At 41.7% G+C, this 106,208-nt stretch overlaps 1 protein-coding gene across 14 annotated transcripts; it reads right to left on the bottom strand.

Annotated features, from left to right (window-relative positions):
- Window positions 1–42,371: 42,371 nt before the first annotated feature.
- On the bottom strand, window positions 42,372–90,457 carry ZNF438 (zinc finger protein 438). Of its 14 annotated transcripts, none has more exons than XM_040546497.1 (8): window positions 90,357–90,457; window positions 89,136–89,217; window positions 88,589–88,642; window positions 74,614–74,673; window positions 61,516–61,572; window positions 52,770–52,874; window positions 46,239–48,105; window positions 42,372–44,722 (listed from the first exon to the last, which is right to left on the bottom strand). In XM_040546497.1, exons 5-8 carry the CDS (start codon window positions 61,541–61,543, stop codon window positions 44,116–44,118), a joined length of 2,607 nt encoding a protein of 868 aa, XP_040402431.1. In that variant the 5' UTR covers window positions 61,544–61,572; window positions 74,614–74,673; window positions 88,589–88,642; window positions 89,136–89,217; window positions 90,357–90,457; the 3' UTR covers window positions 42,372–44,115. The 14 variants fall into 14 exon arrangements, 11 of the variants coding, with proteins under 11 accessions (XP_040402431.1, XP_040402430.1, XP_040402437.1 ...); XM_040546496.1 differs by lacking the exon at window positions 74,614–74,673 and adding an exon at window positions 68,729–68,854; XM_040546503.1 differs by lacking the exon at window positions 52,770–52,874.
- Between the last annotated feature and the right edge of the window lie 15,751 nt (window positions 90,458–106,208).

The following is a 106,208-nucleotide window of genomic DNA, read 5'->3' as shown; positions in this document are numbered from 1 at the left end:
CTCTAAGCGCAAGGGGTAGCATCGACATTAGGGCTGGGGGTCTGGAAATCATGATGTGAATCCCTGGCCCCCTGCGGCTGGAGCTTTGCTGTTCAGGAAGAGCAGGAGAGCAGAGCCTCCATGGGGCTGCTCCAGAGAAGGGAACTGATGCTCCCTCGGGCATTGAGCCCTGCTGGGCTCCCTGCCCTGTTACTGTGGGGAGGGAGCTGCCCTTTCAGCCAGGAGAGCAGTCTGTAGCACTTTTGGGGGAGATGAAGGTGCTGGGCACGCCGCAGGATCAGGCCAGGTGCAGAGGTGAGCCCCTGCAAGGCAGCCTTGTCCACACCCGGCGTGTTTGGGTCACGGAGAACTGATCATTTGGGCCCAATGCACTCTAAAAAATATATTAGATGGCAAGCTTGGCTGCTGGGAGCTGATAAGAATGAGAAAGCTCCTGGGGAAATCTGTGAGGCAGCAAGAAACCGGGAGATTGGAGGCAAGACTGCAGTTTTTAAATCCTTTTCTTCTCCAGAGTTTCACAGTCTGCTAGGTTTGGCCTAAGCCGACATGAAGGATCTGGTGTGTTTCCTGTTACACGTGACAAATGGCACACACACCACTAACATCAATATTATTATATTATTTTAAAATTGGACTTCACACCTAATTTTTACGTAAATTATGCACTTCAAGATGTCTCGTTCGTCTCAGCCTGGCTTTCCTCCTTGACGGTGCCTGCAGTTTCAGGAGGAGTGACGGGATACTGAGTCTCCCAGGCGATGCCCACTGCTGCCCAGAGCTGAGTCAGTAGCGCCAGCGTGCCACCTGCATCTTTAATAATGCCAAACAGACCCGAAACACTGACATCTGCTCACAAAGTCTGCGCTTTAAGTGATTTCTCAGATACGCAAGTCGACGCTCTCTACCTGGAATCTCGCTCGGAAAATGTTTGACATTTCTATAGCAGGCATTTGCTCACTTAGGAAAAAATTATCCAGAGAAAATAAGGGCTCTGCTGCCCGGCCAGCTCTTACTCGGCCTGCGAGCGAGCTCCCCGCTCGTCTCTGCTCTCTGGGCTGTCATGTTTCGACGGGAGAGGCTCACCACCGCCATCAACCTGCTTGCGGGCTTTCCGCCTCCCGCAGGAACTCTGCTTCGGCGCTCATAAACCAGCACATTTTGGTTTATTTTCTCCTGACAACTCGCTAGCAGAACGACCAGCAAAACTGTTTTTTTCATTATTTAGCTACGGATGCTTATGATTGCTCAATAATGTAAATGTCTTGTAAAGGGACTTCAGTTTTTGCCGGAATACCGAAATCCCTGCCAGAAGTTCAGGATTTCTCACGATTTAAGCAGGCCTTTTAAAAGCCCAACTGTATTTTAAAATGTCTCTTTTTATTTTCTTATATAGCTTTGTGTACATACTGTGGGGATCAGGCCATATAATTATATAAAGACTTGGATAAAATCAAATCTAGATTAGCTGTGATTGCAGGAACAAATCCGTGTTTTTTTTGTTTTGTTTTGTTTTGTTTTCCTCTCAAAACAAGAAACAAGACTGGAGCTGAACCAGCTGCCAGCAAGTCAGGGGTGAATGTAGGCACACCGAGCCTGCAGTTGGTTTCATCTTTTACCATCAGGCCCGTAGGCCAAAAAGAGCTCGCCTGTGCCCTTCTTGTGGGGGTCCAGGCCCCGCAAGCCACACACCTGTGCATACTGAAGGCAAGAAAGCCAAACACGCACCCGTAACAACACCTGCAGACCGCTCTCCTGGTCTATCTGAAGTAATATCTTCCTTGTGAGGAAAGGCTGAGAGACTTGGGTCTGTTCAGCCTTGAGAAGAGAAGGCTGAGAGGGGCTCTTATCAGTGTTTACAAATATCTTAAGTGTGGGAGACAGAGGGATTTGGCCAACCTCTTTTCAGTGGTTTGTGGGGACAGGACAAGGGGCAATGGCCACAAGATGGAGCGCAGGAAGTTCCGCACCAACACGCGAAAGAACTTCTTCACAGTGAGGGTGACAGAGCACTGGGACAGGCTGCCCAGGGAGGTTGTGGAGTCTCCTTCTCTGGAGATATTCAAGGCCCATCTGGACGCCTACCTGGGCAACCTGCTCTAGGGAACCTGCTTTGGCAGGGGGTTGGACCTGATGATCTCTTGAGGTCCCTTCCAACTCCTACAATGCTGTGATTCTGTGAATACGTGGGTGCCAAGAAGTCCAATGTGCATCCTAAGGCCAATCTGTCTGAGTGGGCTGTGCTGAATATTCAGGTGATAGGGCACATCTGCGTGAAGATGTGATCACGTATGACCATCGCTTCTGTTACCAGTATTTGTACTGCCGCAGCTGGCTGGAAGCGCTTGTGGGTTAGGATCCCGCTGTGCTAGGCGGGGTGCCTGAGATACATGCACACACCGAGAGGGGAGTCAAACAGCACAGCGGCTGTACGTAGCCATACACCACATAAAGGATTGTTTGGCCAAGAGGTTGTTACAGAGCTGGGCTGGCTGGAGCTCCGGCATCACCAGCACCTTTCTGAATCAGGCCCTCACTGCTTGGCTGAAGGACAGCGGCACCGCTGGCAGCCCCGGCTGCGAGGACGTCCCTGCTCTCCCCACCGCGGGCTTCCAGCCTCCGGCCCCATACATCAGCACCGGGGAGCAGAGACTGACGACACAGTGTGGCCCCAACGCATATTTCTTCCTTATAAAACCACAGAACTGGTCATTTGGCTTCCCTTACCGGAGGCCTGGGGTATAATTAATCCACCCTATCTTACATTTTTAATTACATCTCTGCTCAGGTAGCCAAGTCTTTCACAACCCCAATACTTTTAAGGTGTAGGAAAAGTACTGCAGCCCTGGTTTTGCAGGGAGAGAAGCTGCGGCACAGAGACTCTGAGTAAGTAGGACAAACTTGAGAGAAAACCTGTAGCATGACTGAGAACAGAACCCAGATGTACCAAGGGCTCGTGCTTTGCTTTAAATACAACACTAGGATCCCTCTCATTCATGATGCCAGTGTAATGGTATTTCCTCTCCTGGAATGGTGCATTCATCTCTGGCCAGAACCTCTCTCTCTCCGGAAAGTCAGAGGGAGAGAGTGAGAGGGAGAAAAAGGCCAGAGAAGCGCAACCAACACAGATCTCCCTGCAGAGGAGCTCCCCACAAGGCGAGGAGGAGGTGCATGGGGCAGCAGCAGTACCAGGATGGGCGTTGGGGATCAGCCCCAGGTCTGTTTCTGTGTCCTGGAATGAGACATTTGACATTTATGGGTTTCTCTACCGGGGGAAACTGTTGCAGGGTGCACGTTTAACATGTGCCACACATGGGTGTACAGCATCCGTGCTGTTCTGCGCTCGTGCCCTGGGGAGGGACTGAGGTCGCTGCCTCTGCTTGGAGAGAGAAGCATGCACGAGGGCAGACGTGGCATGGCATGGCTCTGTGCAGTCCCACCTCGGGGCTGCGTACAGCGCTGCTGGCAGAGGTGAGTCCAGAGAAGCAAAGCTCAGCTTCATAAAACGTGAAGGCCTGACTCACAGTGGCGATGGAAATGCAGTGTTCTTTTCTCAAGCCTTTATTGTTCCAGCGTGATCTGTCTCAAGTACCCCACGCACTTCACTGTGCAATGGTGAAACAACGTTTGCCCAAATGAAAAAGAAAGAATTTCAAAGACTTGAAAAATAGACAAGAAAATAGGTTAATGGGGCCAAAATAGCCTTTTTAGTTTCTTAGGGAAACACCTCCCAGATGGGTTTTAAAAAAAAAAAATTATCAGAGCTTTTGACACCATGCAATTACTTCATGGAGCTCTTCCAGTTTATGCTTGCAATGTACAGAAAAGGGCATCTTATTTAACAAAAAAGTATTGGTTTACTGAAAGCCACATGGCTCCATATCAGAGCTGGGAACACTCACAGTCACGCTGAGGATGCTGTTTTTGACTCCAGGCCCGTGTAAGAGCCGCTCACCTGCAGGTACATTGAGTGCTGTGATGAAGATTAACTGGGCAAGGCTCACAGCCTGGGCTTGCAGGACGAGAAGTGCCTCGATAGCACAGGGAAGGCCCCGATGGGCCTCTTGCCCCAGTGGGCTGCAGGGCTGCATGATGCAGCCAGGGGGAGAGCCTGCGGAGGAGCAGGCAGCCCGTGCCACAGCTGATGGATCAACGCTTCCTCCTGCCTGCCCTGCAAAGCTTTGTGACCCCCGGCTTTGGCAGCACATGGGGAATTTAATGAAGAAGCTGTGGCTGACACCTGAGGGCTCTGTCTTGCTCCTTGCAGAGCTGTCTGACAGCCCAAGGTGCCACAGCTACCGGGTCAGTGGTGTTGGCTGGAGAAGCCCAGAGGGGTCGGTGAGTGATAGCATTTCTGACAAGAACTCTACAGTTCAGCTCACAGGTCATCGCCAGCTCCAGCCCGCTGCTTGAACCTCCAGCTGCCCTTCCTGGAGCCTGCCCTCACCCCCTGGTCTCCCCACAGGGCAGGACCCCACGGCATCTTCCCATCTGCAGCCTCCCTCCATTGCTGGCCTTGCTGCTCACTCACATCTTTTGCAGTTGGAGAGAAAAATAAAGCGAGATTCAGCTCATGGGTTAAGATCATTTTACGTTTGAGTTAGGTTTCTGAGGTCTTGCTATAGTCAGTGGAGATGCAGTTGATGCAGACAGTCAAGGATAGGAGCTGAGACTCAATTTGATGTCTTCATCTGAAAGTTCGAGGCCTCATGGAGCAAAATATTCTCTTGTACTGAATTTGATTATTGTTCATACTCAGCTGAGTGAAGGCATTGTGGCAAAAGAGCCTTGCTCTAGCAGGCACAGATACGGGCGTCGATGAAGACGTGCATTGATAAGGTCAGGCTCCCCAGCATCATACAGCCAGCATCCCCAGGGGCTGCAGACACTTCTGCCAAACCAGAGGCTGCCGTGCCTTCAGCATTTGTGCTCACTCAAGCACACCTGCCTGTCCCAGTCCTGCCTGACTGCCAAGCTGCTGTACCATGGCAGGGGACAGAAAGTTGTCCATGAAGTTTGGCTTCCAAAGGAGAGGCTCTTCAGGGCATTCCTCCCAAACAGAGACTGGGGAACGCAATCCCCAAGTTTCCAGGCACTTTTTCAAAGCAGTCCTTCATTGTTCCTGTGCTATTCCATGAGGGTCTGATGAAGCTGGCAGTGGGGAGAGTTGTTAGGCAGGATGGGTGCCTTCGGCACAAGGCCATCGGACAGAGATGGGAAGCCCTCCGCGAGCAGAGCAGCTCAGGGCTGTCAGCGCCTGCCTCTACGCTTGGAGACGGGGGGAGCCAGGAGAGCCCAGAGCAGCTTGTCCCAAACACCACAAATCCCAAAGGCATCCTCTCCTCAGCCACATGCAGATCCTTTGCCATCTCTGGAGGATGAGGTGACCTTGTCTGCCTCTGACTTGTACCATTGTCCCTGAGAAGTCCTGTTTTCCATCCAGGCACACACACAAGTCTCAGCAATTTGTTCTCCTTAAAGCCAGGGTCTCTCTGTAAAACAGCATCTTTTCCCACATCTGCAGGTCTTGCAATCACTTTGAAATCTGAGCTACACTTACAGTTCTGCTCCTTTCCTTTGTGCACATATTAGTGTGAATGTGGGATTTCCATGCAAGTTGAGACAGTGCTCCTTTGGTAACCACATTTATGTTCTGCCTGAACCCTGTAGGTTAGGATCCTGGGGCAGCCTCTGTCACCCACTTGTAGTTTGCACAGCTCTGCCCTCTACCATTTACCCTTCCATGCTCGAGGGGAGCCTCCTGTAAACATTCGCCAGGTATCTCTAAAAATCTCTCCTGCCATGCCGTCTATGAAAAGCTTTCTAAAAACCAGTGTTTGCTATTCATGATGCTGATAATGTCTCTGTGTTCCACGGGCCCTGGGCTTGCCTGCACTGTAAAATGCCTGTGCAGGACCAACGCTGTGCCCTTCCTTTGCACAGTGCCTGGAGGTGACAGCCCAGGATGAGTGACACTGTGTGAGCTGACAATTAAAGTGGTAAATGAGTGCTCAGTCTAATGCAGGGGCAGGTACTTACTGGGACACTCATAGGTGAAATCAAGAAATTTCTCTAAAAATCAAGTTATTCCAAATATCTTCCTTCATCCAAATCGAGCCATGAGGTCCCACGCTGATGTGACTGACTAGATTTACCGTCATGAGAGCCTGCTTACCTACTAACTCTTCAGCCTCTGATACACTTCACTTTGAGAGCCTGCAAACATAAATCAATTGGAAATAAAATTTAATTTACAACATCAAAAACAGTCACATTTGGAAACAGTCTAATTTCCTGACACTCAAAAGCACATCACATTATAATTTATCAACCATCACATTTTTAATGATGTCAGACATTTGTCATAAAATCACCATTAAATTAGTATCTAATGGCTTCTAATAAATGTCAAAATGAACTTGCAGATGCCTATTTGAAATATATTAGGAGCCATTAAACAGCAATTAAAAGGAAGTTTCACAAATAATATTTTATATTAGATAGGTCGCAGAGCCATGCCAAGGAAGGGACGGTGACATTTTGAGGAGCCTCTGAAAACACTGCCTCTTTTCACATATTTCTGTAATGATGGAGCGAGTGCCTCCCCGGAGAGCAGCCCACACTCTCTGGGCAACCGGAGCCCTTCCTGCAGGACGAGCCAGGGCTCCAAGTGGGAGGTGATTGAGAAAGACGGGCACAAAGCTGGGCAGAGGGACAGCTGGAGGCCACCTGGCACTGTAGTGCATGCCCTCTACGCCCTGAATGTGCAGTTTACTGCTGATGTACAGAAAAGAGCTCACACCACTGGCACTACCCTCCCTGACATCCTTTCAGGTATCTCCAGTCCACATATTAACAAACCTCACCTTGTGTCATTGGTGCAATGTGGTATTGCCACATCCCAGGCTCTCCTGAAAGGGCACTGAAGACCACCTTTAACTTCTGGCTCAAACCTTTGCAGAAGCAGCTGTGTACTGAGAGCCACCAATGGTTCATGAGTCCATGCTCTTTCTGCTCTGGAAATGTGTTTAAAAAGGTGCGCCTTCTCTACACCCTAAGTACATGTGCACATGTATATATGTTTTATATAAAATATAATCTGATTAAAATATGCCCAGGTATTGATGCCCTCTGTTTCTCTTGCAACACAAAGCTTACTTTCATCTGCTATACCTTGAAAACGATCAACAAGCATTTAACCTTCAAGCATCAGCAAGAATCTCACAGTATTTATGTTCCTGTATCAGCACAGAAACCAGAAATGGTTAAAAAGAGGGACTTAATCCCAGCTTGCACCATTCCCAAGATAGATTCCTGTAAAAGAGCAGCTTGCTTGCTCCCTGTCTTTTCACTTCAGCCTGCACAGAGAGGAGAAGGGAGGTGTGGGACTGGATCTGGCCACTAATCCTGCCAGGGCTCAGGCCAGCGCGGTGAGCATTGCCTAAGATGGAGGATGCAGAGCCCGACGGCTGGGGACGGCACGTTCTGGTGTGGCTGGGGGAGCGAGCAGCAGGCCAGTGCGTTACACAAGTAGGTATTAGCAGCCAATAATAGACCCGTTGTGTCAGTACACAAATATGTTGTTACGCTCCACCTTCCATCCTATTTGTTTCTTACAGTACTATGGCTACTTTCCTTTCCCATTTACGCAGCTCAGAACTCGTCCTGAGTCAGAAGAGCAAGAAAAAAATCCCCTTACCTCCACCCATCCCGTCACCTGCTCCTTAAAGGACCTGTTTATACAACTGTAGAGAAGGGTGTGTATTTGCATATTAAATGGGATCGAGAAAATATGTAACATATGTTGCAAACAGAACTAATGTCTAAACACACATGTAAACCTGGGCTAACGGGTCCTGCCAAAATATTTTAACCATCTGTTTTTACTTAGCTGTTTTTGAACAAATTATGTTTATTATGTTAATTTATTTTACTGTCAACAACACCAAATGACAGAGTTGCCGCTAAACAACATCATTATATATCACATTCTGGCATAATACTGGCAGGTTTTTTTAATGCGACAGGAATAAATGCATATTAAAATGTCAATTTGTTTAAAATCTCATTCTGGATGGTAAATACATCTGCACAAATCCATCGTGTTCCAACATACACTGTTTGCACAGAGACTACTTAAAGATAAGGCACTCGGATGGGACTTGGAGGAAGGCGCAGGAGCGCAGAGATCCTGCCTGGATGCCTGGTTCAACCTTGAGGCTGAAGCCAAGGAGGGAAGGAGCAAATGAAAGGGAGGTATGCCACGTTTTAAGAAGTTGTGATAAGCTTCCTGCAAGTCTGTCCTCATTTGCAGCATCCAGGAGAGCTCCCTCAGACAAAACAAAACTGAAGTTGAGGTCAAGCATCCCAGGACCACATCCTGTTCCCCAGCATACCCTGTTTGTGTCCAGGTAGGAGTTTCTGCATCTGGAAGACAGCCAGGGCTGCTCTGGAGGCCCCAACACCCTTGCAAAGATCCCCCAGTGATTAAGTTGCATGGTGTTGTGGTGGCTTCACCCTGACGGGCAGCTGAACTCCAGCACACTGCTCTCTCACTCCCCTTCTTCAAAGGAAGAGGGGGAGAAAATACGATGGAAAGGGCTCAAGGGTTGAGGTAAGGACAGGGAGATCACTCACCAATTACTGTCATGGGCAAAACAGATGCAGCATAGGGGGATTAATATAATTTATTTTCTATCACTAGGAGATTAGACCAGTGAGAACTAAAAGCAAACTAGAAACACCTTCCCCCCCCATACACCCTCTTTCACCTCCTTCCCGAACTGAGCCTGCAGGGGCTGCCCACAGGCAGCAGCTCTTCAAGAACTGCTCCCACACGGCTCCGTACCACGAGGTCCATCCCCCAGGAGCAAACTGCTCCAGCACAGGTCCCCCACAGGCGGCAGCTCCCCCAGGCCCCCTGCTCCTGCGTGGGCTCCTCTCCACGGGCTGCAGCTCCGGCCCGGGGCCTGCTCCTGCGGGGGCTCTCCATGGGCCGCAGCCTCCTCCAGGCCACATCCACCTGCTCCACCGGGGGCTCCTCCACGGGGGGGCTGCAGCATGGAGATCTGCTCCGTGTGGGACCCATGGGCTGCCGGGGGACAGCCTGCTCCACCAGGGGCCTCTCCACAGGCCACAGGGGAACTTCTGCTGCGTGCCTGGAGCACCTCCTGCCCTCCTGATGCACTGACCTTGGGGGCTGAAGGGCTGGTTCTCACTCCTCTCTCTCCCAGCTGCCATTGTGCAGCAGGTTTTTTTTCCCTTTCTTAAATATGCTCTCACAGAGACACAAGCAACAGCACTTATTCACTCAGCTCTTGCCAGCGATGGGTCCCTTTTGGAGCTGTCTGGAGCTGGCTCTGCTCTGACATGGGGCAGCTGCTGGACTCTGCTCACAGAGGCCACCCCTGCAGCCCTCCACCGCCAAAACCTTGCCACATAAACCCAATACAAGTATCTTCTGGATCATCTCCTTTCTTTTGCTCAAATAATTCTCTGCTCATTGCCCACAAGCAGATTGTACTTCAGCAGGATGTTTTGCTGACCCCTCAAAGAAGAAAGGTCTCCTCTCTGGAGCACAAGGATCAGGCAGCGGCTTCTCACCCTCCTGACTGACCCTCTTCGCTGTCCACAAGTGCTGCCTCGACAAAATTGTTCCTCTCCCCAATTCCAAAGCCAGTACCTGTTCTCCTAAATCAAAGTCTGCTCCCTCAATCCCTTTCCCTTTTAGACAGTTCCTCACACCTTCCCTAACTAAAGTAACCTTTTCTCCACATAACTGATGCTAAAAACCTGCCTTTTTCTTCCACATAGGCAGTAATTTTATCTTTATATATATATGTATAAAATTTTACCCTCCAGCCACGTTTTCCTTTTGGTAACGTTCATGGGGTGGCACAGGGTGCTTTTGATTGCCCTGTTCCCCTCTCAGGTCCCCATTCACAGAGGGCTGACCATCCCTCTTATAGGGAAGGGACCCTGCTTCTTCCAGCCCCATGCCTGCACATGCATTTACACCACACCACATTGGGTCAGGGAGGTGGCCAGAAGAACCCAGCCTACCTCAATTCATCCTTTGCAGCAGCAGGAAAGTAGGCCATGCCCTGTGCAACTGGAAGCAGAGAGTCTTATGTGCGCCGGAAGACAGCTAGAAAAAAGTAAGAAGTGGGGAGTCCTCTGGTTTTCGAGTCGAAAAACAGACAGAAGACAGACTGTCCCACCTAAATATTCCTCCTCCAGAGGAATATCTTCAGATACACTGTAGGACTGGAATGGAACAGGATGACAGATAAGCAAGTGGAAAAGTTTGAGACAAGATCACAAGGGCAAGGAGTGCTCTGTGGCCTTCACAAAGCACCGTGTTTCTATCAGTCTGCTCAGGTAGCTGAAGGTACTCATGACATATAAGCCAGTGACAAGGTGATATATTACAGGATATGGTACAACATAAAATGCAATCAGGCCGCGGTCCTGCAAAAACTCATGGGCTTGCGTAACGTTGCACATGAACGGTCCTGCCGAGACCTGAGGATTGCTCCAGTGCAGATGGTGGAACGCTTGCATAAAGCAAGCAGAGGTATGGTCAGCAAGGAACTCTCAAGCCCTGAGAAATCCTAAAGTAGCTTAACACTGCCTCTAATATTGAATCAATTAGCTGAGAAATAACCAGTAAGGAAATGTGATATTGCTTTCTGGGGATTAGGCAGCAGGCATTTTGGGACAAGATTTTGTTTAAGACAAGGAACAGGCTCCTTTTGATTAACCTCAGTCTTTTGAAAAGTATAGTGAAGAAATACTGTGCACATAAATATTTTGATATCTCACTAACAAATACTATAAGCCATGCCACTTTTGTTTAAACCTCCTTCCCCAACAAGACCAGGGCTGTTCACGCAGAATTGTAAAGAAATCAGTGTTTATAGTGTCCATTATAGCACCAAACTTTGTCAAGTGTAGTGATACGTGAGAGGCAGTGCCACACAGTGTACAGTTTGGGGGAATTCTCCCTCCCCTCTCTAAATTCTGGTTTTACGAAGAGAAAGGTTACAAGGTTTATATTTCAGGAGTTGAAGTCCTGAGAAAATAAACCTCAGTCCAAGTACTTGTCCAGCCTACAACAGATATTCCATAAAATGTATGGGCTGATTTCACGCATATGGCCGCTCATTTTACAAGGGGATGATTAAGATGGTCATGGTTATGTTGGCTTTTAGTCCAAAAATGCCTCAGCTGCTCTGGATTCATTTAAAATAATAATGTACCTCTGTGTGCAAAAAGCAAGCAGCCAGCACTCCTCTGCTCTTGCAGACCTGCAGACTCTTTGCTTTTGACAGTGTTTCCAGCATGGTTCATTAGACACTATTTGCTCCAGCCGTCCATCTCGTTCTCCTCTCAGCCTGCCATCTCTCTCTTCTCTGGCACCAAAGAGACTCGCAGAGCAGGCAGAGATGCCTTCGGGAAGAGATGAGCTCTTACTGCAGTTTGCTGGCTTTCACCCCCCACAGGGGTCCCAGTTCCTCCGCCCAGCCAGAGCGCACCCAGCTCAGATGAGCAATTTGTTGAAAAGCAATGGGGGTGCAGTTCAAAATTGCACCTCCAAAAAGCAAACAAAAAATTATTATTATTAATTAATAATAATTAATAATAATAATAAAAATAAAACACTTCATCTCTTTGCACCCTGACCCAAAAGAGAATGTGCTGGCACCGTAAGAATAAGCAGCTTTTCACCCCATGCTCGTCCCCCCAGGGAGGAGAAGCCTTTTGCAGCATGCTCTGGGTTGTGCAGCATTGCAGGGTTTGATTCCTAACATGGCCTGTCCCCAGGAGTCACGCAGAGAGTGATTAAAACGGCAGGCTATGAGTCAAAAAGAGTAACCACCTTTTCCTATTTTAATCTGATTTGGTCGTCTCGGGCTCCCCATGCACACTCTATTCGATACTTCCTGCTCCACAAGTTTTTCTGACTGCAGCTGCCCCAGCATCCTTTCCCCTCGCCCTCCTCCACAGCTTGTCCTGCTCTTGGTTTATCTCTTCGCTGTAAAAAGGAAAGGCATTTATTGCTTCATTCACTTTAAGCGATTATCGTGTAACAGAAATAAACTGCTTGTTCCTATATAGTCATAGATCACTTTGCAGAATGCAGGCTTCAAACAACAGAGGTAAAACTCTGCAGTGTTTTCCTGTGAAGCAATCTTTGTTTCTTAAAAAAAAAAAAACAAAACAACACAACAAAACCTAAAAGCCCTAAGTCAGTATCTTCCCGCAATTGCAGCTGATTTCCTGTGTAAACTAAAACCATGTGATATTCCATAAGTGCTTCCAGCTCTAAATTACAGGAAATGAAAACCATCATGGAAAAGGAAAGCTTTGGAATAAATTCCCAGATCAGATATCATTATAACTACATTTCGGTCTGATTACAATGTGGGTGCTTTCTGACATACCTGGGAGAGATTAAAGGGGCTGGCAGCAGCTGATGGCATGTGGTGTCACCCCGGCCCCGCTGCAGGACAGAGACATCTCCCACACCCAGGGCAGTGCCTCAGGGGTGCCAGAGCTGAAATCAGGGACTGAGGTTGATAAAGGGAGACACTTTTATGTACCCTTTGTGAAGGTCAGGCTGCGAGTCTTCAGCTGTATTAAATTGCATGTGCCCTACACCGTCATGGTTTGCAATTAGCTGTCCACACGCACCCACAGCTGCACATGCATGTGCTCTTTCACCATCAAGGGCTTAGTGACTCTGCAGCTCTTCATTGCTCATTTTCTGCAAAAAAGAAAGAAGCTGGGGTTGCGCAATGTCACACAAGCCCATGCTGGTAGGGAGCACGTACATGAAAAGAAGATAGGAAAGGAGGGCAAACAAGCTCACCCCATCCCACCTGAATTTGGAATACATGCAAGTGTTGCTGCCTACTGCTACCAAGTGAAGGCTGTGGGAGAGATTTCAGCCATGCCTTGTGATGCCTCATGTGTTTCTGTAGGTCCCCCCGCGGCTGTGATGAACTTACCACTAGTTACAACCCTCCTTTCAGCTGGATTCTCCATGGCTCCGACCATCTTCCTGGTTAGTCAAGCGGCCAAGCTGAGATTTGTAGATGCTTCTCCTGGTGTTCTCATCCTGTAAGTGGCTGCAGAAAGGGGACTTCCATTCATTTGACCAGTGCATTTTATTTGTTTCTGTGTGCCCCAGGCCACTAAACAAGCCTGGCACTGTTAAGAAATAGGGGCTTCCACTAAACCAAGTAATTGCAATGCTCTTATACATTTTGTTAATTGATATGCTAGTGTTGTTTTTTTTTCAGTTTGTTCAGCCAAAATCATGATAATTTTCCTTTTGTACCAATGCAGTGAATAATTATCAGACTGAAACAAAGTTGCAGTGGATTACTCATTTCAAGGACAGTTCTTGGGTACACCATCATTCGTTCCTCATTTCAAATGTCAAAGGAGCAAAGCATCACTCACACCACCTAAGTGGCTCTTGCTGGGTGTCAGACCCACGCCTGCACACCGCAGTGCCCCTTGCAGATACTTTAAGCGTTGCCACCTCCTCTTCACACACAGAACATTCGGGGCAGTCCCACAGCTTCTGGATGGTAAATCCTAGGCTGTCCTTCTGCTGGTATGATGAAAGCATTTCTACCAACAAGCGTACCTCAGCCATCAATACATCATTCACATGTAGGCTGGCATTGATTTCTGCCTTGTTACCAGAACACGGCAGATCCTCCAGGGGGGCAGAGGGTCACATGTCTGGTGCCAAAGGAACCAAGACAATTTGCACAGATCAAGGACTTCAGCCAATGCTTTTTATAAGCTGTTCTTGCCGAACGTCCCAAATGAGAGGCTTCGGTGCCAGCAAAATCATTAAAGTGAACAGCTTTGCCTCGTTCCCTACCCAGCAGACATTTCTGTTGGGGTAGGTCATTAGTTATTCCTGAGGTGGTTAGGTTATCACATTGAATCTTAATCCATCTAATTCATCCCAGCACACTCCCATTTGTTTCTAGTGCTTGCTTTTTAAAATACCATTAAATCATGTCAAAGGCCTTCTCTGCACCTGCCAAGAAAGCTGCATGCCTGCTCTGATTGTCTTTGCCAGGTGAATTCTATTTAGTATATTTAGTATATTCCTGGAGAAGACAGCTCGTTGCAGATCCTATTTCTCCTTCTCCTATTTCTCCTTCCCAAGCAGACTTCCTCACATGTACCAGGGGATTTTAACTTTAACACACCCAGGCTAGAGTCAGTCAGCGTTGTCCTGAGCAGATGCTGGCAGGTTTCTATTGCCTCCAGCTAGCCTGGGTGTCCCACTTTCTCTTGCTGAGATAAGAAGTTATCAGAGGCAAGAAAGAGCAGATATCGCCTTTGATAGTATAACACAAAAACAAAGAAATCCTAACAAAACCTGCCCTTATTGTGCATAAAACACTTTGGTTAAAAATTCCTAGCAGGATCCTAAAAATAGAGAAATTCCACTGAGATTAGTGCACAGCTTTAAACCAAACATATAAATAAGTAAAGAAATGGCATTCTCAGTCCCAGATAGCCTGTAAGTGAATTAGACCAAGGCTTTTACAGAACAAAGGAACCTAAAAAAACCCTTAATCTCACTTTGAAGGAAAAAAGTCTCTGATCATTCCACCTGCCACTTCTCTCTGTGCCAAGAAAAACTCGAGTATACACCAAAATGCTGAAGGAGAGTTGAGTGTTGCATTAAATTTATGTACCACTAGAGACTAGGGTTGAATGTGCTGACTGAACTTATTCTAATAATGTAGATGGGAAAAATCCATACTGCAAATCACCTTACTTAGGTTGGTTTCACAAGAACTATTTACCCAAGAAAGAAAAAACCCTGAGTGCTGATTGCTTGCTTTCTCACCCGAGAAGCAAGAACTACACACAGCCAGTGCCTCAGATTTTTTTTTCTAGCTGCAAAACACAACGTGAGATGAAAGGAAGTAGTTTGTTCGGCTGGGTAAAGCAATTTCCACAGAAAACAAGCAAGGATTTGCAGAGAGCATGTGTTTGTGCATGTGTCACTGAGTAAACGCTTGCAATTGGTACAAGACTTGAAGGCACGCAGGGTACCAGGGCATCCTGGGGTTGTGCTGGTGCTGCTGTAGCTGTCACAGAAAGCTTCAGGGAGCACATTGGACTTCGTGTACCTGAGCCCATGTGGCTGGGCCGAGCCAGACACCCCTGCCCTGGGGCCGTGCCATGCCAGTGCCTTCTGGTGAAGGCTCCACTCAGACTGTGGCTCTTGGTTTGGGGGAATGGGCAAGTGGCACGGGCTGGAGGTGGAGGAGGTGCTCAAATGCAGCTGCATTCATTGCTACAGGGGGAAAGCCACCTCCACCCTAATTCACATTAAATAAGAGAGGGCAAACCCCAATCACACATGGCCAGGCTGTGTCCAATGAGACCCACACTAGAAGGTCTGGTCATGTCCCATGTGTGGGGACAAGGAGTTAGGGAGCACCCCTGGGTCCCCCTTAGGGGGTACAGGGCAGGGAGAAGGTGAAGGAGCTAACCCTAGAGCAGGGCCCCAGGGAAGGGTCAGGACAAAGCTGGGTAAATCTACTTTTCTTAAAATATCAGGTCTTCAAAACCTTGCAAAAAAAGCCAGAGCATCTAAGGCCAGCCTTCACCACAGCCATATCTGTAGCAGCTTGTTCAGTGCTTGTGCCCACGCAGGGGTCTGCACTGAAATTGCCAGCAAAGTTTCCAATTAGCACCAATTGAGGCAAGTTATTTTGGGGTTTTAATCAGGCAGACATGCCTCCCCTGGGAGGCAGCATGAGACCACCCACTCACATTGCGTAACCCACCAAAAAACATTAAACTTATAGTAACCACTTTCAATCACTACCAACCCACACTAGATTTGAACCATCCACTGAAAGGGGAAAGGTTAATGCGAGCTAATTTTTTTAATCATTGCTGTAACATTAGGAAGAAGCTCTGTTAACCTTTTGGGGACTGCTGACTTACTGCCCGGTGTTCATTTGGCTGATCCTACAGGCTACAATCATGATAGGGTAGTTTCCCAGGGGAGCAAATAAAATCCAAGAGGTCCATTTTTCTTCTCAGTGCTTGCCTGCTATAACACTGAGCCCGTCATTAAAAATGTGATAAGCCATGCAATACATTTTCCTGTATATTATAGCCTTTAATCTTTAATGTTAATGACAGAAATGTTACCATTAGCAGGACCATATTTTGCTCCACACTTTAGACATTCTTTTGTAACCACATTTTCCTGTCCTCTTTCAGGCAGATGGTAACTATTTCAGCTTGAATTCCTTCTTATATTAACATAAAGAGAATTTGAAAAAACAAACTAAGGTATAATATAACTAAAATAGAAGAACTTATGGTGGTGAAATGTCAACACTTTTTCTTGCCATGACCACACTTTGACATTGCTGTTACTAGGTGTGTGCCTCGAAACTGAAGTCAGTTTTGTAAATACTGCTGACAAAGAGGATTCAAGCCACCTCAATCACCAAGTCATGCTGACTTGAATTGTGCCTTGCACAAATTTTAGAGGACAAATTATTGGCTGATCAATTGGAAAATTCATGTGTTTACAGAGCATGTGAAAGGCACGTTGGAGAGTAGGGCTTGGTCCAACAATTAATAATAATGCTACTAAAGAAGGAATTTCTGAAGTCTAATCCCAGCTACGTGTTTCTCTGTGTCCTTTACACAATTATTTGCAGCTTACCCTTCTCTGACCTTTGTAGCTGTTAAATGCAGATAATAGTACTAATGCCTGTATGTCACGCACTGTTGTTGAGAGTCATTAACGGTGTTGCACGTGCTTATAAGGTTAGCATCACATTTCCAATACAGTTACAGCCAACACTCAGAAGACGTGGGGACTGAGGGTGGAGGCACAAGGAACATCTCTCTTATGGGAGATGGGGTGCCAAGGTGGGCACGTGGTGCACAGCCCATGTGCTGGCTGCACCAGAAGATACCTGGGGACTTGAAAAGCCAGCATGGGAGACTGTCAGGGAAGAGTGCTCAGTGTGACAGGCAGTGGTCGCACCTCATGAGCTTCCTGGAGGTACGAGAGTAAGGACAGATTTTAAGGAAGAAGACAGACACTCGGGTATTGTGGTCTCCAGTGACTTCCGTTCTTTCAGCACGGCTAAGGAAAGGAATGGGGCACCCATGCAATGACAGACCTCAGCGACACAGTCAGAAGCAAAGGGTGAATGGTACAACACCGACAGCAAAGCAAATGGGGAAAGGCCTGCTCCTGCAGCGGCCCTGCTCTCCTCATTTTCTCTGGACACTAGGCCTGTGGCCTGAGCCACCTCCTCGTCATGCTGACGTGCAGGAAGAGGCCAAGCACAGTTACTCCTGCCTTGAATCATAGTTTAATCCTGTCAGCATGGGCATCTTATCCTTGAAAATCATTGCTTCTTGGTAATAAAACCTTTCTCGAGGCAGCTCCCTGCCGCAGCACTCCTCCATGCCTGCGGTGAAAAAAGAGCTCAAGCCGTGGTGCACTGGGGAGCGGCCGGGCTGTCTGAGGTACCAAATGGTGAAACTCTTGAAGGCCAGGATGGTGTGGGGACACCTCAATCCCCTCTGCTTGGGGAAAGTCCAGCTGCCTTCCAGCCCCTTGGCTTTTTGCTTGGAGCTGAGGGAGTGCACTGAGGTGAGCCCCAACAGCCCTGCTCAGCCTGGGAGGAAAGGCACCCAAATAGAGGTGCTGCCAACAGGCACACCAGTGCCCATGGTCAGAAAGTGCTGACCTGTTGTCCTAAGCTGTATAAACCTGAGCCCAGAGCATTAACCCATGTGAAAACACACATTTCCCTGGTCTTTAGGTATGAGCTCTGCTTTTGTTTTCTCTACTGATAGACATATGCATGTATGCTGAGCCATAGAGGCGTATACATTATATACCTAAACGATCTTGGAGAGAAAACAAAATTATGTAGACAAGTTATTAGGAGTCTTATTTTGAGAAATTGTTTGCACATGTGCTCACATGGTGTACTCAAGATATTGAATGATTCCTGGGGAAATAGGTAGACAAGTGTATTTGTTTATCACCACCCACAGTTAGACAATCAAAACCAGGATGCATCTTCCCTGTTTACCAGACTTTGACAGTAGGAGTATGGTATTTCAAACATAAATCAGCTTCTTAGAGTATCGAGTTATGCTGAGAAATTAGTTTGGGAGTTTGGAGATGTTTTCTTAAAAAGCTGTTAAGAAATCACAGCCACTTGATCTGTTTTGGTCCTTCTAGTGAGGGCTGGTAAGCTATGAGGATAGCAGAGAGGAGGTGTCCATCTCTATTGGGGAATTTTCTGTTTTTAATTTTTTAAGGCGGTGAGCATGACTGCTCTACTGAATTTAACGTTAGCAGTGAGTGCAAATCAGCTCTGAATATCAAATGAAAATTTCCCTGAATAAGGCTCAGACAAGATGGTACAGGTCTCTGGCTGTGCAATAGAGGACTTCAGAGACCTGTGTGATCACTGCTGAAAATATAAGCACCTACAACCTCCCAGGCTTCTGCACCGTTTTTGCTCCTTGTGTGTATTTTTTGCTATTAATTTTAAGCACATAAAGCTAGTATTTGAAGAGCAGCAGCCTCATAACCACAGTGTTTAGGGATTTGTTTCCCCCCAAAATAAACTTTTCAAGATTCCATGTAGCATTATAGTGGTGGCAAGGTGTGACTGCTTGAGCTACTGAGAGCCCTGCAATACTGAGCCGTCTCCCAGTAGCCATTCAACAGAAAGATGCTCTCATTAAAGCCTTCATGTTTCTGACCCTATAAATCAGTATTGTTTCAATCTTCTGTTTTCATTAACAGCTCTGTATTATAGTGTTGACATCGTAAATCTTACCTGATGCTGAGGTTCTGTTGTGATTGATAGTGTCAATGTTCCTCTGTCACTTGAATTTGCAGCTATCGGTGTAATCAGTGCTACCGTTTTTGGAAGATGTTGTGCATTATACCAAATGCTGGCATCCTTTTCAAGATTTGAACTGAATATTACTTGCAAATACAATGCAGTAGCATTAAAATGTGCTCAGTGCTCCATATCTAGCAGAGCAAATACTGAATCACCACTGGTCTTAATTAGCATGAGCTGAGAAACTTTTGTTCTCCAAGGAGCTGTAGGGCCCTTCCTCGAGAAGAAGGCATAGTGACTCTCCTTGTAGTCATTTGTTCTGTTACAATTCATTTTGTTATACAAAGTTCCTGTCTGGGGGATTTAATCCGTATATTTCCCTGTAAATCAGTACACACTTTAGCATGCTCAGTAAATAACAACAAAAAAATATTAATTATAGGCAGTTATGGTTTTATCACGCTGTACCTGTCAGACGCCAGAAGTTTACCTCATCCTTTACTATAATATTAGTTATCTTCCTGCCACTTCTTCAGCTGATTTTTAACCTCTCAGTGGGAGTCTAAGCCATGGAAAAGAAAACGGTAGCAGTGAGAATAGCATCGCTCATCTTGGTAATGATGGAAATCTCTTTCTATTTAAAATAATTACTTCGTTTTCCAATCTTTTACCGGTCTGCTGAACATAAATAATCTCCTGTTTTTGTTCCTTGGCCTCTCAACAACTTGATCTCTGCTACTAATGTCTTCTTATGTCTCCAGGGGGAATAAAGCAGCAGAAAGTAGATAATGATTTAATCAAAGGCAACTCCAATGGTAGTTTGGTGTGCAGACATAAACAGAATTATTGGTTTTCTCTGGATTTCTTTTTGAGAACCGTAAAGAAAATGCAGCACTTAAGAAACAAGAGTTAATGCACACTTTAAAGAAATGTTTTTCTCTTTGAGGAAAGGATTGGTCTAATATTGGTTGAAACTTAAAACATTTATGATGCTGTGAAGACAAGGTGTTTATTATACATTTTATCTTCATTTCTTTTATTCCTTACAGTAAAATCAAATAATCAGTAATAGCTTGATGTTTTGCCGCTGTGAAATGGAACCTAAACCACACATGAATGTGGAAAATTTTTCAAGTGTGAACCTTTAGTGCTTGAACCTTAACTAAGTAATGGACTATAGGCAGTACCAATCAGGTGTTTTACGTTTCTTCAAGGTCTCTTTCTCCAATTTTAAAGAGCTACTGGCATAAATAAGCAGCCGATGTATGGAGGAGTTTCTATGCCATTTGAGCTGGATGGCAGCATTTTAAAAATCTGTTTCTCACATCTTCATTTCAATTTGGGAGAAAATGGTACAATCAAAGCTATCATATTAAGGATATCAGGTGCTACAGATAAGGTATCTGTTTTATAGTCCATCAGCAAAAATATGCACATTACAATGCTTCATTTCCATACTACTTTCTCACTTTTTAATGGTGTTAACTAGAAACTACAAGGCAACTTCCAAGTGTAAAGTTGGTTTGAATTGTTGGAGAGTAACCAGATGAAAGGTGAATTTAGAATAAAAATAGTATAAGCAGCTTAAAGGCTTATAACTATAGATGAGAGATTATATTCTGCAAGCGAGTTTTGCAGGGAATCCAGGCAAAAGTGTTCAATGTCATTAACAAGTTTGTCTCTTTCAATCACAGAAATGTATATTTTAGTGTGAGAAACCTCAGCACATATGGAATTGTTACAAGCTGCTGGAGTACCTCATTTTCTTTTAACCCTCTGACATTTTGCAAGTGCTTTACTTTATTCCCTTTCTAAGAAATAAATAAACGCAGACTGTGCTACTTAATAGCATTAAGAGAATCAGCCTGCTCTGCTGGCTGGATCTGGATCAAACAGTGCGGATCAAAAAGAATATAAATGTTCCTGATATTCTGGCATATCCAGAAATAAACAGCATATAACAGAAGGGCTAAAGAGAGGAAGAATACATATCGAGTATTTTTATTCCCGGTGTTCTTTCACAGTTACTGGATTAACTCACCCTTCATCCCTGCTTTACTCATTCACATCTTGACTCTTTTATCCTCTGCTGGCAAATTGAAGGTCTGCCTTGTGGTCAGAGGTCACTGAATTAATCACTTTAAACAAGAGCTTTGCTGAGGTTTCAGAATTTCTAGCATGACCTTTTTCTCCTTTCTCTTTTCCACAGCTTTCCCAGCTTTTTTCCTTCTTGCTCGTAAAGGAAAATCAACGGAATAAGATCAAGAGACAGAAAGTGCCAGGAAACGAGCGGTGTTGTGGCCTGGCTTACAGGAATCCCCCCGCCGGGAGGGGAGGTTTGCTTGCGGCGTCTCTCCGGTGCACGATCTGGCTGCAGCAGGAGCGGCACACGCCAGCGGGACTTGCAGGCGCAGCGACGCCGAGCCCCGGATGACATCTCCTGCTAACGCTGACATCCACCTCCAGCCCCAGCAGCTGCAGGCAGAACCAGTTACCCGCTTCATCCAGCTGGAATTGCACGATGCTTAATCTTACGCCCAAGGAAGTTTCCAAATTGCCATTGTGTGAGTGTTGCTGTTGCTTGGGGTTTGATGTTTTTCTTCGTTAGCTACTGATAATAGGCTCTGCAGGGAGCAAGCCACCAAAATAAAAGAAATCATTGGTCCGATGCATTTTAGAAACCTGAAGGGTTTAGAAACCTGAAGGGTAGAAACCTGAAGGGTTTCTAAAAAGCAGGCAAGGTGAACCAGGAGGAGCTGGGCCCCGCTCTGCGGCAGGGGCCAAACCGTGGTGCTGCCGCTCCGAGGGCAGCATGGGGCATGCAGCACGGGTCCTGCAGTGATGGCGTCGTGCTCGGAGAGCGCGAGCTGCCCTCTCGCCAGGCACTTCAGGACCCAAAAGTCTCCTGGGGCCTCACTTCTTCGCTGGTCCTTTGGCCCCAGCTGTAGAGGCAGGTGAGCGTGGCTTTCTCAGAGGTTCCCCTTCTGCAGTCTTCTCCTCTTTTGTAACACAGGGGGTCAATTTTCGTATGCATTAATATTCCAGGGCCATCACAGGGCAGCAAATCCTTTGAAGAGCAGAGGAGCTCTTTCCCTTCAGAGCCTATTCCAACACAAAGCCGTGGCTGAACGACTGTTCGGTGACTAATGCAATAATTCTACCCTGACCAGTTGCAATACTGCGCTCCCTACTTCTGTATATACTCAATTTACACCGAACCAAATAGGAATTAAAGAAAGTGATATAAGAGTCAGTGAAATTAGGGCTGTGGCTGGGAGCCAGGGCCCAAGCATATTTTTCCTTGTTTTAAGATCTCCTCAGATATAGAGAATGGGCTGAAAAAATAGCATTTCCCACTTAGACACGGGGGAGTTGACGTAGATAGGAAGAGAAAGATGCTCCCAGCTGAGCTCTGATCCCATCGCACCTTCTCAGCCGCTGGCATTGCTCTCAGGCATTCTGCAGGCATTAATTGCCTTTAGCTGGTTTCCTCTATTTTCTGTTCTTTCAATCTCCAGTACAACTTGAAAGATTGCATTTGAAATGTAAAATAAAAAAAAAGAACTAATTCCATTAACTCAAAATAGGCCTCTAATTGACCTATTAATATAGTGTATTTAACATGACACCGTACCATTTTCACAGGCAAAGGGGCTGGCTCTCAATAATTCAGCGTGTCTATTCTCATTCTATAGGATACATCTTCCAAGGGAGTGGGGAGAGCATTGTGAATTCCTCTCATCTATCACCCAGCCACGGAGATGAAGCCGCCGCTGCCACTGACACAACACAGGGTATTTTGCGCCTGCCTTCCCATGCTTTGCTCTTGCAGTGTGGGACTCCCAAAACTTTGTAGTTTTCCTATTAATTAACGTGTATGCAAACAAAGTTTTTAATAGCCTTGTCAGCACCAGGATGGGGGCAGGCAGCACGCCACACCATGGGGCTCAGCTCGGGCTCTCTACCACCCCAAGGAGTGAGGTGCAGACTGGGCAGACAAGGATGCTCTGCTCTAGCTCCAGCTCCCAGGTGACAGACACCCCTCGTCCCATCCCATCCCACCCGGGTTAGGCGAGCCTGCCATTTGCTGTCGTGGCAAGACCAGTTTGGATGACTGGGATGATGTAAAGGGGAGTTTGTTTCAACGAGGCTCTGCTCCTTAATTTTAAGCCTGCAGACCCGCTTGAAATACCCGCTTGTTGGGGCTGTCAGTAAGGCCTTCAATTTGCATTCAGTCTTGCATTCGGCTGGGAACCGTGTGTGTGGTACTGACTGATGTGTTTGCATCGTTTGGGAGATACAAATATTTAAATTAAGAACAACTGCAGGAAGGGCTCCGTGCAGCCGTGGCACTGTGCTTCTCCCGCTGCGGGGAGCGGAGGCGGCAGGTTGGTTTTCTACCACTTAGCGTGCCACGGCTGACACATTTTAAGAACATTATCAAAGTGTAGCTGCAGAAACCACCTTAAACACACAAACAAAGAAAGAAATCAATAGTCTTTTGACAGCTCCCTCAGCCAAGCTGTTCCAACATGCTATTTCTATGTTCGTTGCTCCCTCTTGTCTTTGGCTCACAGGGGGCAGGGAGCGCACAGCGAGCCAAAGAAAACAGGGTCATGGAAACGAAGTGAGGCGTTTTCACCCAAACAGGGCACAACAGGCCACAAAAATGGGGTTTGTCCTCCCGGCCCAGATGTCTGCTGTGGTTGGGAAGACTGCTCCCTTGTGCAGCACAGCAAGGAGCGTCGTGGTGCACCGACAGCTCAGCGCCAGCGAGGGCGAGGAGCAAGCATGGGACATCACCGCGATGCCGTGTGACAGCCTCCTGGCACCGCCAGCCCCGCGGGCGACAGCAGCTTCACCACAGAGCACAAATGTTAAAGCATCCCGGCCAGATGTGCAGCACTGCCTCTTCTCATGGGCTTTACGTAGGTGCCCGTGTGCATGTTACTGACCCGCCTTCCCCTGCGCACCCAGGGGACACGCTGCCCTCGGTGCAGCCAGACCGCGGCATTTCTCACCCGCCGGCCCCCGACATCTGCCGCACACTTGCTGCACGGCTGGAACACGAACAGAGCTTTTAATTCTGCACTTTGAATTTCGCATTCCTGTTTTTAAATGCTGTTTGTGTAATTTATGCCTTGCAAGCCCGCAGAGGTTTGGTGGAGAGGAACCTCTTCTTTATTTGAACTCCCTGACGTGCCATATTTCTTTTGACTTAATTTTTTCCTCCTTCTAAGCTTATGCATTATCATCTGACAAATTGGATATATTCTCTTCCAGGAAGTTATTTGAACATGTACTTCTAGCTGCTTTTAAGAAAAGTACAGCTTTCAGATAATTTCATTGTTATTTTATGGGCCAGATGTGGCTTGTTGTCTGCAGCTGGAGTTTTAGAGAAATGTTGCATAACATCCACCCATTCTTCTACAAACAGAAATTAAATTCTACAGATAAAAGATAAGTGGGTCCCTGAGTTGCCTGCAGAACCCAATACTGCCTTATTTCACTTGTCTGTTTATGCTGAAGTGAGTTCAGCCTTGTGGTCACCTCCCAAATCTGCCAAAATGTAAGCTCGTTGCTCATCTCCGCCATCCCTGGGCATCCGCAGCCACACTGGTTCTCTACACTTAACTGACTGCGTTTGACTTAACACATCTACGGACCAGAATTTGAAACACCACAAAACCATCTTTATTCAAACCAAATCAAGTTGAGTAAGCCTCTTCATTACGCCCATGGATCAGCATCACCCAAACTAGCATATTTAATTTTAAAGTTTTGAATTTGTTTAGAATCATGTGCCCTGAGGTTTGCCCACACCTTGTGTAACCTCTTTTTATTTCCTTCTTTCAGGAGTAATCGAGGAATTGCCGTCTAAGTCCTTATAAACAGTTCTGCAGTTTTTAAACCAACTTCTTCCTGAACACACACCAGAGCTGGGACAGCTGGGATATCACGTCTTATACAGAAAGAAGGAAGAGCTGAAAACTTAAGGCTAACAGACATCAACCTCTGTCCAGAGAGAGGACAAACGGATGCTTCCTTCGCTCAAAGCCCGTGTTGATGGATACGACCCTACACCAGGCTGCTTCCATGACTAGGGCCAGACCTCACTGTGCTGTAGCCACGGGCATGCTGGCACTAAAAGGGCTGCATCACCGCTAACTGCAGTGCAATCAACATGCAGAAAAACACAGTTTCTGTATGCTGCAAAGCTGCCAGGGGTGCAGCCAGCTCTGCTCCATCCTGTCCGTGCCCCATAGTGCCCATAGCAGCACTACAACCATATAAAAGCCGCCACCCCAAAGCCTGACCCGAGGGTCACCCTCCGTGCTGATCTCCTGGGAATGCACCCAAAGACTGAAAGATTCCTTAAAGAAAGCACCTCATGACAGAGACCCCCTTGCAAAGCAATGGCAAGCAGCTCCGTGGACCTTGGGAGGAAGCATAACCCAGCCCCAGCACACAAGTCTGGAAAAAACATCCCTCCACCTCTGGAGTCTGTGCCCTGGTGGGATAAAGCCGTGGAAGGACCCCCCTGAGGGAGCACATCTGGGACGCACAGGGAGAGGATACGTCGCGGCCTCTCGTTACCATCAAAGGAGGCTAAATGCAAACAAACACATTCAGCTCAGCGGGAACCGAACGGGGCAGCCAACGCGTGCATCCAGCTGAGAGCTCCGCAAGGCCTGGGTGACACCGCCTTCCTTCAAAGAAAAGGACGGGGAAAAAAACGGGTTTTATGAAACCCACAAAAGCTGCCTTTGGAAGTCACCACTAGAGAAATGGAGGTGTCAGCTGGGCAGAAAGCCAGGTTCAGTCCTGATCTCTGAGACAGCAGTGCCTTGTTTTTCTTTGGGAATTGCTTGTGCACGTGTAATCTCTGTGTGTACTGCTTCTAACATTTGTGACACCCTGTTTGTCACTGCTTGCCCTTTGGAAAGGGACCAGTGTCACTGGGAGAGGGCATGCAGTGCAAGGGCTTCCGTGGTGCTTGCTGAGGACAGGAGGAAACAGACCGATGCAACATGTAAAGCCAGGCAGTGCATAAATCACTGACACGCCCGACCTGCAGAAGCAGTGCCATGGAAACATTGTACGTATTTTAACATTTTAATTAAATGCATGTTTTATTGCATAAATGCTCTATGGCCACTGACTCTGCAGTCTTCTGAACTTCTGCGGTAAAGGGATACCCTGCACGTGGGAGGAGACAGACACCAGGACTCAATATGTTTCTGCTTTATTCTTAGTTTTATAGAAAAAGCACATCAGGAATTCACAGACCAAGTATTAGGGCTTCAAAAGGTTTAAATGCAAGCCATTTTGGCATGAGAGAAATAACGTGGGCACATACACAGAGTTTTCTTGTTTCAAGGTGCCACCCAGACATCAATTAACAGACAGATCTTGCTTGCCTTAGCTAGAAAAGTCCCTCTGGTGGTCCTGGACTTCCCCCCAAAGCTGCCAGCAGAGGCTTTATCGTAACTGCTGGAGGAGCACTGGGCACAGATCATATCTTGACTAACGGGATGTGATGCAACAAAAGGCTTTAGAGGTAGATAATGAAACCACCTCTTAAAATTAGAGTACCAGAGAAGGCTGGACCCCGTTACAGGAAGCACTGCAGCACCGTGCCTCTGCTCCCTGCAGGCGGGCCCTGTGGGCAGCTCTCCTGTAACCCCACCACAAACCCAGCGGCCACCAGCAGCTTCCCTGCTGCTCGCTGTGACCCTGTGGGCCAGAAGAGGTGTCACCACCCGGGCACCCGCCTCTTGGAGGGAAGGCTGGCAGGGTGCGATCCGAAAGCCTGGCACGCCGCTTGCTTTGTTATGCCCAAGTCAGTGTGCCATATACGTAAATCTTCAGCTCGCTGGGGCTAAGAGCTTATTTACCTAATTATCTCTGTTGGCTTGGCACCGCTGTAATTAAAAGGTTCTGCTCTTTTCACAGCATGAACTCAACACCAAGTACAAATTGCTAGAGAGGAGCCCATGCGTGAGTGCGCAGGGAGGAGACAGCGCGGCCGCTGGCACAGAACCAGCACGCGGCTGAGCAGTGGGTGTGCAAGTCAGCCTGCTGGCTACACCAGGTCTTGAGATAGACAAAAAAAGCAAACAAAAAAAAAAATCACACAAAACCAAAACAACAACAACAACAAAAAGCATGTCAATGTCACTTGCACAAGAACACTTTTTCCCCAGGCCTCAAAGCCCACTCCAAAAGTGGTGGCATTGAGTCACACCTGGAAATGGGCGCTGAGAAACTCAGCAATACCCGCACATCCAGATTTGGGTCCCTTCAGACCTTTCAGGGATGCTAGGTGAGAAGGGAGGGATCAGAACTCTGCTGCTCACAGCATCTGCTAACAAATGCTCTTCTTGGCTTTACAGCCACTCGCTTGAGAAACCTCACTAAGACCTGAATGCTGCCTCACGCCATTGTGCAAAGCACTTCTAAGGGCTAATTTGGTGCATTATTCAGATTCATTTCACTAAGCTGTAATCATGCTGGTCAATAAGTTCTCTGATTTGATGTTAACTTTCCAGTATCCCACTAATTGACTCTCAAGAGAATTGCAGTTCATGCTCGCCGTGGCAGAGTATTGAAGAACTGCAACTACTGCAATCTCTACAAATCAAAATCACTTTAAAAAATAAAATGTTTTTAAGGAGCAGAGGTGAAGCATGGGATTAAAAGAATAGAGTGCTATTATTATTATGTTATTATTTCAGATAGCATCCCTGTTTTCATTCTGACTGGTATTTTGCAATCAAACCCAACAGCTTGCATGTCCTATGTGACGAACATTTATTTTCAAGAAAAGTCCCACCAGACGGGTAACTACTGCACTGAATTAAAATGTACCTCTCTGTTTCCTATAAAATATAAAATGAATAACCTAGGGAAAATAATCACCTGACTGCTGAGAAACGATACATAAAGCAGGGCTGTAAACGAGTGGCACACTCTGTATATGTATTTAAACGTTCCCTAGTTACCCCTGATTACAGCTTGCCACATCAACAAAACATCTGGTCTGGTAGTCCTCCTACATGGAAATCTCTTGGCCGAGCAGGGATTTTTATCTGAAAAGCAGCTGAAACCTTTGTTTACCATCTCGCAGGACATACTGTTAGACTCGTGTACCGAAGATCGCTTTTAATGACATGCTTGATGGGACCGAACAGTGTATGTTCACCAGCTTTCACCTTCACTATTAATAACAGCACAGTTCCTATCTGAAATGTCTTCTATAATTGTGTAATTACACACCTCATTTATCCAATTGTTAAGCCAAGAGCCTGATTAAATATTAACAACTGCTTGGTTCTCCTAGTGTCATTAGTTGGAAAGCAACCCTGTAATCTCAGGTAACACATGATGGTAATTATCCTTCACAGTCACACTTAGCTGAAAGCCCAGCACCATCGGAGCAGATAAGGGTGCCCAGCAGAAGACACATTGCCTCTCCGTTCCTGGTTATCTCCACGGTGCCCGAGCCTCGTACTTTTGCATGGGCTTCCCAGTGCATAAAAGCAAACAGTCGGGGAGCCGTGCAGAGGAGGGCACTGCCTGGTTTTGCTCCTCTAATCCTGTGCTGCATAACGATGTGATTTTACTTCACGACAAAGAAGGGATGGTTCGGCTTGCCCATTCTTTCCCATAGCAAAAAAGGTGCAGAGCAGAGCAGCTTGGCTTTCACAACCAGCAATGTGAAATTTGGGAGCGATGCTACTGTCACCTGGCCACGCAGCAGAGAGGAGCCAGCTCTGCCGAAATACATCCACGAGGAGCAAGCTACTTCTACAGCCCTCCGCACAAGAGGATCACCAGGCTCTTTAAATAAAATGTTGCAGAAAAAAAGCCATCAAAATGTTATAAACAACCCGAAGCAATGGCAAACAGATGTTTTGCTCAGCAGCAGCCCCCCGGCAGGAGCCGGTCTCGCTGCCACGGGCACGGGGCTGTGTGTGTGTGTGGTGGGCATCACCGAAACCCCCCAGCAGCCCCCCAGCTGCTGCCACGGCGTTAACAGAGGGCCGCCGAGAGCAGCAGGGCTTTCCCCCGTTAACATCTTGTTAGGATGAAAGGCGCGGTTTATCCCTCCCGGAGTTACTGCTTCCAGGCTGTCTGTAAAGGCAGGTGAAACCAGATGTGAGCATCTGGTTCGGGTTTCCAGGCTTCTCGCTGAGGCAGAGAGGATGCAATTCGTGTGCGAGGAGCGTGGGGACACCGGGGGTCGTGGCAGGGGAAGGGGCGAGATGCCCCAGGGCCGGCTGCGGGCGGCTCTGCTGCTGGTGGCAGGGCCAGAGCCCACCGAGGAGCTCTGCTGCCTGTGCAGCCTCGGCAGATGTGTTTGGAATCAGGTTTGCAAGCTCGGAGTCAGAAATCAATAAACTCCATCAGCCGGGACCTCGCAGCTGTCTGAAACAACAGGCTGCAGCGGCTGATGAATACTTTAAGGTGGGGAAAATAAATTAAAAATAAGACCGAAATGTGATCAGAAAGCATGCTCTCCAGCTGCTAGCCCTATAGGAGAGAAAAACCCAGGAGAAATAACTACATTCAGGTATGTCCTTTAAAACACAGCTCCAGCAACCTCTTCAAGCTGGGCTAACGCATTTATCTGGTGGGCAGGTTATGCTACCAATTACCACAAAGCTCTTTCTTTGAGTTTCAATTGCTCCGCTTTGTGGCTCGTAAAACTGAATTACCAGTCGTCATATTCCTGCTGAAATCCACTTTGTACAGCCCTCATCCGCCCTTCTACAGTAATCTCCCCGTGATATTTGCACCGTTTGTATAAATTAAGGCTTCAGCGAGACACCATCGGCACTCACAACTCTCAGCCCCAGCAAGGGATTTTTGGGCTTCTGCCTGTCATTTTCCCTTTCCGGCCAAAGCCGTACGAAATGGGATTAATGGGATTCAAGCCAGGAATGGTCAAGCACGGGCAGGAAAGGCGGCAGAAGGCAAACGCAAGGCACTGGCAGGGCCCTGCCAGGCGGGGTGGCAGTGGGGAGCCACGGGCTGTACCCTCGCTTTAAACGCTGCTTTGGCTGGGACAAGGAACCCCAGGGCAAAGCCACGCGAGGGGCCAAAAACCTGCCAGAGGTGATGGGGAGAATGTGGTCAGGACCTCCTGAGGTTGCCCACTGTATCGCTCACTTCAGAACAGCAATCGTTTCTCTCCCATCATGAGCTTGTAAGGCCAACCAGACGGCCGGGTGGCTGCACTTCCCGGCACGCTGTGCAGGTCACCCATGGGGAAACGCCGCTGTCACCCGGGTGTCACTGCCTTGAGGGGAAAACCCACGCCAGACAGTGAGTCAGAGCGGACGGGCAAACGAGCCTTCCTGGTCAACGTGTGACAAGAGCATGACATGTTGGTGAGGATGCTCATTTCCCGCATGCACTCATCAGCTTTCGTGGGCTCCTCGTGGCTGCAGAGAAAGCCTGGGGAAAGAAGGCACGGACCTGGCCACCACTCCTGGAGATGCTTCCAGCTCATTACAACCTCTGGATGTTACAATAATAAAACCCATAATATCATGTCTTGTTATTTGAAGGGATTATAAAAATTGATCATCAGGAAACATCTAACAGGTCTCTGATGAAAAATAAAACAGAATACATATATAAATATATATGTGAAAAATAAAACAATATATATATATATAAATATATTATATGAACAGATTTTTGCAGCACAACACTGGCAGTCTTCTGTCTTGCCGCGAGAAGTTTAACCAAAAAGTAAAATCACTTGGAGGAATAAATATGTTCAGTGAAGCTTGACCTGAATAAAAGGCTTTTCTTCCTTCTGGCCCTGCACAGACACTTTAGAAACAATTGCTTTCCAAAGCAGTGTATTGATCTTAACCAATTATTGATACTGATGCCAGGAAGAGAGAAAATGCAGCCTGCCCTTCCTCCTGGAGATGCAGGGGATCTGCGAACATGAGCACGGCTGTGCAGAAGAACTGCGTATTTCCCCCGAAAGACACGGCCAGCAGCTCAGAAAGCCAACGCAGAGCTGAGGAACATTTCAGAGGAAGCACAAACACATGGCCACGCAAAGTTGCTTCGTTTCCTGCTGCTGCCTGCGCCTTCGCAGCACCGGACCCAGCAAGGAGGCGATTACAGCAGAGATGTGAGATCTCGGGGACCCACCCGCAAAATCCCACACAAAAGTGTTCCCCAGAAACCTTCCGGACTTGTAAACCTCTCACGGGCCCCCGAAGGCCATAAATTCTGCAGGGGCTCTCACGGCTGTTTCGCAGCACTTTAACGTTTTCCGCCTGCTCTGCGATTCCCCTGCCTGCCATGGGATCTCTGCACCCACCCGGTACCGAGCCCAGCTAGGCATTGCTGAAAGCTCAGCATGCAGAAAGCACCGGGGAATTCAGCTCAGTGCCTGGGCTGACATCTGCCAAGGTAAGGCATCATCGATGCCACTTCCTTATGATTTGATTTATTTTAAATTAAAAGGAAAAAAAAGTAATCAAGGAAGTGAGTATTCATGTCAGATTTTCAATTTCTAATGGCAAGCTTTAAGATATTAGTGAAACAGGTTAATGAAATCAGCTGAACTGAGGAACTCAGGTGTGGGACAGGCATGAGGCTTCTCTCAGTAAATGAAGATGCAATTTAAATGCCAGCGTCCAAAAAGCTCATAAGGAAGACACCCGGGGAAGCCCTCGATGAGTTACTGAAAACAAAACTGATTGGCAGAGCTAAGTTAACTCTTACCTCTAAAAATGTGTAGGGAAGTGAACGCTGCCAAACGAGAAACCAAGCTGGACTTTTCAAAGGCAGCCAAACAGGAATGCAGATGTGAAACGGCGTGCCCATACCACACCTGGACAAGGTTTTGTTGCACAGAAACTGGGAAGGAACAGAACAGCCTGCCTGCACCGCGAGCACCTCGTGACTGGAGGGTGTTCAGGGGTGAGCCAAAACCACGCTATGGAGAGGGAAAAGCAACCTTGGCAGCTGTCACCATTTCAGTCTCTCCTCAGTACCGAACTAAGGTTTGGAAACATTTCTGAAGTAAAGAGATAACTGAAGACATGGAGGACTGTGTATACTTCCTAAAGTTGTTTGCCCTCAATCTAATTTCTAATTATTTACTAAGACAAGTGGCTTTTTGCATGTGCAATGTGTGAGTGCTAGCTACTCGCACCTCAGTTACGAGGTGCCATGCACAAAATGGTGATGTGATGAAGTGCCTTTTCAGCAGGCAGGGGCTGGCCCAGGGCGTTGTGCTGAGATGGGAGCCGCCAAGTAAAGATGGGCACTAGGCTTTCTGAGGGCCCAGCGTTTCAATATTAATATTTAATATTTTTATTAACGACTTTTTGGAACGGTAGGAGAATCCTAGCACGATCTGTGCGGAGGGCGCAAGTATTCTAAGTCTGATGAGGATATTGGAAGAGTATGTGTGGGATTCAGGTGACTTTGTGGGTTGGGGTACTGGAAATGGGTTGCATCGGTTTGTACCGGCTGGTATCTGGAGAGACGAGAGGGGACCTGCAGCCGCAACGCGGGGCCTGGTTTTCGGGCTGCGGCAGAGGAAGAGGAGGATCAGAAGCTCACAGACAAGCCACCAGCATAATCAGGCTTTATGGCCCAAGAGAACTCGGAGAAGAGGAGACAACAAAATGAAGCCACACCAGCTCTTCGTGCTGTCTCTGACACTCAGCTGAGGCTGTCGGCACTGCTCAAAGCCCTGGCGGGGCTGGGAGGGCCAGGGGCTGCTCCTCTGAGCCTGCCTCCCCTTCCCTCTGTGTGAACCACGGGGGGCTGGCTCCTCGCTTTCTCATCAGCCAAACCGAAGCCTTTCAAGATGTAGGTATCAAAGTGCAGTAACCCCAACCGCACATTGATTATTTTAACATAAAAGCCGTATCCGATTTCTCCAGGAAAGCATTTTACATGGGTTGAAAAGTATCGTGTTCCCCGTGATGAGTCACATTTTTCTCGCTGGGACGCTGCCGGAGCCTGCAAGCGGCTGCCCTGGTTTTAACATCGTCCCCAGGAACACGGCAGGGGTGGGACATGGGGAAAAAGCCAGGGCAGGCTGGGTGTGCCTGCAGCCCGGCCCTCCTGGGCATCACCTCCCCGGGGGGGCAGGCAAGTGGGTGCCATGAGCCTTGCTGCTCAGCTTCACCTGGGAGCTTCAGCTTGTCCATTTGCTTGTGAACTGGATCGCTGGAAGGGATTGCTGCCTCCAGACAGGAGGGGGATGCAGATGGACAGCCAACAAAACATGCGATTTGCCACAGCACGTAGGAAAATCAAGCTGCTGTTACGTTTTCAAAGCCATTTCTCTGGGTGTGTTTCGATCTTTCCAGGCACGCTTAATTACTTTTCCCAGACTGTCCATAAAGCATCAGCCAACTTCCAACGGTACAGGTAGGGAAACTGTGAGGAAGAAAAACCTAAAGCAAACGGTGTACTTTTACAGTCTGTGAGGAAGAAATCGCGTTTTGGCCACATGGCCAGTCCTTCTTACATCAGTCATTTCTACTTAGAGTTACCTACTGCTGTCCTCTGCAGAGACTCACCAGGATTTCATATTGTAGAGGTTACAATAAAGAAACTTAAAATAAGGGAGTTTTGCTTCTTTTTGCCTACCAGACACCCAGCTCAGGTGCACTGCTCCTGGCTGCTTCGTACCTGAGCAGAGTGCTGCCTGTGCCCCTGGGATGCCAGCACTTATAAAAGAACAAATGGGGCAGGGAAAGCTGCCCAAGGAATTTAACACAGGATGAGGAACCAAATACTCCTTACTTTCAATCCCTTGCAGTGAGTTTGTTGGACATAAACGAATATACATCCCCTTTCAGGTACCTTTATTCGCGTTCGCTCTTAACAAATACCCAGCTCTGAAAATACTTCTGACTTCTTCAGCTCCTCTCCAGCATTTGTTGCCCTAATTTGGTAATTTCTGCAAGCTGCAATTTGTTCAGCGAGTCCAGACCAATTTATTCCAGTTTGCATTGTTATTGCACACAGCAATCAGCCTTGTAAGTTGTAAGTACGCAAGTGAAACTACTCCTTGTTCTCCTCCGTCTCGGTTCAGGCTGCCTGACAGAACTTCACTCTTCGTCCCAAGGTTGCAGGACGACCCACCAGCGAGAATATTCGCTGAATCCAGACACGGTTCTGGGATCTACTGACCTGTTGTTGGGGTTGCTGCAGTCAGCAGGAGGAACGGGATTTTCCCTGTTACACACACTATTTCCTCGGTAATTAATTAGATGAGACAAGCTGCACTTATTCCATAATTCAGTCAGATTCTCCCTTTGCATCGCCCGCTGCCGTGCACTCCCCCGGTGGCACGGCTGCTCCCCAGCCAGCGACCCGTGCGTGCATCAGCGCTCCAGGTTGCACATCAGGGCCTCATCCTGAGGGACCTAGTGATAAAAACTCCCAAATTGCTGCAGACATACACAGGACATGGCTCGGCAACTGGTGCTAGCAGGAGCCAGCCAGCCCCGATGCTCGGCGACCTCGTCCCTCACAGAGGAATCGTGCTTGTGGGGCACATCCCTCGCAGTCTGTTGAAATACCTCTAATATACAATACTGATATCGCACCAGCTGAGATGGGGAGCAGCTCAAAGTTCGACCGGGCAATTACAACTCCGGCCATTAGCACAGCGAGCTATTAAAACCAAGTCAAAAAAAGGACGGTGGCTGCATTTACCACGCTGCTTTAGTTCTCAGAGGGCTGGCGTTCAGAAGGAGACTAATCGCTTCAATTTGACAGCGAGCTAAGCACTATTTGCTGCGTTGTCTGAAAGCCTTTAGAAGGATTTGGATGCATGTAGGGGTTTGTTAGGATACCGACACAGTTTGCCTGCACAGAGCGAGAATGCTGGATGGCTGGCATGAATTGATACTGATGTGCATTAAATCTAACACTGATACAATGAGGGGCAGGAAACTTGAAAGGTGAAAGGCAAGAGGCTTCATTATAGTGGCTTTTTTTTTTTTTTTAATGAGATTTCTGTCACTGTAAACTGAAAACTCAGTTGCTTTGCAGGCTCAGCAGTGATTAAGGTTCTAGCATCTCTCCTCCACATGAAATGAACACTCTCATATTAGGTCAAAGAGAAGAATATTGAACATAAATGCTGCATCTAGAATTGACAATTCCAAGGGATAAACTTGTTATTTGCACTTTTCCCCTACCTCAGTGGGAACATCTCTTCCAAGTCCTCCAAGGCTAAAAGATCATTTTCCTTTGGTTTGAAAGGAGTTCCTTCAGTTTCATCAGAGCTGTTGATCAAGAAGTCTAAACTATCATCACCTTCACACTTGGCTAGCCGGTCTGTGTTGGAGAATTCTTGCTGATTTTTTTTTTTGTTCTAAATGACTTTTTATGTTTACAGCTTTTTTTTTTTTTTCTTCAAAACTTCTTTTTGCCACACTTCAGGCACACCTTTTAGGCACACCTAGAAAACTGACTAAGAGCAAAAGCGATTTTTTCTTTTAAGTGAGGATGAATCCTCATAAATTCATGAGCTTGAAAGCTATAAACATCAGCATGCTTCCCCATACCTTACAGCAGCCTTATCCACTAGAACAAAACCTTACTCGCTGCTGAGTAAACAATATTGCACTTCTCCCCCTACCCTTAAAACTAACTTGTGGATTCATCATCTTACTTTCCTTGGACACAAGTGCAAAGGGGGGATTATTTTTCACAGCTGACAGTGGGAATGCAGAGCCCAGGAGGCAGATAGCCCAGGAGACCTTACAGGCTGCTTGAACTGTGCCTGAAAAATGTGATTCATCTAAATGCTGCGGAGAGAAGGGGGAGTAAAGGATGAGCCTAATTGGTTCTGACTATAAAAGTCAGATCTCAGCTCTCTCTAGAGATGCGCATTGCAGGAAACACTATTAGCAAACCTGCATTCTTTTTAAAAGGGCTAATTTAATCGGGCTCTAAAATAATTTAAAAATATGTCACTGTTAGATTTACATGCAATATTTGACAGTAGAAGCCATCAAATGTTTGCCTTAAAATGACATCGAATGAAGGTGATAAATATTAGCAACAATTGAGTGGTCTCATGTACCAGAAAGGTTCGGAACAATTTTTTGAGAACTCACTCAAAACCCGATCCCATCTATTATGCACAAAATGAAAACACGAGACAAAAGCTCAGCGCATAAGGGAAGTTGCCTACAATGAAGACACGGGAACGATTTATTATCAAGTGACAGACAAAACGAGTCTGGTGTCAAAACATCCTCCTGTGCCGTGCATCAGGCCCCAGGATCCTGGAGGCGAGCTCCGTGGCGCCAGCAGCAGCTCCCCTCCAGCAGCCCCAGCGTCGCTGGCCGAGGGGCAGGGGCACAGCCACGGCGCCCGCCTGGACCTCCGAGGGGACCTCGCTTTTTCAATCTCTCACCTTCCATAAGCACTTCGTTTATCAGAAAGAAAGGGGGAAAATCCATTCGGTGCTGAAACGGACTGCCACCTGCATTGCTTCCTAATGCGAGCAAATGTCAGCGGAAGGGCCCAGCACCAGACTTTTCCACCGCGCCAATAAATCACTCTCAGAAATATTGTTTAAATCCTACCTGCGGCGTTAACCAGCAAGAGCAGCACTTTTTTCTTATTTTTTTTTTAATATGAAATTCAAACAATTCAACAATTAATCCAATTTCCTGGAAGAGCCCAGATGGCCATGGTGTATTTCAGGAATCAGATCAGCCATAAATATATTAGTAGTATAATAATCATAGTGTTATTGCACTCTAATAAAAGAAAAATAACTGGAGTACATTGTGTACAGTATGGCACTAACAAGTTAAAAAAAAATGTTCCTCAGACCTAATCCTTTTATAGTTTTGTGCGTGGTGGTGCCTGCGTAGGGGGATTGGAAATTGTGCTTCTGAAAGACTTTAGACTATGAACCCATGCAGACATCGTCTTTGTCTCCTGGAGTGCCGGCATCCCATCCATTTATCAGATGAGCTGTCTCACCAGGTAAAAATAAAGCAGTGCTTTGCATTTAACAGGATGCAATCAACGTACAGAGCATGGGCACTGGCTTGCTGCATTGAGGAGAGTCTTAAAAAGTGGGCGAGGAGAGCACCACATACAGCAGCATGAACAAAACCCATTTCTTTCTGCAGAACTTCGCCTCCAACAATTCCCCAAAAAAGAATAAAAGTAAGGAAGCTTTCAATCCGTACCACTTCTCTCTTTTATAATTAAAACGCATAGCAGCGAACTGACTTACTCAATTGAAATGGCCAGAATTCTGTCCCCTTTAAAAAATGGCTTCTCACAAACTTTGATTAGCTGCACAGAAATACAGCAGATGACTTTAAATGGCATGAAGGTGGATTTATTGGCAGCAGTGTCAGGTTTGCACTTAGCAAGGAATTGGCAGATAGCAGAAAATGGCTGGAGAGGATTCAAACTCCAAGGACTCTGAGCTGTAAAAGGATTTATTTGAAAAGCAAAGTATAGCATATTTACTTCAGTTAAAATTAATAAAAGCTTTTAACTAAAAACATGAAGAAATTAAACTTCCACTGGAAAGCAATCGCGTTGCTTCAAAGGTATGCTCACAGGGATATTTATCACGTTCCTCCCCCGCCATGTCATTTATTGCTTCCAGCGATAGGGAGGTATATCGATCTCCTTGATCGGGCGTACCTTCGGAAGTCAGATTAAACCTGAAGCTGCATGAAATTACTTAGCATGCAGTAAATAAAATGCTTTATTTATATCCTAAATCTGAAAAAAAAAAAAAAAAAGTAGCATATTCATTGTGTACGAAAGGCAGAGAGCCTGAAGCCCCAGTAAGCACGGAGCACTGAGAGGAGCAGAAGCCCTTTATGCAGGTATTCAAAGGCCTTGGCCATGCTCTGCGACAACAGAAAGAACGGGGTTTTGTGCCAAAACATGTTCTCACTACTGAAGCATCACCAGCTGAAACCAACACTTTATTTGGTCTTGAGGTGGACTTTTTATCCCAAGTTCTGTTCTTTCTTTACAAATGTCACAAAACCGCTTGTAACAGTGCCTAAAATACCAGCTACCGCACCGAAGCCTTGCTAATGCTAGCAGCCCTGCCACTGGGGATGGACCAGCAGTAAGGGCGACCAAAATGTTTTCCAAAAAGCCAAACCCCACAGAAGCAGGCTAGGGCTGCTATGCCAGGGGCTGCTGCTGAGCCCAGCAGAGGCTGCCCCCGGTCCCCACATGTCCCCGAGCCCCAAAGAGCACTCACGGCTGCTCCGTCCGCGGCTCCCGGCTCGCAGCAGAGACGTCGGACACGGCCCCGACTTTGTTGAGCTGGATGTTTCTGAACTGTGTTCAGCCAGAATGGCTCAGAGAGGATGCTCGAAAGGCAGCTTTAAGGCTTTAAAAAGGGGAAAATGGGGAGAGGGGAGGGAAAACAGAGGGAAAAAAAAGGGAAAAAGGGGTTGGGAGAAAAAAAGGGAAGAGAAGGGTCTTGCGTTCAGCAGGTCATGCCTACCTCTGCTGCCACAACCTGCTTCGGATATTTCTTCTTCTTTCCTCCACTGAATTATGTTGCACTCTGCAAGCCCCTTAGAAGATGCCCTGGACCATGATCTGGACTGGCACAACAGCAGAAATATTGATCAAAATTCAAGTCAGAGACAGTAAGGAATTTTTTTCTCTTTTCCCTGTACTACTCTGGATAAGAAGAAACTATTGGCACCTACCAGCAGACCTATAATCCACGAATTTAATCTACAGCAGCGTGCAGAGAAATCCATATATGAAGGACAGTTTGCTTACGTATCTCTTTCTGAAATAATTCTCTTTTCACTGACTTAATCCTTTATTCTAGATTAAATTGTAAATTTCTGCAAAATAACTTCAGAATAATGTACCTGTATTTGTCAGCAGCATAAATCATAATTCATGCCATCATTCCTAATGCCTACATGGAAAAGTCAATAAAATGCGGGGAAAAAAAGAGAAAGTTTCCTTTGTACTTGACAGCCCCAGTCCTACCATGTTTAAGAACATTGCTGGTACTGTTACAGCAATAAAATCACCAAAGCACTTTTTTTTTTCCTTTATTTATTTATTTATTTATTTTTTAAGAACTTCTTAAATGTTTGACAGTAAGGTTATTAGAAATTCACTCAGGTCTGAAAAGTAAGATATTTTTAGGCTCAAATTCACAATTTCTGCTTTGGAACTGCAGAAAGGTCAGCCACAAGGGCACACAGTGAGGCCAGACCTTGAGCGTTGCCGCACTCTGTGCCTGTACGAGGTCACCCAGACTATTCGATCCCATGGACGTGTCTGCCTGTATGGAGAAAGGAAGTAAAGGCATTTTTGTCATGAAACTTGCCTCTAGGCTTGGGTCCTCTTCAGTGTTATTAACAAAGAAATATTCAGACAAATTAATCAAAAATGGAGGAAATCCCAAACTGTGACAGATCAGCTATAAAACCACACACTGCAATATGGACACACTTTGCCATTCTTTTTAAGCCATCAGAATTTTCTTCGTGAGACCAGATTTTCTCAGTGTCAGACTTGACACACAGAGACTTTCATTTTTCAGAGCTATAAGGAACTTGACAAGTCAACCTACTACAGTTAATAGCATTTTAATCTTCATGCATAATAATCACAAACCTACATAGTACAGGTTTGATAATAATAATTGACAATAGCTGTATTTGAAGTATACATTTCTTTCCAAAATAGATGCGTATGTAGGGGGATGCGTTGTAGAAATATAATACACTACATGGCTGAGCCTAGATAAGCTGGTGATTCTCAAACGTCAGCATCATCTGAACAAAGTTAGGGTTGAAATCTGCTCTCTTAAATACCTGTTCATCCTTCTTATGACACAGATTCTAAAGAGCTCAGTGACTAGTAGATAAAATAAGTATCTAATGAGGTATGACAGAAACTCTGACGGAGCTAAACAGCGGAGATCTAAATTCTAATAAATAAATGAAGTAAAAAATTTACTGCCAGCAACTATGTCAAGTTAGCCATAGGAAACTGTAGCTCTGCAGCTGGAGAAAGGCAATACTCGGCAAGCCAGAGAAGCAGTGGAACTCATCCAGCTTTGATTATTTATGGTGTGATGATGAAGGAACAACTTTCCATGTGAGGAACAGCTTTAAAGTTGAACAGGGAAGCTGAAACAGAGATTTAATGAAAAATCAGAGGGGAACAAAACTACAGCTAAAAAAACAACAACATTCGTTTTAACAATTTAAAAATATAATTTACGTGCAAAACCAGATGTTAACTTGTCCGACTTCAAGGTAAACAGCAAACTGTACTCATGACAACCATTCAGCTGAACTGCAAACATGAGCTATTTAATGTTGCTGTAAATAAGGCTCACTCCATACCTCCAAATGCTATCAAAACCAACACAAATTCAAAACAAACATTTTTCAAACAAAGGACAGCTTTGCATTAAATACAGATGTATTTTCAAAAAATCCCAACCTTTCATGATCTACCATAATCATAATAGCCTGAAACTTAAGAATGCTTTCAGGCTCAGAAAAAAAAAAAAAAAGAAAAAAGAATTAAAAAAGAAAAAAAAAGTGCTTCTAATTTTAAACATTTACAAGAACACTGAGAAACAGCTTAAAACCATGCTTTAAAATATGTTTTTCAGGCTTTAAATTGCTGAAAGCTGAGACCCGTTTACCCATTTGGCCTGGACTAGAGAAAGGAAGAGAAGCTCAAGAATTCGATGAAAGCGAAGCACTTCAAGTACATGAGAATTTCCAGTTTAAAAAAAGCAACCTGCTCCCTCATCCCAAACCTCCCCCACCAGCACTGCAACCCCCTCTTCAATGTGCAATGAGAGCGGTGAGACTTCTCCTCGTCGAAAACCACCACAAACCAACTCATTCACATCCCTGGCTCTATAGAATGAACTTATTTTTAACAAATACTTTTGGAAAATATTTTGGAAGGACTGCTTGGCCATCGTTTGTGCTGTTCCCAAACAGGAGGAGCTCAGTGGCAGAGCTGCATTCATTTCAGCTCATTTTAACCTACGCTCAGGAACGGGCAATGTTGCAGAAAAGGTGATTTAAGGTCTATTTTAAATGATGAGCACAATCAAGCCTCTTTAATGGGTTTTGCCCAACTCTTAAAATGCATACTTGCATGATGGGAATGAACTTTCCTTTGATTCGGTGTTAACTATGGGAAGGAGGGATTGTTCTCACATTTCTGTTTCGCAGAAAACAGCAAGCTCTGATTTTGAAAGTTAAGGGCTTAAACAAAGAACACAACACACTCCTAAATGTAAACACTCTGCTACATTAAATACAGTCTCAATTTCATGTGAAACATTGACTTTAAAATTAGCTATTCCTTTCCAGATATGCCTTATCTTCTCTTCCATCTAACTGGTGAGGAAAAATAAATTTCAATACCTTGTAGGCATGAAAAGATGGGTGTCACACAAGCATAAGAACAAACAACGTTTTAAAGCAGTTCAGCATACAAAGCAATACCCTAAAGCAATGAAACAAACAAACAAAAAAAAACAACAACAACAAAAAAAACCACAATTGTGTATTTATGAGAACAGATAGTAAGAAGGAGGTTGTAAAAATTGTAAAAATCAACAGGGACTCTCCCACTTCACCAAGCAGCCCAACCCATGACAATTTTCCTTTTGTCTTTTACTTTTCTCAACTCGTCTTGTAGTTCAACACCAGGCAAAACACCATGCCACAAGAAATGACATACAAAGCTTTTGGCTCATCAAAGCTGCCTTTACTGTTTAAAAATAAAACACATACACAAAATATCCCAACAGCTTCTGGAATCCCATTTGAAGTACCCAACATTTGTAGATCTCGTTCTCACCAACACAATTTCTTCAAAAGCAAGGCCACTCGGGGCATTTTAGGAAGGATTCTTTCCTCACTGCAATCCCTCAGTTACAGTTTGACCACAAGATGAAACAAATGGAGTAGTAGTTTAGAAACAGCATTGGTGTACTTTTCAGTTTGCCCTGATATTCTCTGATTTCTGCTGAACCACGATCAGTTCACAGAGCCGCAGGGTGGCTGAGGCTGGCAGGGAGCTCTGGGCCCAGCAGGCCCAACCCCTGCTCACGCAGGGCCACCCAGAGCAGGGAGCCCAGGGCCACGTCCAGGCGGCTTCTGAAGGTCTCCGAGAAGACTCCACCGCCTCTCTGGGCAGCCTGTGCCAGGACTCAGTCAGCCTCAACACAAAAAAGTGTTCCCTGACGTTCAGAGGGAACCTCCTGTATTTCAGTTTGTACCCATCGCCTCCTGCCCTGTCACTGGGCAGCACTGAGAGCCTGCCTCTGTCTTCTTCACACCCTCCCTCCACGTATTTATAGATGTTGATAGGACCCCTCCTGAGCCTTTTCTCTCGGCTAACCGGTTCCAGCTCCCATATGAGAGACTCTCCAGTCACTTCATCATTTTCGTGGCCCTTTGTTGGACCTTCTCCAGTACATCCACGTCTCTTGTGCTGGTAGGCCCAGCACTGGACACAGCACTCCAGGTGCGGCCTCACCAGTGCTGAACAGAAGGAAGGGATCACCTCCCTCCACCAGCCCTCAATAACCACTGACCTTCTTTGTGGCAGGGGCATGTTGCTGACTCATGATCAACCTGGTGTCCACCAAGACTCCCCCCAGGTCCTTTTCTACAGTGCCGCTTTCCAGCTGGGAGGCCCCCAGCATGTCCTGGTGCCTGGGGTTGTTCCTCCTCAGGTGCAAGACTTCACACATCTCTTTGTCGAGGTTTCTACCAGACCATCTCTCCAGACTGTTGAGGTCCCTCTGGATGGCAGCACAGCCCTCTGGTGTATTGCCACTCCCCCCAGTTTTGTGCCATCTGCAAGCCTGCTGAGGGTAACCTCCTACACTGTCCCCATTACTGCTTCCAAAATAATTCAGATGCACATAAGGATTTAAGTAACAGCAGTTTAAACACAAATTTCAAACCAGATTTAATGGCTTCAATGAACTTTTCATAAAAAATGAGCTCCAGAACTCCATCTCCTCACAGCCTCAACTTAAATTGTCTCCTTGGGGATGTGCTGAAGTGGTCCATTAGGGGGAACACCACATCCACTACAGGTGTGTATCCTGGTAAGGAAACTGCTACTGGCTCCTGATATTGGAAGGTGAAGGTGCTGCAGGCCAATCCTACAATACGGTAAATCTGGCAACACAAGTGAAAAAAGCTCATTAGCTGTATCATTGACTCAGAAGCAGGGGAACAATTTTCCTTTGAAGCTGAAGACTGGGCCAACTGCATAGGTACAAAAAGAGATATACCAAGAGTGTTAAAGGCAGAGCCAAAGGTGTTTGCGCTGCTGTCACAGGAGGTGCAAGGAAAATGCTTAAAGTTCAATGTGAATCATGCAACCTATTGCAGAATGTCAAACTTCCCTGAAGTAACAAACTCAGATTATTTTTAGAACAACCTCTTTTTCTTTTTTTTTCTTTTTTTTTTTTTTTTCATAAAGCAGTCAAGCTTTGAGGGTTCCATCTTCACAGGTGGTGACTAACTCTTGTCTTCAATGCAAAGGGCTACAGGCAAAAAAATACATGTAGATTTTTCACTTTAAAGTCCAGAGATCCCTGCTGTTGTAAGGACAGAATATAACTCCTAGAAGACCTGGTGGCTGAAAAGACTGAAATCAAGAAAACAAGATTAAAAGCTTTTAAATTACAGATAATAAAGCTCCTGAACGCAGGCTGCATATATATGCATATATATGCACCTTCAAATCATCTACAGAATTGTACAGAAATACCAGTTTAGCATAAAATCTGGAAGCACAGTTGGGACTGAAATTACACTTTCAGCCTGGTTTGCCATTTCATTCAAGATCGGGATTACTTTATATAAACTGATTTATTTCTGCATAACGTACAGCGTAAGGTAATTTGAGTATCTTCTTAATTTTAACCATTAGCATTGAGTATTTACTTCTGCTAAGTTCCTCATACATGAATATTAAATACAGTATTTCATAACCAGCCCGCATGTATCCATCTGGAAAGACAGTGGATGAATACATTTTCTATTCAACAAAACAAAGGTGAGCAAAGATTGTAATTGCTAACCAAAGAAACCACCATACCAAACAAACCTCTGAAGCAGTACATCTCACGAGTCAGTTTAGCAATACAGCACAGTAAAACTGCACTTCAATATTAACCATTGTTGGAAAGTTCAATAATTCCTTGTTTCGAGACCAAATTAAAGATTGTCCATAAAATAGAAGGGTCTTCACAGTTATGATGACTCTGCCAATGATTACAAAGATCCTCTTTCCTTCCAAATAACTGTTTGCACAAAATGCAGTTATATCCAGCTTTAGACCAAATTTCAATCTTTTTGCTTGGTGTACCACAACCTACATTTTGCATCTCCTTGCCTGCTTCACTGCTTCCTGACTGAGTCACTTCACTTTTAGATAACATATCAGCATTATTCTGATGGTGAAAGTATATCTGTCTTTTCAGTTTTGGAAAAGCATAAAACTCCTCCTCACGGGCATTGCATTTTGCTAAATGTCTTCTTTCATTGCGCTGTTTCCAGAAGTGTGTTGCATGTTTGATGAGTTCCCCCTTAGCTCCTTTACTTCCTTGCAAAACCCCTTCCTTCACTCTTCCCTGGATCTCTTCTCCATGAGAGCACAATAAATGAAACTTCATTTCAGCAAAAGACTGTGCGATGAACTGGCACCGACCACATCTGATCTGTAATTTAACCTCTCCGGCATTATGGAACAGGTCTTCCAAATTGCACTTGTTTCCCCTGTTAAAAAAAAACAAAACAAAACAAAACAAAAAAAACACGATTTTAGCATTAGCCATACACAAAAGAGCTGATAGCTTCTGTCCATACAAGTTCCAAGAAGAGATGACATCCACAAAACAGTCTTTTGATTAAAAACAGGCACTGTTGCTACAGTATCCAATTTATTAGGAACAGATAAAAAAAGAAATAAAATACTAATACGGTTGATTAGGAAACAACTGAAGCTGAATGTTATTTGACACTGCTGAGTTTAAGAATTGCCTCTAAAATGGCAAAAAATCTCTGTAAAACTAATCTTTTATGACACTAACCTTTAAAAAAATGTTATTCACCTTTTATTAAAAGTTCCTGACTTAGTGAGGTCAATCCAAATACGCCTAGCTCTGTGCTAGAAAAGTACAAGTGAGAATTACCAGTAGCTGACTACTCACAGAAACTAACTTGCTTGTACCGATTGATCTGAAGTCATTTTAAGCCAAAACCACAGGTCCCACCTCCCACTCAAAGGTGGAAGCAATGAAACTTCAGAGCTTCTTTTCTTTTTTTTTTTTTACCTAAAAGTTTGCACCACAGTTTAAAAAAGTTTAAATAGGTCATTTACAACCGGACAACCCCTCTCACTGATTCAGGACAGCTCTGCAGTGTAAAGGGAACAGACACATATAAGAGCTAGCATGTTCCTTCTTTAAGTTAAGGCAATCAAAACCAAACAAAACCAAACAACACAAAAACCTTCTCAAGAACTCTAGGAAAAGGCCCACATATTGCTGTTTATTAATACACATGTAATTACAATAAAGCGTACTTCAATCAAAGCAAAGCACAGTGGGGCAAACAAAAAAGCTAACATTTATACTGTGCCAAGAAAATTCACCTCAAATTCATAATGCAGAAATAAAATAATGCCCTATCCATCTCAATATGGTATATGCTAACTTTTTTACTTGGCAAAGTGATTGCAGAAGCAGAGGTAATCAAGGCACAAGACAGATTAGCTCACAGCACTCCAGAGAAGGAAATGGGATAATGATATTTAATAGTGTAAACAAACTACAAGCTAATACTGGAATATGAATTGCTTTTCACTTATTGCAGTTGGTTTACTTATCTTCTGGAGAAAAAAAAAATCACAAAATGGGTAGAATAAAAAGGTTCAAAAGATAACGCAGATTAACAAAAAAAATAGGAGAAATCAACTGATCAAAATAGCTCTACTGGTGGCTTGGGTATTACTAGAAGATATGCAAAATTACTTTGGACATTACAGTGTCAGTAATAATTTTTATTCTACAAACCAGCTGAAATATATTGGATTATCTAACGCATTGACTAGATTCCACAAGAGAATATTCAAACCATTAGGAATCTCACTTGGGCAAGAAAACAAAAACAAAACCAAAAAAAAAAAAAAGGGATGAAAAATCAACAGTTTTCATTGTGGTGATGTTTATGAATTTCCACTGGTAATCTGAAATCCCATTTTTATTAGCATTTAATCAGTGAAAGCACTCACCTTTCTGTTGCTTCTTCTGCCTCTTTTATATTTGTGTCTCTGCTCCTCAGAGCATCTTGCAGCTGTTGCTCGCTACTGGAGGGCTCGGTGCTGATAACAACCCTGTGTACTTCCCTTAGGTGACCAAAATAGACTTTTGCATGGCCGAAAACTTTAGCACAGAATTCACAACACACAAGCTTTTTGGGCTTGCCATCGTTGTGGTGAAGTTTCATGTGCGTGCTCAGGCTTCCAGAATGAATATACGCCTTCCGGCAAATTCGGCAGCTGTAAGGCCGTTTGTTTGTGTGCGTGTTCATGTGGTCCTGAAGGTGGTGTTTGAACTGGAAGTTATGGTTACAAACGTGGCATTTATGCCATGGCTTGGGTACAGCTGAATAGGCATTTCTACCTAAATCGATTGATTTAACCGATGTAGTGTCATTATGCTTGTAGCTTAAATATTTACTGGCAAGTGAACTGTTTAAAAAAATATCTCGGTCTAATCGGTCAGGAGACTTTGCCTCTGCTACGGCTGCAGAGGTCAGTGGTGCAATAGCCTGCACAACCACCACTGGTTTTGGTCTAATACTACGGTATTTTTTCACTGCCTCTGCTTTTTTGTCTTCAGGTGGCTGAAGATCAGCTTTCACCCTCTCTTTTCCTTCTCGAAATTTATTAACGATGCATTTCCTTCGCTTGGTCTGAAAAGCCAATAAATCATCTGGGGCTCTTCTCTTCCTGCCTCTTCTTTTCGATGGTGTACCATTCAATTTTTTAAGGCTGTCAACATCCACTTTATTGGATGGAGAGAAAGTATTTTCTCGAATGGTTTGTTTGGGGGCTTGTGTAAATGGTACAGCTAATCGTTTATCAGATCCTTTAGAAGGAACATGAAAGGTTTTCACCGAAGCTGGTGTCTTTTCACAGTCAGATCTTATCAAAGGGCCGGATACATCCATAACAGTAGTACTCTGCTTAGATTTACAAAACACTGAATTCTTCATTCTTGAGTAAGGCAAAATAGGAAGTTTTCCTTTTGGTGTTGATGGAGTCATCTGGATCGGACTGCCAAAAACTGCTGGTGAAAGGACAGTAACAGAATTTGCAGAATTTGTGGGTTTTTCTTGTAGTTTCTCAGACATAATGAATGACTCCCTTGTGGTTTCAAGTGCCGTCTTCACAGAGTGCAGACTAAGTTTCATGGGATTACTTGAACTCGCTGGCTTGCTCAAAGAGTCTTTAACTATAGATGGTCCAGAAACGTTATTGGCAGCAGTTTTTGTTTTGTTCACCGAAGGAGATCCAGATTCCACAGAATTACTTTCACTCAGTAAGGTGGCAGCTGTAATTTCAGATGAATCACGGCCTGACAGCATCACTTGGTCTGATGAATCTGAACTAGAACGAGTTTCAGGACAGTCTTCACCTGGGGTAGTCATGGGGGAAGTCTGCGATGAGACCTGTGCTTTGGTAGGAATCTTGTTCTGTGTACCCAAAACAGAGACTTGAGCTGGTTTTTTGTCACTCAGCAGTTTATTTCTCACAGACTGGTACCTAGGGATAGGCAGCTTTAGGTTTTCAGAAAGGGCCATGTTTGATGGCTGGATTGGCTGCGTTACGGCAGGGGTAACATACGGCAAGGCCAAAAGAGAGAAAGTCCCCTCGTGACCAGCAACCTGCATGACGGCGTAGTTTTGAGCTGGCACCATCAGTGGCTTAGAACCTGCAGCTGAAATTTTTGGTGGGTTTTGTTCAGGCACTGATGACTGGAGACAAGAAACCACTCCAGATGTTAAAATTTTTGGTACCATTTTGGGAGCGATGGTCCTAAACTGACCTTTCTTCTGAAAACTTCGTATTATATCCGAAGTAGATTTGTGTTTATCTGTAATAATAAAATAATACAGACATGTAATAAAGCACATGATGTTTCATTTTGAAAAATTACTGTTGCAAAAATAAAATGGCTTACAAAGGATACTATTACATATAAACTTATTAAAAATATTAAGCACCTAAATGACCAATAAATTAACTTTAGAATTGCAGAAGTCCTGTGGACAAAACAAAAATACTCCCTGAAGCATATACATAGGAATATATGTGAAATATATAATGAATATATACATAGGAAAAAAAAATATCTCAATCTAATCTTAAATGTATCTTCCATTCTAGATTAAAAACTACATGACATTTCAGAATGTATGTGCTTATAAGCTTCTTCTGCCCTGGAAAATCTGAGCTAGCGTGGTGTCAGTATTCATTTGGAAGAACTGACTGGAAATGGACAGTATTTAAACCTTTCATGATGCAGAAACTTTCTGAGCACCTGCTCGTTCACGCCTTTTCACTGGCATCATGTTACCTTTCAAAATTTCTTAACATTTAGAATTTGTGGCTTTTATAAGATACAGACTAAAGCTTACCTGATGAAGTTGTTAAAAAATTGTCACTATAATACATTCTAGTGTGTAAAAAAGGACTTAGGATTTACCATTGCTAAAAACCCAATCACACACATTGTTCATACGTTTTTAATGCACACTAGAAAGCACACTAGAAATATTGTTGTAGTAAGTTATTCTTTTTTTTTTCTTTCTTGGAATATGCAGTTTATCTAAGTTCTAAAACAGTTCTTTGCTGTTTCTACTTGTGTTGGTAAATGTCACAAATATCTGTAGTAGAGAAAAACATGAGGATAATTAAGGAAAACCAAAACAAAAGGAAAAAGGTGTAAGATTTAATCCACACTCAGCAGCAGAGATAAATGCTAACCTTTTACACACTCCATAAAAAAGGACTTGATATATAGTTAAATTGAACTGCTACCATATCATATAACAGCCCCATTACCTACTCTCAAATAAATTCAATTACCAATGCTTCCAGTTCTCAAAAACTGGGATAGGTTTTCTGAAAAAAACAAAAATAACCCAACAATCTCTCTGAAAATTTATCCACATAGACCCCAGCCATAAATGCAATTTGGGAAGGCAATAATGTATTTCAGGACTAAAAAATAAATAAGAGAAGAACCACATGTGAATAGAATATGTCAAAATAAATGCTGGAATCCCAAAATACTGCAATGAGATACCTCCATAGAGATGTATTCCTTATTGTTTTAAAGGTTTGTATTATAAATGTATTTATACATTCTTCCAGAACTGTGAATTACCACCAGCACTGGAAACTCCAGTAAGTTTATCTTAATACTGGATGTTCTTTCCAGACCTTACACAGCTCGCAACGCACGCTGTAAGTTACAGAGCTATCGCATTTCATGACCACAACTCCTGGACAGACCCACGTGCGCACACATGGTGTGCACATGGGCAGTAAAACCACCGCCTCCAGGACACGCCGGATCGCTGCACAATCCCACAAACGGCCCAGCTCCTCCACAGCAGGTCTGATGCTTCTCCAAAGTCTTTGACCTACAGCATGTTCATACTGTAACTGTGCAGAGCGCGGCGCTTTGATCCTTTTATTGCTATCCAGAGCATCAAAACCCAAGTCTATTATACATCACCTCGGTGCCCCCAATTAAGGGAAACTACCAGGCACCAACTGCACTTCATTCTGCTGGAGGCCTGTAGAGATGTTCAGAAGTTCCAGATATCCTACTGCACACATGAAATCCTGCACAAATATGAAGAGATCCCTACACGTGGGGATAAAGCCAGGCCTAGAAAGTTTGTGTAACCCAGAAAAAGCAGAGACATTCTACTTTTATTCTCCAAAAGCCAGAAGCACGCACTGCTTTTCACTAAGAACATCTATTTTGTTAATCTTCAGTCACTAAATACATAAAAAAAATCCTGATCTTTTTGACTGCTAAGATAGCTAATAGTACTGAGAGTTTTTCTGTACCTTCTTGTTGCTGCTTTTAAGGCAACATCTTTAAGAGCTTCTGAGAAGTATTATAATGAAATATATTAATACGAGTATTAACCGAACTGCTTTGGTTAATGTAATGTAAATGTATTAATATAAGTAGTAACCAAACTAGACCCCAAATTTCAAAGCTAGTTACAGGTCAAACTGCACGGCCTGAATGCAGAAGATGATCAAACACGTGTAGTTTTCTTTTAGGGATAGAGTCTGCTCTTATTTTCCAGATTATACTTGCCATTTACTGATATTAAAGACTCTGTCCAAACCAGCAGCTATTTACCTCGCCACTATAATCAAGATGGAGCAGGTTCCTCTTCTTGTCTGGCTTTGGCCTCTCCCTTTATATTTCAAAATTTCATTCACTGATCTTCATAAACTTTTCAGCAAAGCCAGGACTTCAGCAGCAAACTCCACGTGCTCAGCAAATGATGGAGAATCGCTGTGGATGTGCCACCTCTACAAAGGTGCAGAAATGGCAGCTGCAGCACCAGGAACTTTTAATTTGTGGTTAGAAGGAAATATTCATAGTAATAATGCATTACACTGGGTTTGAAAATAAGTATATGCTTCTCAAATACATTGACTTGCCTACTGCAAATTCAGGCAGTAAAATCACTTTTATTTAAAGATATGCATTATTTCCTCAGTAGTCCACAAGAAAGTACACTTGGGAAAATCAACCACAAAACGTTGTTTTAAACAAGGTCCATTTAGATCAACATTCTTCTTCCACAGTTAATATAGTGCTGAGCATTGATATAACTATTTCAAAAGGGATTTTTATACAAACGCTCCTTTTCCGACTTGTGTAATTTTATCATAAATACTTTTTCCAGGCAGGCCATGTTTGGTATTAGCCCTGACTACTTTTTTTTTTCCTTTTTTTTTTTTCCAAGTTTACATTAGACCGTTTAGTGCAGAAATATTCACTGCAGTGCCTCTGGTATGCAAAGGATACCCAGCTCTGTATTTCCCTCTCATCCCACACAGCTGCTGTAGTTAAACAGCTTAGACAGTGCCTAAATATAGAGATGGGCTAGATGCAGGCTAGCTGTCTGATGATCTTTCAGGCTGCTAAGACTTTGCATGTAGAAAGCTAATTGGAAGACCTGGTAGAAGATTATTTAGCACCTTGGATGAGGAAAAAGGACCCAGCTGATTCACAGCCTGGAGGTCCTACTGAATGCACCAAGCGTGGAAGCGTCACCAGTGACCTAAATTGCTTTTTCTCCCATTTATACTTGGCTAGAAGATTCAACAATACCCCTCAGAAACAGATCATTACAATCATTCATATCTTTGCCACTCTGACACTGAAGATCTTGAAAGACTGGGACATGCTCTGGCTGCCACTGTTCCAGAAGACCACCTGGACACTTAACACACATCTTTCCGTGTTATTCCACCTCTGTTCCACACCACCTTCCAAATTACATCCATCAGTTCAAAGCGCTCTTTTTTGACAAGGACTTGGCAGTTGTGGCCTGAGGAAGAACCTCCATTCCTACGCAGACATGTGAAGTCTTGCAAACAAGAGGGGGAACTGGCAGCTAAGCGAGGCCCTGCATTGGCAGTCTTGAGGATGAACCTTGCTTTTAGACCACATTACTTCTACAGGCACATCACCGAAGGCAGCAATTTTTATACTTTCTCCAAAACAATTTCATTAAGAATAAAGGAAATGAATGAACACATTAGATTCGTTATCTGAATGATGTGAAGCTCACTTTAACTGATGTGTTTTCAGTCTTTCAAACAGGCATGCACTTGGAGCAGTAGGTAGACACTTTTAAATAATTAAGTACGAGGTTAAATCAAATGCAATTCAATCCATTTGCTTTAAAAGTCTCTGCTGAAAGATTAATAGTTACCACACTCATACATGTGAATATCAAATCACTCTGATACTTGCAGGATGTCATAAGCTTTCCCCACTTTTAAATTATCTTAAAATTGTATAGGACTGGCCAATGATACACTAATAAAATTCAATGATGCATCAAAGTCTCTGATAGAGCAATGCTGGGAAGGATTCTCCGGAGGAAGGAAAGCCTTCCACGGGGCTGCTGCTCATTCATGGTTCCCGTTCCAAGTCATTCAGGTCTACTTTAGTCCAGCCTAGTTTGCTTCTTTTTCCATTTCCTTTCGTTCTCTCTATACGTACTGCATGCAACATTGTTGAACTCAGACACTGCAGAAAGCATCAGAAGAAATCCTATTTCCCCCCGAGTCTCATCTACTTCAAACATTAAAAAAGTATCAGAATTCCAGAATTTAGAATTAACATCAACACAGAGCATTCCACTGTGTGTTGAATGTTAACTGCTTTTAAAAACCTTTGTAAGCCCACCTCACTTGCTCAAGTGTGTGCTTCATTTGTGTATGAGTGGACAAGTGGCAGAATACACCACAGGAGAAGGATCACCCTGATTTGAAGGGAAAAGTAGAATACAGACCAAAAAGATTTGTGACATTTCAATCTGCGTTTATGTTGCTGAGGCTTTTGCAAACTTCAAAAGGAAGAATATCTGTTCTTCTGGAAAGAAAAAATGTGTAACAACTTTCTAACACAGTAACGCAATACGAGATTTATTTCTGTCAATACTAGTTAATCACTCATTTTGCCAGATCTCCATACACACTAAATACCTGTGGATACTGTCTTTCCAGCACAAGTTTCTTGTTTTGGCTGACCCAGCATACTTTGTTGGACACAATGTTTCTCTGCAGGATTAGCATGCAAAAAAACACCACCTGCAAAAGTGCTTCAGTCAGTTGTAAATAGATGCCAGCAAGAAAGAAAGAAAAAAAAAAGACAATATAAAACATCAACTTTCAGTTAATGCATTAAGAAAACTACTGATTCTTGCTCTTTGCCATTTTTCTATCCTCAAAAAAATGTTTTAAAATCTAATATATTACACGCTGAATACAAGGCAATAGTTTAATAAAGGAGTAAAGATGTTTGATGTGGTAAATAGATGGGATGCTTTAGTTTGAGTGTCATGGCAAATAGTCAACAGTACCAAAACAAAAAGCTCAGAAAAATGAAGTTTCTGTAACTTTACTGAGATTTTTAAACATAAAGGGCTAATATAACATAAATCCTATGCTGACTGACACTTTCCATAACCTCACACAAATCAGAAGTACTGCAGTCACTCTAGAAAACAGATTTTGGCCTTCACAGAGTCATAGAATCATTAAGGTTGGAAAAGACCTTCAATGGTCATCTTTGATCATCTGGTCCAACCATCACCCTACACACCTGTAAGATGGGAGGTTGGTAGGAAAGCCCACAAGTCAGAAGTGTCCAACACAAAATATTCTGTAAGAATCAATATTCGGTTGTTTCTCTTTGCCAAATATCGACCATTTGGGTAGAAAATTCCATCATGTGTTTTTGCCTCAGATACTTTATTAAAATTCACTTTAACAGAAAACATCAGCCATCCCCAGGTATGACAACATTTTTTAAAAAATCTAGTAATATTGTATTAGAGAAAGACCTTACATTTGACACAGCAACGTCTCATCTTTCTGAAAAGCTGCCCAAATTCAGCTCAAGTTGTTAAGCTCCTGGCGTAGGTTCAACAGATACTCCAAGCACCTAACTTCTCTGATCACCGCCTTCTATTGAACGCAGTCCTGCTTCAGGCTGACGAGGGTTTTTCCTAGAACTATAGCTTTGGGTCCAAACCCCCAAGCTGGAAACAAAGAAATGGCCTCTCTCTCATTAGCTTTTAATTGCTGGGCTCACGCAGTGTGGAAGAAACTAGAATCTAGAGAGGGGCAGCAGGAAAAGGAGAAGAAACCTAGAAATAAGATTTGGAAGGCATCTAGGGCAAGGAATCAGGCTGTGATAGGGAGGTCTCTTCCAACCTAGATGATTCCATGATAAATGGGTAAGGAACATTACCGTTACATGTGATTTGGAGAGGAGAAGAATTTAAACCACAGGGATAATCTTGTATCTTCTATTTCTCATCTTTTAGTGCTTGATTTTTAATGAGTCATATAATTATGTCTACATAGGAGGCCTTTTATGCAATTTAAAATAAATTAGAAAAATAAACAACCTAAGTGTTCTAACGCAAGATTGGAAAACCTCGGTACATCATTTGCACAAAGACTAAGACACAGAATGTACAAATACATCCAGAAAACGTGTCCTGGCATACCATAGGAGGAGCAGGACGAAAAGAGCTTGTTATAATTCTGAAAGGGGAAATGAGACCTCTTAAGGCTATATACAATCATTTTTGATTTTGGCCTCAATATAGTTTGCTAGTTGTGCACTACGCATTTTGCCATTTAGAAAGGCCTTCTTTGCTTTAAACTCTGTAGAGTTTATTATTTTCCAAGATTAAGATTACAGTGGGACACTGCCTGGATTCCTTATGTAGTCTGCAAAAGACTCTTCTGAGCAGAAGAGAAGCATGGGTTTATTTTGCAATAAAGTTGCAAAATAAAAATGTATTCTGACATTAACTTCGTTGAAGTGGACATTCAACATTTTTCAAATGTGGGAATAAGCTAAATTGATTTTTGGCATAAACAGTGGTAATCATGTTGGAGAGAGTTCACGTAGTGATCCAAGAACATGGGTTCATATTTAGGGAAGTTCTTAGCTTTCCTACTTCTTTTTTTTTTCTCCTGACAGAGATCCTTGTTGCACTAACAGCCATATCTCAATAAATGCCAATGTTTATACAGATCTACTTCTCACTAAATTAGTACCTGACATAACTAACACACACACACAAAAAAGAAAAAACAGTAATCCATTCTGTATTCCCAGAATTGTTTTCCTCTGCGTTTGAATGTACACTAGGAACTGCTTCATGATTTATGATTTCTTTCTGCCAATACAGCCTTGCCAGCATCTTGGCCCCTGTATCCCTGTCCTTAAAGAAAAGTGTAATATGAAACAATAACCACACAGAGCAGATCTGTTAATCAAAAGTTAACACATCAAGAAATTATTGCATCTAGATGCTGTATTATCAGCATTAGCAACACTAATAATAAAATTGTTTTGGATTTCTCATAGATTGGGATTTCTCACTGTAGAGTTTAAATGTTCTGCAGCAGCCTTGAACATTTACCTCTTTGTATTATCCCAACACAGGTAACTTTTAAAATTTGCAAGAAATCCTATTTCTGTGGGGAACAGCAAGTGGTCAACAACTTTAAGGTAAACTTTGGGTTTTAATGTAAATTGATAGGCCACATCTGGGTAAATCAATATTCAAAAGCAACATCTTATGCAAAACGTGGCCAAAGCAAGGCTTAACACAACCTCTTATAAAAAAGCCATTTATGTGCTACTGTACAAAGGCATAAAGTCTTGAAGTCTTTCCTAAATGTCAGAACATATACAAGAGATTTTTAAACACTCATTTGCAATTAATTTTAAACCCGTTTATTAACAGATCCATATGTTCTTTTAACACCTCTCATACTGTGTTTGGGAAATTCAAAAGTTTTCATTTATTTATTTATTTTTTGAAGGCATAGTCTTTCAGTTTACAAGTTATTGATTTCATACTAAGGTTAACATAATTAATAGATTTTAAACAGATCACAACATTTTCATATCAAGAAAGGAAAACTGCCATGAAGAGCTAGACATAAAGCATCTGTTATTTGTAATAACTTTCTCTACAGCTGACAAAATCACACATACCTTTTTCTCTCTAACACAATAAGCATTTGGGAATAATGCTTATGTGGATAAATCCATGGGCTGAGATGGTACCTGGCCTCCTCAACCACAAAAAAGCAAACAAACAAAAACAAAACAAAACAACAAAAACACACCAAAAACGAAAATATTATTTCTTCTCTGTTTAAGAATAGAACACCTCTGTCTGAGAGATGCTGTTACATACATTATCAGAGAGAGCGTGTTTCAGCTTCTATATGCCTCTGAACTAGTTCCAACAATCAACCACATCAAACCTAGAGCGTGTGTTATCCAGCAACCATGCTGCTCTGACATGGCTCAGTTAAGCAGAAGAGAAATGATTTTGGTAACAATGCAGTTCCAGTGTTTATCTTTGTTCTTTTTGCCCAGTCCTGGTGTTCGATGCAGGATACCATCCCTGTAGATCTGCAAAACCAGGCTTCAGCAATGCAACCACCTGGGGGAACTAATTGTTCAGAAAATAGATAAAGGGAGGGGATGCAATCACTGGTCATAAACTCATAATTCGTAAACCTTCAATCGCATTGTCAATATTAATTAGGTACTCTAAGAGGTGGGGACAAACATCAGTTTCAAAATACTAACTGGATTTTTAAAAATTATTTTCTGGGAGAACTGCCAGTTGAAATTTCTTTAAGTGAGCATCAAGAAAGATACAGACCTAAACAGTAACTCTCATTGTGAAGTTGATGTCAGATGTAAAATACTTTTTAAAACGACTATCAAGATGTCATCAACCTGGACAAAATCCCAATATGCCTAATATAAGTGGCAATTAATAGACTTATTTTTTCGTTAAGTGCAGGAAACAATAATGACCAGGTCTGACTAAAAAAAAAAATGAAGACAGAACTCTTCAGAAACTATGCCGCACAAAAAGGTCAAGTAAAACCATTTTATGAATAAGTCATGAAACATCTTCTGACTAAACTCTTGCTCCCCTTTCAAATAAGCTGAGAACAGAATCAATCTTCTTACCGGGAGTTCAACCCTTCTCCTTTCCCTCCATGGGACAGAAAACACCTACTTCTGATTTCAGTACGGGAATTAAGATTCTTATTCCACAAACATTTTTTTTCCCCCCAAATACTGATGTTCAAATGCAGAGCACAAGAGTGAAATTGTTACTCGTTTTATAGAACATCCATTTTTATGTGAAAATCAAGAGCCTTTATTTCTGAACACAGCCTTATGTAAGACAATACAAATGATGAATTCATCACTTCATCTTATGGATTGTCCGTAGAGCAAACTTATATTACTTGAGACATTAAAAGCATCTGTATGGTGACTTCTGTGTTACAAACCTTGAAAAGTGATCCCTCACTGAAGATGAAGAGAGGATCAGAAATTGATCAGACAGGGCCTGGTCTATTTTCAATCTTCCAGTATGAGCAGGTATGCCCCAAATTTATGACCAGAATATAGCACACTTCGTTAAACTTAGATGATTGTTGGAGAGTAGATTCTGAAGGATTTTATAAGGAGTTCGTTTCTTTTGAAAATAACCCAAGCCATTTAACTTTTTGAACGGAGGATCTCTAAGGGTTTTATTTGGTCTAGGTGTTCTCTCTCTTCTTTTTTCACAATCAAAATTTCTTCAGAAGACGACTCTATGGCTTTGGTTGAAATATGCAAAACATTGCCACCTGTAGTCAATTCCACTAATCTTTATTTTTGTTTTAATCTTTAGAGGATCTCCATGGTCCTTTAAACAGATATGGATTTTTTTTTTTTCAAAGACAAACAAGCCCTGTAAAGCAAATGAAACAAACATCTTCAGGAAGACAATGGTCCTCCTGACTAAGACATTACTTTTCATAACACAAAATTATCACTTGTTGCAAAACCTGAATGTGGCTAGGCCTTTCTGGCAGTAGGATGTAGCAGAAAATATTTAAATTACAGCACCTGAACGCCTTTTTTTTTTTTTTTTTTTAATCACCCACGTGCATAATTCAAATTGCAATGCTTATTGACATTACTATGCTTGCCCATCCTAGCTACTGTGTTACGTAAGGCAGCACTGGTTCTCAAAAGAACACACTGGTCATGCTGTAAAGGAATTGATTGAATACATTGCTAAGTGATACTGCATCAGCAAACGCTTGTGATGGGTGCCACCATGCAATGGAATTAAAATAGGAACGTAGTCACCAGGAATGTGGGCCAAAGATGACATCCTTAGTTTGCTGTGTGCAGAAATTTCAAATTAAATTCATGCTTAGCTGGAGTGCTCACTGTGCTGAAAGCAGCGCGACGGCTCTTGCGAACAAAAGGAGACCCTGGTTGTGCGAGTCCAGCAGAGGGAGTCGGACGTAACACAAAGCTGCCTCCATCCATCCCTGGAGCTGGGCAAGTCTGTCGTAAGCACTGAAGTCTATCTGAGCCAGTGGGGTTTCATTTATTTATTTATTTAGGTATGCAATTCATGTCAAGTAGCCTACGGTAATTTCCAAACCTGTAAGCTAGCCTACAGATCTAATTATTTTGTGACACTAAATATGACTTCTACTGAAAATCCCAAATGTCACGAAATCTTAACTCACAGCCTTTAAACAACTTTCCAAAGTGCTATGTTAGTATGGCAAAATATTCTACTGTGCAAACCTTTCACCCAAAGTTTTGTAAAATCTTGAGAATGTGTGAAAATCTTAACACAAAATTTTAAGGCTTCCTGTTAAAATTAAACTTAAACTATCTTCTGTAGCTGTAGTATAACTTTTCTGCAAAATTGTTTTTTAAAATAGTTCAGTGATTGTTTTAATCTAGTTACTACCCTAAATATGTCCGTGTTACTAAACACATCAGTAAATATAACAGATGCTCTTTTTTTCCCACAGACATCTGAAAATGAACCACTGTTACCAACGTATTTTCTCATCCCAAGCACTACCCTGAAATCTTTGTCAAACTTCCTTGCTTTCATCATTACTCAGCTCATCACACAAACCATCTGCATAAATAAAGATGTAAGCATCTGCTGTATGGCAAATGGTCTCAGGGGCAGATGTTTTTATCCTTGCATTCATGTCACTGGCTTGGATACATTATTTGAACAGATGTACACAATCTGAAAGTGTCGTGTCCCACAGTGAAATGTCTCCAACTGCTTTCTATCAAAGTGCATAAATGCTATTTGCACCTGCATTTATGTTAATGATAAAAAGGCAGCAGGGGTTCCAGCAAAGTGAGAGTTGATGCTAAGAAAACACATTTACATGGTTAATTGAAGTTTGAGATCTTCTAGCACCAAAAGACCATACTAACACTGATATACAGTGTATTAAACTATACAATGACTTCTTGATATAATGATTTTTTTATTAAAATAAACATATCTAAGGAGCAAAACTTATCAGCCTGTTAGTACACTCTTTCGATGTATACTAAAAAAAACAAGTATTAAATCAGTTCCTAGATAAACCAGGACAGCCTTCATTTTGCATAATTGCACAATATACACAATTAATTCACATTAGAATCATTTAGCAGAAGTGTTTTATAAATCTGACTGTGCCACTCATCCAAAGGTATTTTAGACCTCTAAGACTCAATGGTATTGTGTCATTACAGAGCAATATAAAAAACCCCAGCACTTGCTCAAAAGCAAATATCAACACGGGTGTGAATGACAGAACACGTTTCCATGATGATCTAATTTTTTTCCTAGCAATTATGAGATCTCAGAAGTTAAATATTTATCATTACTCAGAAAAGTGCATCTCTTTGCACTCTGTTTCAATTGATCATTGTATACATGATCATCACCTTATACAATTATTTTAAGCTGAGGAAAATCCATGTCCTGAAGGGGTGCGTATCGAATGACAGAACTCCTGCTATTACGTGACAAATGGTAGCAGTGAAGGGTTATGTTGTCACTCAAAGAACTCGCACTAACCATTACTTCCACACTCAACTGAAAAATAAAAAGCACTCATGGTACTGAAAGGCTGACAAAAATGCTATCCTGAATGTAACTAACTGATGGATAGGTTCTACTTCCAATACCATTCATTTTCAAACCTTTTATTTGTAAGAAATGTACCAATGTTATTGTTGCACATAAATCATTATAAATTGTTAATAGCCTCAATATTTTCAGTGTCGTAACATTTAAAGAAGCAAGGGTTATGCTTCACACAAGAACAAAAAAGAGTGATAGTCACAGAATACAAAAAATATACTGAGATTAATACATTTGTAGACACCATAATTTCACAGTGATATAGCTCTTGGTTAGGATCTGGTTATGATTTCCAACATGACCCCCCACTTCCAAAGTTTAGAACATGGCTCTTATCATTCACTCTGGGTGAAAGTGGGTAACAGGCTACTAGCTGGCGTGGATTTTTCTTTAAAAAATGATACATTTCTTTCTTTAAAAACCTTGGAGCATACGAGTCATCAGTTTCAAGTTTGGAAACAGCTTCACAGTCTATATTCTCCTCCTGTTATTCAGAAATTACGTCAACATATAGGTAATGTTCAATTTGACTACATGGGTCAAATTCCTTTTATTTAAAGGAACAATAAAGCTTTTAAGTATTAGAATCAAGTATTTCAGTCACAAGCGTATGGTTGTAGACCCTGCACTGCAGGCTGGATGGATTTACACGACAGTACGTACTGCTTCCCTTGAAAGAATGGTCCCACTAGGCACAGGACTACATCAGCTGAGATCAATTCACATGGCATCCTCCTGGATTAGCTTCATCAGAATTATTACAGTATCATAAAAACGCTCAGCCTTTGCAAAACAGGTAAAGTATTAGCATACATGGCAGCAAAAGCTCAAGCTTCCAGATAAGTAATATAGAGTGCTTGTCTTAATTAACGTTAAGTACTAACAATGGAAATCTAACTGACAGCCTAAAATGGTTCTGAAGGGTCCATTAGAGCTTATGTCATAAACACCAAACATTCACTTACATTTAGGAATTATCATAAAAATGACATCAAGTTAAAAATCATACTTAAACATTAGCACTGCAACAATGAACAACAGGGAAAGGAGATTATAGTTATGGCCAAACATTTATTTAGAGGCTTGGGTATATACAGTTGCAGTGCAAATATCCTCATCAAAATAACAAGGGAAAAATTCAAGACGCTTACTCTACTGAAAAGTGTATCAACAGAAGATGACTTCTGAAGAGACAAAACACAGAAGAAATGTAGTTGAAAACGAGAAATAATATTAAGGATAGGAATGCTGGAGAAAATACACTTAGAATCTAAAAATAAGTTAATATTTTTTTGTATGTGTTAGTTTAAAGCACAACTTGCACATAGATCTGAGCCCACACTGTATGAGGGTTAAATTTAACAATGATTTTCAAACATATAAGGATAAAAATAATTGTAATAAAACCCAAATAATTAATTCTGCTCAAACAAGAACCAGAGTTATAAAGTTTCAACTAGAGGTGGTAACAGCAATTAGCAACGTCCTAAAGAATAAAACAATCTTAGTTACTGAAATTGTTTAAAGTGGTAAGTATTATTTATAACAGCTTAGTCATAAGAGCTTTGGTTTTTTGAAATCCAAATTCGGGTAGAACAGTAGGCATCACTTATACCTATTATTTAGGCATTTATTAATGAGGATATGATATTATTCTTCCATATTTTGAACTACAAATGTCTAATTTCTCAAAAAGAACAGAAAGTATACTATACCTGCAGAAAAAGTCAAAGGATTCTGCATTATGCCCTCTAATAGATACAGCAACGTTCCTGGAAAGAAGAAATAGAGATACTGAGAAGTTCCAATCCATTTTTAGAAACTAAAGAAAGTTACTAATATTAAAGTATGAACAGACTTGCAAAAATAATCCATTTTGGAGGAAATTTGTTTTTGGTAATGCTCAAGTTTGAATACAGAGAGAACAAATCACATGTAAGGAGGTTACTTATTTTCATATACACAATGGTTTTGTTTGTTTTTAACGTTATTTAAAGCACTTTTCTGTAGTGGCAAATAGATAAAGAAAATCTTGTATTCTTACTTTGAGGTCTCAAACTAGTTTTAAAAGCACTGCATAAAAAAGAAAACTTATCACTGTAAGCAAAACGTATTATGAAAGTAATGCAGTCATTCTTTTGCATTTTCATACTTTTTCTTAATTCAATTTAGTGCTTGTAGAAGGTGTCAATGACTCAAATTAATTCTGATACAGAGAGCACATTCATGGATCAATACAAAACCAAAAACCTCCTTGTATGCCCTAGCAAACATGTTTTGAACTTGGTGTGAAAGGCCAATATTTGCAGGTGATACTTTAGCTTACTTTCCTTTCATTCACCTATGCAATGAAACGTTCAACGTTATACCAGGTGTTGTACTACATCCAAGCCTTACAAAGCATAATCAAAGACAACAGTGAAGAAAACACAAATCAATTGCATAACACTGAAAAGTAATTTGATTAATTCAGTATACATTTTTTTCCTGACTGTTCTCTTTTGTCATGAAGATTGACAATTTTTTAGTTACTGTTAACATCCTGTAATACACAATGCAAATGTAATGCCATCACATATGCTATTTCAAGCAATAATGCTACATGTTTACCTTACAGATTAAATATCTCAGAGTGATGAAACTTTATTCAGATGGTGGTAATTTCTGGGTATTAGCAGCTTCTGCTGAAGTGCAGGGATCACGAGCAATGACTCATTTCCACACTAATCTTTTGATTATCCAACTGAACAAAGTAAACTTAGAACAAGCGCATTCAGCAGTTCCGTACTAATTCAGCCTTCAATTTAATTTTCAAAATATATTTAAGTCTATATATGTACTAAGACTGCATTTATGCACCATTAATACCTTTTTCTTCGACAATTCTGTTCTGTACACTCAAAAAAATTAGCCCACTACTGCTATATAATAATAATACATTTTCAGATGTTAAGCTGGTTCATTCCTAAAAACAGAAAGCAAAAACAAAAAGCTCCCTTAAAAAGAAATCAACATTTTTCACCCCTTAAGAAAGGCTGGGTTTCTGTAAAAATAGGACAACAGAATCAGTTTTCCAAAATTATGTTTCAGTATGTAACCAACGTGTGCCTATACCTCATACAAACCACACCTGAATTTTAAACCAAGCGTTTCTCTGAACTGTTTACATGCATTCTCCATATTTCAATCCTGGGTACAGCTAACTGAGGTTTCTTGTAACTCAACACCCCTGTTAAAGCTGCAGAGGAGGCACCATGAATTCCAACATTCAAACACATTCTGAAGATGCACAGACAACGTAGGACTAACCAACTATTTTCCTTCAAATGTCATAGAGTGGCTTGGGTTGGAAGGGACCTTAAAGCCCATCCAGTTCCAACCCCCCTGCCATGGGCAGGGACACCTCCCATCAGACCAGCCTGGCCTTGAACCCCTCCAGGGATGGGGCATCCACGGCTTCTCTGGGCAGCCTGTGCCAGTGCCTCACCACCCTCTGAGTAATATCTGACTGCAAGGATTCCCTATAACTGACTGATAAGCAGAATCTTCCATGGATGCTACAATGAATATCAGCTTGCATTTGTGAAGCAAATATTACGCTGCCACCTCTCTTGAGCTTGACATTGGTTCTTATCACAATAATTGATACACAGTTTTTGACATAATAGAGCATTAGATCAAGCGACCACTCAGTCACTGAAGAGTTGGCTATTTCTTTCCAGTGTGATTTCACAGTCAAGAATGAAAGACATAACATAATATAATTACAATGTAAAATTACGTTATTATCTACTTAGATTTTCTTTGTCATAAAATGTTCTGGCCTTTGGAACAGCTGCATCATAGTTTGTTTTGGCTGAATACGACTAGCACATTAGAGACAGGAGTCACACATGGTAACACGACTCTAGTCCTCCTGATGCACTTGGAGGCTTTGGAAAGTTAACAGACAAGTCCACTGACACAGATGGAGCTCAAAAAGCTTTGGGGTTTGTTTGGATCAAGGACTTCCTACCAGCACATATCCCTATCATTTCCCGTGAGCAGACCCAGCTGCGAGAAGATGGCGTTTGTTTATTTTCATGGCCAGTCTAACAGCCAGTACAATCCCACATGAAGAACTTTCCAGATGTGCACTCAAGAGCCCCCTTATGAGTGTAAGTACAAAAAGGTTGTTTTGGGATAAATACAAAAATAAATACCAATTCTGAAGCAATTACCAACCACAAAAATAAGTCTTGATGATGTTTCCTTACTATCATGCAAACGGCAAAAAGCAACGTTGAGGTTCCCGGCAGGAGACGACGGCTCTGTGGGCAACAGCAAAGTACAGAAGAGGCAAAACCAAGGCTGTTTCTAGGATGCTCAATACCAAAGTATGAAAGAAAACTGAGTGTGGCTGCTCCAAGGAGACCTCTCACACAGCGAACAGGTGATGCTCTTTGGTACCCACATCTTCTGTGCTGAGGCACATGCAAAGAAGCTCCTGCCCGTCAGTCAGCGTCTCCTGGCTCGGCTTTGCTGATGTGCGGGAGCAGGAGCGGCTCAGCGGGCCTCTGTCCGTGGTGCTTAAGCAGCCAACCACTCCTCGGGCAGATGCAGCACACGAAGGGTTCGGCTCAGCTGAACGCAGCTCGGTGCCCTGGTACCACAGACACAAGCTCCTCTGAACCTGCAGGAACGAACGGGCCACACCGATGGAATCTGGGAATGGGAAAACACTTCCAGGGACCAGCGTGGATTTTACATGATTACATGATTTTTTATTTTTTGAATCAACAGTGATCTTTCTGATCGCCGACTAACGCTAGCCTGGCAACCAGTCCCACCAGAACTGTACTATAAATACAACGATAAATGTTCCTCTCTCATTGACAGTTTCTGACATTTTTCAGTCAGGCTGCAAAATGTTTAACAGCTACTCAATATCTGAACACATTTGGTGGTGCCCTACATGTATCCTGCTATCTGATCAAAATGCTCTGGAATTCTGAATGAACAGTACAGAAATTTAAGGGTACAACATCTATGCAGCTATCTATACCTAGCCTCAGCAGAACTTTTTTTTCATCTGCTTCTAAGTTTAATTTGTCATGCCTACTTCCCTACAAAACATGCCAATGTTCAAAAAAGCCAACCTTAAAAACAAACTTATTAACTGAATTTTGTACCTGTTTTACACTTGTACACCCAGAGTAAGTTGTATGTTGGCCACCACTTGAGGATATCCCATTGTTTTTGTCGAATAATGAAACTGAAATCATTCTTACAGTCTTCCTTGTTTATTAATGGGCTTTGCAGCACTCATACAATACCAATACCAGTTCTTTTCCAACACAAAAGATGATATCGAGTATTTCTATGTGGCATTATCATCAATTTTACCCCACCTAACCCAACGATAAAACTTAAAATTCTATATAATCTTAAAATCTGTTTTGTTCAGCTTGTAACCTTACAATAGGACAATAAAAAATAATCTAAATGCAGTACTCCAAAGCTCAAAATAGTTCCTTTGGAATCTGCTGTTGATGGGTCAGAGACAAAAATCTACTACCAAGATTTTCAAGTAAGTGGAGTTAAAGTTGGACAGAATTGAAAAATTTAATGCCATAAAATAAGCTATCAAGCTACTACTCCTTACATTACCTTGGAATGAAAAGATAGATACCAGAAGAAACAAAAATATCAAATAAAGTGAAAAAAAAATCTTAGAACTACCCTGTAAATTAGCCTTTAACAATCAAAGGAAACAGAGCGTGTAATAATTTAGAAGTAATCTTCACAGAAAGATACCCACAGGTCTTTTATATGAAATTGGTGTCCTGATAGACACACTGGCTCTGAATATCAGGTGAACCCAATTAACCTAATTTGATGCTTGTCCATACTGGGACATTTATTTTAGATGTTACACAAAATCCTTTAGGATACTAGAGAGAAAATGATAAATAGGCTGTAAAGGTTATGACATTAATTTTACTGTCATTCTCATGCTTTAAGCAGGCATCAAAACTAAAAATCTCATCCTCTGGGAAGGGAGAACTATCTGAAAGTAATTACAGTACTTATTATCATAACAGTATTAAACTAAACCACTGTGACCCTAACTGAATTTATTTTTGGTACCTTTTGTTAAAAGAACAAAGCTTCTCGATGATGACTATACCTTCCAATGCAGTGAACATTAGTTCAGGTACCAGAAGAAAGCATTAACTCAGATCTTATAATTTCATATTAGGCTTAATTACATGCCTAGTTTTAAATTAAAACTTGCAAAGAAGCATTAGTTAAATAATATTAAGTAATTTCATTTCAGAAGGAAAACATTTAGCCAAAAAGAAAAAATTAAATATTTAACACAGTTTAGAAAATATGTTCTCCTAACAGAAGCCTATGAAATGTCAAATTATATTTAAAAAGCAATTTCATTCACTTCATTTTTCACACCTGTTCTTTCCCATACTGTGCCATCTTGTAAATGACAGTTCCATTCAATCATTATTTCCCAAAATTTAGAAACTTTTTAAAAACCAAGTTCCCCAGGAAGTATGAATTAGTAATAGCTTCCAGGAAATTTAGCAACATCTGTAAGTATTTAAAGGCTGAGTTAGACCTGAAGTAAGATTAAACCATTGAAGCTATGAAATATGACAAAAACGCTGAGGAAATAAAAATGACACACACAAAAACTGACTAGTGTAACACACAAAGGTATTTGTTCAAGCAACTGTTTTTGCCAAAAGCCTACAGTGCTTGGCTACTTTATAAATCAAACGCAAGGCATTAAGCCAATTTGTTTTTAAAAAAAAGAAAAAAGGCCAAAAGACAATAGCTAGGCAATAGGCTATTTGCATTTCTGAAAACCTGCAAAAATATTCCGCATTTCACTATCCAAGTCTTCAGTCACATAAGTCTTATTTGTTCTTATTCAAAATTTTCTATTTTAATTGTATTTTCACAATAGGATTTCATCCTACATCAGTAGCTCCTCATCCTACAACTATATATCCAAAGAGATATACACACACTAAACCAGCAGCTTTCTTACAAGAGAAATTACACACTGCTTATGTTTCCATACCTAGGTAATTAATCAGGGAGAAATGCGTGTCTGTAGCAGAATTCTTTTGGCTGAGACCATTAGGTGACTTCAGCAGACATCCAAAAAGAAACAGAAGCCTCACTGCAACTGGTCATTTTTCCCAGTACGAACCCATCAGAACTTAATCCCAGGCTATTTTTAAATTTTTGATCATCCTATGTGATGGGCCAGTCAGAGCACGTTTCCTGAACTTCAAGCCTTACATGCACCGAATGCCTGGACAAAAATTCTTCACTTCATACCCTGTTACGTGATCTATATAATGGTTCTCTGGCATGCCTGCATTATGCCCATCTGTCAGAGTGGAACTGTGCCTACACAACAGGTTCCATGCTACTTTCAATAATATCGTGTTGATAATAAAAGCTTACTTACAAAACAATACAGCGCATCTTCAGCTTTCAGCTACATCTTTTGGCTTAAAAGAAAAACCAAAGGAAGGTGATTGCTTTCCTTGAGGAGAGAAATTTTTTCAAACCAACTTCTTTTTCAATTGCATGAATAAAGACTAGCACATACACTGCTAGCAACAAGGACACTCCATGATTTTATTTAATGTATTATTATTATTATTTTTTTTTTTTTTTTTTTTTTTTTACTGTTGCACACAGCTCAGGAGTCACAATAATTCTGATTTTACAATTATAACCACCTCCAAAAGAGCAAGCTCAAGGACCTGAGAAGAATTATACAGAAGTTTCTTGAAAGTGTGCATGGGAGAAGACAGCAACATCAATTGAACGAAGGAGTAATATCAGTTCATCGTTTTATGAAATGTGGACAGGAGAAATCGTAGCTGAACAGTCTTTACGACTGTAAATTACCTTATTTTCCATTTGAAAAAACAGCATTCTGAAAAATTAAAAAGAGCAAAGAACAGCAACGTTGCTACTATGCCTAGCATTAGACAATTCACAGAACATCAAGAAATAATGCTTTGCTTTCCTCTAAATTTCCACAGATTGCCATTTCGTATTTTCAATAGTAAATAACTTCTCAGTAGTACTGCTTTGGACACCGTGAACTGAAGTCTGGATGTAGAGAGACACCTTTGCTATAATGCTCTATTACAAAGTTAAGGCTTCTGATTTTAAAGTAGCCCTGGATCTTACTGTTATGAAAGTAAATGTGAAGTGATGAATCAGTAAAAATTGCTACACTTTGTCCTTGATTCTGAGGGCAGCTGGAAACAAGTCTTGGAAAACAAACTCATTTTTGCAAGATAGTACATGAAATCTACACTGTCCATATTTCCAACAATATACATTCAAATTATTATTATTTTTTTAAATCAAGAGAGACAAACATCTAACACTCTTATTTGGCCACGAGTACTCCAGAATTTACTTTGAAATTCAAACTGAGCAATTCTTTCTTCTACTGCTTCCCCCTGTGTTATCCTAGCCCTTAACTAAGTATTCATTTATTGTTTTGGTCCAAATCTCTACGATGTTTTGCCACAGTTCTCAATAATGCAGTTTCACAAGACAGAATCTATATATCTTACTGTTCTGTTATTAATATGTAACGTCACTCACGGTGGAACTGCAGTACACCGTTACGGTTTTCAGCCACAATACAGTTTGCAATGCCTGATTAAATTGTGAGACTTTTTGACTTTATTGATGTTCACAATTAATGACCGTTTTGGCCAAATAAGCACAGAACACATCATTTATTTTCCACTACGTACTTGTTGCAGTACCTTTGCTTTGTTTTCAGTTAAACAATATCGCAAGTACTAAACAGTGACTGCATTACAGTCAGAGCACAGCTTACATAGGGTCAGACGAACACCTGTCATTGTGCACGCCGGTACTCACAGGATCATCCGGGCTGGCAGGGCCCCGGCAGGTCATCCAGTCCGACTCCCCTGCTCAAGGCAGGGTCAGCACTGAGCTTAGGGCTTTGTCCAGATGAGTCTTGAAAATCTCCAGCTCAACAGATGCCTTTCAGAAATTAAATGACATTTACCACTTGACCACAAAGGATGACCTGAAAACCACAGTAACATTGAGCCTATGCCTATAGGACAGATTGTTCCAGCAATTCCTGCTCCAAGGCTTTCACCACGCTTCAGAATTAGCTGTAAAGGTACTCAAAAATTCCTGCATTTTACACTATGCTGAAGGATTAAATAGAATTTGACTTTATGAGAGGCAGAGAGAAAAGAAACTTTGTAATAGTGCCACATCTACTTTTTTTATTTGCTCTTACACTAAAGATAAACAGGTTATTTCAAAGACCAGAATGAGGTTAATGTGTGACAAAAGTACTAACAAAAATAATTAAAGATTACTAAAGGAAAGAACAAGAAAACTGAACTTGCATACTACTTGCTCACCCCAGCCCTGCCATCTTCCTCAGCTTTGACAGCGGAGGAATAAACTATTACTGGCAACTTAATAACACTTTTCTGGTGAAAATTAAGTTTTAGGATGCTGTTAATTATCAGTTTAGATTACAGAAATAACCAACTATCAGTTTAGATTACAGAAATAACCAACCAGGGCTGTAATTTTCAGCATTACAGAGCAAGGAGAGCAAGCGTTGTATTTCCTTAATTTGGAAGTCCTGACATATTTTGGAGATATTTGATACCTCACAACGGACTCACACAGTCAAAACGTATTTGAATGTCTCAGATAACAAAGCCATAAAATTCCATTAATATTCTATGGATTAAGACATGAGCGTAGCACATTCACCTGCACAATCCCTGACTGAAGCTTGAAACATGACGTGAAAGTCTTCGCAGAAACGTAGCTGGCCCTCAAATTAGGCGAGGACTCAATGAGAAATAATCAATCCCTAATCACTTCTTCTATTTGGACTGTGGTATTTTGTGTCCTTTGGACACTGCCCTGAATATAACTTGTTGTGCCATTCCGGAAGGATTCTGTACAGGGGTTTTGTTATTTACAGTCTGGAGATGTTGTTAATGCTTTCCTTAGAGGACAGATAACCAACAGCTGACAAAACTTGAGCAAAACACCACTCCGAACTTCGCAAGGTGAAATGCTTTTGCAATTCTGACTCAAATAAGGGAGTTATTTCTGACTTTACAGCTCCGGGGCTGAATAGTACTAAATTTTGCCATGGTATTACCTGTATGTAAAGTTAGCATCGTTTACGGTTGTTTCTGTAAGAATTTCCGCTACGGAGTTTCTTAAAAAAAAGTCAGCTAGGCAGCTTCAGTCAGAAAGGTACTTTCTCTACCTGACAAAAACATTTATAACGTTTATGCAGCAACATCCCTCACACAGAAAATATAGTACATTTTTTTAAAACCAACTTCAATGTGTCCTATACAAAACAAGCGTTCCAGAGCTAGGGAAAAAAAAAAAATAGAAGGAGCATACCATTATATGGAAAAGACGACAAATTGAGAAGGCAAACCTGTGTCTGATCAAGCAACAGATTACCTAGGCCAAGGTGGTATATATCCCCAGTATGTTAAAATTCAAATTGCCTATCAACTAATCACTTTTAGGAGGTTTGGTTGTTCAAGATCCAAAAAAAGGGCTCACCTTATCACCAAGCACACTACATCCTACACACTACTAGGCTTTATAGTTTCCCTCAACAAAAAAGCTCTTAGTAAAAGTTATGTACTGGAGCATTTGGTTTCTTATTTTGAAGGAGGCACAGCTGGTCCTTGCAGATTACACTGCGCTGAAAAATAACCCAGGTAACTGATCAGGTGTCGTACTAAGAACTGCTTCAACTGCTTTCATGCTATGCTGATTCCACCTCCAAATTTTGTATACAACATTGCTAACCTGGACTGTGCTTCAGGGTTAAGGACCTTTTTTTCTGGAGAGCTGAGTGCCTACTACACTTTAACACTACATGCTTTCAAAACCAGAGATGCAAATATAATAGTTGGATTTTCTTAATGATGCAGAACATTAAAAACATTGTCCAACTAGGAATTATAACCTATGTTTCCTAAACACAGTCCTATCACCATTCACCAGAAAGAGGGACTTAACAGACCACACTTGGTGACCGGCCTAAGCAACTCAATCCCATACAAATTCCACCTTTTCTGTTTCCTCAGCATATAATAAGCTATAATGCATTGGAAGAATCCAACGTTAAGTTTACAAATTAGAACAATCTCACTGAAACACCCTCTCAAAACTCACAGTTCCAAATTTAATGCAAAATTAAAAGGTTAGGTTGTATATAAATTCTGTGATAAGCACCTGTTGTGGGTTAATCCCAGTAGACACTCACTTCCTCCTGAACTAGTAGGACCAAGTAAGAGGAAAAGAAGAATAAAAGCAAGAAAACTTGAGGGTTGGGATAAAAAATGTTTAATAAGTGAAGAAGTGGAATGAGAAGAACACAGAGCAACACAAGTGACGCAAAGGCAATCACTCACCACCTCCCACGGGTAGATGGACACCCAGCCAGTTCCTGAGCAGAAGATGGCAGCCTCCCTGAGCTCCTCTTCTTCCCCCTTTTCATTGCTCAGCATGACGTTACATGGCATGGAATATCTCTCTGGCCAGTTTGGGTCACCTGCCCAGTTGTGTCCCCTCCCAACCCTGCATACCCCCCACTCTACTCACTGGGAGGGCAGTGTGAGAAACAGAGAAGGCCTCGATGCTCTGCAAACTGCTCAGCCACAGCAAAAACACGGCTGTGTTGGCAGCATTGTTTTGGTCGCAGATCTAAACCACAGCCCCATACAGGCTGCTCTGAAGAAACTGAACTCCATCCCAGCTGGATCCAGTATAGCATTAAAGAGCACTGCATAACTTCTGTTGTTGTAGATAAAAAATCCCCAACACACAATAGATTTATTCAAACTTATTTTGCAAATTTACGACCAGTTCAACTTCCACAGCTGCAGAACCCTGGGGAAGATCACAGCAAGAGAAGCAACCACCCAGCTGTGTGCTGAGCACATGCAGAGGCAGCAGCACCCTCCCTCCCTGCTGCTGTACCCAAACCATTACATACAGACCCCAGCAGAGCAGTTCAGCTGTTGTGCCTGCATTCTTTGCTCAAACAGTCACATCCATCTCCTCTTCTGGGAAAGGACGCATCACTTTGAAGGATTCTCCCGCCTGGAACGCCCCAATTCCCTCATTTCAAGCTCCCAGAGGTCTGATCCGACTGACAAAGCAACTGCTGGGCCAAAGGGTCTGATATTTATTTTAAGAGCATGAAACAGTATATTTTTTAGACAACCTGGTATAAACACATTTCCTAATACCAACTGGAAAATGTAGAGAGACAAAAATATTCCACGGGCTTATCCAGGTTTGGTGATGTTGAGTGATTGATTAGCATCCAGGAGCAGCACAGAACAGCATCTGTTGTTCAAACTGGTGAGCCACTCGCCATGTAGCGTGCAGGACAAGATTTGCAGACAAAGCATAAGCATGTTCTATGAATTACTTAAATATCTTTTTTGTAGGATTTATAACCGTCTGTCAGCACGTTACTTACTGATGAAACATACCTGCTCATTACAAAAAACCTTCACGCAGATAAACACGCAAAAGAATAAATTGAATTCTAACCTGTCCTACTTCGCTGCCTTCATTCACTTATCTTATGTTGATTTTATTGTGCAAATAGTCCTTGCCAATATCATTTTCATTTCTGTATCCGCCACCCTGCTTGTTGATTGAAAAACGTTAAAGGCACAAAGCTTCAAAGGCAATGGAACATCCTTAATGAAGTGTCCCCCAAACATGCTCATGGAGGGAAAAAAAAAAGGAAATAAACATGTCAAAATTATTCCTGGCCACTGTCCAACAACCAGCTGTGGTGCTCAGACAATGCTAACCCTGGGAACATTCTTCTTTCTCTACGGGCCTCCAGCTTTGCCTTCTGTTCCTAAGGATATTTGTATTCCTAACTCACTCAGTTTAATCTCAAACTAAGCAAGACCAAGCTGAATTAGTACTTCAAGAGAAAAACAGTTAAGCATGACCAAGATTTTAAAGCAACCAGGCTTTTGTGGCGTGACAACCAGTACATTTTCAACCATTTCTCACAAAAATCATGCTATTTGTGGAACACCTATGCTGCCTAAATCATTTCAATCCTTCAAGTTCTGAAACTGAACTTCCACCTGCTTAGGGTAATTAAATATACATTTTTTTTTGATAGTGGGACTAACTCCCATGTTATGACCAAATTCAAACTTTGATAGTGATGTTCAGTGTCTCTAAGTTTCATCAGAGTTTAAAGTATCATACAGATACTTTACAGATACAATCATAGAATGGGTTGGGTTGGAAGGGACCATAAAAGATCATCCATTTCCACCCACGCACCCCCCGTCGTCCCTGGAGGTGTTCAAGGCCAGGCTGGATGGGGCTTTGAGCTACCTGGTCTGGTGGGAGGCGCCCCTGCCCATGGCAGGGGGGTTGGAATTACACGATCTTTAAGGCCCCTTCCAACACAAACCATTCCACGATTCTCTAAAAGACAGTTGTGTTCCGATTTTTTTTTCAGTGACAAACAGCATGTATTCTGAGATTCTCCCATCAGGCGTCTTCTGATCTAGGGTAAATCCAAGTGGAAAAGTCTATCTATTTTGAGCACCAGTGGTAAATAACCTAAGTCTATCAGAATGCTAGTCAACATTTTAGCAGTACTTGAATTATACATAATAAAATATCAAGTCACTCAAAAAAGCAACATAAAAACTGCCCTTACAAATCTAGTCAGGAGGCACTCTGTAACTAAACTTCAGTCTGCGAACTTTGAAAGTGAGAAACCACTGCACCTAAAACCAAAACGTGTGCAGTTCTACAAAGCATGCCATTACACCTGCTGTGGTATGTTTGTTTACACATTACTTTTTATAGCCTGTTTCAAACTGAGGCACGTAATATTGCCTTAGATAAGTTAAATGAATTAATTACTATCAAATCCTAGACGTATGTATGCATTTTGTCATAACAGTAATTTACATGTCTACTCAAGGACAGAACTTGCAGAACTCTGAATAAAAACACAGTTGACTACATTGTCTGAAAGCTTAAAAACCCATCTAATTCGAATTATTCCTTAATTTTATTATAGCTTGTTAAAACCAAACCCACCTTTTCTCCTCACTAAACACACTGAGATTAGGCCCAGTTCTTCCCTGCATCACAACCACGTGCATCACTTGGCCTCCAGCATATTGGAGACATCTAAATCAAAGTTTTCTTTAAGTTAAACCACTAGAAGATCAACATGCACACACACAGAGGACCACACAAGGTCAACATCATGAGTGTACATCCTTTAACTTGTCTTCTGCACAAAAAGCAGGATGTAATTTGCATAGGACTCTGAAACCACATTCTTTTCAAAGAAAATTCATCACTACTGAGGGAATTTTCTACTGCAAAAGGTGAAATTTCTAATGGAGAGCCACGTCCATTACAATCTCAGCACTGCACAAAGTAAATTCAAAACAGGTTACCTTTAATTACAATACAACATGCAATTCCTCACTGTCTTCATCTGAGCAGGAGTGAAATTAAACAGGAAAAAGGAAAGAAGGTCTCTACATCCTATCAGACAGCAAGCAGGCTTGCTTCGCTACAGTTGTACTCACTTTCAACTGAGTTCACTGGTTTTTTCATAACAAAGTCAAAAGCAAGCTGTTTTGAAAAAAAGCTTTAACCAAAAGCACCACCTTGCTGCACAGGACGCCCAGAACTCCTGCCACGTGTTTAACACATACCCAAGCGCACGTGTTAAGCAAGCACTCTTCAGATGAAGTTTCCTATGAAATCTCAGGTACCTGGAGATCAAATAAAGGCAATGATAAATGGGAAAAGGTTTAATTTCAAGATAGCAGCAGTATCTTTGACCTGTTTAGTTATACTCACTTGGTGCCTTATGGTCCCCACCCATGTATAATACAGTAGCCATATATATGACTACTGTATCAATACGTTATGCCGGAATCTGTGTTTGAGTAATACGTGGGTAAGAACCTCTGAGCTCCACAACAAAAATATGCACATCTGATAGCCACGTTACCAACTACCTGACAAAGCAGTTAAGAACTGGGCGGCATACTGACTGCATTCCAGTTATAACTACAGCATCATACTCATGAAAACTTCCCAATAAAAATTAAAGGAGACATTTCCATTAAAATACACTCATCTTAAACTTCACTAGCAGAGCAGCACAGTTAACACGAACACCAACTGGTCTAACTTCTATTTATATAGAAAAGCCCAGGCTATGGTATGTATGAGAAAAACCAGGAAAAGGGCTGAACTGCTAGCATTTGTTACCTTTATTTATTTCTTCCAAGTATAACTTCACTGAGCTCAAACGCAGTTATGCATTCACCATACTTGTCAGTCACTCAGTTACCGGGAAAACTTCTGATTATCTGAGTTACAAGCATAACACTGCATCTAAATTAAGCAGAATTACTTGCAGCCTGAGAATTTCACACAGCAGCCAATTAAATGCATGAAATAATACAACAAGGATTATAACAAAAAAATGCCTGTAGCAGGGTAATAAGCTAGCGCTCTTGAATGAAGTATCAGAACTTGGGTTTATCATCAACCCAACCGTGCACAGAACCTCCAGCTACCATCTCTGACATGGTTATTAAAAAAGTTTCTGTATCAGCACATTATAACTCCTCACACCCTAAAACACCACTTGCATCTTGCTGGACACTGAGAAAATGGCATAAAGGGGATGGACAGCAAGCTTCACTCACATTCTGACAGGTGCCTCCTCCAGGTGAAAGCTGAAGAGCAGCTTGAACCTAGCACACAGAAACTTTCAGTGCCTTTGCAGAACAGATCGCTTCAGATCCCACACCTCTGAAGCCATCATTTTTCAGCAGTACACAGTTACTTGTATTAAAAAGGAAAAGAAAACCTTGTGTTTACTGTTTATATACCTCAAATTGAAAATCAGAAAGAAAATCAGAAGAAATACGGGATAATTGAACTACATGTCAACAACAGAACTGAGTAATATCCTCTAGATTTTTTTTATAAGATACGCAGCTACAGCAAAGAAATCAAAAGCAAAAAATAATCCTGAAAGCTCAACTAAGTAGTTCTACATTTAAGCAAGCTTAAAATGATTTGCCACTTACATGGTCAGAAGTGAGACGCTACAGTCAAAATCTGTCTTTTTAATATTATAACCTATTTTCCAAATGAATTAAGAAAAGAATATTTAATGTGAACTAGAAGTCATTCAACGAAGATTCAGCAAATTCTAAACCCACACACTTCATTTGTCATGTATTTGGCTGCTAAATCTGACTCTGAAAGACTGATGTGTTACCTTATTATTATTTTTAAAAGGATTTCTCTTGGGATTGCACAGCAAGGAATGAGTGTGTAGCCTATCTTACACAGGAAGGAGAGATTTTTATCCTTAAAAACAGGAGGTTCGCCCACATGATCACCTGGGACAGACTTGGCCAGTGCAAGCAGGCTAGGAGGTTATAGGAGCCTGGGAATGTTTAACATCAGGAAAGTAATTACAGCCCAGCAAGATCAGAAGGAATTACACAGGAAATGTGAACAGTAACCCTTTCATGCCAAAAAAAAATCATGAAAAATAGAGCTCTCTGCTGCCAAACTACAAGGCTGTACAAACCTATTGCAAAATGCAGGAATGGAAAAAACACTACATATTACTAGGCTATAAATTCCCAACGATGTGATAAAGCTATACTTCCAAGAACAGAAGAAAACCTCTGGCCTTTCCTGTTGCCATGCACATGCTCTGTAATTAAAGCCCAGAAGAAACATGAAAACATTTCCAGCACCACGTAAGAATGGTACGTTGCCTCTTCTAAATTTTTTCTTTTAATTTGATGCTGACCAAACAGCCTCCTCCCTAGAAGGTGGTCAAACATCTTGTTCTTATTTAGTCATGGGAAACTGCCTTCCAAAACAAATAGCACATTATCCAAGCAAGAATACTAACTCTCAGTTATCTATTTTGTAAAACTCAATCTCCCAAATTCTGAAATACACCCCATAGCTCAATGCAATGGGTTCAACTTATCCTATGCATTTGATGGTAGAAGGATTTCTATTCTCTAGAGACACAAGTGGAATTTGAGTAGTCTGAGTGTAACGCAATCCACTTACAAAGCCTTCAAGTGCCAGTTTGGAAACTGAACAAGATCATACATATGAGCTCTTCAAACAGACCTGCAAAATATTTTTATTAAGGAAGAGACTTTTTTTTTTTAAGCTCTCCACTAAAGAAAGCTGTACTACTTTGGATCTATTAATAGGTAATGCTACAAAGTATCAGCAAATAACCCTGATCAGACAAGAGACAAGCAATAAATCACCCAAGCGTGGTTTTTTTTTATGAATTTGCTGATTAAAAGTTATGAATATATTTTCATTATATTAAACAAAAATAAGATCCCCTACAGTGAGTATGAATGTATAACATATCTCCCCAAAAATGGGATATAAAAATACTTTTCTGATTTAAAAAAATAATAAATCTATTTATCTTATTTACACAACATGCTTCTTTGTCATTTCAGTTATGAATCAGAACAGCACTACCACTGTGATCACAAACTACATTTGCAGTGCGTCTCCATACCAGCACTTTAGCTTTTCCTCCATCTTGTCACCCAGATAATCCCCTCTAGTTCCACTTCTTACAGAAGTCTTTCTTCATCTATTCTACTTTATTCTCATTTTATTTTCTTTTCCTTGCCTTCAACTCTAAGATGTGTCTTTGTCATCACAAAGTGCATGAAGAACCAACTCCTTCATGACTGATACCTATCTTCAGCTGACTGTTCAGTGGAACCGCTAACTAAACAAACAAAGCTTATGGAAACACCAAAATATTAAAAATAAATACACAAGTACATGAGAATTTTGAATTGCGGGCATGCAAACAGGGCAGATATGGTGTAAGGAAGAACTAAATCAAGGCCAAAAAGTCATTGCACATTATGGTTTGCACAAGTAGCTAACTGCCATCCTTTAGGAGACAAAACTGAAATATGAAACAATTATTTCCTATTTTACTGAGATGGAGGCTGAAAAAGCAGCAAGCACCATGGCCTCATTTTGGAGGCAAAGGACACTACAATAAAGTTCCACTTTCTCCTGTGCAAAACCTAATCCCACTTCTAAGGGTTGGTGATTTGCAAAACCAAGCCAAGCTCTCCCCAGTCAATACACGTTCTTCTGAGATTACAGTCACTGCTCCCAAACGTCTGCCTCCACAGAAGACTAATTTGTCAGCAGTACAATGTCTGTACAATACATTATCCAAAAAACTGCAACCGTAGATGCAGCTACACTAAATTTTCCATGGCTACAAACTCGATCCAAATCTGTCCACAACAGATTACACTGCAGATCAGTCAGAAAAGTATTTCCGTATTGCAGCAAGACACTCTGTCTTCAAAAGGACTTGTGCACATCACGCACAAATATTTCCAGCGATGCTGCCATCACTTTTTCAGCTGAACTACGACAGTGCCAACCTGGATAAAACCTCTTGGTAGTCCAGCAAGGTTAGCTGACCAGGCTGAAGGTCTGCTTGCTGGAAGCCAAGAGCCAACTTGTAGGCCTCTTACCATGCAGATGAACTGATGGCGACAGCGCTGGGAAACGTTTCCTGGACCTCCCTCGTGCAGGCAACACAGCAGAAGCTGAGGATTTCCTTCGATACACACATCTTTAACTGACTCTTCTCTGGACTCTGAAGCTGCGTTGTGGCTCACCAGCATGCACTGCTAACAGGAAATTCTTCTGCAAATCAACCCAATTTTCCTCCTGACCTCTTTAGAATTTTTATCTGAAAAGCGGTAATTTACCACTGTAAATGGAGAGGTTACTGGCATTCGTTTTATTTCCAGAAAGAAATACAGCTAATTTTAAGTGAGGACAGTAAGGAATGTCCTATTCTGGGCCTGTGAACCCAGTTTATAATGAAAAAGGGAATTCCAAAGATACTGGTTTTGAAATTTATTAGGCTTCTAAATTTGCTTAGAGATTTCAACACGTTTAAAACTTTCGCTTTTGGGGGCACCTACAGACGGTCAACTCCACGTGTCAGCCTTCCCATGTAGCCCAGTCCATATTGCAAGTCAAGACACTAAATATTTTCTCCATCTCAGTATAAAACAGTTTGCTAAATATTATTACCAAAGACTGAATTGCTTCCCTCAGATATCTGCACCACATATAAATAAGTAACAGGCAGAGATTGCTAAAGAAAACCTGTAACTGTTATCTGTAAATACCCTCCAAGAAAGTATGTATGGTTATGCTGTGCCAATCAAGTCTCAAAAAATTGCATAGGTTAGTATTATCTATTAACATTTAATTTCTAATAAGTATTTTGGAAATGGTCTCTCTCGTGTCTGATGTCTGAATGTTGTAAGGTCACAACTCAAGTAAATTGTTTTCATTAATGAACAGCACTCATTTTTAAAAATATAATTCCAGTTACATGAGAAAAGGCTTACACTGCCCAGAATAACTATTTCTGCCATTACTGAAGTGTCCCAGGGTTAAGAAGGACACAGGACACTTAGCCTGCTCTATTTCCTTGACAAAGCAGGGCAGTTCCAACAGTAAATAGATGTCACATTATGACATTATTCTGATTTCATGCATTTTCCATGCTCCGATCAAAGCCCATTACTCCAAAACTTCTGTAGATCAATGTTGTTGTTGTTGTCGTCTTTTTTTTCCTCCTGTTTTCTGAAATGAACAGCTTCCTGAAACTGGAATAGATGTATACAGAACAAATAATTGTATACTGAAGAGTTTCCATCAACTTACTTAATAGTCTTCTTAGTCTAAAGAATTCTCCTGCTTCTCAAAAGTTGATCAGATAAATCTCTCAAAGATTCCCAAATTCTATAAATGCTGTTTGATTAAAAATAAAAGAAAAGTAGCTGTTCTATTTTAGTCTTGCAGAGGCAAATAAGCTTATGTGTACTGAAATTTGAAAAAAGTCACATTCCAATGAGCATCAGTATTACATAATTTGAAGATTTTTTATACACAAAATGCCTCCGAAAAGGTTTTAAAACTATTACCATTAGATCAATTACGTATCACTAGCCAAAGGCTTTTATGAGAAATAGAGTGTGCCTGAAAACCAGCTTACTTTTATGCCAAAGGCTACTGCTAGTGGTACAGTGCACTGTTTAAAGATATGGTCAGTTCCTGCTTCTACTGCTATGCACAGATCAGATGTAAAACGGAATTGTACGCTATTTTCCCTTCTGTGACCTATCAACATCAGAAACAAATTATTCGTATATTTCAGATGTTACCAACTGTTAAATGCATGAAAGATACAGGAATGTCACAAAGTGAAAACACTACTTACTCACCAGTGTACTTTTTTTTTTCTCAAGGAAATGTGTTTTTCTGCTTGCCTGAAGCAAGACCACAGAACTACCAAGGGGCTGCTCTCAACATTCTAGTAGGTCTTACCCACTATCTGTAAGGACCAAAACCAGACCTCAAAACTGTACACAAGCACCCAGACCTTACATTATTACATGCATGTAAATGTATTACATTTACATATTCCTGTAAATTTAAGGAATATTTACCCTAAATTTGTCAACTCTTCAAAAGGTCTCAGAAAAGCTGCGTTTTGCTCTCCCAGCATACCACCAAGTTTGAGCAGAAATTATGAATTAATGTGTTCCAAACAGAATAATTATTTTTGTTCTATAAAGAACATGACAATTATTCTGAATAACTAACAGCATATAAAAGCATTATCACAGGTACCTAAGCTTGACATAAGAGACTATAGAAGTTATGGTTTAAAAAATAATTTCAATTTCTTAATACAATCTCTGGCAACTGAAAAAACCCTCAGCTGCCCAGCACTTATTCCATAAGTAATAAGAAGCCTCTCGGTAGCTGTACCTAGACTCCATTTGGCTTCAGCTAACAGAGAAGATACAGAAACCAGCTCCCCTTGCAATAGACAACTATCTTCACAGTACACTAGTATATAAAGGCAAGTTTAACACTTACATAGCATTCTGAAAAATAAACACGCTAGGCAAGCCTTGATCTAGCCTAAAAGGAATCTATGGTTTCATGCTTCTTTTATAGTGAAATTTTATCAGGTAATAGAAACCTTTAAAAAAATTGTGATTAAATGATCAAGAATAAAGTCTTTAAATACAGAATCTGTAATTTATAGTTTTTCTGCAGTGTCTGCAGTAAACAAAGGGATTTGACAGCCAGGTGAAAAATACCCAGCAGAAATTAGGTACAGGACAGACATAAATGATGCTAATCAAATTGTGTTAGTTTCAGCATCTCATCTTAAGCAGAAGAGCATTCCTTCAACTGGTCAGAACTGTAAAATCATGCACTCGACAGGATTTACCTGCAGTCTGGATAAACATCACAGCAGTTGTTGACAAAAACTTGGCTTCCTTTTAGGGAATCAAAAAGACTTCACTCAATCCTCTTGGACCAGATGTGACCACAGTTATTTAAGGGCTTGTCACTTTGTCACTGAAATTGACAACCTAGCCAAGAAACTCAAAATGCTACAGCTAAAAAGCAAGCTGGTTTGTCCCGTTTCCTTTTAGCATGACATCTACATTGTTCATCGGCAAAAAATAAGGAAGACTTGTTCCCAAATGTGAACTGCATACTCCAATCATGACCTTATAAGCCCTGAGGAGAACTGAGCAAGTATACTACATATCTTGCAGATATGAAGCTTCTGACAACTCATTCCACTGCCCTATTTGCCTTTAAAAAAAAGTCAGACTTTTTCATTATATTCTGATTAAGCGCACAATACTATATATACTCCTTCTGTTTCAAATCTCATCTCTCCTGAAAATGACAACAGTTGCTACAATCACCCCATTAGAGCCAAAAGACCCAAAGCAGGAGGCAGCACGGTTTTTATAAAGCACAAGATTAAGAAGCATTATCTCAAGGAAAATCAGAAGATTTATTACTATCTTCCTCTTCAGATTACTGTATAAGCAACGCTTTTTCATCACAGGAAAAAAAAATTCCTCAGGCTCCACAAAGTATTAAGTACATCATTATCCATGTAAGACAACAGAGTTGGCACGACTCTCAAATATAGCACCCTGTGATCAAAACCACTGCAAATTAGTCTGTGCTTATGTTCTCATAGTCTACAAACTGTACTGCTGCAACAGATAACAGATATTCTTGAAGTGCACATAGGTGATGAGCAAAAAAAAAGATAAGAGAAAGATAAACAAGCAACCATTCCACTAACAAGTTACACAGTGTTTTCAGAATTGTCTCTATCAAGAGAAAGATAAAATACTTCCAGTCCAAAAAATAAAAAAGGCAGTAACTTTTGAAGCATTCTTCTCATTACAAAAGCAAAAAGAAAGAAACCAAGGCAACAACCTTCCCCAGGATCCCACATACATCTGGCACCCACTTGCTTATGAAAAGACTGGCAACACGTAGCAGTGGCTTTTAAATGCATATTTTTGAAAAAGTGATGATCCCTGAAAAGTAAAGCTTACTATTTAGATGTTCCGACCATAAGTAACAGTTAAAGTTGACCATTATTTTAGGCTTATCATCCTGACAGAGTACCTCTTAATTACTGAAGTTTTTTCTGTCTTGACAGGGGAATTCTGTGTTTAAGAATCACACAGAGAAAACGTTTCAGTACAAATCTTGGCTGCTCTAAACCAGAAAAATATCCCACAGGTCACTGAGCTACCATCTCTAAGATGAGTTCCCCATAATTAAGGCATCAATTATAATTTCGCAGGCATGTGCTGTTTTATAAATAAACTCCACAACATGAGCTAGAGGAAAGAATGCCTGTGTCAACGCAGCAAGCCTTGCAACATGGCAAGGTTTGAACTGAATGCCAACTCTGAATGTTATAGCACGGATTCTAGCAAGGAAAAGCAAGGAATTCTAGCAAGGAAGTCTTCCCCCTTACTGCCTTCCCACCCAGATTCCCACAACCTTTCTGAATCATTTTATTCCTGTCACAGCACCTCCCTGACATCTGCTCTTTGCTACTCTAGAGCCAAATACAACAAGTTTAAGTCAGACTGTTGCTAAACACACACAAAAAAGTAAGAACTGCACCCTCCATTAAATGGATTGAAAAGGACATGGCAGTGGGAATGAGCAAACGCTGATCCTATAGTCTTTTCCTGCTGAACACTGCTTTTTAAGCTTTTGTTTATCACTGGGGTTTGTATCTGAGCTTGTAAGAGACTGTAAATGTAGTTTCTAGGACTTGAACCATACCAAGAGAGAAAACTGGCACAGAGACGAGCACGTTCGTTTAATAAAGATACCCCCACTGCTATCTTTTATGATTTTTTACACAGTTGCTAGAAGTTGGCTGGATGACACCAAAAGCCAGTGTTAGCTCATCTCACCCTCCCGAAAACCGCCATCACTCTAGGTACAGAATAAATTCGCAAACTGACTTGGATTAAAGTACTTCAGGAACACCTACTCAAGGCGTGAGTCCAGGCAACAGAAAAATCAACGCCGAATAGAACAACGTCTCACAGAACCATTAGGGTTGGAAAAGCCCTCCAAGATCATCTGGTCCAACCATCCCCCTACACCAACGTCACCCACTAAACCACGTCCCTAAGCACCACGTCCAACCTTTCCTTAACACCCCCAGGGACGGTGACTCTACCACCTCCCTGGGCAACTCGTTCCAATGCCTAGCCAGTCTCACTAGTGGCAAGTGACAAGAACAACTGCTCTGAATGACGTCTGTCCAAATTGCTGAGGACCCCAACGTTACTGCCTAGAAGTTCTTCCCCAACGTCCCCACTGACAAGACGGTTAAAACAAACTAGCAGATATTCCCAAGAGAACACCCCTGTGACCTAACACAGGGGAAGAGAGCAAAGGAATCGTTAGGATGCTACAATCTTTTTTCCTGTAAGCAAACTAGGGGCAAACTGAATTCCTTGACTCCCGCCGTCAATACATGGTTTTTGGGTGAGCTTTAGCAGAAAAGACCCCAATGAAAAAAATGTCTCAAATAATAAAAAAACCTGAAGTTTTATATTCTCCCAGGGAAAAAAAATAACCTGAATCTGTGTCATTAAATATTCTTACACTCTAAATTATCCCATTTCTATAAGAAAACTCCTAAATTAAAATCATCCCTGGAATGCAGAGCTCACTGTTTTATCAACATTAATATATCCTTTCTCCATTTGCCAACCTAATTTCCCAGAATGTTCCCGTACTCTTGTATCATGAACCAACAGAATAAAAGCTCCTGAATTACTTTTTTCAAACCATTCATCATTCTGGGTATTTGTGTTACATTTCATCTTTTTTTTTTTTTGCCTTTGAAAGGTTAAACAACATAACTTTTTTCGATTTCTCTTCATACAAGCAATTTTCCACCCCCATACACACCACTCCTTTAGATTTTTCCCTCAATCTGCTCTCCTCCACACCTCCCTTTTTCCAGGAGGTATCCAGCACCACATGCTATACGACGGCATGATACTGATTTTTACCATAGTTTTTCATTTTCTATACTATTTTCCACCACACATTTTACCTAAGCTAATGTTTGTTTACTCTGATTTCAAGTATAAAGACAACTCAGAAGTTAACCAAACTCTCAGGAACAAGATTCTTCGCTCACAGTCCCCTGCTTTGAAAATGTGCTATCACGAATGTTTGAAGTCCCATTATTTCAGGCCAGGTAGCTTTGCTCTCCTCTTCTTCAGCATAATTCCTTGCTCGTTTCTAACCCATTACAGTCCCCAAATCTCTGTTATATGCTTATTAGAATACCTTTCCAGAAAGAAAATGACTGATTTATGAGAAGATAAAGACAAAATAAGCAAAGGTAACTGCAGAATTGCAGACTTTTCACCATCAGGACTTCCGTTAGGCAGTAACTGTGCTTCTGCATAAGAACAACTCCATAATGCGATACAGCAGACTTGCCCTTTGAAAAAATTAAGATTTTAATAGACAACGTAACACGTGTATATATGAAAGAGAACATTCTACATCCCACCAACCTTACAAGAACTACAGTAAACACCCCTGAGTTACCTTAATAAAACATCATAGATACTATATTGTCCGTTAAAGGGAAAATATCCAGTCAAAATTAGGCAAAACTTTCCAAGAAAAAGGCACATCTGAAGCTGTGAAGTCACAACTGCCTATGGCTACTTTTCTCTGAAAGAGAAAAAAAAAAAAAAGAATCAAAACATCTCAATTGTTTTTCCTCTGACAGGAACAGTATCGTGAAGTTTGTTTAATATTGCCATTTAGGGAAAAACATAATAGTGATTGACCCAACTCTCTGTTCCTAAACACTTTACTAGAAAGAACAAACCATTTTTGAAAATAACAGAAAACAGCTGAAGGCATTTGGGTGGTCTCAGTTTCAGTCCTGAAATGCAGATCAGTACTTCCTTTCCAAATCCAGTAACAATTCATCTTCCTTCTTCAGTAAAGCCTCCAAATTGCTTATGACAACAGCAATAAATCCCACTAAATATCCATATTACTAATTTAGGAGATTTTACTGACAGATTGGTAACTTAAAAGTGCTTGGTTCATCATACACAGAGCATATCTGCACAACAAGCTATGCAGCTTTTTATAGACTGGTCCTTTTGGATTCTCTAACAGTATTTTGGGGGGTTCACGTACTTTTAAGAGAGTGCATGTCATTAACAGAGACACTGAACGTTGGATTGAACACTGATATTTAAACTCTACTGTCTCACTTCCTAAAAATATGAATCTACCTTATTTCTTCACCACCTGCTCTGTTTTAACTGAGCTAACAAAGACCAAGAACTGTCAGAATCTCATGTCTTCATGTACGTAGCGGTACTTCACTGAAACAGCAGCCTGATACAAACCTGAGATTTACAGGCACTCACAGAAAACTGACAGACTGTAACCTCACTTAAGGAGGTAAAACCACTCAGGGAAGGCCAAAAAAAGCCTGACATTAAGTTTTGTACTGTTGCTATTTAAAATCAATGACACGAAGAATTCTGAAACAACTTACAAATCAGTAACAGGAAAAACCCTGCTTTCTATTTCTCATCCAAAAGAATCACAAACATACACATAAGAAAAGCAAAGTGGCAAAGAAGCATGACTACAGCAAAAATCACATCGGTTTAAACTGTAATCTGTCACCATATATAATTTATGAGACTGTTCTTCCTAAGCAACAGTCCTTAGAAAAGCAGAGTTCCTTTCAGTTGTCACTTGTAATGGTCAAGTAACAAACCAAGTAGTCAGAAGATGCACCCTTAGGGCTTTGTTTGGTTTGGTTTCTGCTGTTTTAAAGAGGGCAAGTGAAACCATTAAATAACTCCTACAGATATTCCAACCTTCACTTACTGGTAACATCCAACTTCGTGCGGGAGACTGAGTAGGGAAGTGTTTCTGGCTGACCTGCCAAATTCAACCAAACAGCAAAAATCCTCTATGAACTTAGAAGCCGCCTATCATCCCAAACCAATTCCACTGAGAGGTCCAGGTAAGCGTTTCAAGTGTGGTGTCATTCTCCTGACAACCCTTGCACCATTTAAATCAAACATTTTCTGAGCTGCTTTTCCATCTCAACGCACCTGCCTGTCTCAGCAAGAAGCCAAGCAGGCCACAAGAACGCTCCTGTTCTTTCCACCTTCCTGCCTCCTCAGAGACTTACTGTGACAGGGGCATTTTAGCAGGACTGGGACACTGCAGCTCAAAAGCTTGTCTCAGCACGTGACCCCTCTCTGGCATTAAACATGATTATGTTTTCTAAACCAACAGTCTTGTTCTTGGCCTTTCTGAAAAATAACACAGGACTAAGCCACAGAATGAAACTACAGGACACATACAGAGACGTTAACATCCCATCGCATCCACTAAAAGTTACACTTAGAAAAAAAAAAAGTAAATAGAGATATAAACATTACTCACAGTACTCAGTACTGCAGAATTTTACACTTTATATAATCCCATGAAAAAAGCTTAACCACAAACAAAGTGACCACAATGCATCACAGCTCCGAAAGATGCACTGAGCTATGTATTACTTCCTTTCCATTTGTGCACTGCTTGTAAGCATATTGACAGCTCAATGCTAAGCCTGTTTCAGTAGCAGGACTCTGGCCAGCCTGCCCTCAGGCAGGACTTTCAGTACAGTACACCCTTCAATAAAATGGCAAAAAAGAACCAAGAATAGAAAGAATATTTCACAAGCTTATGTGAGGAAATGGTTCTTTCCTAAAGCAGTAAAAAGACTGAAGCGACAAACCAGAAACAGCCTCTACTTGTTTAATGCACAGCACAGTCGTACCACTATTAGATGTATGGTGTTTTGATTACACTTTTGGTATTAATTAGTAAGAATTATCAAATTATGATGTATCGCTACACAAACTGTGATAATGTTTCCTAAAACATTTAATTACTTTATAAATACCCAGGAAATCAGTCCTTTAATAAAAAAAAATGCTTGAATACCACTCCCACGGAGTTTAATCAGCTTATTAAGGACAAACCAATACCTGCAAACATTGTGCTATAGGAATTCAAAGACACAATTAACAAACATCACGTGAGGAATAGGATGGTTTCTACCCAGCTGTTCTGTGCGTTTTCATGAAGTAATATAGAGAAAATAAAAGATGACATGATTCTACAAATACCATTTTAAGTTAACAGTAAGAACCCGTTTGCTATGCCAGCAAGAGAAAGCAGGGAAGCAAAAAGTGACTGTAAGTTTTTATTTCCAAAATCTTTTTTAAAAAATCATTAAAGCTGTACACCATAGGTATTTTTAATATTTACATTGTACAGTAGTTCACACTTCATTCAACTCTGATAATAACAATATGCAAATATACTTCATAAGGGCTCAAGTATTATCCAAGCATAACTGTTCTGTTATTTGTTAATATTTGTCTTGTAAAAAACATATGTTCATATTTTATTTTATTTTTTTAAGTAAAAAATGCGTTCTGGTTCTCCATAAGTCAATGTTTCATTTTTATCGTTATAATTAAGTCTAAGCAAATAAGGACGAAAATCTTAACTTGACTGCAGATAAGGATAAGCATTACAAAATCTTTTAGTGCTGCTGAACCAATATTTTCTATGGAAATTTTGAACACAGTTCCATTGGAATATACCAATATACCTTGACGACATTATAGAAATGATTCAAAAAAAACTCAACACCATCATGTAAAGCATGGAAACAAAAACTGTCGATGTAAAGAGGAAATTGCATAAATTGAGTGAATCTTTCTTTGAGCCCATTTGAACAGAACATAGAACACGAGATTCTGAAAGACTTTGAGGTATTTTCTCAGTCCACTTTTACAACAGTATAGAAGCACACAAACCACAGGAACAGGACATTCTAAAATTTCTATTCAAAGAATGCAGAACTAAAATGCATCAGCTACATAAGGCTGTCAGCATCTAATTTTTTAACCTAAGCTAAACACACAGTAGATTACTAGAATTGAAAGGAGGTAAGCTAGCTAGATCTACCACTAGAAAGAGGTGCTTCTTATGAAGTATCTGAATACTGAATTCAAACCGTACCTTACAATATGCAATCTCTTTGTGCTCAGGCAAATACAGATTAAAAAAATAGAATATTCTGCAAGGATATTAAGTGTATTCTTTCAGAGTACCCACCTTTCACATCCTGTTCCTGCTACAGCCAATAAAATACTTCATCCATCTTAATCCCTGTTTTGAAGGAAACAAAAAACAAAGTCCCAGTATCTCAGGAAATGTATTTAGCAAAGGATAGAAAATTATATTAAATAAGAGAGGCATAAATTTTAGAGAGCAGTAAATAAACAAGAATTCTGCTAAAACATATTTGTTCTCAATAGATCAAATAGAATGACATCATCTTTGAGGCTTACCATATGTTTACAATGATTTGAATTAGAAATTACAGTAATAAATACTTCAATCAATATTGTTAAAGTAACTGATGAAGTTAACACATTCCTGATTTGACCATTTATTTTTTTTAAACTGTAAGTTTCTATAATTGTAACTGTACTAATGTTTTCAGCAAGCTTCAGATTGAAGTTGTACTTCTGTCACTTGACCATGCATTTCATTTTGACCTGACAACATCCAACTCATTACGTACAAATAAATGCATGAAACTATCACCATTTTCATATAAAGATTTAAAACATTAAACCACTTCCATAAACAATATTACCTCTTCAGATAAAAATGCTGGTAACACCCCAAGTCACTGATGAAGAACATTCTGTTGGTCTAACGCAGCATAATCATTGAACCTGTACATTAAAAACACATATATATATATATATCAGTTACTAAGTATATCTGAGGTTTCATATGAGAAAGTCAAAAATACCTCATCATACACTGTCTTCGCTATTTCCAACATTCTCACAAATGAGAAACTGATGCATAGGAAACTAGTGTTTCCTTCTTGAATACTTTGAAAAACACCTTAGTTACAGAATATCTGGTTACCTCAAAGTTTATTACTTTAGCAGCTCCAGCAAAGGTTAAAAACATTCGCACACAGTGTTAGTTTTATTCTGATGCCCCAGCTACATTTCAAGAAAACCTTATACTGGATCATTACAAAAAATATTAAAAACTTGCACCATAGCTACTATAAAGTTTTTCCTTCCTTTTCCTTTCTGACTTTTAAGAAACTTTAACCTTAAAAAAAGTCAGATTCTTTTAGCAAGTGAGTCAGAAAAAAGATATGCTCTCATCCCTTAAATGTACACTTTGTTTTGCATAAAAATAGCTTAAAAAAATAACTACACATAAAACTAGCACTAGAAATACATTGGTATGGTAAGATTAGACTAAAAAAACAGGCAGCTCAGTATCTTGGTTGCCGAACGGCCTTGTGAAAAACAAGCTGTGCACAAGAGCTACTGAGATTCGAGGGAGCTGTGCATTTACCTCATCTTATCCTTCTATTCGGTCTTTTATTATGGAATAATAATACGAAGGACCATTATCAACGGCACGTTACAGGTTGAAATAAATGAATACAAGCGAATTTAGGACTGCAATTCCTGAACTACGCCAGGTACGCCGCGCAGCAGCGAAGGACTGACAGTTGCCTGTGACTTGAGGTTATTAAATAGCTCCAGATACAGCTAAAACGGATAAAATAAAGCAGCTGAGCGCCCAGCAGCGACGTGAGGCGCACCGGACTGCCCTGAGAGGCAAAATTTGGCACCCAGGTTGCAATGTAGGCACGGAACCGGGCAAGCCTCTGGCCAGGGGGTGCCTTTGGGGCCAAGCTCCCTCAGGGGAGGCTCCATCCCACCCGGCAGGGCGCCCGCCAGCCCCGCTGCCCCCTCACGGCCCCGCCGCCCCCCCCCTCAGGCGCGGGCCCCCCCCGTCCCGTCCCGTCCCGTCCCGCCGCGGGGGGCAGGGAACTCACACGCGCGCCCCCTCCGCCTGCTGCGTCACGCCTCCGCGACGTCACGGCGGCGGCGCGCGGCGGCGTCACCCGCCGAGGGAGTCCCGGCGCGGCGCAGGCGCGGTGGTGGCGCCTCGCGGCCGGGTGGGGTGGGGGGAGGGGGTTGGCGGGAAAGGCGCTGAGGGGGCGGTGGGGACTGGGGGGGGGCGGGTACGGGGTTGGCGGCTGCTGGTGGCGTGTGGTGGGGCGCTGCTGGGGGGCCGCCTCCCCCGGGGGGCATTGACTGCCGTGCGTGCCTCCCCTTCCACATCAGCCGTTGCTTCCGGGGAGGCTGAGGGCAGCACGCATCTGCCTGACACAGTGCCTCAACTTCCCACATACCTGACATGGCACCTCGCCTTCCCCACACACCTGACATGGTGTCTTGCCTTCCCACTTACCTGACATGGCGCCTCGCCTTACACATGCCCGAGGTGGTGCCTCGCCATCCCACATACCTGACATGATGCCTCCCTCACCTTCCCACGCACCTGACACGGCACCTTGTCTTCCCACATACCTGACATGGTGCCTCACCTTCCTCACGCCTGACATGGCGCCTTGCTTCCCCCACGCGCCTGACATGGTGCCTCGCCCCCCACACACACCTGACATGGCGCTCCTCATCCCCACACCTGACACGGTGCCTCACCTTTCCACATACCTGACATGGCACCTCACCTTCCTCACTCCTGACACGGCCACACACCTGACACGGCGCCTCGCCTTCCCACACACCTGCCATGGCGCCTTGCCTTCCCACATACCTGACATGGCACCTCACCTTCCCACATACCTGACGTGGCACCTCGCCTTCCTCACACCTCACGTTGCGCCTCGCCTTCCCCACACCACTGGGGATGTGGAGGGAGCCCGGCTGCCAGCTGGCCCCGGAGCTGAGGGGCTTCAAAGGGGTGGTTGGTAAAAGGAGGCTGTGGAAAGCACAGGGGTTGTTCTGGGAAACGGGCAGGAAGGACCTGCAAACGCTTGGTCAGAGGGAAAGAGGGGAATAAAAGTGTCACGGAAATAGGGCACCGTGGAATTTAAGGGGAGGCTGAAGGGAGGGATGAGTTAGGTAGGAGGGAGATCAGAAAGTGCAAATGGAGGGAGTGTAGGATACGTAGATGAGCAAAAAACACTCGGGGAAAAAGATTTTTTTCTTATTATTATTCCTCTAACCTTCTGTTCTTCAACAAAGCCGATGCTTGCGGGGGGAAATAAATGACTTCTACCTGCAGGATTTCAAAGATTAATGGAGCCACCTGCTTTCCCAGAACCATCCTGTGATACAGGGCTGTCTCCATCATCACAGCCTGCTCTCTTGTATGTGCTCTGCCAGGACGCCCTGACCTCCTGTGAGCCCACACCTAGCACAGCTGTTTTGTTGTGCCGTAGTGGTTGCTGAAAAGGGGGATGACAAGGACCCACCAGCCACTGCTGGAACAACAAGTATGGGACTTTGCACTGGCACAGCTCCTGGGAAGTGGGAGCAGGAGAAATGGGGTTGGGCTAAACATTTAATTCTGCTGTCTTTAGCTATCATGTGCTTAGAATTACACCGCTGCTGTGGTGTTTAAGTCCATCAGAAATGGCAAAAATAGGGGTCAGAGTAGAAGAGGATACAAGGAACAATGGAATTCTTTCCAAATTTCCACATCTCTCCACATGTACCTGAGGCTGAAATTTGAACTTTGCCTTTCCAAACCACAAATGAAGCATAATTAGCATATGGTGGTTGCTGATATATTGCATGCCACCTGGAGAGACATAAAACATTCATTCTGGTGTGCAAATGTGTTTGTGCCTTTACTAGCTATTAATTTTCATTAAAAAATATAATAAAATACTACAATGGATTTATCTGTTGCCAGTGAAAGAAAAAAAGATACCTGATGATGATGGTGAGACAGTATAAACTTCCAGTGTGGACTGTTTTATTCACAGAAAAGATCAGTTACTTCTAGTAGAGCACATTCATTTTCCTAAAACCACATTTCACAATAAACTATAAGAACTTTGTAGCAGTGGTAATTTTTCTTAGTCTAGAATATCACTTTTTAAAACAATACTGGGAAAAAATCATTTTAACTCTTGTTGAAGGTAACATTTTGTGTGGAGTAGCACATCAGCATCATAGTTTATGATACTCTGAACTACTGCTTTTTGAATATTTTATGAAAAAGTGTGCCAGGGATCTCAATTCCACTTTATAAGTTTGTTTTGAGAATGACATTTTCTTAGAAGCAATATAAGTTTATACTTACCATAGAAGTTAAATAGAACTTGATAACCAATGTACAATCACTACAACAGAAAAAAAATTAAAGCAGTAGTACCTGATGAAGTTATTACTTTCTCTTTTAACAAACTGTGATGGACAGAGATAATAATTGTTTTAAAGATTGCATTGGTAATCATTTAGAATAAATAAATAAATGTAAAGAAATTTCTCCTTCATCCTTTGTATAAATTATAAGAATGGTAATGGACTATCACGTACAATAAACTGAAAAGTGTGCCTACATAATTAAAAATTTTATGATCATATGAGAAACTTTCATATAGTATAAACTTGCACTCCTTAGAAGAGTATTAGTAACTTAGGGTTATAAACTGGCAAAAAAATTAATGGTACTAAATCTCACATTCTTTTTTCATGCTTAGCAAAGTAGTATATTTTCAGAATTAAATCAATAGATATGTTTGCACAGTAATGCTTTTGCCATATATCAACACAAATAGGAATGCCAATACACTGTAATAAAAAGTGAACCACTGTGTTCTGTAGTGCTATGAAATGAAGCCTTTATGGGGAGAGTAACTTGCACAGACAACTGTAATACCTCCCTCCCTCCATAACCAGTGAAGCTTTAGAACATTAGCTTGCTAAATTTAGTGTACATGGAGGAATTTTATACCACATTTAGGGAAAATCCCAAACACTCACAGTAAGGGTTTACTGCACAGAATTAGGTTGGTTTAGACCAGGTAGAGTATAGTTTGGGTTAGTTCGGGGTTAGATAATTAGGCATGGAGTACTGCAGCAGCCTTTGACAACACCATTTTTGTAAAGATTAAGGTATTTCAATTCACTGCAGTAGAGCACAGGCTCAAAGAGTTTGGGGAGCTTGGGCAACACCAAACACAAGCATTGAAAAACCTCTAAGTACCAGGCTTCTCCTGCATCCCTCAGATTAGGCTTTCCGGTGACTATTTGTACCCCTTAAATACCTAAGACTGTTAGGCTTTAATGACCTAAGACTGTTAGGCTTTAATGTCTCGACTGCAGTTCCCCTAGTTTTGAAAAAGCAGTGATAATTCTGACTTAAATATGGTGAAGATGCATTAATAAATATGAGGAAAAGTCTTTGAAGTTGAAAAATATAATGAGGTTTAAGTCTATTCCTTTTTGTCATCATTAGCCTGTCAAACTTATAAATGCTGAAACACTGCTCTTGGGAGTGAGGGGAGAAATGTTACTTAAGATAAAGAAGGCAAGATCCAGATCAACTAAGGAGAACAAACAAGATAAATGAAGGGGGTGGGGGGGAAGGATTCCCAGAAAGAGTATATCTAAAAAGATGCAACTTGGTAAAATGAGAAGAAAGAAATAAATGCTTGGAATTGGAATTCCCAGTAACTGGAAGGGCAGTTACCAAGAAAGACCTTCTCATAAAGTTCAAAGTCAATGGGTGTTAAGAGAACACGTCAGAGATGTCTGGTCTGCAGTTTATCTCCTGACGTCTCAAATGGATCAATGGTGCACTGTGAGTTTCTGTTTCTTCTCCTCGACTGTAAGAGGGACCTATGACAACTCACTCAGATAGGTGAATCCCACCTCTGCAGCCCTCCGATACCGCCGGTGTAAGGGGATGGCTGAATGAGGGTTTTCAGATCTTGATCTAATCTTAAAACGGACTGCACAAGAAGACTGGGACTGGGCAAAGATCCAGACGTGAATTAGATGATAGACTTCAGTCTGCTGAAGTGGAAGAAGATGGACTTGCAGGAGTAGGAGGGGTCAAATTTAGGGACAGTAAGCATAATAGTCTTGCACACAAAAGCACATCCCATTCCAAATTCTGGAATTGATCCAAAATACTTAATTTTCATATTTCCCCTTTTGTAACTATATATTTGCAGACTAAAGGTCAACATTTTTTTATTATTGTCTTCATTTGCACAGAAGCTGAGAATCCATCGCTGCTAGCGTGTAGCCCAGTAGCCAAAATGACAATGGTCATAAGTGGTGGATCACCCACCTAACAATAAAAAGAAAGCAAACACATGGCAATTGCTCATTTAGTGAACCTTTGGTTCTGTTAAAAAAAAAAAAAAAAAAAAAAAAAAAGATGGGGACACATAAATGAGAACTGTATCATAATACATAAGTGCATAAAAGCTAAAATAATATTAGTTGACATTTCCTACCTTCTCAGGATGTGATTTCTCAACCTCTAATATTCTTTCAACATAGCTTTTATGTTGTGATATGTGGAAGGCCAGAATTTATGTCCATTATTATTGCTTCATACAAGAGAGTAGGAACATATTTTAAGTATTTATTATTCTTCTTTTGAGGTGACACTTTCAAAAGCTTCTAAGAAATCATAAAGTAAAAAAAATCTCTCTTTGAACTGATTTTTTACCAGCTTAGAATGACTGATTTTTCAAAGACAGCAATAGATTTCAGCAACATGAAAGGTTTGACTGGTGATGCCAAATAAAAATTATTTTTTAAAAAAAAACAACAAGCTGCTTGTTCTAAAGTTTTCATTTTATGCCCAACAAGTTGATCTCTGTCCTTCAAGGTAATAAAATACTGTGACAAGCCAAGAACACATAGTTCTTGTCTCCTTTTTTTTGTTGTTTTTCTAAATGAGAAGCCAAGGAAACCCGCATGACTGAGAGGAAACCTGCAGGCTTGCAAGTAGGAGGAAGTAAGCTCAATTCTCTCAGCATCAGAGTCTTCTCTTCTCTTCTCTTCTCTTCTGTTCTTTCTTTTTTCTCTTCTCTTCTCTTCTGTTCTTTCTTTTTTCTCTTCTCTTCTCTTCTCTTCTCTTCTCTTCTCTTCTCTTCTCTTCTCTCTCTTCTCTTCTCTTCTCTTCTCTTCTCTTCTCTTCTCTTCTCTTCTCTTCTCTTCTCTTCTCTTCTCTTATTACAGCTGTGGACTAAGAAGGTTCTACAAAGAATTATATCAATGTGAAATAAAAAAAAAAAAAGCAGAACATTTTGGAAATAGAAAAATAAGAGTCAGATGTAAGTATGTAAAGAAAAAAAAATAAAAAATGAGAAATGAACTAATACTTAAAATATGTGGAAAATAAATTTTTGTAAACAGAATAAAGAGAAGAAAAGGGAAACTGAAAATAGGCACAAGAAATTGGTGGAAAAGAGAAACTGAAAATAGGCACTGAAAATAGTTAAATGAGAAGGACAGAAATGAATGATTCAGCAGTAGCAATGAGAATGTTTTGTATCCATTTGGAAAGCAATTTCCATAAAGGCTGGACAACTTGGAAGTACCAAAAGGTTAATAAAAATGGTTGCTCCTAAAAAGTAGTTAAAGAAACATTTGAAAAATGAGTAGAGTCAGAAGTCAGTCGGACAGCCCAGCTGCTATGCATCCTAAGGGATAAAGGGTATTTGTTAAAAAACTTCCTGTAGCACTTGTCAATGAAGCCTGAAAAGAGGGATGCAAATAGTAGAAGACTGAAAAAATCCCAATATGGTATCTTTTTTTCCAAAGAAAGAGTAGAAATTACATTGTAATTGCAATCCAATAAATAATACTTCATGTATCTTATTCTAGAAATGAAGGATACTAATAGATAATATTGTACTTTAGAGTCTGAAGTATTACATTCTTATTTAATTTAGGAGGAAATTCTCCACTCAGAGGGTGGTGAGACCCTGGCACAGGCTGCCCAGAGAAGCCGTGGATGCCCCATCCCTGGAGGTGTTCAAGGCCAGGCTGGATGGGGCTTTGGTCAACCTGGTCTGGTGGGAGGCATCCCTGCCCATGGCAGAGGGGTTGGAACTGGATGGGCTTTAAGGTCCCTCCTAAACCAAACCATCCTGTGATTCTTTTGGCTTAGAATTTTGAGTTAGTTCATGAAGTCAACACATTGATAGTGAAGAGATGCTTCAATAAATCATGAAAATAGACCCCTTGGGATGAAGAATACAGCTCAGAAAGAGACATGTCAAGGCAGTGGCTAGAGCAGGAATCCTGCATGGATACCTCTCCTTTGAACACCTGGTGATCCATGGTGATGATGCACTACTAGCTTTCTAGACTCTGTATTACATGTTCTCATAAAAAGCCTCATTTTTGTGTGTTTTTGCAGCATGTTTGGGCTGTAGTACAAGGATATGCCTCTGTCTGTTTCAGTATAAGATAATGCAGAAGACCTGCTCTTTGGGTCTTCACTTCTTGCAGGAACTTGTCCCAAGATACAGGGTGCAGGGCACGTGCTGGAAGTACGAAGGTAGCATACATACAGCACTGTCTAGCAGAGCTTCAGTATTCAGGGTAAGGGAATTGCTCTTGAATCACAAGATTCAAGGAATTGCTCTTGAATCACAAGATAAACCATGTAATGGTTTATCTTGTAATGAAAATGACATCTCCTGGGTTGCTTCTGGACTTGATTCACATCATCCTACATCATCCTATCTGTCTCTGCAAAATGTGTGGGCGCTGTATGTGTGGGAGACTTTACTGAGAGGAATTTTTTTCTGTTTTGTCTTAACCTCAAGAAATTTAAAATATTTCATTAATACCTCTTCAAGTAGTTCTTACATAATATTTCTCTTCTCTCATTGTAAAGAAATCATTCAAGTACTTTCTCTGTACGGTACCCAGTGAGCAAGAAAACTACATTTTCCTTTTCCACTGAGGCGAGGAAGCCCTACTGTTATTGCAGGGGTTTGCAGAGGACCCCGGCCAATCTGTTCTGCTCAGACTGTTAAATAAGATGGAGACTCCTCTTACAGGCAAACCAGATAGGGGAGGGGTCCTGGTACGGAACAGCTGAGTGTCACTGAGCTATGGGCAGTCTTATTTGGAAAGTTTTTTTTCTTGTCTGCTCTACATAATGCGTATTTAAAGTTGTGTTTATTGTTGTTTTCTTTTACCATTACTGGCAATCTGTAACTTCTACATCCCTTGATTCTGTGTACTTCACTACACAAGAGAGTTATAAATACAACTAAATTTATTTGGTTGACTTCTGTGTTTATACAGCTCCCAGTGAAGTGAGGCCACAGAACTAGAGAACCGACTCTCCAACCGGTTCTCAAACACTGCAGCATCACACTGTCATTCTTGGCACAGGAAGCATGACCTCTTGTCCCGCAGTGGCCAGGCATATTACCAAGAGCTTTTATCATAGCCGAATACTCCACATTTAATTAGTAATATTTTTTCACAGCCATGCTTCTACAGGGCATTTTTCTTTTTTGTTTCCATGAATACATCTATGGCCCACAAATAGAAGAAAGAAATCAAAGGTCCTCATAAAAGTTTGCATTTCTGGAAAAATATAACATGGGATAAAAGTCTGAAAAGGATATTCAGGTTTTACATACTCCCCAGATGAATTAAAAAATCATGGGAACCGGCTTCGGTCACTATGGAGTATCATGCACTGAAACCTCATCACATCAATACATCACTAGCTAAGTTTAGAGTGAACTTCTGGATGAAATCAAGTGACCCGTGACCTTGTCAGAGATCTAGCTTGGAGAGTCATAGGGAAATAATTTCTGGCTCTTAATTTAAGACAAGTCCAAAGGAATTGAGCCCTAGAAGTCCTACGGTTAAAACCCAGAAATCCCATTTTGATTTGAATAGTGAGCTTCTCTTTTGCTAGCAGGTGTGTGTGTGTAAGAGTTAGTGAGGCACAGATCTCCTGCTATTTTGCCCTTAATGTGGAAAAATCAATCACCGTTTTTCTACGGCAGGCTTCAGATAAAACACACAGTACCTTGGTGGTTATGAAAAGGCTTTCTTTTTCCAAAACTTTGATAAGAAGAGGAAGTTAAACAGAATTTTAACCTTTTTTTTTGTGAGCACATTTGAAGTGGCTTAGGTCCTGATTTTCATTTACATCAAGGCTTCTGCATTAAGCTTAAAGAACTTTAAATGGGCATACACTGTAATTAGAGCCTAGTCCCCTGTCTCTCCTAGCTTAAGGTATGTAAGGACTCTGAATCTTTAATATCTATAGATGCAGCTTCAGGGGAAAACCTCTGATGTCCACAGATTCAGCTCTAGGGAATAGTGACAGCCTGGCAGCAGTCCAGAAATACAATTAAACAGAAGTCTGTCCTCTGAAACCCCCTAAAATCACTATGTTTAAAAGCATTCACAGTTTATTTTATTCTTTATATTTGCTCTTTTCAGGATTAATAACATACATACATGTGAAACCAACTATTTTAGTGTTTAATGAATGGTAAAGAAGCATAATAATTTTCATAGTTTATTATCTGAGCATTTTACACAGTTAACACATTTAATAACATTTTATTTTTCATGTGTATTATTTGTATATAGGTATATTAAAAAGGTATTAGTGAATAATGTCCGTCAGGAAAAACCTTAAGCTGTACTTTAAAAAAGTAAAAAGCAAAAGTAAAAAGTAAAAAGCAAAGCTGGTTTACATGTTTTATTAATAAGGCAAATGCTTAATTTCAGAAGGTGTATATGTAAAAATGATACAATAGTCATATAGTACGTTGTGATCCTCAAATAGAAAAGTTATACAAAGACAAAACCTGATTTTAGTTTTAAAACCAAACAGCATGTTCTTTAAAGGACAGCATAAGGCAAGAAAATAAATTGTTCCAGTAGGAGCAAAATTCATGGACCTTGATTTCTGATATGTTTTCCCACCTCTGTCCCATTCAGGACCATTGTGGTACTCCCCGTTTTGCAGGGAACACCAGTACCATGGCTAGGACAGTGTGGTGTTTGGCTAGCCTCTATGAGCTTCCTTACTGGCCAGCCAGCCGCTGCCACCTAAAATATGTACAAAATTATGTTTGCAAATCCCCCAAGAGATTAGATATTAGATCTCTTTTCTCCCCCTACTTGTTTATTTCTGCACAACCATTAGGAATGTGATTTTCTTTGAGGTTCTGCCCATTTTAGAGGTAGGTGAAGTTTTCCGGTGGATTTCTGTGTTACTAGCAGGGCACCGACAGGCAGGAAAAGAAAAAAAAGAGAGAGAGAAATGAAAAGCAGTATTGCAAATGTCTCATTTCCTTGGGCAGCCAGGTTAAGAAAAGAAGCTTATAGGGCCTGTGACCGGCCAGCTCCTGGCCGTGAGCAGTCTAGCAATGAGAGGAAGGAAAAGACTGCTAACACTGAACTGTGATTCTTCAGTGAAAATCCTGTGCCAAGACATCTGTGTCCTGAAGGGGAAGAAATGAAACCACTCTGGTAATTTGTCTCCTGGGTTAAGGGCAAAATATGTCACCAGGAGGATGCAGGATATCCTAGGGAATTCCTACCAGTTGCAGTCCACATAGTAACAAGAACACAAATGGACGGAGATTTAATACACTCACTGAGTGACTTAGCAGATGTAGGAGAGAGGGAAGGAGATGCCTGGTCCCAGGAACTTTGTCATATCTCAGGTACAAGGAACAGCAAAGGAGGGGGACGGATCCTGGCTATTATGCGAGAGGTGCACCAGTGCTGCTGGGAGGATCCATTTTGTTTGAAAGCCATTGGGATCGTTTCCTTGATGCCGTCCTACTGGGACTTGAAATCTGCTGCTTCTGCTTGCCACCACACTGGATCCAGGGCAGCAGGGCCTGCTGGGCGCTCTTGAACAAAGGAGGGAACTGGGTGAGAAGGGAGCTTTCGCTTGGCACAAGAAATCTAGCTAGAATTTCCAGCTTGTGGAGTAAGGGAAAAGATGTTAACCTAAACCAAGTGGTAAATAACATCGTTTGTTTTAAAGCAGTAACTATAGCTAAATTTATCTGTAGGAAAATATGGATTAAGAAAAATGGACAAGACCAGAGTACTGAGCAGGTCTAAAAGCTGATGTATTTCACTGTTAGCAGTCTATATTTCAACAGGAAAGTGTACAGAGGCAACCTTCTTTCAGTCAGCATGCAAAGAAGCGTGGAAAACAGCATCAGGTAAGTACTTCAATTAACATGAAAAGCAATCTTACCCACAGCATTAAATGGGCTGTCAGTTCATTTGGCTCACTGTATGTCTTATGTTGATTTTACTTTCAGATGCATTCAGATATTTACTTGGTTTCAAAGAGCAAGTGGAAAAAATTGTGGAGGAAATGAGCTCTTGGTTAGGTAGCACCAGGGCCACCAATTATGAATGGTTGTAGATTATTCTAGAGCACTGAAATATGTTTTTCCTGTAATACCCTTCCCTGTGTATCTGCTAGGAAGTAGGATATTGGAATAGATGAAACTTTGGTCAGATCAATTTTATACGTCCTTTTGTTCATACTTGAGTTACTGGGATACTTGTATTTAAAGTTGTGTGTGTTTCATACTATAGTCAAAGGAATAATTTATTAAAGCTCTCCCTGATATCAATAATAACATAGCCTGCTGTTTGTTTGATTTAAAAAATAAAATAAAATAAAATATCTTTTCATTCATGATCACTCATATTCCATAATTTAAATGCCATGAAAATGATAGTCAGAGCATCGTATCTAGAGATGGAAAGTAACAGGAAGTGAGGCTGAGAGTAAGGGAGTCAGAGCTGAGTTCACACCTGGAAGGAACAAGGAGACAGTGTAAGTTTAGCTATATCCATTTTTTTCCCAAATGTCACAACAAAGGGTTATTTAAATCATCAATAATTGATTGATATTGACAGTGCAAAATTTTCAAGCCTTTAAGATGTGACTTTTTTGTTCTAGCTGCAATTGGTCACAGTGGTATTTGTTTGTGAAATATGTTGATTTTCATGAACAGCGTCAGGAAAGAAATCAGCACCTAGTGGCATCTCTTTTTTTTTTTCAAAATACATTGTATAAGATACACTTGTATTTTACAATAAAAGCAGAAGAGGACAGAAGACTGATTTTGCTATTTCAGTTGTACTCCTGGATGACTTTGAGAAGAAAACAAAATTTCTAATGTATGTGAGTATCTTCATAATATTTTTATGAATTATCTCCTTTAGACTTGAAAATGTAGTCAGAATTATGTTGAAATTAAAAAAAAAAAAAAAGAAACAGGAGCTAAAAACTGAAGTTTAGTAACTGTAACTAATGAGTCTAGATCTGATGCTTTCATGCAGAGTGTACTAAGCCAACTGATTGTGCACAATGAAACGTCACTGAAATAAGAATGTTATTTTTTCAGATATTGTTGAGGTGGTAGTTGTCTTTTTTTTTTTTAATATATATTTATGTAGGAAGACATAGCGTGTTGTATGTTATATATAAATAACTACATCATTCCTCCATGCGGAGAGATCATGCCTCTGAGTTTGCAGTGGTAAAATTCCAGATGCCACAATACACACAGCACAAAACCAGTGTATGGGAGAAGGGTTGTTCTGATATTTAACGTAAAAGTTGTTATCTCCACAGAAGAGAGAATGAAACAAAGTTGTTGTAGGGATACTCCTAATTGGAACAGGATGACAAAGAAAGTACACAAAATTAGAAGTCCTTTTTACTAAATAATAGACAGGAAAGATGCAAAGATTGGGTATGCCACGGGGGACACTGATGGGAAATTCCTGGATAAGTCTGATTGGGGTTGTTACATTGGACTAGTTTATTCATTCATTAAAAGTGTAAGAATTTAACTATATTAAATAGAAGTGCACTCCTACTGCCTTTTTTCCCCCAGACTCAAGGTGCTTTTCTTGTTAATCATACCATCTCCACTGCTCTATATGAATAAATCCTTCAGTACTCCATGAAGCTATTTTGTAGGGGGTTTTCTACAAATAAATTCGAGGATGTCTACCAGAAAATACAGGAATTTGGAGACTGGACTTAAAACTATCAACTCCCAAGATTCTTCTGCTGGCATCTGAGCGTTTTGCCAGTGTGGCTTTGACCTGCTGACGGGCAGCACAGGGGATGCTGCTGAGTGCCACAGCCGTGTCTGTCAGAGTGTGTATGCATTGGCAGGCGTGCAGGCAGACAGATTTGGCAGCACAGCTTCACAGGGCTTTTGAGGACATGGGAATATGCTTAATGGAGAAGGGGCAGGAAGATGAAGTCTGTAGGGCTGTTTTTTCTGGAGTCACCACACAGGATAGGAGAGATGCCTGTGGACGCAGGGCCGCTGGATAGGTGGCAAAGCAAAACTCAGGTGACAAACTCACCACAGGTTGTCAGACAGAGGACACTTCCTAGAAATCTGTCTTCAGAAGTCAGAGAGCTGCAGCACCAGAGGAGCCGTGTGCCCAGCGCAGAAGAAATCTTCTGCCCTCGCTCCTCAGGAAGCGCCCGCTTACTTCCCGCTAGCAGTTAACCAGGCTGGGGCTGGCGGAGCAGCTTCTGGGCTTGTTGCCACAGAAGATTGAGATGTTCCTTTGAACGGTGCTGCTCTGCCAGGTGTATACACAGGAGGAACTGGCATCTCTTCAGAAAGCGGAGAGGAGGTATTTGTCTCTGCTGATTTTTGGGAGCACCTCTTCTGCTTCATTTGCTCTGACAGTGCCTTTTAGATGTCTGCGTTCAGTGACTCCTGGATGGGACTAAACAGACCGCTTCTCAAGGACCAGGCTGAGCCCAGGACTTCCACAGCAGTCCACACGCATGCATGGCAGGGCATTAACGGTTGGTGCCTGGCACCTGTGACTCAATCTGCCTCAGGCAGCAGCAGAGGTTAAAAAAAAAGGAGTTCCCACACAGCTGTCTTACACAGATGGCACTTATAAGCATCAAAATGTCACCGGTCCTTTCAAGAGCCAAAAATGAGTCTAAAACTTGTTTGGTAATATTCTAGGTGAGCAAGGTAACAGTTCTTTTGTAAAGGAAAGGTAAGGATGGCATATAACTATGCAGGCTCCGGACACAGTGGCAACAGAATTTGCTCTGAAGCAGGCTGAACACTTTAGAGAACTTTACTGTTAATCCTCCCTTCTCTGCACATCTTCTCTTGTTTTTACATCCTTATTCAGCCCTAAATAAGAACCTTTAATTTCACTTCTTACACTTATACAAATGAAAAAAATCTTTGGGACAAACTCTGATCCCCATCCCACACAAGTAAAACAAGATTAACTAGGTTTACTTTAATGGCATCAGTAGGGACTTACGTTACTGGAATTCATCAACAGTTAGATCACTTGGCTTAAGTCAAATGTATAAATAACAAAGGTATTTCCAATGCTTTCTCTGTAAGCTGATTTCATTTGGCTGTCCTTGGAGTCTAGCTTTGCCACGGAGTTCAAAAAGACCTGGATTTCACCCCGAGGTGTTCCATCAGCGTAAATCTAGTTTAAATGACACAAGAATAAGCCCTACCAGCTTCTGGTGAACTATGAAAGCATCCCTTATATTGCAAGTTTGGGGACTTCAGTACACCTGTCCAGTTCTCTGCTGTGGCTGAAAGGGAACACATTTCATCAGTGAGGGGAAAACAAGAGAAGGAAAAAATATTTGTAATTCCAAAGAACAAAATTGCAAAGCATTACTTAGAAAACACACACACACACATCCTTGCATAAATATCCTTGTCTGTGGGTCAGGGCTAACTTATACTGTACCCTTTGATGTGGGATTTTATTTTCATACCACTACAGACAGACTTTTTCAAAGCAACGACTAGTATTTACTGCATGCCACAGCCATTTTTAGAAAGAATTACCACAAAGCATAATTTTAAAAGAGCTTTCATGTGAGACCCATGAACATCTAGATCTACTTACTGAATAGTACACATTTCTATCAAATATTAAGCTATATTTCATTTTTCTCATTTAATAATATCAAGTTATTACATATTTATTTTCCTTAGTAGACATCAAAGCTCCATACTTTCACTGCATGTTATGGTAGGGAACAAAAGATTGCTTGATTCTGCACTACCTTGGCTTTATGTGTTGCTCTTACCCTGCAGAGTAGATGCAGACTACTATCAGGTACTTGAGCAGCTTTCTATGCGTGACTTACAACTAGTTTGCCCCAGACAGCTGCATGTGAAGCAATCTGTAGGAGACTCAGGGTTTCACACTCAGATGAAGACACTCTTAGAGCGAGGACCACGCCTGTACCTGGTAGAAGTCAGCATCATTCTATTCTTAATGGAAGCAATTTTCATTAGGTAAGGATGTGGTCATAGGGGTCCTCAAACTGGTAAAACTGAGAATTTGCAGATGGAAACTACCAGGGGGAAAAAGAGTTTAATATCCAACTTCATTTGATTATGCTGAAAATCAATTGTCTCCCTTCATTAAATCTGATTCTAAAAGGTAGAAGACAGATACAGCAATGTAAAAGAGTAATTGCATCCCTTTGTTCCTAGTCATGAGCATCACTCTCTCAGTCCTGGACTAGAAATCTGTCTTCATATAAAGTTTCAAATAACACATACTGACCCCCTCTCCTTGCAAATCCACCCTGCTCTCTCAACATGCACAAAATATGTTTCTTAGTCTTTGTTTTGGCTGCAAGTAAAAAAAAAAAAAAAGATGCATTTAGATATACAACATCCATTTTGACCCCCATTTAACTGGAAGCCCTGTTTGCTCAATAACCTCATACATGTGCGTAGGGCTTCTAATAGGCAAATTTATAACACTGTCATGTAGCGCAGCACTGTTTTACTCAGATGTATAGCTATGCCAATTTCCAGCAGTGGAAAGGATAGCCTTTGAAGTCAACCCTTTGCAGCGTCTCCCTGTCTGGGATGCCCAGAACTATAGCTTTTCTAACATGATTTCCAAAGCATGGACAAGCCACCGAGTGTAACAAAGTCCTCTAATTTTGTTCTTCAACTCTGTGGTATCCATCCTAGTGACAAAACACAGAGCACTGGAGCTGAGCCGGATACCCGTGCCCCTAGCTGCTTAGAGCTCTACTGTAGAGCTGTACTGGCTTTGCAAAAGGTAGAAGGGACTTCAGCATCTTGTCTTCCTTCATCTCATTTTGTGCAGCTATCCTCACCATCCTTTTATTTTATTTATTTGGGGGGGAGGAGGCAGATTGGTATGGGCAAATGTGTGTACATATTATCCACAGTGTTATTTATATAACTCAAGCCCTACCTGCTATTTATATACTATATATAGGGACAAGACACACTTTCTAGCAGAAAATTGAAGATGACAACTGAAAAACCACTTATAGGAGAAATGCATGTTTTCAGAAATGTGAAAGCGCTATCTGTTGAGGAGCAAAGCTCTAAGCAATGCATGTCATTTTCTCCCAGACCCTTTCCCTTTTGTATTCCCTCCTCTGCTTTTATTAATGCTACTGCATTACCAAAAAAAAAAAAAAAAAAAAAAAAAAAAGCAGTGCTTCAGGGTAGACCTGAGAGCCACAGTTTCTACCAGCCTCTTCCTTCCTTATTCTCAGTAGCAGAAGCTACTGCAAGGCTGCTTTGTACTCGAGAAGTTTGTACAATGCCCCAACTCTTCAGCTTTCAACTGTTCCTCATTTTTCTAGATTAGTGCCTTAATTAAGTCCAAATGTTTTTCATTTTCTCCCTTATGGTCCCTACTCTGAAACCTGATGCTGGCAATGGACACTGTCCTCCCGTGACCTTTTCTCTTCCTGTTGCTGCTGCTGCCGCCTGACTTTCAAATGGTGAGCAATTGTGAAACGGTGAGGGTTGCACACTTTGTCAGTCTCCGCACACACCTGCAGG

Source organism: Cygnus olor, chromosome 2, assembly GCF_009769625.2.
Source record: "Cygnus olor isolate bCygOlo1 chromosome 2, bCygOlo1.pri.v2, whole genome shotgun sequence".
NCBI classification, from domain to species: Eukaryota; Metazoa; Chordata; class Aves; order Anseriformes; family Anatidae; genus Cygnus; species Cygnus olor.
Note: the sequence above shows the minus strand (reverse complement) of the source record. Positions and strands in the feature narration are given on the sequence as shown.

What these genes read in the sequence shown, in the direction of transcription:
- ZNF438 (XM_040546499.1), bottom strand. Translation starts at nt 61,543, where the DNA reads ATGCAGAATCCTTTGACTTTTTCTGCAG. An exon ending in TGGAAAGACAGTATCCACAG is followed by an intron (nt 48,106 to 52,769) that starts GTATTTAGTGTG and finishes TTATTATTACAG; the next exon opens with ATAAACACAAATCTACTTCG. An exon ending in GCAGAAGAAGCAACAGAAAG is followed by an intron (nt 44,723 to 46,238) that starts GTGAGTGCTTTC and finishes TTTTTTTAACAG; the next exon opens with GGGAAACAAGTGCAATTTGG.